Consider the following 144,179-nt stretch of genomic DNA (forward strand, 5'->3'; position numbering starts at 1 on the left):
GCAGATCAGATTTTAATAATGACTCGTGGAAAATGCCAGATAGATGTAGACCTCGGTTTCTAATATTGTTTACCATGGATTTTTGGGATTGTGGATGTGTCAGACGCAATATTGGGCTCGAATTTCTTGTTTCATTATGCAATAGAAGAAGATATTGGCTTGTTGAGCATCCACCAGGGTAAGCTGAGCATTAGAGATATCCTAGGATGAGGTTCTCTGCCTACATTTGATGACAGACAGAAAGTGACACCACACGTGGCAAACTGCGAATTCATGCTGTGTGCGCAGACATTTAAGCACAACCTGGTCCATCACATCAGGACTATGTTCAGTCAACCAGTATCACAGCACCTGCGCCAGTTAGCTCCTGATTGTTTTGCTGCATCAAAGGCAGAATTTGAAGAACTCTTGTGCTCGGGAGTTGTCCATAGATCTGACAGCTCATGGTCATTGCCACTTCATCTAGTAAAGAAGAAAGATTGGACCTGTAGACCATGCAGAAGCTACCGAGCAGTCAATACCTGTACTATTCCCGATCACCATCCGATACCACATATTAAGGTTTTTACGCACGTGCTGGCAGGTGTAACCATTTTTAGTGTCATTGATTGCCAGAAAGCAAACCACCAGATACTGGTAGCCCCTTAGCACCTGCTGATATACTGAAGATGGCTGTCGTGACACCTTTCAACTTATTTGAATACCTCTGTATGCCATTTGGTTTGAAAAATCACAAACTTGGCAACAGTTTGTCGATGCAGTACTGAGAGGCTTACCACACTGCCTCACATACCTCAATGATATCCTGGTCTTTTTGGCAACCAAGAAATTTGCACGAACTGCATCTAAAGACTTTCACCAATGCATTGATGCATATGGCATTTTGGTCAATGAATCAAAGTGTTTATTTTTGCAACGTCAGGTGCCATTCTTGGGATACTCAGTGACAGCAGCTGGCATCAGCCCACTGCAAGATAAACTTGCCATTATCGAAGAGATGACTCACCCCATTGATTATCAACAACTATGTCAGTTCCTTGTAGCAGTAAATTTCTATAGACAACATCTGTCTAATACGGTGGCCATCCAGGCACCTTTGACGTCAGCATCAGCCGGCAAGGACGCAGTGGGCAAACGACCTTTGCAATGGACACCTGAGTTGGTGGCATTCGATAAGACCAAGGCATGTCTATGTCAGGCAATCATGTTGACACACCCGGTTCCTCAGACACGACTGGCAATTATTGTGGATGCTAGCCAGCAAGCCGTTGGCGCAGCTCTACACCAGCATGCCGAAGGTCATTGGCTGCCCCTGGGCTGCTGCTCCCATAAGCTTACGTCATCACAAGTGAAATAGAGCACTTACGATAGGGAATTGCTGGCAATTTATGGAGCTGTCAGACATTTCTGGCCACAAGTGGAAGCCATCCCATTCAGTTTTCACAGACAGCAAGCTTATTACTTTTGCCTTCAGTAGGAACAAGAATGGCTGCTCATCATTTAGAGAATTTGAATTAATTGCCCAATTCTTGGCAGACCTGCAGCATATAAAAGGAGCTGAGAACGTCATGGCAGATTTCCTGTTTTGGTTGTAATCAATCTCTCAAGCTATTGACTACAACAAGTTAGCTGCTGCACAAGAGACAGACCGACAACTCGCCAAATTCTGTTGCGACATCTGTGTTACGTCTGCAGCAAATACAACCTGCTGGTGAACCTTCGCAAGTTTAGTGTATCACAGGGAAAACTGAGACCTTTTGTACCTAATAAACTGTGATGGTAATTATTTGAATTATTTGACCGTGTATGTAGGCTGGCTCATCTGGGAATAACTGCCAGCATCAAACTGATGACGGATAGATTCATGTGGTCCAATATACAGAAGGACTGCTGTAGTTGGGCAAAAATGTGCTTAGATTGTCAGAGACAAGGTTGGATGACACATGCACAAAGCGAAAGGAGACTTCCCGCTTATGATGCAACATTTCACACATGTGCACCTAGATGTTGTGGGACCTCTATTTCTGTTGGAAGAATCCGTTAGCTCCTCACTGCAGTGGAACACTTCACCAGATGGGCAGAGGCAGTTTCATTATCAGACATTTCTGTGACAACGGTGGCAAGAGTATTTCTTTCATCATGGATCGTATGTTTTGGCTGCCCTTTATATGTCACTGCAGATCAGGGGCGTCAATTCAAATTGACACTGTTCTCAGAATTGCCCAACCTCCGTGGTTTCCACCACCATCATACCACGGCTTACCACCCAACAAGCAATGGAATGGTGGAACACTGGCATAGAACATTAAAATCTGCTTTAATGTGCCATGTGCAGCCTTGGTCGTCAGCATTGCCACTGGTTTAGTTGGGCCTCCCTACAGCATTAAAAGCAGATTTAGGAGCATCCACTGCAAAATAGGTTTATGGTAGGCCCTTAAGACTGCCCACAGAATGCTTCATTGATCAAACCAGGGCATGACAGACCGAATTGTCTTATGTACTGCAAACGGTGTGCAAGCATATGGTCAGACTACACCCATCCACTATCTCAAGACGTGGGGCAGTAACTACGTTTGTGCACAGAGGTCTACAGTTATATACATATGTGGTGCTACGGACAGACACTTTCAATTCAGCCCCCATATTCTGGGCTCTACAGAGTTCTCTCCCGGGACGAACATACCATGCATATAGATCAAAATGGGAAGACCCAAATGGTATCATTGGAATGCGTCAAACTGCACATATGTTACCGACTGAACAGGATGCATGCGCTGAACATGATATGTCACCTTCCACAGTAATGGACATGGATGACACTGTCTCGGTGCCACAAGAGGAAGTAGCACCATCACTGCTAGCACCGGAAGCTGAAGAAGTTAAAGCAGTGCCTTCAGTACACATGAAAGCTGGATGCCGGGTGAAATATAAGTATTCCTACATTCCTGGAGCTTCCCTCTATCATGGGGGTCTGTGTGGGAGTCACCAGAAGAACACCTGTGAATGCACAATGAAATGCACCATTCTTCTGTGGCAACGAGCACACGGACAATCTGCTTTACTCTTTGATTTGTATTAATACTCTTTGTATTGACTTAGGTTTTTCTGTTGACCTGTGTTTAAACTTTATAAAATAAAAAGTTACGGTGTGACTACTAGGTTGTATCCCTTCAGCTGACGGAGATAGGCTGTAGTTGTCCAAACATGCAGACAAATAGCCTCAGTTATTAATCAATTTTATTTATGCATGTTGTAATAAAATTTTCTTTGTTACTGTTGCCTTACATTGCAATTGTGACCAAATCACAAAAGAAATTATCAGGATGAAGTACATGTAATGTACCATTATGGCTTACACAGAACTGAAAAATTATCATTTTCACATTAAGTCAGGGAACCTGGATGTGAGAGGTCTAGGAAAAATTAATAACTTACAATTCATAGCATTTGTTGTTTCTGTTTATTCTAAAAACAACAAGTGGTTCTGTACAAAATCGTTTCTACAATGCATTTAAGTTTAACATCCTTACACTCACTTTCTTCCAACGTGTGCTCAGTAGGTACTATGGAGAATATGGAAAAGTCCCTGAGATTTTGATGTGTGAATGGAACTTGTTTAATCAGTTAAATCTTATTCTTGCAACAGCAATTCTCACTATGCTGCTTGAGTCACTCAATTTATGTTCTTTTCTTTCTTCAGTGTAAACAACAGAGAGAGTACATGAATTTTGGCGCAACATCTGTATCAATTGCACCAAAACTGCACATGAGACATTGTCACATAAAAGCAACACTGATTCAAAATTAATAAATTGTATAAATGTTTGCATGATGCTAGTTATATCTGTATTTTTAATTATACATTGACAAAATGTTTCTGTCATTTCAAAAACATGTGCACTCTCTTAAAGGAAAATTTTATTTATTATTTGCTTCTGATAATAATGATTTGTGATGAAATACTATTGTTTCCTGTGTAGTTGAAACACATAGATTCATAAAGTGTGCATAGCCTCTAGCTTCATGAAAACGTACTACAAAAATAGAACAACACTATACAAATCATCTGAAGAGAATAATTTTTGATCTGCAAGAACCCTACATAATACTACCAACAACTGCAAGAATACATTAAAACACAAAACAATGTAAAAATAATGCCCTAAAACTCCTATGCTTCACTCCTGTCAACAGGAAGAAAGTTACTTACAACCTAGACAACTGTAATGCTAATGACATCTACCTTGTACTCAAGACTTACTGTAATTTGTTAAAAATCTTTCTGAGGTAGTTAATGGACAGTAGTCTTTTGCATAGGAACCTTATTTCTAAAAGAAAGTTACAAAACTGCTTAAATAAAACAACTTCGTGACCCAGTCATCTCAGAGGCACCAATTTCTTGAGCATGAAGTACAATAACATGTAAATTTTCCTGACCCATTCAGAATCAACTCAGCACAGTATTTAAATGCACACACATCAGGTCATCACACAACAGCTAACATACAGTGATAAAAATATTCAATTATGGCTATTGTGAAATGAATACTGCATGTAATTAAAAGCATACAACGATAGAAATGTTCTATAATTAGATTAAACAGTCTTCAAATTCTGCACAGAACTTGTCATGTTGGATATCTGTTTTAATGCCAGAAATTGATGCCTTTTAAAACTATTTTGATTAAATAACTTAAAATGATGTATACTAATTCAAATCACACCACACACCACAAAAGGTATTTCACAGTGTTGCCATTTTTATGTCTGCATTCTATGAACATTATTGTCTGTTATTCCAGTAAGTCCAGTGTTGTGGGGAGTACCATACTAAAAATTATGCACACAGCAAATGAAAATAATGACATGCTTTAATACCAGGTAATCAAAATAATATTTAAAATAAATACGTTAATAAATTTACATACATACATTGCATAATTTTCTTTTTAAATAAACTTTCAAATTTATTAAAATGAAAAGCACCGAATAAAAAAAATCAATATTAACAATTTCTGATAATTTAAATGTGTGAAGACAACACTTTCACATGTAATGAAATTGCATCTGAATGAGATCAGAGGCTTGGAAGTTAAGGATGTGTTTTATGTTTCCTAGTTTACATTTTCAATGCTTGGTGAATCAACTTACAAATTCTTCTCTATAGAAAATATGGTTGGTATAAAAATATTTCTGTAAAATGCAATGACATAATTCTCTTCAAATGCTAGTGTTAAAATGTATACGTCATAGAAAAATGGCAACACAAGCTGTTACTCTAGTCACTCCACTTCTTCATTGTGATACCCCATAACACACTTGTGATTACTGTTGATGCAGCACAAGCATACTGTAATGAATGTAAGCCTACTATGATTATATGAACATTGTAACGACAAGGCATTAGCTTGGTCCCAAAAGTTAATTAATATTTAACTGTAATTTGTTTTCATGGTAAAATTTGATGATGAAATTGGACTACAGGTAGTTTTTAAAAAAGAAAAAAGAAAGCTGCTGACATTCAATACAGATATTAAGGTGTTTATCAGCTAAACATCTCACAAATTACACAGACTGATTTCTTTTGATCTGAAAACACATGAAACTAAGATCTCAATTGATATAATTTGGGGCTTACAACAGCAGCCTGAAAATCATAGCTGTCCCTTCAGCACTGACTCACAGTTCAAAACACTATGCATTTCACATTTGCTGGTTATACATAATAAACTGCAGTGAAGACAGTTGTAGAGGGAGTTGATCTATGCAAGTACAAAAATAATTGAATCTGACATAAAATGCTTTGTGAATATCACTGGAACGCTACACAGAAGCTTTGATCTACACTGACTGGTAGTGGCAAAACACTTTTCTCTAAATATAAAAGATACAAACAAATGTAGAATTCTGTAGCAAAGAACAATTCTACACATACAACCTACTTGAGAAGTGTTCATCCTGTGTTTACTGCAGCATATGAAACACAATCTGTGGTTATCAAATTAAAAAAAAAATGAGATGTTTGAAAAAAATGGTTTTGTTTTGTGGCAAGGCAAGATGACTTAGGAACACTCACCGTAATGGGGGACAATGCACCATTAGAATGTTTCCTGAAATTCCAACATAGTGGAATTGTCTGTCTATCATATGTATTGCAATTTCAGTGCATTAACTATCACTGTTTTAGGTTGGCTATAATATACCTATATAAACAAATATACCCTATTAAAATTGTAGCTGGATAAATGCACATGCCATTACATTTGATCAAATCAGTAGTACATACAGTCATTGGAATCTCATAATCTATGCTACTGGATTACTGCAACAAAAAATGAAAATGATAACAGAACTGAATGTCCAACCAGACTGGTAGAAATTCTAACTAACAAAACTGCAAAATAGTTCCAGAATTATGTACAATACAGAAGAAAGTATCTGCCTCTTTGGCAACAGTGCAACTATATTGCAGTAGATTCATGAGACAGTAATAACTGCATCCGTATGACACACTAATCAATCAAATCTCACTTCCTCAGTCCCAACCTCAATTCACAGCTCGATATGTTCAATTTTGTTATTCTGTGAGGCACTCCACTGCCAATACACCTCCATCTGAGATGTGTTATGTGTGTAGTTACAACACCAAGAGAAGAAAATTGCACACCTAGTTTTCTCCTGAATAATTTCAAGTAATCATACATCACTTCCAACATTTTTTGACAGCACTCTTAAAATTAATTTTCTTATTTACTACAGAATTTAACAACTCATGACAATTCAATAGATTATTTTGACTAATTTTATGATGAAATTTTCCTTCTTTGTTCTCTCAATTACTTACATCAATAGTATTTATACAACTCTGGTTCCGTATACAGATTTTGTATCACATAATGCACTCTTCTACTTCTCTGGCTCGTATTTGTGCACATCAGTGGAAATATTTTGGTACTTTAGATCTTTTTCAGTGACGAGTGGTACAACAAATATACAGCAGCATCAAATTTTACTTTGTCTCTCACAAACCAATTAATCTTGAAAAGAAAACTTTTTTTTATGTTCTGTGTGAAAATCTAGAATACTATGATAGGTTCCCAGAATAATTATTTATATGGTTGTGTTAGATGTGGGAACGGTGACATCAACTTGATAAACTACTGACATAATTATTTGTATTCATCAAAGTAAATTTGCTGCCTGAAGTTTGCAAATTTAAATATATCATGTCCTGGATAAGCAATACATTGCTGTGGGGTACATAACTGATTACCTTTAGGTAGCTACTGAAGATAATCAATGCAAAAGGACAAACAGAACAATGACATGCTGATCTCATGATAACCTTATGCATCCCCACTAAAAAAACTATGGACATTCTCTGCCTTTTAAATCTCTTCAGATTCATAGATTTTTGAAGCCTGATTTCTTTCATTTAAGCATTCTGAGAATCTTTTTCTTATCCAGGAATTGACAGAATGAAATCCTAACAATTACTGGACAAAATTATAAAATATCTCAGGGTTAAAACAAGAGAAACAGCTGTAGTAAAAATATTCAAGCACATGTATGCATTTCTCTGAGATATGCATGAAGTGTAGAAAATGTAATAAAACAGATATACTTATCTTACATTCTTCTTAACAAAATGCTAACAACAGATTTAAACCTTTGATAATGTTTTTGAATACATGCAAAATGCAAATGGTTAAGTAAGTATTCATCTCTTCCATTGAAATCACATCTGATAACATAGGCAAGATACTTCTTATTTGTTTTTATGTACTACAGACTGCAGCAGACATTACTATGGTTGTACACACTGTAAGAATTTGTGGTCTGGCTGGCAGCAGTATGTACTGTATCTTTCTTTGTAAGGTAGCTATATAAAACAAGTTTAAGATGTGACCTTCATTTCTCTCTGGGTGCTGTTTGCTTTTCTCAGTTTCTTATTCTAGCAAGAACCTGACAGTTCTTCAAATTGTGTTTCATCCTTTCACATGCAGATAATCTTTGGTTCATAAATTTAAGATTCCGTGGCTAATTTTCACATACTGGTGTCAGTTAGACCAGATGGCTGTAACGTTCAGTCTTTGAGCTCTTCACTCGAGAGTGAGTACATCCACTTCATTTTTCTACTGCAGACTGTAGTTCAATTTTGAAACATACAGGTTGATCTTGTAACAATTACTTTCTTCAGAACAACCACACTGAAGTTCAAAATAGCACAGACCTAGCTGTAATTAATATTCTGATATGATTATGGAGAAAAGCCATAGCTGTGCCTGTAAAATAATATTTCCTGAGATGTATAATATATTGTGAAGTACTGACAATCGAAGTAGATATGCAAGGAAGCATATAAAAAGACCTTGGCAAAGTAATAGGTAGCTTTGTCCCTGTGAGCAGCTGCCAACAATCAGGTATGTTTATCACTACAGAACAAGGGTCATTTTAATTTGATCGTCATCAACTCCATTGACTTTTTCTCTGTCGTAGTGTGTTTCTAGGCAAATTGCCTCAGTGATACTCTGAGACTCTTCTTTGAAACAGAAGTGATATTGCCACTTGTGTGTTAGCATGGAGAGTTACTTATTATTCAACATATTCAAGTTATTTTCAGGCAAGGGGCCTACGTTTTTTTCTGGTACATGTACATGTGAAAAGAAATGCAAGTTGTTTATCCAGTTAATATTGCTGCCGAATGATATAGCTGTGTAACACCGTCACTGCAGTAGGCTTAAGTTGAAATATTTCGGCCGATCGTTAGTGGTGTTGAGGAAGGACAATTACGCGTGATACTGTATAGAATAATGAGAAATGAAATATGCAAATATTTCAACGTTCTTCTTGAAATTTTTGTTTGCTAAAGACAGCAATTCTTGCAGAAAACAGGGGGCAAACGATTAAAAGACAAACGAACGCGTTATAAAAGTTAAAATTAATAATTTGCTTCGCATTATTCTTTCTGATCTGGGATGCATACTGGTATTATTGACATGTTGATGAATATGGGGCATTAACGATAGCAAGAGATGATACGGGAGACAGCAAGGGATGATATCGGAAACAAACTGTGCGAGAATGTGTGCATGTGTATTACTCTCCGCCCGCTGTGGTGGTAGAGGGCTGGACGCTAGCTTCGCCATCTGGCGGCACCGCCGCGGACGTCTCTGGATGTTCAGCTTCGCCTCCAGCGCCAGCAGATGGCACTGCCATCGACGGAGACTTTTTGTTCCGATCCGGCCGGGAGGGGCAGTCCGCGATGAGGTGGTCCTGCGATTTGCAGTGGTGGCAGCGCTTGGGCTGCGGACCCATGGTGCATTTCGCCGCTATATGGTTCGCGAACTCGCCGCAGTTGTAACATCTGTCAAACAAGATTACAGTTTCACTATACGACTTGAACAGCCACTAAAAATACTATTTCATATAATTGGATCTCACGTCCCTTAATTTAATTAATATACCGGTAATAAATCAAATTTAATATTCTTACAAGTAAAGGAAATACAGGGTGAACGTTGATAAAACCGCGGAACTGTAGAAACTGATTCCTGACAGGCTACGGACTAAATCGGGTCATATGTACAAATGTCCGGAAATGCATCGTTCCCACGGTAGATTGCGCTGACGAATTAAAGTTTCACTGATCACGTGCCGTGTATGTTGCACACAGATGATGATTATGCAGATTGATGATGCCACTTCTGGTACAGGTTGCTTCGTAGGTAAAGAGAACAAATGGCAGAAATCACATAATTGTGATGGTCTGATGCAAAATCCTTCCCGTCGAGGGAAATCCGCTACTGATATTCCTGTCACTTGCAACGAGTGCAAGAATTAGTAGCGACTGTCATGCAGCATACACATAATCGTACTTTGGCTTACATCATGTTGGCGGGCCACTTGCCTGGAGCTCGAACTAGGGTTCTTCTCAATATTCTGTAGAATCCGGTCCTACGCCGTCTCGCTGCAAGTTCGTCTGTCTGAAAGGACCTATGGTCACACAAACGCCTAAAAGTGACTTCAAAAGTTGTGTGATGTGCTGCCTGTCGACCGTTTCCATCTGCTTGACGGTACATAAACAGCATCTTGGCTTGTTCCCGACATGAATACCGGACCATTCTGCTGTTTACAGTACGCTGCGTCAGTCACACACCCTGTAATACTCAAGGAACACGAGGCAGAAACTTTCATTCGTCAGCGCCATCTACCATGGCAACGATGCGTTTCCGGACACCTGTTCACAGGACCTTTTTTTCCTCTTGTTCCAGTTAAGAATCCCTCCTTTTAAATTGTCGGTTTTATTAATGTTCGCCCTGTATAGTACTTTGGTCATCTGTAAGAGAAAGTCATTATCTCAGTTTTAGAAGTAATATGGATTTAATGCAAAGGTATCGTCAGTATGGTCAACACTGAAATAAGAAGTCTCATGGTATTGTTGTTGGGAACCGCGTAGGATCACTTCGTGAACAGTTACGGCGCGGTGATTTTTTGGAGTAGCTGATTGAAATCGTCTCAGAGCTAATAGCTTCTTCACTACAGCCAGCCTCGTCAACCACAGTCGGCAGACAATGGATTGAGCGTATTTTATATATTCGTAAACAACAGCTAGTTTAACACACGGAATTAGAGATGGCAGAAATCTTACATACAATTAAATTTGAAAAGTTTTTAATTTGTTGATATGCTCAGTGAAGCTACTCCTCACACACAATGATAGCTACTGTTGGTAGCGAACGCATCAAGTGAATATCGGCCCGAAGTCACAACTCATATTGAAACCAGATCGTTGATTGAAACAGCTACTCCCGTCAGTAACCGCACTAAAACTCTTCATGAAGAGAGCAAGTAACAGATCAGGCACATATATAAATATTGGCCACGGAAAGTTATCGAGTACCACCGCCCAAGTGTGTCATGTAGCGGCCTGGATACACGTATATAAACCACTGAAAATGCGTGTCACAAATTTACAAAACACATTTTTGTTGCCCAACATTTTGGTCAACGACATAAACATAAAAATCAATTCACATAACAATACTGGGAACTATAAGAGTACATCCTGTTATTTATTTGATACTACTGATATCTCGTGGCCAGTAAGAGATCGTGTTTTTGCTTTATTAAGTTCTAAATGTAGATCTATGTACTTCCGTTTGTAGTATATTACATATACCAGAGCTAAAATTAATCTACAATCAAAATTGGTAGTGAAGGCTCCCGTAAACGAGCAGACTTGTTTGACAAATTCGCACTTGTCTAGCCGCAGACTTGTGGTACAAGCTCGTACACGTACAAACAATGTTTGCCAATTCAACCCCACATTGAAGCACCGCTGTTTGTGATCGAGAGTATTTCGACAGCTGTGAGAATGACCACAAATGCAGGGAAAGCAATTCTGGCATTGATTTTGACACTGTTTACAGAAGAAGAAAATAAGACGATGGTGCAGGAAATAGCAAAAAATGAGAGAGTTAGCCTGAAACTCTGCTAAGGAACTATTATTCTCAGAAGCCGATGATTGCAACTTCCTTCGAATGGCCAATGAAACCATTAATAACTTGTTAAGGCCCTCGTTTGTCAGATTCGCTCTTATCTAGCCACGGATGTGTCAAACAAGCCCATACACGTATAACGAAGTTCTTCAATTTAACTTTGCTTTTGAAGCAAACTCTTTTCATGTATGCCGTATTTGGGCACTAGCAGGAATGGCTGCAAATGCAAATAAAGCACTTCTAACATTGACTCCGGCACCATGTTTAAAGAATAATAAGTAAACAAGACTTTGATCCAGGAAACGATTTAAAATGACAGAGAAATATAAGCGGAAACATGTTAAAGGAAATGTTACACCCAGCACCGGTGATTACATAAACTTTCTGCGGGTGGACAGTGAAACTTTTAGTACATTGTTTATGCACTGATGAGCCAAAACATTATGACCACATGCTTAATAGCTTGTTTGTCCGTCTTTGGAACGAAAAACATAACTGATTCTGCGTATCAGGAATCCGACATTTTGTTGGTAGTTTCTTGCAGTACGTGGCATTAGATATCTACACTAATTCGTGTAACTAACGAGCTGCTGATCAGCGTACGAGAGACCCAGATGGGTTCCATAGGATGTAGATCAGGCGAACTTGGTAGCCGAGGCATCTACGTGTGTTCATTATAACGTTTCTCAAACCACTGTAGCACGGTTCTGGCTCCGAGGCACATACAATTATATTGCTGAAAGATGACATCGCCGTCGGGGAAGACATCAAGTATGAAGAAATGCAGATGGTTCGCAGCTGACAGCGTGTCTTCGATTATTGCCACAGGTCCATGCAAAAGCAGGAGAACGTCTCGCACAGCCCAATACTTCTTCTGCCAGCCTGCGTCCGTGGCGCACTGCATGTTTCGAGCCGCCATTCATAGCGATGACGGCGTCTATGGGGACGACCATCGATCTAGTGATGTGATTAACCCGAAGACGGTCGAATCCTGATGGTCCCATGCCCACTGCAATCATAATTGACGATTTCTTTGGTCAACATTTGAATATGTAGGGGTGGTATGCTGCGGAGCTCCATGTTCAACAAATACGATGAACATAGTGCTCCGAAGGACTTGTGCGTTAACCAGCACTGTTCTTGTAACACCATAGCTCTGATGTTGTACTGATTTATTTCGCCTTTGTTTCATTTAATGTTACATCGCTGAGCTTTTGTAAATGTGTGTGATTGAATCGATAGCATAAAACTGTATATTTCTTTCTTTGCACAAACTTTGATGTCATGGTTTGGTTCTATGCAGTCGTTTAAATGCTTTGTCCCATTTGGAGGGAACAAAACTTACTGTATATAATTGTAATTTTGTGTGAATAATTTTTTGTATAAATGTCTATATGTGCAAATGTTCTGTTTTGTTTAAAATGATTGTTTACTGTTATGTAAACTTCTGATCCTCACTTAGGGTTCTTAGTGAGTTTGTATGTAAGAGGTGCAGTGGTTCCCCTCGGGAACGGAACTGTGTAGCGCGCGCAAAGTGTGGTTGGCCTACGTAGAAAAGGTGGAACTGATAGTCAGTCGGAGGCGAGCTACGAGTCAGAGCACTGCCATGTAAAAGATGCATATTGTGCTGGTTCCGAGAGAGGCTTTTTCTGCTTCTTTCCAATGCCTCGGATGGATGGATAACTAGCTGGAACTATTCTGGAATTTGTATCTATCATCGCCACCAAGAAATTACAGAGTCCAGCAATTCTGTCTGCGAATCCACCTACCAACATGCAGTTGCCACCACGTTGCGCAATCACTGTAACGTAATACTATAATGATGTACAGTGAAGGATCAGCTTAATGGATGAGCTAATGTGCTCAAATATAAGGTAAATTTTATCTGAATTTATGTACCTACCTTGATTTTTTCCTCATCATAACACCTCTCAGGTTCCTCTCCGTTTGAGCTAAAGTGATATCCGAGTGTCCATACTAAAAGAACATTAAAGCCCAATATTTTGCTCATTAATGCCTCTTCAACATAGTAAAAAGAAAGTTAAAATTAAGGTGGCAAGAGAGTGAGTTAAAGTAAACGTTGTTTGCTGAAAATATTCCTATTAAAACTGCTTATTAAAGTGCTGTTGCTAACTTCAAAATTAAAAGTTCTTAAGACTGAGGCTTATAAAGCAAATGATCACATTGTTGTCTGTAGTAAATTCTAAAAGGTGAGTCAGTTTCTTGCAATTTTGTCAACATTGTTTTTCGCTGTAGTAAAAGTGAGAAAGCTGCAGTTGTGAAACTTTTATATACTCATGTTTGCTAAGTGTTTGTCTCTCTTGTGTATTAGAAGTGCATATTAATAGTAATGTTATAAAGACCATTCACTTTGTGTAAGCCCTGAAAGTAATAGTGTGTTTCGGTATCTGTTATTATTTTGCAAATAGTTTCTGCTGCTCTAACTGCTAGCTTCATTCTTAACGTAAACAAATGTATGTGTCAGAGTCCACTGCACTCCCGTGTGACAAAGTATAGGTTGTGTTTATCCACTAAAATTACTAATAACTATTTTCTTGAACGAAAATGTTAATCATTCTCTTGCCTAGTTAGGCTGGCGACCGTTTTCTTTATCCATTAAACAGTGCAGATAGGCAAAATTTCGTTTGTTACTGTTCAAATATTTACGTAATTCTGACTTTCATTTCCGATAAGCCACCTCCGTTAGGTACAACACGGTCAACATAAAAAAATTCCTCTCAGAGGGTAACACTGCTCTGTTGCTTTATACCATAATTGCTTTAACAAAATAATTATATTTCACGACGTGCCTCCTACTTTAAGGTTATGGTATAGCAGTGACAGACGGGAGTGTTATACGTGGCTTTTCCGTGACAGGACTAATTGTTCTGTTGGGACATCGTATGTACTTAACCAAACTTTGTATTTGATCGAATAAGCTACGTAAATGCTGTTGTAGTGTTATATGCTCTTTGGGCAGAGATGCCACAATAACCATCTATCCTACTTCACAGGACAGAGAAGCCTTCGCAACCCCCTCGCTATGAAGAACTGTGGATGTCTAACCATTTAGCACCTAGTTGTAGTTTCATTGTCCTTTTACCTCTTTCCACAGAGGCTCACAACAGTAGCACGTTAACATTCGACCAGCTTCACCGTTTTCGAGATACTCGTTCACAGGCTCTGCGTAATAATAATACGCCCTTTGCCAAAGTCGCGTATCTCAGTGCATTTTCCCATCTGCAGCTCATACCTTCGCTAGGGTGATATCTCCTCCGTGTCTGCTCAGCTTACACACTTTTGTTACCGCGTAACGTGCCCGCAACGCTACCATGCGGCATCCAAAGTCGCGGTGGGCAGCGGTCATGTTGTTTTGGCGTATCGGCTGCAATAAAACAATCACTTGCGCATCCTCCACCACCGCCTGAAGAGACTAAATTTATTTTATACTTGATTAATTGTTTAATGCATAATTCTATAGTGTACCTATACTAGTAATTAGTGTATCTGAGGCAATTTATGTAAAATCTGCGTTTGCTATTGTATTCTGCTCTCAATAAAAATTGAGAGCTGATGCTAGGAATATTTTGTTTCCAAGAATTACTAAGCTAATTGATCTAAACTAGCTACGCCGATGAGCCTGTTAATTAACACTTATCAAAAACCGTAATGTTCTACATAAAGTGTATTTTGCAGCTTACAAATTTATTTGCGACGAAGCAACACCTCAAGAATGAAGATCTACAAGCTATGTAAATTTGGTAACATTTTTGGTAACAACATTTCATCTCTAAATTAATGAACAGTTCTGTATTTTCAGTTCAATCAGTTTGTTGATATATTTGCATCTCCGCTGGTGAAGGCCCATTTTTTAAATTCTTGCGGTTGTTATTATGGCCGCGAATCTTGCTATTACTTCTGGCATAAACTTTCAACTTATATAAGTCTGCAAATGTTTTATTTATTAGCAATCCATATTATACACATTCCACATCACGCTGACTTCTTCGCTTCCATTTTACAGTGTAGAGTCACTTCGCCCTAGCACTGAAACAGAACAGACAAGTATGCGAAAATTTTCTCTCTGCTACTTGGTCTTCGAATAACAATTCATTAAAATACCACAACATCGTCCGTGGAAGAATGGGAGAACTTCGATTTCTTTTATTTCATTGCACTGCCGCTAGTATGCTATGCGTAGAATATCAGTTTTCTTCTCAAGTCTTCCTGCGTCATATATAGCTGGCGAAGGTGCGGCACCGGTACAATTTTGGTAACTGCCAGAGCTATTTTCTTTTTATCCTTGATTGTGATTTCCGTAGTAGTTGAAACTCATGATATAGTGAGATAAACTGTAACAGAAGTATTTTACTTTAAACATATACGGCGAAACAACGTCACTAACAACATTCGCCATCTAATCAAACTTTCCATGGATCAAAATTTCTCGCAAACAGGTCAGACACGATCTATGTTTGTCAAACAGCACCACACACGGTCAGATATATGGTAAACATAATAAACGTTCGAAAAACTGTTTGATTGTGTACAGGGGCCTTTAGATGTATCGTCGACGTCGTCGTCATTATCATCAACCTAGCAATCACGGCTGTATGAAGCCCTCCCTCCAGATTTTTCCATGCATTTAGCTCGACAGTGACAAGAAATACATTTGCTCCTGCATGTTTTATAAAATCGTCTACCCATCTTTCATCATCAAATGATGTTTGTATTTTCATATCTCTTGGACCCCCGCACATAAGCACAACTGTCAAAAAATTAGTCATTCCAGATTAAAAACTTCAGTCACTCCCAGAGCCTTGGGTAAAAGGCAATAGAAAACATGCAAGAGTAACATGAAAAAATCATCTCCAGAACTGTAAATGTTGGGCATAAACGGACAAAACTGAAGAATGTTTGACAACGCGTCTTATACCGGTACGTGCAGAGGAAATTGTGAGGGATAGTGAAGCATGGAGAAATGCATCAAAGACTGAAGACAACAACAACAACAACAGTGAAGAACTGCTGTGGTTTGACAGTCCTTCAAGGAAGCTGCACCGAAGGCAGAGAGAGCTTCACTGCAAATTTAAATGCAGTCTCACAGACAACCAAAAACTGAACGAAGCCAAAATTAGCGTAAGGAGAGCCGTATGTCAAGCGTTCAACGAATTCGAAAGTAAATTTCTGCCTGCCGATCGGACAGAGAATCCAGAGGAGTTTTGGTCTCATATTAAATGATTAAACGGATCGAAACCACCGTCCACTCACGCATTGATCATGGTGGAATCGAAACGGAAGGTGACAGAGAGAACAGCGAAATACTAAACTTACTTTTCCGAAGCTCTTTCACTAACAGTGTTTCATTCTGACAGCGTGTTAATTCTGTAAATATTAGCTTTTCCAGTTTACTGCATTGTATTAACCTATTTCGATTATCTCCTGACAGATGATCAGGGTAGTAAGTATTATAGTCAAATGTTTTATGTTATACTTTCTGACATGTTCCACACCCACGAGAATCATCTCATTTTTTGGGTCTATCGAACGAAAACTGATTCTAATTTAATCTAAGGAAGATCATACTGTGGTTCTTTCTCTAGACTGTCCCTCAAACGTCAAAATGAGATGTCGCAATAAGAGACTACGCGGTATGAAATCAACGGAAATCGTTGTAAACCGTAAAGACGACTGGATCTGATGGGGTACATACGATACTACCTAGACCACGCGAAAGAACTTGCACCTCCACTAACAGCAATGTGCCGTAGGTCGATGGAGGAGTAAAGCATTCCTACGCGATCCAGAAAAAAGCTCATGTCATTCCCGATTTCATATACACATCACTTACTGGATAAATCAGAAGTTCTACGAGGCTTTTCGCGTATGATGCTGTTTGGTACAGAGAAGTAGAAAAACTAAAAATTCAATGTGACCTGAAGAGGATCGATCTGGTGTAGGGAGCGGCAGTTGACACCAGCGTAAACAATTTTAACGTATTACTCATAAATAAGCAGAAAAACCCATTACTGTATGACTACACGATTGCAGAACATCCAGTAGAAGCAGTCGCATCCATGACATATCTAGGAGTATGAAAGCTGAGCGACGTAACCCTTTTAAACCTGCATTTTTTCTGGAGCAAAGAAAATTTTTTATTTATGTGGTAATGCTCTTAGGTGATTTTGTAATGATTTCAGATGTAAAATTTTTATAAAAATGTGTACCCGTTTTCAAAACATACACTACCGGCCATTAAAATTGCTACACCACGAAGATGACGTGCTACAGACGCGAAATTTAACCGACAGGAAGAAGATGCTGTGATATGCAAATGATTAGCTTTTCAGAGCATTCACACAAGGTAGGCGCCGGTGGCGACACCTACAACGTGCTGACATGAGGAAAGTTTCCAACCGATTTCTCATACACAAACAGCAGTTGATCGGCGTTGCCTGGTGAAAAGTTGTTGCGATGCCTCGTGTAAAGAGGAGAAATGCGTACCATCACGTTTCCGATTTTGATAAAGGTCGGGTTGTAGCCTATCGCGATTGCGGTTTATCGTATCGCGACATAGCTGCTCGCGTTGGTCGAGATCAAATGACTGTTAGCAGAATAGGGAATCGGTGGGTAATACGGAACGCCGTGCTGGATCCCAACGGCTTCGTATCACTAGCAGTCGAGATGACAGGCATCTTATCCGCATGGATGGAACGGATCGTGCAGGCACGTCTCGATCCCTGAGTCAACAGATGAGGACGTTTGCAAGACAACAACCATCTGCACGAACAGTTCGACGACGTTTGCAGCAGCATGGACTGTCAGCTCGGAGACCATGGCTGCGGTTACCCTTGGCGCTGCATCACAGACAGAAGCGCCTGCGATGGTGTACTCAACGACGAACGTGGGTGCACGAATGGCAAAACGTCATTTTTTCGGATGAATCCAGGTTGTGTTTACAGCATCATGATGGTAGCATCCGTGTTTGGCGATATCGTGGTGAACGCACATTGGAAGCGTGTATTCGTCATCGCCATACTGGCGTACCACCCGGTGTGATAGTATGGGGTGCCATTGGTTACACGTCTCGTTCACCTCTTGTTCGCATTGACGGCAATTTGAACAGTGGACGTTACATTTCAGATGTGTTACGACCTGTGGCTCTACCCTTCATTCGATCCCTGCGAAACCCTACATTTCAGCAGGATAATGCACGACCGCATGTTGCAGGTCCTGTACGTGCCTTTCTAGATGCAGAAAATGTTAGACTGCTGCTCTGGCCAGCACATTCTCCAGATCTCTCACCAATTGAAAACGTCTGGTCAATGGTGGCCGAGCAACTGGCTCGTCACAATATGCCAGTCACTACTCTTGACGAACTGTGGTATCGTGTTGAAGATGCATGGGCAGCTGTACCTGTACACGCCATCCAAGCTTTGTTTGGCTCAATGGCCAGGCGTATCAAGCCCGTTATTACGGCCAGAGGTGGTTATTCTGGGTACTGATTTCTCAGGATCTATGCACCCAAATTGCGTGAAAATGTGATCACATGTCAGTTCTAGTATAATATATTTGTCCTCCAATGAATACCCGTTTATCATCTGCATTTCTTCTTGGTGTAGCAGTTTTAATGGCCAGTAGTGTACCTTGTTCACTTGGTTTCATTTTATGGACTAAAATAACTTATTATGAAATATTCTCTGTTGTAATAAATAGTAAAATGATCACTCAATTACCACGTAAAATAACAATAGCGACATTGAATTATACAGTGGAACGTAGCGAAGCAATCATATCTGTGTATTCTGGTGGTCACGAGCTGCTGTGCACTGCTGCCCTGATTTTCTGACATTTTCATAGTGATGCCCGACAGTTGGCAGCACTTGCGCGTGACGAAAAGGTTGACCATTCACAGATGTGTACCTCAGGTTTCCATTTGGAAAAAAATACTTCTGTCACAGCCAAGGCACAGTAAAAAGTTAATGTACACAAGTATAGCCAGAGGACCTGCGAGAGAACGTGAAACGACCACGTAAAACTGATCGCAGGTAAGGCGGGAACCAGACAGATTGATTGGAACAATTTTCCGGAAGTGTAGTCCACTCACGAAAGGACGTAACTTACAAAACCCTCGTTCGACCAATTGTTAAATACTGCTCGTCATTCTCGATCACACGCAGATAGGACTGATAGAGGAAGAGTTGTGCGTTTTATTACAAGTTCATTTAATAAAGACGAATGCGTCTCCCAGGTGCTCCAACTGCAGTGGCAACCCCTAAAAGAAAGGCTTTCTACATGTGTGTGGTTTACAGTTAAAATTTCGGGAGCGTATCTTCCTGGAAGCGTCATCCAGGACGTCCCAGGAAGAATGGCCAATATTCAAGCATATGACAGGAATGATCGTTCGAAGCAAAAAAATTCTAGTACACATGGGCTATAAAATGCATACCGTAAGAGCTACGAACACTTGTTCAGTAGCAGAGATATGTTTCACAGTAGCGAATGTGAACAAGTACTCGTATCTCTTAAGGTATGCGTTTTAGAACCCACGTTTACTGGAATTTTTTTGCTTCCAGTGATCGTTCTCGTCATATCCCTGCATAATGACCATTTCTCCTGGTACATCATGTGTTACTTCCCGCTACGTGTATTTCGCAGAGAGATTCGAGCTCACATGGGCTCACCAACAGTCGTTCTTCCCGCGACTGGAGCAGGAAGAGAAGGGAGGGGGGGGGGGGTGGGGGGGGGGGAGAGCGACTAAAGTGCATGAGTACCTTCCACCGTACAACAGAAAATGGATAGCTGAGTATAGATTGTCCCAATTCAACGAGGAAGGTACTTCACAAGTGTCTTCAGTTATATCTCATGTCTAGATGACGTCTCTCAGTACAGCTACCAAACCGCCGCGATCTTGATCGTTATGTATCACCTGCAGTTCCTAACAGTCCCAAACATTTTACACGGAATTAATACCGGGCGATTTAGCCAGACAGTTAATGTGCAACAATATGCCAGTGTGAATGTCTAACAGTCTTTGCGAACACGGGTGTTTTCGTCTTGGAAGATGGGAGTGCCCCACTGGAAAGCGATCAAGCAAACTTCTCTCCGAAGTGTACGAAAAAGCCGCAAAAATATTGAGATCTGGTGACTGTGGCGTCCAGGGGGATACGGCAATGCATCCTCGTGCACACAAAAACACTCTTGGGCGAAGCGAGATATGTGAACAGGGGTCCTGATTCTTGGAACTCAGCATCACCTGGGTACAAGGATTGTACCATAGGATGGGCCTTATCAGCCAAAATGCTCGCATAAAGCTTGGCAGTAATGCGACCTTGCACACTAACCACGGAGCCAATGGAATACCACGACATGTTGTTGTTGATGTTGTGGTTTCAGTCCAGAGACTGGTTTGATGCAGCTCTTCATGCTACTCTATCCTGTGCAAGCTTCTTCATCTCCCAGTACCTACTGCAACCTACATCCTTCTGAATCTGCTTAGTGTATTCATCTCGTGGTCCCCCTCTACGATTTTTACCCTCCACGCTGCCCTCCAATACCAAATTGGTGATCTCTTGATGCCTCAGAATATGCCCTAACAACTGATCCCTTCTTCTAGTCAAGTTGTACCACAAATTTCTCTTCTCTCCAATTCTATTCAATACCTCTTCATTAGTTACACGATCTACCCATCTAATCTTCAGTGTTCTTCTGTAACACCACATTTCGAAAGCTTCTATTCTCTTCTTGCCTAAACCACGACATGGCTGCCCAAATCATTCCCTAACTCCCTCCATGACTCACTCTTGGGACGTAAAACTTGCCCAGAAGTTGGAAACAGTTCGAAACAAGACTCATCTGCACAAATGGCATTCTTGCATTGCTCAACAGTCTAAGTTTTGTGGCTTTGGCACCACGTTTTTCCGTTACGAGCATTTGCTTAAGCGAAGAGTGGTTTTAGAATCCCAGCTCGCCCTCCAGTCCCCTCTTACGGAGCCTATTTCGCGTTGTTTCGGTGCTGACTGGGATCGCAAGATCAACATTCACTTCTGCACTGACTTCTGCAGCTGTCGTCCTGTTATTTTTCCTAACAGTCCTCCTCAATGAGCGACTGTCACGGTCACCGAACACACAAATTCCTTCGCGTTGTGACTAAGCGGATGATGTTGATCCGCTTTTCCTAAATGCGGTACAAATCTTCGAGACAGCGGCTCTTGATACATCAAGCACTTCAGCTGCCTTGGATACAGAAACTCTCACCATATGAGCACCAAAAATTTGCCCACATTTCAATTCACTTATGTGCGACACACTATACCCACAATTAGTTAGAACATTGTTCTGACCATGACTGGCACTTGGAGCATACTGACGACATTGCAGAGGTGCCAGCATCTCCATTTATTTTCAAGCATTCATTTACCGCAGGGTTTCCACATTTTTGTCCAACCCTTGTACGTCTGTCTTCAATGGAGCTCTCTTCACCCCTTCTTGTGTTGCAGCATAATGTTGGAGGTAGGCTTCATCAACACGTGTTACGGAGATGCTTCTGGAACTCAAATAAAAGCCCGTGGAGAGAATACTACTTTATTTTCGCCAGACACTGTAGAGAAATTGTAGAGAACAGACGTTCGCAGTTGACTGCAGAAAGGTTCTACTGCCGGCAACGTACTTTTCGAGGAAGGATCGCGAAGACGATATAAGAGAAATTAAGGCTCATACGGAGGCATATAGACAGTCCTCCTTCCCTTACTCCATTTGCGAGTGAAACAGGTAAATACATGATGTGTAGGGGTTCTGGTATCCTTCACCATACTCCCGATGCGGTGGATTGCGGAGCATGAGTGTGGGTGAAGATGTCCGAGGGCCTGCTGAAAAGTAATGCCTACGAATTTCTTATATGAAAGCTCTTAAAGCTTATTAAATAAAACGAACGTTGTTAATATTCTACATCTTCATTCTTCATGTCTACGTATTTGCAGCGTTTTGCCGCTAGAGGGCGTGTAACAAGGCGGTAATGAAACTATGGCGGTGCCTGAGAAACACCTTGCATAATCGGGTTCGAATACAAAGAGTTCGTCCACACATGGAGCGTAGCATGACGATGCTGGACCACACACGAGTGCTGCGACGTCTGTATCAATCCGAAGCCCTGCGTTCATTATCGTCGATCATCCTAACAAAGTCAGACATCCTACACTGGAGGTATCAGCAAACTGGTTACTCGTTGGGAGAAATGTGTTCGTCGCCAGGTGACTATGTTGAGAAATAAATATGTAGACATGAAGAACAAAGACGTAGAATGTTGAAACTTCCTGGCAGATTGAAACTGTGTGCCGGACCGAGACTCGAACTCGGGAACTTTGCCTTTCGCGGGCAAGTGCTCTACCATCTGAGCTGCCCAAGCACGACTCACGACCCGTCCTCACAGCTTTACTTCTATCGTAACTCGTCTCCTACCTTCCGAGTTCGAGTCTCGGTCCGGCATACAGTTTTAATCTGCCAGGAAGTTTCGTATCAGCGCACAGTCCACTGCAGAGTGAAATCTCATTCTGGACGTAGAATGTTAATAATGCTTGTTTTATTTAAAAAGCTGTAAGAGTTTTCACATAAAAGATTCGGAGGTTTAACTTTTGAGCACGCCCTCGTAGAAGAAAGAGCAGCACTTGGTTAGCGAGACTGCTGAAATAGGGAACCTGGTTCATGATCACAGTAACCTGAGTCCGTGGCTCCAAGTCGAAAGACATCTCCAAAATAATCACAGACCGACCTTCGCCCTGAGCTACAACCTCCAAACGCCTGAGTCACAGGCAAAGAAAGAAGGAAGGTAGAGGAGCTACACGCGTCATTGGGTCTTCGGTACACTCGCGATCTCAGATAATTTGACAAAATGCAAAATCCTGACTGGTCGGATCACGCTACTCACGTCCAGTCAGCTACTGCCCTGCCGTTGAAGACGTGCCGCTGTGAGCAATAGCCTTTTGCGAGGAATCCGACTCCAAAAGTTTAATCGTAAAATGGTTGAGGTGGAGCTGAATTCACCGACAGAAGCAATTCCTGTCGGCTCTGAAAGAGGGGTTCTGTGACAAGGCGTGGTATTCACTGCCGTCCCTGTCTGTTAGATGTTTTTACGGTCACTGTTCTTACGCCGTATTACACGGCTGCGAGTGGCACAATATTCCCTGTAGGAGGCGTTGGACAGCACGCTGACGCCTTCCCATCGCACACATTCTTCTCAGTAGAGTGGACAGATGTGTGTGTGTGTGTGTGTGTGTGTGTGTGTGTGTAGCGGTGTGGAAGGAGTGTGAGGGTAACAATATCCTTATTAACATCTTATTTGGACTGTTGGCTCATGGTCCTTAAAGCCCTTATGACTTATGACATATAGGTCGCTGGGGTATGGCGTTACTGAGGAAATTCAATGATTGGGCGAGGCACCATAATGCGGTGCCAGCGCTGAGGCGTGACGGAGCCAGTGTATTCCAGAGGTCTCAAGTGGGGACACAGGAGTTCTACCTTAGTATGTAAAGGTCCGTCTTGATCACACAAACTTTACAAATCACTATTACCGGTTTCAGCGGCTGCCATCTTCAAGTCAGTTAAAAAAAAGTGGTGTAACCAACTAAGTTCAATTAACTGAAACAAATTTCTTAACAGGCCTGGCGAAACATAAGGGAAATAAAAAAAGTATTTCCATGATTAACAGCCACGCATACTAGCCACACAGGCCATAGAGCCTGCCTCCCTCATCTTGCAACACTAAAAGTTCACTTCGATAAGTATTTCATTGACGATTTTGATAAATTTATTTGCAATATAAATCTATTCAAAAATGCTGCTGGACATCACGGCTAACGATAAAAGAACAATTTATTGATTTCACGTGTGATACTTCACTAACGACTAAATTTAATTGTCTTTGTTGGAGTTTTGAATACATACTAGCAAGGAATTCCCAAAGCTGAGCCAAAATGCAGAGAAGACCCTGATTCATTTTGCAACAACATACTTGTGCGAGACTGGCTCTTCATCTTGGTAACTATAAAGTCGAACCATCTTTCAACGGTAGATGTAAGCAAAGACTATCGAGTGACAATTTCTATTATTGCACGTCTTGAGAAAGGTTCTTCTCAAAAGCAAGCTCTTCAATCACGCTGAACTTAGTAATTTTAATTTTTGACACTCTTGTAATCCTAGTGTGCTGAATTGTAAGTATTGTTTATCTCATAGTTTCTGATAAATGAAAATGTGAGAGAGATAAAAAACCTGTTCCATATTTTCGTTGTAATGATTAATGTAGTTTTGGTTTTAGCATTGTAAAACCCTTCTAAACAGAATTTGGTAAAACAGAGGAAAGGCAAAGAAAATATATAAATGGACAACTTTTATTAATACAATAGTCTTGGAGGGGAGTGGGGAGGGCTGACCTATTTTTCTCCGTGAGGGGGGGGGGGGGGGGGGGGAGTGGGAGGCAGAGGAAGAAAGTTTGAGAACCACTTCTCTAGTCTCAAACATTATGATGTTCTTGAAGTACAACCTGTTTCTCTCGAAGAATCAGCACAAATTCATGACAAAACCGCTTGTGTTAAATGAGCTTAATTTATTCGTAAACGTAAGTTGCAAACAACGTATGAAGGTGAACAGGTAGGCACCGGCTCCCTAGATTTTCGAAAAGCGTTCCACTCAGTACCACATTGCCAACTACCAACTAAGATACGATCGTATGGAATGCTTTCACAGGAATCGAGGAGTATTTGACTGATACAACACGTACGTTATGCCGGACGGCGAATGCCACGCAGAAACGAAACACTGGATGTGTTTCAAGATGGCACAGTTGTGCGGCTAACGTTTTCAATATACGTAATCGATATTTCAGACAGTACTACCCACACTATGAGACTGTTCGCTGACGATGCCATTGTCTGTAGGAAAAATATCGTCGACGGACAATCGTAAGGAATTGCAGGGAGAATTGGAAAAAAAAATTCCTCTTGGTATAATGAATGATAAGATAGTTTTCATTGTGGGTAAATATAATTAATAACAACGAAAGGGAAATTTCGTCATCAGGTGTAATCGGACACTGAAATAAATCCAACGGTGACAAGTGAAAATTTGTGCCAGACCGGGTCTCGTATCCGGATTTCCCGTTTATGGCGAGTGGTCGCCTTAACCACTTTTTTTTTTTTTTTTTTTAATTTTGTTCGGTAATGTTCGTTGCATTTGGCCTGATCTGACGTCGTAGGACGTCCGTTCAAGTTGATCGCTGCTGCCTTTACTCAGTTTTTTTTTATTACAGAGGGCCAGCGCCTCTGATCGAACACGCTCAGCTACCGTGTCGGCAACCACTCCGGCTATTCGAGCACGCTTCCCGTCCAGCCCATATTCCCATATGCCGCACACTACGCAACTAGTGTCCCCTGTCCATTACCCTCATTGCTCGCAGCCTCACCAGATTTCCGAAAGAGGAATGTGTCATTATTTGCCTTCAAGGCGCATAGTATTTAAATGTGTTGTGGCCGCTCATTCCACTTATGTTCCGAATCGCGTTTCTCCGACAACAACCAAGGAAGGCCAAATGCAATGATATCGTTGTCTGGTAATGTGTTGTGCTTGTGGCGTTTCCATATTTTTGTCCTCCCCCTGTATGTAGGAGGAAGCAGTATACTGGTTGATTCTTCTAGAAATATAGTCTCTCAGAATCTTAACAGTAAACCACATCGTATGTAGAACGCCTTTCTTGCAACGTCTGCAACTGGAGTTGATTGAGCACCTCTGAGACACTTTCGCGCCTACTAAGTGAACTGTAGCGAAACGCGCTGCTCTTCTTTGGATCTTGTCTGTTTCCGCAATCAAACCTTTCAGGTGCAGTCCCAGAGTGACGAGCAGTATTCAAGTATTGCTCGATCGAGCATTTCGTAAGGTACCTCCTTATTACGTGGGCTACACTTCCAGTGAATCTAGTCTGGCATCTGCCTTATCTGCGATTAGTTTTATGTGGTAGTTCCACTTCAAACCCATCCGTACACATACTCCTAGGTATTTTATGAAAGTAACTGCGTCCAGAGACTGTACTATCTTACAATCATATAATAAAGGTTCATTGTGTCTATGTATTCGCAATAAGTTACATTTGTTTATGTGGAGGGTCAGTTACCACTTCTCACTTCAAGTGCTTATCCGAGCCGGGTCTTCCTACATTTCGCTACTATTTTCTAACGGTGCGACTTCTTTGTCTACAACGACATCATCCGCGAAAACCCTCACGGAACTGCCGACATTACCTGCTAGATCATTTATACATACACTCATGATCAGGAAAAATAGAACACCTTGAACTACTCGAGATAGGAAGTTCATCTTCACATGATATGCACATTAGTAAGTTCTGCAGAAATGATTAGCATTGCAGGCACCTCGGTTCAGCATGCTGATGTTGATGTTTGGTTTTTGGAGCGCTCACCTGCGCGGCAATCAGCGCCCTTACAAAGTCCCAAGTTTTGTACAGTCCAATCGAGCCACTGTCACGGATGATGATGATCAGGATGAAATGATGAGGACAACACAAAAAGCCAGTCCCCGGGAAGAGCTAATCCACAACCCGGTCAGGAATCGAACCCGGGACCCCGTGATCCAGTGGCAGCAACGGTAGCCACAAGACCACGAGCTGCGGACAGTTTCAGCATGTGTCCTGTTGTCTAGTAGGCACAATATCCACCACATGCCCTGATAACTTCACCCATGCGTAATGTCATCGACGCGTTTAAGGTGCGAATGGCGTCCTGTGGTATAGCCGCCCATGCTGCTTTCACCTGGTTCCAGAGTTCATCTATGGTTGGCGGCACTGGGTCAGAGCGCTGCACCAGTCGTTTCACCACGTCCCATACATTTTCGATCGGCGACAAGACTGGTGATCTGGCGGATCAGGCCAAAGCGCTGACATCCTGAGACACCAAAACGGCATGTGTTCCTGCAGCAACATGTGGTAGTGCAATGTCTTGCTGAAAAATGACTTCTAGGGAGTTGTGCGGAAAGGGTGTGGCTACTGGTCTCAAGATGTCATTCACGTAGGTAACAGTCCTCTGGACACGCACCAAATGCGATTTGTGGTTGTATCTAATAGCACCAAACACCATAAGGCCTTGAATGGGTGCTGAATGTGTTGTGCGAATGAGGTCACTGTGATGCCGCTCCCCCGGTCTGCAGCGAACCAGAATGCGACCATAATTTTCAAACGAACAGAATCTGGATTCGTCCGAAAACACTATCTGATGCTATTTCTGCCCCATACACCACTGTCATCTATTATGTTTCTGCACTTTCGTTAAATGAAGGAGGAGAAGTGAATGACGCGCACGTAATCCATGCCGTAATAAAAGGCAACGGACTGTCACCACTGATAGTGGTTGCAGATTGTCCTACAATGTCGTTCGAATGAGGTGTCGATCTTCTCGGGAGAGGGGGGGGGGAAGGTGGCCTGCGTAGTGTGAACTGACGTCGTCTTCCACCGCCTTCCGTGAACCGTTCAACACACATGTTGAACTGCCGAAACACTTCGTGCCACACGAGCAGCCATTTCCCGGATGGGTACACCACATTGTCTCACGCCAATAATGCGCCCTCTTTCAGCCTCACTGATTTGATGGCACGGTTAGAGCGTACATCTGAGAGGCATCCTTCGCATCTGCTCAAGTCACAGTGATCCATTACGTTCGGTTTACAGCGACAAAGAGAACCGCAGGCATATTTTACATGTAGGCGGTATTGGTCCGCGATATCGATTTTGACCCTGAAACTGCCACCGTCATGGTTCAAATGCTAATAATTATTGTAGAACATACTAACGTACATGTCTTGTGGCTATGAACGTCCTACCTCTACTCGTTCAAGATGTTCTGTTTTTTCTAAACGTGAATGTACGAGGTCTGTTCAAAAAGTTCCGGAACTTTGTCCACAAAATTTTTCTTCGCTCACCTTTTACTTACTGTGCATGGTCTTCTTCGAAATACTCTCCTACATAATTGATATACCGCTCCCAACGCCGTTTCCACTTCCGAAAGCATTCTCGGTACGCCTCTTTCTGGACCGCACGAAGTGCCGTCTGTGAATTTTCTTTTATCTTGTCCATCGCTGCAAATCTTCGTCCTTGCAACGGGGGTTTCAACTTTGGGGGAAAAAAAATCCTCATGGTTCTGGTCTGGACATGACGGAGGATGAGGTAGCGCAGTGATTTCGTTTTTTGTGCAGCAGTGACACACCAACAGGGATGAATGTGTGCGTGCATTATAGTGATTCTGGAGCCATTAATTGCCTCGTTACATTTCAGGCCGTTTCCTTCTCACATTTTGTCGCAAGCGTAGCAACACGTCCCGATAGTACCATGGATTAACTGTTTGTCCCTGTGGAACGAATTCATGATGAGTTAATCCTTCAAAATCATTTAAAACTACCAGTATGGCTTTGAATTTGACTTGACCTGACGAAATTGGTTTGGTCTTGGAGAACCTTTCCCGATCCATTGTGAAGATTGAACCTTGGTCTCAACATCACAACTGTAAACCCACGTCTCCTTACCAGTTATGATCCTCTGAAGGAGCATCTCGTTCTCATTTGCGGGATCCAAAAACTCTTCACAGATTGCGAGGCGAGGGTCTTTCTGGTCTTGACTCATGAACCTTGGGACGAACGTGGCGGCCATATGATGTATTCCAAGATGCTGTGTTAGGATTTCATGACGTGATCCGTCTGAAATGTTACACTCTTCTGCACTCTCTCGGACAATCGATCTTCGATTGGCATGCACCATTTCATTGAAGTTCTTGGCACGAGCGTTTTTGGTAAATAACGAAGGCCGTCCTGAAGGACGGTTATCTTTAACTTCTACCGGACATTTTTGAACTCTGTGAAACATTCGTAACACTGAGTACGGTTAAGCACTCATCACCGTAGGCTTCTTGCATCAATTGGGAGGGGGGGGGGGTGTATCTGTAACGATTTTATTGCGTTTCAAGCAAAATGTACTGCAAACGCGTTGCTCCTCTAACTCTGCCATCTTGAAATTCGCGAAAGTGCAACACAACGTTCTACCCAGTTCAGCACTGAACAGTAACTAACAGACATACAACAATGAAACTTCCGGCCGTTACATATTAAACACAGGCGTATGCAGGGATGCCAACCGCATTTCCCTCCAACACACCATTGTCGCAAAATTATGAACGTTCCTCAATCTTTTGAACAAATCTCCCGGTTATGAAAAATAACGGTCCTATAACACACTCTTGGGGAACGCCGAGGTTACTTTTATATCTGAAGATTTCTCTCCGTTATGAATGACACGCAATGTTCCGTTTGCTAGAAGCTCTTCAAACCAGTCACACAGCTGATCTGGTATTCCGTAGGCTCGTATTTTTTTCGTAAGGCTACGGTCACAGTGGCACCGATACTGGTGGATTCCGCCGACGACCGACATCGTCCGAAGGCAGGCCGATGTTTTCAACTCAGTACGCCACTACGTGCGCAGTCACAACGTAGCCGATCTCATCGCCCGAATGTACAGATTTTGGGCGACAATCTGTGAAATTTAAATCAGTTTTTTTGGTCCTAATGGCCGACACGACACGAAACATGGTCTGTAAGAAACTGATAAGTTTAGACAAAGCGGTAGTTTGTGGAATCCTGATGATGAAAATATCACAATCGGAATATAGTTTGGAATCCATGGACTAAAATCGCAGGTTTATTGGAAACCACAAGTAGGCAAAATCTTCATCGGGTATTTTAGGTGCGGGTTATACCTCGAAAAATAATTTGTTTAAGTGACAAGTGCTGTATCTTTTGATTACTGAAGTACATCTTTTTGGGTTATGATAGGTGGAAATTAGCTGTCTACAAATTATTTTTACCGCTTACTGACGTTTTTATGCTGGTAGGCACGTTATTCTGTTACATGAGGTGGTTTGCAAATGTGGTGCACGTACGCGTTTCCGCTATATATTGATTTAGGTTTTCAGAGTGCCTATTCCAGACTTTGTGCTTGTCCTTCACACGTATGCTGAGTGACATTCATTGGAGGTTAACTCACGTATGTCTGCGCAACTTCAAATAAATTCAGCAAAGCAGATATCGTGTGTTTGTAGAAATGTTATTTGAGCTCTAAAAAATCCGATACTCGCATTAAAGATGCAGTTCTGGCTCAAGTAATACTAGAAGTTTCACTCTGATATTTGACATCTGGCGATCTTTCGAATGATTAGGTCTACACCGCATTATGAAAAGTACTAAGTTTTTGTGATATGTTGGATGGCACTTTCGATGCTCTAAATACTAATTTTAAAGCTAATATTTTCATTCTTGCACCCCAAACACTGTGAAATTTTTAATTTATTATATACCGAATTTTGAAGCTATGCTTCATGCAAGTACCCTAAAAGACACTGTAATATACGAGGCCTGTTCAGAAAGTAAGCTCCGATTGATTGCCAAATTGAAACCACAGTGAACATCAGAAATGTTTTACTTGTAACAATTAGCTACACCTTTCAGCTACTTCTCTACGTAGTCGCCGTTCTGACTTAGACTTTTGTCATAGCGTTGTACCAACTTTTCAATAGCCTCATCATAGAAGGCAGCCGCCAGTGCTTTCCGCCAATTCTCCACGCTGACCTACACCTCGTTGCCTGTGTCAAAATGTTGTCTTCAAAGACAGCGGTTCATGTGACCAGAGATGAAACTCAGGGGGAGACAATTGCGGACTATATTGTGGGTAATCTAACATTTCCATTTGAAAACGATGCAGGAGCATCTTCATTGCCCCTGCAGAATGCGGCTGAGAATTGTCTTGAAGAAGAAACAGCACGACAGTTATGTAATGTTAGCTGCATAGCTTCAGGCGAAATTTCTCACCAGGCCCTCGTACTTGGCGGCAGACACTATTTTCTAGACATCTTTACGCACTCACTGCGAGCTCAGAAATGAGAAGAGCGACGTGATGCTAACTGGGGTTATACTAGAGACACTACCCAACACATCTGTGCAAAGCTTTATCGGATTTTCATAGTCGTTTCCATTTCGCGACCGATCGGAGCTTACTTTCTGAACGCCCCTCGTAGTTGACTTTCTTTACCAAAGCTACCCTGAATCTGCAATAATACTGCCACCAGAAATCTTGTCACATCCGTTCTCAAATTCACTGGGCAAGTGTTCAAAGGGCAGTGAAGAACCTGAAACTCATTACACCTACAACCAGAATTGCATTAATACTCACCTTTTCTAGAATGAATTAAGCTGTTGTGAAAACGCAGATCTACCTCTCATTAGTTAAATAATACTGGCTTACTCACACACAAATTTTATCCATTAATCGTATAATGGGAACATCTACGTTTACCACGTAAATTAACCATTATGTGCTGATAACCTCACTGGCAAAACTTTCTTCTACCGAAGTCGCCAATGTAGCATAATAAACAATACTCTGAATAACGTGTTTTGGAGAGATTCTTGGTGCGGTGTATCATTGAAATTACATATTTTCGTAATACATGAGTATTTTGTAGAACTTATCCGGTACTTCCAATAATGTAAACATTATTGTACAGTACTCAATAAGTTCTTTTCGAGACAGATATAGCTCGTTAAGCAGATTTTTAATAGTAAACGCCGCATTGCAGCACTCTTCTCCAAGCACAGAGGCGTCGTGGTATCATACCACCCTTGGAAGTGAAAATCTAACCTACTTCATACACAGAAGAGGTTTTAAGCCAACTTAACTTGCTCGCGCCCGCCAAGAACTGACGAACGAGACCGGACGCACAGTGATCAAATTGTCGTCTGATGTTATTATGCAACCACTGACGAGTCGTCGGAACCATTGTGAACCTATCGTATCTCGAACTGCAGCACCCTGATATGAGAGTGATACATGCCTGGAACCAGTAAATGGAAGAGGCCTTATACAGTGACGGGCGGGTAATTGATTACGCAGTGTGACCACAGCGTGGAATGTCCGCCATCTTGTCCGCATGTCTCCACCGACAGAACAGTTGTCAACTGTGTTGGGTCGATGTGGGAGTACCGTAATGGATGTGGACATGTCCGCGTCGACGCTTCGACACCGTCTGTTAACGGCTGGACTAATGGCACGCAAACCATTACGTCGGCTTCCGCTGACCAGAAACCATTATCATCTGAGACTGCACGGGGCACGTGAATGCCGTCACTGGCATGATGAGTAGCAAAATGCAAGGGTTTTGGAGGCCCCTATTACAACTTAACTTACGGTAAATGGCGCGTACGTTTCATGTGCTACCGTGGTGAACGCAATGGGGCAGACTGTATTGTTGAGCGGCCTAGCGGACGAAGGCCAAGGATGATGATTGGGGGCGTAATTAGCTATAACAAGCGATCTTGCCTGCTACGTATTCAGGGCAGTATGAACATTAACTGCTGATTCAGGAGGGTCTTAGAGCCTGAGGCACTGACACCCCTGCAGGCAGCTCCACATGCTATATTGTAATTGGACAATACATGGCCAAATAATGGTGAAGCGCAAGCCTTTCGAATAATTACGTATACCGCAAGCTTCCCTGACGCGAGCTGGCCGCTGAGGCAGAGCGGCTCTAGGCGCTTCAGTCCGGAACCGAGCTGATGCTACGGTCGCAGGTTCGCATTCTGCCTCGGGCATGGATGTGTGTGATGTTCTTAGGTTAATTAGGTTTAAGTAGTTCTACGTCTAGGGGACTAACGGCCTCAGATGCTAAGTCCCATGGTGCTCAGAGCCATTTTTTGAACTCTGACGCGCACGCTTTCCTGACAACTTGTCCTTCAAACAAGCCTGGGATATGATCGCCCGGCATTATGGTTCCCAAGAACATCCTGTCGATGCTTTGTGGATACGCCTACAAACCACGTGGCAGTGTGTTCCCCAGCATCATGTTCGGACCCTCTTTGATGTCACATCACGACGTTTAAGCAGCTCTGTTTGCAGCATATGACGGCTTCACACGATGCTGAATGGTCGCAGTCAGTGCATGCGCAGTTGTATAATTATAATCGTTTATATGTTGTCATGTTCCTCATCTATGGAATGAATTGAATTTCATTCTACTCACGTGTCTCCTCCTTGCAAATTGCACCAAGAGTAGTGAATTTAGGGCCAACACTTAACCTCTGTAGCTGAGTGGCGAGCGCAGATAACTCCCTCGCGGAAGATACGCGTTTCATTCCAGGTACTGCCAGGGATTTTTGTTTCCTCTTTTTGTTGCGAGGATTGAAACCTGTGTACTCAGCTTCTGGATGCTTCTCGAGAAGTCAGTTGACCGAGCAGTAGCGGCTCCAGAAGACGAAAACTGACGTGACCTGGAGAGCGGCGTGCCGATCCCATGCCTTTCCGTGCCATATTCAACAACGCCATTGGCAGAGGGCGAGACGACGGTCGGTCGATACCGTAGGGTTCGTCAAGGTCCGTGGCCGGAGTTCACGTACATCTACATCTGCAGCTACATCAACATCAGTACTCTGCAAGCCACTTGATGGTGTGTGGCGGTGAGTACTTCTGGTACCACCAACTGACTCCCCATTCCCCTTCCCCGTTCGACTCGCGAGTGGTGCGTGGGAGGAATGATTGTAGGTAAGTATATGTATTGGCCCTAATTTCTCAAATTTTCTCATCGTGGTCATTTTGCGAGATGTTTGTGGGAAGAAGTAATATGTTGTTCGACTCTTTCCGGAAAGTACTTTCGAAATTTCAATAGTAAACCTCTGTGGATGCACAACACCTCTCTTGTAGGGTCTGACAGTAGGGTTTTTTGGGCATCTCTGTAACGTTCTCGTGCCGACTAGACGCTAAGCGCTCCGATGACGAAACGCGCTGCTCTTCGTTGGATCTTGCCCCCCACCCCCCTTCTTTCTCTCTCTCTTTCTGCGAGTCCTACCTAGTAAGGGTCCCATATTGCCATAGTGATGATGAACAATACACGAAATCAGTCTAACAAGCACCTAGTAAAGCATTTCTTTCATGGATGAGTTATATTTCCCTATGATGCTTCCTGTGAATCTGGCGTCTAGTTTTCCTACTATTTTCTTTAATACTAGATATTTTTCGGTAGTTAATGTCTCCGGCAATTTGTCATCAGTACTGTACTAATAGGGTCGAAAGGTTGATATTAAGTTTCATAATCTTCTTCTTCTTCTTTCTTGGCTCTACAGCTCACTGTGAGCCTTGGCCTCTTCTACAATTTCCCTCCATTTCTCTCGGTCCTTTACCAATACTCTCCAGTTTCTATAGCCCATATTCCTAAGTTCTTCCATTACTCCATCTTCCCATCTGGCTCTTGGCCGACCACGTCCTCTCTGCCCTCCTGGCTTTCCCTGTAATATTCTTTTTGGTACTTCTGTATCATTCATGCGAGCGACGTGTCCTGCCCACGTCAGTCTGGATGATTTCACTATCCTTCTGATGGGTTGTTCTTTGTAAATGAAGTACAGCTCATGGTTGTATCTCCTCCTCCATCTTCCTCTTTCACAGATTGCGCCGATAATTCGTCTAAGTACCTTTCTTTCAAATGCATCCAGTGTATATTGCAGTCTCCACCAATTATAACTGTATGAGTGGGGTACTTATTTATTATGAGATTCAAGTTTTCTTTGAACCGTTCAGCTATTACATCATATGAGTCGGGCGTCGGTTGTTAATGTCCAGGCTTCAGAGGCATAAGTAAGCACTGGTCGTATAAGTGATTTATACATAGTTAATTTCGTGGTACGAGTCAGGAGCCTTGAGGATAGAAGTCTTGTTAGGGCAAAATAGGTCCTATTTTATTTATTTCGTTTTTGCTTCTCATGAGCGCCATTTCTTTGACATTTACTTTCATCCATTCTCTCTTTTTCTTTGTGGAGTCCTCTTTTCAATCCTCCGTTTTTCTTTGTATTCTTTCTTCTTTCTATTCTTTCATAACCACAATATTTTATAGAATGATGCGGTACAACACCCCGAAGAATTTTAATCATCATTGCACCGGCCGCGAAAGCCTACGTAGTTATGTCAGTAGTGTAATTGTACAGTAGCGGATTCGTTTTCTTATGTATGTGCAGTATGTCACATTTGTTTACGTTCTGGGTCAACTGCCAGAGTCTGCGTCATTTATTATTCCTCAGTAGGTCGTTCTGCAAATCGATACTGTCGTCTGGCATTGCTACTTTCTTGTAGGCAACCACATCATCTGCGAACACTCAAAGAGCTTCCGGCGCTTTCCACTAGATCATTTATACACATTGTAAACAATAACGGTCCTATCACACTTCCGTCGGACACTCTTTACTTCTGTCGATTTTGTTCCATTAAGTGCAAGGAAGTCTTGAATGAAGTCGCAAATCTGGTCCGACCTGGCCAGACACTTGGTAAACTCACTCTTTCTTTTATTTATTTTTTCCCCCACTAAACGGCAGTGCGGGACGCTGTTAAATGCCTTTCTGAAGACAAGGAAAACTACATCAACTCGAACACCGTTTTCTACAGCGCTATGAGATAAATTCTGCCGAAGTTTTTACAGAGGCGCAAACCGTCTACAGAGAGGATAGATTAAAAAAAGCAGGTGGTGGTGTGTTTGTGTCTATTGGTAGTAGTTTATCTTGTAGTGAAGTTGAAACAGATAGTTCCTGTGAATTACTGTGGGTAGAGGTAATACTCAACAGCCGTGCCAAAATAATAATTAGCTCCATCTACCGACCCACCCGACTCATATGATGTAATAGCTGAACGGTTCAAAGAAAACTTTAATCTCATAATAAATAAGTACCCCACTCATACAGTTATAATTGGTGGAGACTGCAATATACCCTCGCTTTGTTGGCGAAAATACGTGTTCAAAGCCGGTGGAAGACAGAAAAAAAAATCTTCCGAAATTGTACTAAATGCTTTCCCTGAGAATTGTAAATGGTTGCGAACATACACTTGACCTCTTAGCCACAAATAATCCTGATCTAATGGAGAGCGTCATGACGGATACAGGGATTAGTGAACACAAGGTCATTGTAGCGAAGCTCAAAACTATATCAACCAAAACCAGTAAAAATAAACGCAAAATATATCTGTTTAAAGCAGCAGATAAAAATTCGCTTGATGCCTTCCTAAGAGAGAGTTTCCATTCCTTCCAAGCTAATTATGTAAGTGTAGACCAGATGTGGCTCAAATTCAAAGATACAGTATCGGCAGCAATAGGTAGATTCATACCGCATAAGTTAATAAGAGACGGGACTGATCCACTATGGTACACAAAACACGTCAGAACACTGTTGCAGAAGCAACGAAAAAAAAAGCCAAATTCAGAAGAACGCAAAATTCCCAAGACTGGCTAAGTTTCATAGAAGCTCGAAATTTAGTGCGGACGTCAGTGCGAGATGCTTTTAATAATTTCCACAATGAAACATTGCCTCAAAATATGGTAGAAAACCCAAAGAGATTCTGGTCGTATGTAAAGTACACCAGTGGCAAAAAGCAGTCAATACCGTCACTGCGCGATAGCGATGGAAATGTTACGGGTGATGGTGCCACTAAAGAGGAGTTATTAAATACAGTTTTCCGTAATTCCTTCACGAAAGCAGACGAAGTAAACATTCCAGAATTCGAAACCAGAACAGTAGATATCTTAGGTGTTGCGAAACAAATCACTTAAGAAATGCAAGTCCTCCGGTCCAGATGGTATACCAATCAGGTTCCTTTCAGAGTATGCAGACACAATAGCGCCTTTCTTAACAATCCTATACGACCGCTCACCTGACGAAAGGTTTGTTCCTAAAGACTGCAAAGTACCTCAGGTCACACCAATATTCAAGAAAGGAAATAGGAGTAACCCATTTAATTACAGACCCATATCACTGACCTAGGATTTTAGAGCGTATACTGTTCTCTGACATTATGAATCACCTTGAAGAAAATGACTTATTTGTACATAACCAACACTGATTCAGAAAATATCGTTCTTGTGCAGCACAGCCAGCTCTTTATTCCCATGAAGTAATGAGTGCTGTCGGCAAGTGATCTCATATCGATTCCATATTCCTAGATTTCCAGAAGGCTTTTGATACCATTTCTCAGAAGCGACTACTAATCAACTTGCGTGCGTATGGAGTATCGTCTCAGTTGTGTGACTGGATTCGTGATTTCCTCTCAGAGAGATCACAGTTCGTAGTGATACACGGTAAATCATCAAGTAGAACAGAAGTGATATCTGGCGTTCCGCAAGGTAGTGTCATAGGCCCTCTGCTGTTCCTGATTTACATAAATGATCTAAGTGATAATCTGAGCAGCCCCTTAGACTATTTGCAGACGACGCTGTAATTTACCATCTAGTAAAATCATCAGACGATCAATTTCAATTACAAAATTATCTACAGAGAACTTGTGTATGGTGCGAAAAGTGGCAATTGCCACTAAACAAGGAAAAGTGTGAGGTCAACCACATGGGTACTAAAAGAAATCCGATAAATTTTGGGTATACGATAAATCGCACAAATCTAAGGGCTGTTAATTCGACTAAATACCTAGGAATTACAGTTACGAGTAACTTAAAGTGGAAAGACCACATTGTGAGGAAGGCGAAACAGACTGCACTTTGTTGGCAGAACACTTAGAAGATGCGACAAACCGACTAAAGAGACATCCTACACTACACGTATCCGTCCTCTGCTGAAATATTGCGGCGCGGTGTGGGATCCTTACCAGGTAGGATTGACGGAGGACATCGAAAAAGTGCAAACAAGGGCAGCTCGTTTCGTGTTATCGCGCAATAGGGGTGAGAGTATCACTGATATGATTCGCGAGTTGGGGTGGCAGTCGCTGAAACAAAGGCGGTTTTCTTTGCGGCGAGCTCTATTTACGAAATTTCAATCATCAACTTTCTCTTCCGAATGCGAAAATATTTTATTGACACCCACCTACGTAGGGAGAAACGATCATCATAATAAAATAAGAAATGAGAGCTCGAACGGAAAGATTTAGGTGTTCCTTTTTCACACGCGCCATTCGAGAGTGGAATGGCAGAGAAGTAGTATGAAAGTGGTTCGATGAATCCTCTGCAGAGTAACCATGTAGATGGATCTCATGGAGGAACAGCACGAGCCGAGTTTCACAAGATCTCTGTCTGCAGAAACCATGTTGATATTTATGAAGCAGATTTTCGTTCTCCAAATACTTCGTAATTCTTGAGCATAAAACGCGTTCCATAATTCTATAACTAATCGACGTCAAAGGTACAGGCCTGTAATTATGTGCATCTGTCTTTCGACCCTTCTTGAAAACGAGTGACTCGCGACTTTTTCTAGTCGTTAGGTACTCTTTGTTGCTCCAGTGAAATACGAGAAACTGCTGCGAGAAGTAGATCCAGCATTAGAGAAGGTGACTGGAAGACTTGGATTTGTTGGAAGGTTTCTGGGAAAGTGAAGGAAATCGCATACAAGATGCTTGTTCCAGTATCTATAGAGTACTTATCAAGTAAGCGTGACAACCTGTATCATGTGAGCGTGACAACATAATGTGCCGCTAGGATGGTAAAAGGGCGGTATAGCCCACAAGAAATGGTTCAAATGGCTCTGAGCACTATGGGACTTAACATCTCTGGTCATCAGTCCCCTAGAACTTAGAACTACTTAAACCTAACTAACCTAAGGACATCACACACACCCATGCCCGAGGCAGGATTCGAACCTGCGACCATAGCAGTCGCGCGGTTCCGGACTGAGCGCCTGAAACCCACAAGAAATTGTAAGAGATACGCTCGGGGAACTTCAGTTTGAATCTCAAGATGAAAGTCGTCATAGTCGTCGCGAACTGCTTATGACCAAAATTAGAGATCGGTTTTTCGAAAAATAATGGTGTGTCAGTTTTGCTGCCACTGTCGCACATCTCTCTTAGAGCTCTTGATAACAAGCCGAGAAAGATTAGAGTGTGTACGGAGGTATATAAGTAGTCATTTGTCCCTCGCTTAACACCCAAATGGAACAAAATAGAACATTTATACGAAGCAGAGTCCACTGACTTGCGGAGCTACGAGGGGCGTTTGAAAAGTCCGTGCAAAAACTGCTTACGTGTATGGGGTGAACCTCTTTTTTTTCGACTTTTACACTTCGTCAAACGCTGTTCTAATTTTTTGATCCCTTCCGCATAATAGGAAGTGTCTAAGTCTGCAAAATAGTTATTAGTTGCTGCTATAACGTCGTTTGGATAAAATCTTTGTTCCACCAGCCGTTTCTTCAAATTGGCGAAAAATAGTAGTCCGAGGGAGCCAAGTCTGGAGAATAGGGGGGATGTGAAATGAGTTGGAATTCTATTTGCAATAACTTTGCGACCACAACTGCTGAGGTGTGTGCTGGTGCATTGTCGTGATGGAAAAGGACTTTTTTGCGGTCCAATCGCCGCCGTTTTTCTTGCAGCTCGGTTTTCAAATGGCCCAATAACGATGAATAATTTGCACCTGTAACAGTTTTACCCTTTTCCAGATAGTCGATGAGGATTATCCCTTGCGAAACCCTAAAGACAGTCGTCATAATGCTTTCCGGCAGAAGGAATGGTCTTGGCCTTTTTTGGTGCAGATTCTCCCTTCGTAACCCATTATTTAGATTTTTGTTTGGTCTCAGAAGTATAGTGATGTATCCATGTTCCATCTACAGTGACGAAATGACGCTTGAAGTCCTGCGGATTCTTCCTGAACAGCTGCAAACCATCCTTGCAACACTTCATACGATGCCGTTTTTGGTCAAGCGTGAGCAATCGCGGATCCCATCTTGCAGATAGGTTTCTCATGTCCAAATGTTTATGCAAAATATTATGTACCCATTCATTCGAGGTGCTCATAGCACTAGCAATCTCACGCACCTTAACTCTTCTGTCATCCATCACCATATCACGGATTTTATCAATGATTTTTGGAGTCTTAATATCGACAGGGCGTCCAGAACGTTCAGCATCACTTGTGCCCATATGGCCAGTCCGAAAATTTTGAAACCACTTATAAAATGTTCTAATCGATGGTGCAGAGTCACCGAAATGTTCACCAAGCCTGAGGCGTTTTGCCTTTCATAAAGTAATGTTTAATCACCACGCGAAATTCTTTTACGTCAATTTGTAGACAATCACTCGAGTTCATTGATTCACACGAATGCCAAACACAAATAAATAGACCAATACGGCTGAAACTTGGTGTGCGTTCTTTCCAAAGATGAACTAAAGATGACCTCGATACGCGCCGGTGGTGCCATCTCTCGGACTTTGCACGGACTTTTCAAACGCCCCTCGTATATTATTTATACATAAATCAGTTGCAACCTAACTCTTTACAGAGATGTCTAAAACATACTGGATAGCCTTTAATTTTATACGCAGAGGATATTCCATATCGACATTAGAAAAATGTTTGGTGTTGACGGCTGAGACTATATCATGAATTTCCTGTCGCGTTTCGTAAGCAAAATTATCTTCCTGCTTTCCGTAAGGTTCCTTTACGAGCTTTAATATTAGTCTGTAGGTCACGCTGTGGCAGAAGTAGGAAGCAGCCGAGGCCGCCGCCGTCGCCGTTCCCTCCCCGCTCGTGACAATAGGGAGGGCGGCCGCACAGGGTGCTCCCAAAGTCCTGTAGACGCCCAGTTCCCGTGCGCAAATTTGTTTTTGCAATGTGCCACTAGCTACGTGAATTGCAGTTTTATCATTTTACACCTTTCATTGCTGATAGCTGATAATAGTTCATTTAGTATTTTAGAGCCACTTGTTACATGACATTACGTATGCACACATATATACACATTTTAAAGGCTAATGCCACTTGTCGTTTCAGTTCAATGTAATTGTCACATCCTGTCCTCTTCCCAATGTCTTCCAAGTACTTCATCCTAAGCAGTCTTCTTCCTTTCTTTCACAGCACTTTCCCTTCAAGAATGTCAATGTTGAAAGCATTGCATCTGATGACGTGTTGGATAAATTTTATTACGTCACATGTGACTTAGGAAAACGTATAAAGGGCGTCGTACACAATTTCAACAGAGCCACACCGCCAAAATTAACACGCTTCTTCGTCATTTCTGTGTTTACGGTACTATCTCTTCTCTCGTCACTAACTTTACAGCCATCATCTTCTTGCTCACCTCGCGCTGTTCCTCCTCCTCATACTCTTCTTAGGCCGGCCGGTGTGGCCGTGCGGTTAAAGGCGCTTCAGTCTGGAACCGCGTGACCGCTACGGTCGCAGGTTCGAATCCTGCCTCGGGCATGGATGTGTGTGATGTCCTTAGGTTAGTTAGGTTTAATTAGTTCTAAGTTCTAGGCGACTGATGACCTCAGAAGTTAAGTCGCATAGAGCTCAGAGCCATTTGAACCATTTGAACCATACTCTTCTTCATCTTCATCTTCTTCTTCTTCTTCTACGTGCACAGGACAGATCCTTCTGTCTTCACGACATACACAGTCCTTCTACTTTAGAATACTGATAGCTTCTGTTTCTAAAGCTTTCCGCCCGAATGTCGGATGTCGTCCGACATACCAATTTACCGCCTTGGTTCCAGTGTCGGACGTCGTCAGACTCGCTTTTTTTCTTTTCTTTTCTTACCTGCTGTCGCCAGCAGTCCAACACGCTTCGCCATGCAGCAGCCACTCTCACCACCACAGGGCACAGAGCCACACCGCCAAAATTAACACGCTTCTTCGTCATGAGGATTATCCCTTGCGAAACCCTAAAGACAGTCGTCATAATGCTCTCCTCTGTACAATAGTAGACTACTGATCGTGTTCTTTCTGCGCGATTTTTGCTTATTTGAAGAGAGCGGGAAGAAAGGTATTCATCGCGAAGTGGCCTTAGAAAGATGGAGCGTTGCCTAATGGAAGTGAACAAGAAGAAATACGTGACTATTGCTAGTCTGTCTACGATACGTGTTAGATAGGTCTGATTGAGAAAAACATAAAAATCCAAAGAATAGCAGCACGTTTCGTTACAGGTTCATTTAGTAAGCGGGTAAGTGTAACGGCGATACTCAGTCAACTCCAGTGGCAGATGCTGTAGGAGAGAAGTTATTAAAGTTCCAAGAGCGTATGTTCTTAGAAGAGTCGCTCAGTGTTTTACTTCTTCCTACGAACATCTCGCAAAAGTTGATTAAGATAAAATCAGCGAGATCCGAGTCCACACTAAGGCTTACAAGCACTCTTTCTTCCAGGGAGTCAATCGCAATTGGAACAGAAAAAGGGAGAAGTAAAACTGGTACACAAAGTACGCCCCTCCACAAACCGTACGGTGGCTTGCGGAGTATAGATGTAGATGCAGATGTTCCTCAACGCCAGCGATTTCCTCCCTGGGGATAATTCTCCAGGGATTAAAATAAATAACGTTCGATTATGATTTGTTGTATAATAATAAAATAATCTGTTATTGTATTTCATTAGACTAATATTTGTAAAATTAAAACTGTGACTATCCCATGGAGAGTCCCTCCTATCGTGACCTGTTCTATTAAGTACACATGTATCCACTCTACCCATATATATCTACTCTTTTAAAGCATAACTACACTCTGAATGCCACCTGTTAAGAAACGTCTTTCATGATATGTATAAGATGGTTGTAATTACAGGCATCTACTTACAGAGGTCCAATGTGGGCTTTAATCATTGTATGGCAGCGAAAATTGGTAGAAAAATATTCTAATGCGTTAATGCGCAACTGGTTTACATTGAAAAAAAAAATAGTTCCGATTTTGGCCACCAGGTGCAAATCTGGCGCTTCAATCGCAAAAAAAGACGTACAGAATTTTTTCTCATATGTAATGAATTAGGGAACGGGACGTCGGCAGAAAGGTCAGACAAGTGAGAAGGGGACGAGATTATTTTTTAAAATCCCGTCGACAACGACGTCATTAGAGACGGAGCACAAACTCGGATTAACGAAGGATGGGGAATGAAAATCGGCTGTGCCCTTTCAAAGGAACCATCCCGACATTTGCTTGAAGCGATTTAGGGAAATCACCTGAAACCTAAGTTTTCCGAAAGTGGACTTCAACCACCGTCCTCGTGAATGCGAGTCCAGTGTGCTAACCACTGCGCCACCTCCCTCGGTTCAAACAAGTGAGAAAGGCATAATGTTGATTTTATTATTAATCGCCACTCACACAATTTGTTCAATATGAGCACCTGAAACGTCGAGGAGCTGTCGTACAGTGTCAGATTTGAACCTGGTGGCCAAAATTGGAAAAAAAAATTCCATGGTAAATCGGTTCCGCGTTAACGCAGTAGCGTATTTTTCCAGTTTCGCTGCCATACGATAGGTACAGGCCACGCTGAACCTCCGTGGGTGGATGCACTTTAATCGCAACCACTCGGCGTGACTCCACGAACTGCGAGCCACTTGCGTTATGCAAAGACTACATTGACTATGCTTTCGTCTGCTAGAACAGTTTCATGTTTGGCTTCGCAGCTTATCTGCAAGCTGTAATTTGAGGGCAGAGTCTTGTTAACCAATAAAATCGTTAGGCGGTTCGATTCGAGTTCACTTGGCCCTCGAATAGACGCAGAAAGCACGCACTTTTCTTTCCTTCCTTCCTTCCTTCCTTCCTTCCCCTCTACGCCTAGACCTAAGAGCCGTTGCACAATGAGGACGTAACTAGAAGTTCAGACTTATTGTCTTGTAACCGATACGAGACGGCTATTATTCAAATGCAGCTTCCGGGAATTTTTGTGATAACGCTATATGCTTGGACTACATTGGCATGATTACATTTTACATTGCTTTTCAGGTGTAGCTGGGAATTCATGTGGGTAAGGTTACGTTTATTTGTTCCGATCGAGGCTTTAAGGTAACAGGTAAGGATGAACATGGGCCTTGTGTGGGGAAAGGTCGAATTCCACGTTACTATTCCTCTCATTAAATAGCATTAAGATGATCTAAAAGGGTGCTGTTTTCTTTTCTGCTTTTGTGAACGTGTGGTATTTGTGCGAGTGCAACTACATGATCAGATTGTACCTACGGTTCAGGAATTTTCATCTTTATCCTGAATAATAACTGAAATCAATCTTTCTGTTTATGAATTATGAGAGTGCATGTGCTCGTTCAGCCTTTGTTTTGAGTAGCAGAAGGTGCAAGCAGAACTTACTATAAACGAACTGTCTTCAGCAGAAGCCACCCTACTACAAACCGCTTTCGGCAGATGAAACTTTTACTAGTCATCTAGACGATCTTCAGTCTAGTTAAGTCGCAAGATGCAGAGAACGTCCAGGGACGTGTTTCAGCCATGAAACATTGCGTTTCAGCAATAAATTCTTTTGTCATTATCTATCGTGCCTAGTGCGAACTTCAATGCGAGATACTTTTAATAGTTAGCACAACGAAACGCTGTCAAGGAATCTGGCATAAAACTAAAAGAGAGACTGGTCGTATGTAAAGTACACCAGCAGCAAGGCGCTATCAGTTCGTTCACTGTGCGATAACAGTGGCGATGTAACGGATGACAGCGCCACTACAGCAGAATGACTTAACTTCATTTTCCGAAATTCGTTTACCAAAGACGACGAAGTAAACATTCCAGAATTCGAATTAAGAACAACTGCCAACACGAGTAACTTAGAAGCTGGTACCTGCTTGCGTTACTTAATAAAGCAACGGCCTCAGGTCCAGATTGTGTGCCAGTCAGGCTCCTTTCAGAGCACGCTGATACAGTAGCTCATACCTAGCAGTCATATACAGCCGCTCGCTCGTCGAAAGGTCCGTACATAAACATTGCAAAGTTGCACAAGTCACACCAATAACAAAGAAAGGAAATAGGAGTAATCCGCTGAATTACAGACCCATATTACCAACGTCGACCTGCTGTAGGATTTTGGGACATATACTGTGTTCGAATCTCGAAGAGTGACTTATTGACAAACAACCACCACAGATTCGGAAAATATGGTTCTTGTTAAACTCAACTAGGTCTTTATACACATACAGAAATGAGTGCTATCGACTGGGGATGTCAAACTGATTCCATATTTTTAGATTCCCAGGAGAAGTTTGTCACCGTTCCTCAAAACGCACGTCTAATCAAATTGCGTGCCTATGGAGTATCAGTTGTGGGACTGGATTCGTGATTTCCGGTCAGAAAGGTCGTAGTTGGTAGTAACTGGCGGAATGTCATGCAGTAAAACAGAAATAATTCCTGGCTTTCCCCAAGGAACTGTTATAATCCCTCTGTTGTTTCTCATCTACATAAACGATTTAGGAGACAACCAGAGCAGAACTATTAGATTGTATGAGATGATGCTGTGATTTACCGTAAAGGCAACAGATGATCAAAACCCATTGAAAAATGCTTTGCATACGATATCTGTATGGTGCTTAAAATGGCAATTGACTCTGGACAATGAAAAGTGTGAAGTCATTTACACAAATGCTAAAAGGATCCACTGAATTTCGATTACACGATAAGTGGCACAAATCTACAGGCTGTGAATTCAACTAAGTGCTTAGTTAATAATAACTTAAATTGGAACGATCAAATGGGTAATGTTGTGGAGAAGAAGACCTAAGCCTGCAATTTATTGGCAGACACTCAGAAACTGCAAAATGTCTACTAAAGAGACTGCTTACACTACGATTGCCTGCCCTCTTTTAGGCAACCCCGTTTATGTTATCACGAGATAGGTAAGAGTGTGCCAAGGATATTATACGGGAATGGGTTGGCTATCTTTAAAACAAAGGCGTTTTTCGTTGCGGAAGATCTCCTCACGAAATTTCGAACGCCAGCTTACGTCTCAAACTGTGGATAGATTTTGTTGGCGCCCACCTAATAAGGGAGGAAAGACCATTATAATAAAATAAGAGAAATCAGAAATCGCAGTATTTAAGTGTTAATTTTTCCACGGTGCTGTTCGCGAGTGGAACGGTAGAGATATAGCTTGAAAGTGATTCGCCGAACACTTTGTCATTCACTTATTTGTGAATTGCGGATTAATCATGTAGATTTAGATGTAGATTGTGTCATACGAAAAGCAGTCCCATCTGCAACGCACGCATCTTTTCTATAAAAAAGGACGAGTTCGTACTTACAGATCGTATTAGGACGTTTTAAGAACTCTGATAAAAATTTGTCTTACTTCAGCACTTGTTAACAGCCCACTTTTATATTCCGTTGTGCCGTAGAGTTCGCTCACGAGCACGTATTTAATTAACAGTAGTCCATTTATGGGACAAATTTTATAGCTGGGGAGGGGAAGGCCATTTCTCGGGCAAAAATAATGGAGTCATCTATACTACTATATGAAGAGAAGTCTTTGTTTAACGTTCTTACCAAAAATCTGAGAGTTTTTCACTGATTTAGGCTACCTCCAATTTCTACACAGTGCTCTAGTAAAGTTTCGGGCAGAAACTATATAATTTTTAAAACGACAATAGAAGGGCTTTCTGTTGAAACCGACTGCGAGAAAGAAAGCGATACGCTGTGCTGTGAGAACATGCTTTTTCATTTTCTTTCCCGCAGTCGGTTCTAATAATAATAGAGGAGAATTTAAGCATTAGGCAGATTCTTTCTCCAATACACATTCTTTCTCCTTGTATACAATTTTAAACAAAAATTGTATACTTGCATACACAACAATGTGCCGTTTTGTTTTGCCCCTCGCAAGCGGTTTTCATAGAAAACCTGGAAGTTCTATTTGTGGCTTATCGGCTTATGATTAGAATACTACTACGGAATCTTAACCGATCGAGACCGTGTATTCCTACTCGTCCGTAGATGAAAACAATGCGAAATAATGTCACTGAACGTCCTACCCTCACACAGGCAGCACCAAGTGAAGTCTCTCTCATACTCCGTACACAATTTACCCGACCATTTTAAGTGATTACAGTTCCCAGTCAAGGATTCGTTGGGAACAACAATAAACGAAGTCCAAGGTGAGAAAGAGGGGAAGAGATGGGCAGAGGGGAAGAAATGAATATAGAAAGGGGGAAGAAGAAGAAGAAGATCAGGACGTATATCCAATTCCTATACATATTCAGCAAATGCGAAGTATTCCCGGGCTCGCTAGTAACTTGTATGCAGTGGTAGGTAGCTAAAAATCGACAGTAGCAAAGACTTCTACGTGCTCCTGTGCAGAGGTGAATGTTTCGAATTCCTCTTGGAGTTCCACATTGTGCGCTATAACTTGCCGAAAACCGCGTATTTACTAGCTCCGGATATATTTTGCATGGCCTGTCTCGGGGGGCTCAGGTATAAGGCCAGAAATGTTACAGTGCGGAAAGCAGTGCGCCGGGAACATAAGGCACGAAGCTTTGTGGACGCCCGGGCGCCATTTGCAATGCGCGAACTCGCGGAGCTGCCATTGCGGCCCGCCATCTGGGCTCAGTGGGTCGCCATTGTAATCAATAAAACGCGGAGGGCCGCAGCGGCGGAAGCGGGCCAGGGGCAGAACCGACGGGAAGGCGACAGCGTGCAGCGCACTAAGCCGTATTCGTAGAAATCCTGCTGCGCTCTATTTTAAGCGACTACTTGCAACCGTGTGTTGCGATCAGTTCAAAATACAGATTGCCGTAACAGGTTACATGAAGGGGGGTAGGACGTCAAACGGGCCGACTTCGAGAAGGAGAGGCACCACAGGACATTTTAATTTGCACTGTCTATACTTTTACAAATAAATTCATAAAACTTTGTCAGCATGACCAGGAAGGATTCAGGGTTCACACTCATAGCAGTGGAAGATCAAATACACGAAAAAATAATATTTCTTAAATGTGAAATTTCATGACCTTTTTCCACTTACTGTTGGCTGCATTTGTTGCTATAGGTACACTTTTCTTCGTAAGTAAGAGAGATTCTTCGACGAATTTTGCACAGCTGACAAACCATACTTACAGGTGTATTTAATCTATGGAAAAATGAATAGGTTGTTACGTTTTAAACTTTGTGTTTAGAGAAAACTCAATTTTATAGTTAATTATCTCAGTTTTTACCACAGTTTTTAACAGAATTGGGAAATTCAAGGGTTTCATACACCTGTAAGTATGGTTTGTATGCTGTGCAAAATTCATCGCAGAATCTCTCTTACTTATGAAGAAAAGTGTAGCTACAGTAACAAATGCAGCCAATACCAAGTGAAAAAATGTTAAAATGTCACGTGTAAAAAAATTTGTTTTGTTATGTTTTTGAACTTCCTGTGCTATGAGTGTGAACCCTGAATCCTTCCTGGTCATGCTAACAAAGTTTTATGAATTTATTTGTAAAAGTATAGACATTGTAAATTAAAATGTCCTGTGGTGCCTCTCCTGCTCCCAAGTCGGCCCGTTTCACATCCTACCCCCTTAAGTGTATCAGATTTTCCATTAAGCGTTTCCAAGGATTATATCTCCATCACCGCGTGGATTTGCCAATTAATAGGGCGTGGATGTATTGTTTGTAGGGCGATCGAGCGGTGGTGCACTGTCTAGCAGCAAGGGCAGCAACAGACGTAAACAAAGAAATATTTCAGTAGAAAGCTGAAAGTTTGTCCCTGCTTTGATTATGTATGTGTCAGTAATTATGGCTGGATGCTGATTGTGAGGCCGCTGATGTGGGGCATTATTTAGTAGTGCTAAGCTTTGTCGCTTATTTTATGAGTAGATGTGAATTTACACAGAACTACTGAAGAGCTGAACAGCATGTATGTAAGAAATTGTGACTTTTATTCCACGTTGCGGGTCATCATTTAACCAGCGGGAAAATATTCCTCTCGGAGCACACAAAAGATTTTAAAAAGTCATAACTAATATCTTATTTGAGATATGTGCGTGAACAACGTACTGTTGGAAAGAGCATACTCTCGAGTTTTACACGGTTCCCGCTAGATAGCAGCAGTGTACACCCACTCCAGTTTTAGTAAAATTGATGTCGGGACAACAGAAAGCGTTGTGTGTCCCACGTTTTCGGCAGAGCGGGCCAGTAATAACTTTTTAGCGTGACTTTCATACTAGGTATAGTGTGGATCCTCCTACAGTACAGGGCATTAGACGATGGCATGAACAATCCAGACAAACAGGTTGCCTGTGTTAAGGCAAACGCCCGGGCCGTTCTCGAGTGTCTGACACAGGCGTCGAACTCATCAGCCATAGTTTCACAAGTGGTCGGCAGAAATCCGTCTGCTGTGCAGCTCGACAGTTCAACATGCCCCCGATGCCCGTCTGCTGTGTGTTGCGTCGACCTTTACACATGAAACCATACAAAATTAGGTACTGCAAGCCCTTCGTGAAGGTGACAAACAACAACGCGTGGCGTTCTGTAATTTCGTTCTTGGCAAGGTGAAGGATGACAGTTCCACACACAGTCTTTAGTGACGAGGCAACATTCCATTTAAATGGAAAGGTGAAACGTCATCATGTGAGAATATGGGGTACGGGCCAACCACATGAAGTTGTACAACATGAGAGAGACTCTGCAAAATTTTATATGTTTTGTGCAGTTTCACAGGGAAAGGTGTGTGGTCCGGTTTTCCTTGCCGAGACCACTGTTACAGGAATCACACATCTCGAAATGCTTGAGAACTTTCTTTTTCCCACAGTTGCAGATTGATTCGAACGACTTCATTTACCAACAGGATGGGGCACCGCCACACTAGCACCTGGGAGTGCGGGAATTTTTACATCGAAGGATTACTGAACGATGGATGGGTCGCACTGGACCAAATGATTCAACCTTACATTACAGGTTTTCAAGGTCGCCGGACCTGAATGTATGTGATTATTTCCTTTAGGGGTTTCTAAAAGGATCTGCTTGTGTGGTACTGTTACCAACAACAATGAATGAACTGAGACATCGCATAAGAACAGTAGTGGAAGTTGGAACTCAAGACATGGTCGTTGCAGTGTAGGAACAACTTGAATACTGCGCTGACATATGCTGTGCATCTTAAAAGTTTTTGTTTACGAACATACTGCCGCTCTTTTAACAAAGAATATTCTAAATCCTTGCACCCAGTCTCTCTATGTAGTTAGCTCTTCATACTCATCATCTCCCTGTCAGTACCACCGTCTATACATGTCTTCCCCACTGATTTACAGTATATTCAATTGTCACTGCAACTCTCATTTATAGCGTCTCGTTTTCTCTTTCTTTGCTATTGCCACTGTCTCCGTACCTCGGCAGCTCAAGAATTCTGGCGGACCCAATTTATTTTCTCCCCTATACTCGCGTGTCAAAAATTTCGGACCAAATTGCGCGGTCCCCTGTACCTAAGTTTCCAAATTCACCGGACTGGAAGGGTCCAGACCCCGCAAGCTAACGTATGACCTCAACTCGTCTTTTTCTCATTTCAACTGCCTTCTATTTATTTTGCTCCCACTGATTCTATCTTCCTCCACTTCTCTTTCTCTGTCACTACCACATTCTCTCCCCTATCATCACTGTCACCTCTCTCTTTTCCTCCCCCCACTGCTATGGTCTCCTCTCTTCCACCATCACGGTATCTCTGTTACCCTCTTTCTGCACAAAAAAGCGCGAATACGTCCACTTGCCAAACTTTTTTGGTGAGAAAGGCGGAACGAGGCAGCTGGTTACCTACTTGTCTGTCAGAGTCTTTTATAGAGGAACATATTCCCCTTTTCTGTGCTCCGACAGCAGCATTTTTCCCCTGGTTCCCTACTTTTCCGTGCTGGAGAAAGGTATGATGCTTACGTAAAATGAATTACATACGCCAGTAAACTTTTGAAAGTTTATTTCTGACTTCGACACATACGAGGGACAAATAAGTAAGCATAACACAAAATCGTTTGTTTGCATTTCTTTCTGGAGAATTTGCTCATGGATCGCAATTCATTGTCAAATTCCGCCTTACGATTTGTCTTAAAAGATTAGGAATGTTATTAAAAGTATTCTACCGATTTTTGAGTCTTTCTATTTTACATTATTTTTGTCAGTCATTTTAAGTTATTTTCAGGCACGTGAAGAACATTTGTAGCTCATTTTTGTCGCTGCAGTACTACATTGGGGATATTTGCACAGGCTTGAAGTGCCCATTATACACAGACAGCACGACATAAGTTTTATTGGAAAAAACAATTCTCACTAAAATATAGTTCGGTGAAATAAGAACCCCTGCAACGATCTTCCAACCACTGCCATGTGTTCACTACGGCTGTTAAAACTACATTTACGTCTCGCTCCGTATATTATGTGCATATTTTAAGTGCATAAATGCGACATTCGGAACCTGTGGGTCTCAGTAACGGCTAATTATGTTGACGAAAGTTTCGGAGCTTTCCTGGAATATCATCTTGAGACCATATGGTAAAAGTTTTGACGCTCTGCCGTGAATAGAAATTATAGAAGTGGCCATCCCTACAACTGGTACTTTTCGTACCCAAAAATCATGGTTTTCGGATTTTTCTCAGGAAGCGCCCGTGAACAAATGGTGCTTTTACAAGCTGCCTAAGGTCCAACCTAGACAGTGCAAAAGAATCAGCAGATTTCCTCGAGTGGCCTCATCTGGAAGAAGTGTGTAACGTTTATATTTTGACTCTGTGCTGTAGGATAACTTCAGTATGCCCGTTCTTCCTATCGGTATACAAATGGTCACTAGGTCAAGGGTTATCCAGAACACTTCACCTCTTATATTTGCGATCAGTAAGGCCCGAGATGATCTGAAAAATCGCGGCCTTTTGGAACGTACTGATACCGTGCACTTCGAAGTGACAGATACACGCACACGCACGCACCTCACGTCTTCTGAAGATGTCTTGTTGTTTCCATTGGACTTGTCCGTATGTCACGGTTTCTATCATAGCTATTTTCAGCAACGAAAATAAGTGTGGCCATTGTGATCGCTGGCGTAGGCACCACAGTAACGTTCAAAGTCTTCTATTTACGAAAAGTGAATGCCACTTTATTTATTCGCCAGTTTTATTAAATAAGGAACTACTTATCCTGGCGATATGGTACAATCAGTGCCCCATGACAGCCAGTAAAAACCCACTTGTCAGCCTTGCTATTGCGATGCCTAATCACGATAGTAGGCATTGCAACTATTATACTGTATTTTTTATTTTTTATTTTGTATTTTTTTACTTATTTAATATCACACCAAACCGTTCCCGATGCACTTTTAACTATGAAACTACAACTTGTTCGTTCTGTAAGGAGTTACGTGTTAACATCAGCGAGCACCGAGCTAGATAGCATAATGACCACACCTTCCAAATCCAATGGACTTAAGAACCTTGATAGGAACACACTCTCTCAAGTCTGATAGTGTCATAATTTATAAGACACAAAAGTAAAGTGTGCATTCTATCTTGTCAGTGTTAAACAATGCGCAACGATTATGATTACAGATCTGCAGACTATGGCTTTGCAAGCCTGTGAATGAGGGAAAGCCGTTCCTTTCGGTCAATTCTGCCTACGTTTCGAAACTGTGTCTTTTCGTTGTGGAGACTTTTTCCCTCTTCTTCCATTATTAAATTTCCTATGGTTTGCCAGTTGTACCTGCAAACTTGAGAATTGTTTGGGATTTGTTGTCGGCAACAGATACGCTCAGCCAGTGAACGTTAGCGATTCCGACTGAAATGCTACCCTCAGGCCGTCACTCAAGCTACTGGAAGTGTTGAGTACGCGATGCCCATGGAATAATGGGCCATTTTCTGTGGTATGTTGTAACAATTTCATTTGGACTGGTTACAACAAATCACTGTATGTAGTTCTGGCAATACCGGCCATGACCTCCTTGTTCTGTGGGGATGCACACATATTCCCCGAACTCTTACGGGGCTTGGTAAGAATGTCTTCCACGACTAATGTGTGTGTTGGGGTGGGACACGACGAATGTAGTGTGTGGACATACAAGGTGAGACTGTGGGTCTCGGGAGAAGCGTGCGCGACGTAGTCCCTGCAGTCGTGCTATCCTCTGTGCCCTCGGTGGCTCAGATGGATAGAGCGTCTGCCATGTAAGCAGCAGATCCCGGGTTCGAGTCCCGGTCGAGGGGACACATTTTCACTTGTCCTCGTTGATATGTAATCAACGCCCGTAATCGGCTGGAGGTATTAATAAAGCACTCCGTCTTCAGGCCACGAGTGGTCTACTGGGACCAACCGACCGCCGTGTCATCCTCGGTGGAGGATGCAGAGAGGAGGGGCGTGGGGTCAGCACACCGCTCTCCCAGTGGTAGGATGGTATTCTTGACCGAAGCCGCTACTATTCGGTCGAGTAGCTCCTCAATTGGCATCACGAGGCTGAGTGTACCCCGTAAAATGGCAACAGCGCATGGCAGCCTGGATGGTCACCCATCCAAGTGCCGACCACGCCCGACAGCGCTTAACTTCGGTGATTTCACGGGAACCGGTGTATCCACTGCGGCAAGGCGTTGCCTGGAGATATTAATATAATTCTAATTTCGAATGAGAGTGTCCGTACGTTCCACCACTGCAGTAGTCACAGCTGTGTGCGACCGGCTGGCACGCTGGAGATCGGACAACTTTGCGTGGCGGCCTTGTTATAATGACAGACGCTTCACCCAACGACCCACCATGCTTTCGTTCACTGCCATGTCTCCGTTGACATTTTGCAAGCGCCTATGAATCTCTGCGATGCTCTGCTTTCCCGCCAAAAGAAACTCAGTGACAGCTCTCTGCTTGTAACGCACGTCCGTTACAGACGCCAATTTGAAGGTTACGTATAGCGCCGCCAGTAGTCGGAATGTCATTGAACTATAGAAACTGTAGTGGGAATATTTCACGATGTCCCACAGAAAACTCCGAATTTTTTCAGCCGAAATTGACGGAGAAAAAAATGTGTTGCATTACTTATTTAACGCCCCCACGTAATTTTTAGGATTCCTTACCATTGTTGATTTACTTTAATTATCATGGTTTTTCTGAATCTGTCCTGATCCTGAAAGACAAAGTTCGCTGTGGACCGAGCAACAGGTACGAAACCAAGAGCCAGTGCGCAATGACAGTAGCGCCTATTGGCGCAGGGTAGAGGAAACAGGCGGCGATTGGCGGTCGGTGGGGGAGAGGGGTGGGAGACTTGTACACCCCTCGGCGGCAACAACAGGTGCGAGCCCTGGGTGTCCGAAAACGAAACATCCGACACGAGGCGCGCACGTGCCGCACCTGGCACCGGAGGATGCAGCCGCCGCCAGCTCCCTCAGCACGACACTGCGCACCCCGAGACGCCAAGGTAGGCAGGCAGCCCAGGATCCCCAGCACGAGACACCCAAAGCACGCTGGCGTAAAACGATAACTTGTCGAAATTTTTCATTGTTCTCTTTGCCTCTTCCATTCACTGACCTTTAGCCCGTTAGGACCTTCCTTCGTAGCCGAAGCCGCTTCGATTCCTGGTGGCTGTACACTACTGGCCATTAAAATTCCTACACGAAGAAATGCAGATGATAAACGGGTATTCATTGGACAAATATATTATACTAGAACTGACGTGTGATTATATTTTCACGCAGTTTGGGTGCTTAGATCATGATAAATCAGTACCCAGAACAACCAGGCCGTAATAACGGCCTTGATACGCCTGGCCATTGAGTCAAACAGAGCTCGGATGGCATGTACAGGTACAGCTGCCCATGCAGCTTCAACACGATACCATAGTTCATTAAGAGTAGTGACTGGCGTATTGTGACGAGCAGTTGCTCGGCCACCATTGAGCAGACGTTTTCAATTGGTGAGATATCTGGAGAATGTGCTGGCCAGGGCAGCAGTCGAACATTTTCTGTATCCAGAAAGGCCCGTACGGGACCTACAACATGCGGTCGTGCATTATCCAGCTGAAATGTAGGGTTTCGCAGGGATCGAATGAAGGGTAGAGCCACGAGTCCTAACACATCTGAAATGTAACGTCCACTGTTCAAACTGCCGTCAGTGCCAACAAGAGGTGACCGAGACGTGTGACCAATGGCATCTCATACCATCACGCCGGGTGGTACGCCAGTATGGCGATGACGAATACACGCTTCCAATGTGCGTTCTCCGCGATGTCGCCAAACACGGATGCGACCATCATGATGCTGTAAACAGAACATGCATTCATCCGAAAAATTACTTTTTGCCAATCGTGCACCCACGTTCGTCGTTGAGTACACCATCGCAGGCGCTCCTGTCTGTGATGCAGCGTCAAGGGTAACCGCAGACGTGGTCTCCGAGCTGATAGTCCATGCTGCTGCAAACGCCATCGAACTGCTTGTACAGATGGTTGTTTTGCAAACGTCCTCATCTGTTGACTCAGGGATCGAGACGTGGCTGCACGATCCATTACAGCAATGCGGATAAGACACCTGTCATCTCGACTGCTAGTGATACGAGGCCGTTGGGATCCAGCATGGCGTTCCGTATTACCCTCCTGAACCCACTGATTCCATATTCTGCTAACAGTCATTGGATCTCGACCAACGCGAGCGCAATGTCGCGATACGATAAACCGCAAACGCGATAGGCTACAATCCGACCTTCATCGAAGTCGGAAACGTGATGGTACGCATTTCTCCTCCTTACACGAGGCATCACAACAACGTTTCACAAGGCAACGTCGGTCAACTGCTGTTTGTGTATGAGAAATCGGTTGGAAACTTTCCTCATGTCAGCACGTTGTAGGTGTCACCACCGGCGCCAACCTTGTGTGAATGCTCTGAAAAGCTAATCATTTGCATATCACAGCATCTTCTTCCTGTCGGTTAAATTTCGCGTCTGTAGCATGTCATCTTCGTGGTCTAGCAATTTTAATGGCCAGTAGTATAAATTCGTTGGCTGGCAAGGAACACTTCCTGCTCACCAGTCTTTGCGCCAAAGCCCTGATTTAAATTCCAAGCCTCTCCGCATTGGCTCCTGTAGTAAGGCATGTGAAACTGTTGACGGTGATCCTGTAGCTGGTGGTGGTTTTATTAATGATTGATCGCGTGGAAATGAGACGTACTACCTATTGCCGTCTCCCTATCATCAGATAAAAGCACCTTCACCGACTGATATTGTCCCCTAGGCTGTGGAGGCAAGTCTTCTAGCGTTTCTATTGCCTGGATTAATAACTTACTCTATTAAGAGGACGGGGAGAATCTATGGACCCGTACCAGACAGTAAATTGAAAATAAATCGAAGAGGCGAGTGTGCCAAACCACAAAAAAGTACATTTCGCATGTTATGCCAGTGTCAAGTAAGATACCTCAATGAAAATTGGACCATAAATAGAAAGAACTGCTACAGTATAGCATTATACAAAAAAACTTGCTACACTTCTAATTGCAGTTTACCGTAGATCGCTGGGGCAACGAAACGTACCTACCGACTGGAGAAAAGCGCAGATCGTCCCCGCTTTCAAGGAGGCTCGTAGGACACATGCACATAATTATGGCCCAATATCGCTAACGTCAAACTGTTGTAGAATAATGGAACGTATTTTATATCTGAGAGTTACCTCTTTTTGGAGATTGAAAATGTTGTCTATAAAATCAACATGGGTTCCTCAGATAGAGGTCTTGTGAAACTCAGCTCGCTCAGTTGCTCCACGAGATCCACAGCTTGTAGACAACGGCGCTCAGGTTGATACCTTATTCCATGACCTGAGGAAGGCATTTGACACCATCCGGCACTGCCGTTTAGTGAAAAAAATTACGAGCTTGCCAACTATCGGACCAGATTTGCGATTGTGTTCTAGACTTCCCTGTAGATAAAACTCAGCACCTTGCTCTTAACGGAACAAAATTGATAGATGCAATCGTAATTTCCAGAGAACAACAAGGAAGTATGGTAGGACCATTACTTATTTACAATATACTTTAAGGCTGTTCACAGATGATGTGGTTGTCTATAAGAAAGTGGCAACGCCAGAAGACAGTATCGATTCGCAGAATTATCTGCAGAGGATTGAGTAATGGTGCATTTTCTGGCAGTTGATCCTGGACGTAATTAAATATGATATATTGCACATACACAGGAGAAAACGTACAACTGCGCTGCTGATGACAAAATGTCTCTGAGCACTATGGACTTAACATCTGAGGTCATCAGCCCACTAGACTTAGAACTATTTAAACCTAACTAACCTAAGGACATCACACACATCCATGGCCGAGGCAGGATTCGAACCTGCGCCTAGAACCGCTCGGCCACAGTGACCGGCCTTTGTGCTGTTAAAATTAACAATTTTCTGAGACAAAATGTACACAAAAATCAGTTTTATGATTTGTAAGTGCAAATATAAGGAACGACAAATTGCTAGAAACAGTACCTACCGTAAAATATCTAGGAGTAACTATGCATAGCAACCTCAAGTGGAATGACCACATAAAGCAAACAGTATGTAAAGCAGATGCCAGAGGGAGATTCTTAGGAAGAATCTTATGGAAATTAACACTCCCACGAAGGAAGCGATACAAAAGGCACTTGTTCGATTGATTCTTAAGTATTGTTCATTTTTCTGGGATTCTTACCAGGCAGGACTGATAGAAGAGACGGAAGATACAAGGAAGAGCTACTCGTTTCCTCCCGGGATCGTTTAGTCCGCGCGGGAGCGTTACAGGTGCGCTCGACAATTTCCAGTGGTAGACGTTACAAGAGAGGCGTTGTACGTAACGGAACGATTTACTATTGAAATTGAGAGAGAGAGAGAGAGAGAGAGAGAGAGAGAGAGAGAGAGAGAGAGAGAGAGAGAGAGAGCACCTTCCTCCTCCAACTATCTCGCGGAATGCCCACGACGAGAAGATACGATAAATTAGAGCTGCTACAGAGGCTTACCGACAATCATTCTTGCCCCAAGTTCGCGAGTGGAACACAGAAGGGGGGTATCGGTTAGTGGTACAAGAAGTACTCTCCGCCACACACTGTTAGAAGGTTTCGGAGTATGATGTAGATGCAGAGACGGTAACTCAAAGAAATACACAATGAGATGAAGAGAAATGACACTTTATTCAAACACAATAATCACACCGAAGTCATCACAAGTCAGGATGGTCCTCTGGACATCACAAAGGGCGCGACTATGTTCTTTCTCGGGTGTGGATTCACTACGGTCGGCAGTGTATGCTCCGCAACGTTCTCTCATGCTGGCCGCAAGGTTTGTAAGGAGTTCTTGTGGTAGGGCATTACATTCCTTCATTAGCGCGATTGACAGATTATGGATGGTCGTACTGCATATGCCTCCCCAACACATTACACATGTGGGGTGGCCGGCCAGGGTAACGGACCAGTAAGTCCAATCGCCGAACGTCATCTCGTTCCAACAGCCCTCCACTAGCGCTGTTATATGCTGTCGCGCACTGTGATCCACAAAAAATTAAGTTAGGGCCGAATGCTCCCGTAAAAAGACGTACATGGGACAGGAGTACAGTGTTACAGTAACGTCGGTTTACCGTGTTGAAAGATTTGGAAGTCCAGTAAGCCCATGCCACATTGTGCATCCCTACGTCGTAACATCTGGTTTACCAAAACGAACACGTTCGACAAAGCTCGTATCGCAATAGGCAGGAACGCACAGTGGTCCCAGGACATTGTAAGACGTCGTGGTCTCCTGATCTTCATTGCTTATATATTACGCCCTCACAATCATATTGCGCACATCAAGATGCTTCATTCGAACCCAAACTCGATAAGATAACGTCAACATTGTATGAATTCATGTAAACGATATGCAAATAACTAATAAATCGCAAGTGCGCACCGAGGTTGAAATACCCGAGGCTGGTGTACACACATACATTCCAGACACGACCGTCGCAGGGGCTTTTACTTCCGGAGAGCAACCGCACCCCAGGAGGCCAGTCCCAAGCTATCCACGTCGGCCGCCGGCTGCCTGTGGAGTGGACAGCATTTGCCCAAGGGAAAGGAGGAACGACCCAGTGTTCAGCTTAAAAGCAAATTCCGCTACATTGTGTGGTAGCGGCCAGCCTACGCATTCTTTACAATATAGCACGCAGCTTCAAAGATTTTCACAGGGAGACAGCAAACGCCAAACGCCGATAGTACAGATTTCCAGATTGGTCGCCTTAAACGAAACGTCATTCTCCCGTTTTTGAAGAGCAATGCTGATTGGTAGACGATATTTCTGATGCCTTGAGCTGAAGGAGTAATGGAAGAGGCTGAAAGATATACCCCTTCAGTCTGGCGTGGAGAGGGGCCGTTCCGTTATCGCTCTTGGAGCGAGAACACATAACGAGAGCGTGTGTGCTCGTACGCGTACTCAAAGAGTGAGGAACAAGTCTCTTCTCAGTACTTCACTGGGAGAGCACCTCTGCCGAGAGTGAATCGAAGTGCGACTCTATATTGAGACCTTGCGATTAAGCACTGTTCACTGTGTTGGCCGCCTCACTAATTGTGCGGTGTGAATGGACAGAGTTATAGTTAAACGCCTGCAAGCGAATTTTTGAGTGGCATCGCGGTGGACTGGTTATCTGACCGGTGTACCACGCCAAGAGTTGGACTAGGGGCAAATAAGAGTCCTTGACTTCATCAAGGCGTAGGGAGAGTTTTATTGGCGAAGGTCAATCCAGATAGAACAAGAGTTATCTTATTTGTCAGCAGCGAGCGGCACGGACAGCAGTCATCGCAGCTTACGGCATTGTGCGCTACAGCTCTTGCGAGCTCCATATTTCCTCCACAACAGTACACTTCACTGCATTTCACATGCGACAGCCTCGACCGTACCTAGCAACATTCTAACGGATAATTATTCAAGTTGAGTAGGCACTGCTCTCAGCCATTCTGCCAAGTCAATAACAATCTTAAACTCTGTATAGAAATTTCATTAGCGAATCCTATCCTTGAGAGGTAATTTCACATTCCGAAAAGAACCAGGAAGTAACATGTTAAGTTCATAACTAAAAGTGCCATTGTGATTTCTCAAACTTTTAGCAAAATAAATAATAATTTTCGTTAGTTTCATGTTTTTCTTACACTAACTGGCTAGTTCAGATGGCTCTAAGCACTATGGGACAACATCTGAGGTCATCAGTCCCCTAGACTTAGAACTACTTAAACCTAACTAACCTAAGGACATCACACACATCCATGCCCGAGGCAGGATTCGAACCTGCGACCGTAGCGGTCACGCGGTTCCAGACTGAAGCGCCTAGAACCGCACGACCACACCGGCCGGCCTTACACTAACTACTCCAGTACCCAAGTATTCCTTTGGTTACGTAAGAAATTTTGTGAATTTTTGTGTCATTTCCTTACAGCGGACGACTCCAGAAGATATTTATTGCTGAAAGTTTTTCAAGCATTTCTTTTTAGAACGTTAGGAACGTCGGTCAGACTACTGTAGTAGTATGGAGGTGTAAATTGCATCTTGCAAGAGCCACAGGGTAAAGGGTACATCTCACATCAATCCCACACTCACAACACTTTGTGCCCGAATACTTCTGATGAAGATAATGTATCTCCATAGATTACATATAAGTGCTACCAGTTCAGTAAGTTACAGGCCTTTTTCCATACTATCAAGAGCCAGAAACTGTATCGATATCACAACCTATTACGATATACTCAGGGTGTCCAATCTACTTACATATCTAGTCACATGTTTCACAAATCCCTTTGTGCGACAAAACGTATTGACGTGGAAAGAGTCAGTATACAGACTGTTAGGTTACTTGGTATTTAATTCTGGCTGCGTGCTGACCGTTCATAGGTGAATTCAGATAATAGAAAACGACCATCACTTAACACTTCCGGGCTGAGATGCCGTGGTCCATACATAAGACTCTCCCCTGACGTTTCGCTTTCGACTGCAGAAGGTATCCTCCGAGGGCAATTATGTATGGACCATGGCATCTCAGCCTGGAAGTGTTAAGTGATGACAACACCTGCCGTGAAAGCCTTCATTCTATGATCAATAGAAAACGACATTAATAAGTATGTGACATTTGCACTAAATCAGTTGCAAGTTTTTAAATTGTTCGTCTATGGAATAGCAGCTCCGCAGAAGAAACTTTCAGTTTACTTTCAAATTTAGCTTTCGTATGTGTCAGGCATTTTTCGTAATTGATAAAGTGATCAAATAGCGGAGATGCTGAGTAGCGATAGGCACAACAAAAATATTCACACAATTATAGCTTTCGGCCATTAAAGCCTTTGTCAGCAGTTGACACACACACACACACACACACACACACACACACACACACACACACACGTCTGCAGTCCCAGAGAACTGAAAACACGGCAGTGTGGTTTCAGTTAGTGTGTGTGTGTGTGTGTGTGTGTGTGTGTGTGTGTGTGTGTGTGTGTGTGTGTGTACTGCTGACAAAGGCCTTTATGGCCGAAAGCTACAATTGCGTGAATCTTTTTGTTGTGCCTACGGCGACTCAGCATCTCCGCTATATGGTGAGTAGCAACTTTCCTCCTCTGGTATTGTTACATTCAATCCTGGATTTTCCATTGTTTGATAAAGTGATCAAAGGTATTTATGACAGCATACTTGGCAAGCTCGTTTTTTGTTTCTGGCTAAAGGGCGGTCCTGGATAGTGCCAAATATCTTCCTTGAATCCAAGGAACGCGCCATCAACCCGAGCGCCGTTGTCTATAGCACTACAGTCCAACGTCAATTATAATGAGCATTTTTTCCGTTATTTTGGATATAATTATTCCTTGTGAACTCCGGCGGTTTACATACAATAAATTTCAGGAGAGGAACTGCGTACTATGAGGCTGTAATCATAATTCCTAACAACTTAGGCACTTGCACACATGACATGGGCTGATCACCATGTATTATCTCATGGCACGCTTGTGTGAAATGCCATCTTTCTTTCTTAAAGATAAGCTACCTCAGTATACAATTCCAAATGACATTACTGAATGAAAAAGGAAGTATATTATCTCTCTGACCTGTCTCTCTTCAAGGCTTGTAATAATAGAACTGCAAAATCGGTTGAAATGATTTGTTTAGCATCACTAAAACGTATTTTCCCTCCATTTCAAATCCTCATCAATACTTACACACAGTCGGCCACTGTGGCCGATCGGTTCTAGGTGCTTCAGTCTGGAACCGCGCGAACGATACTGTCTCAAGTTCGAATCCTGCCTCGGGCATGGATGTGTGTGATGTCTTTAGGTTACGCAGGTTTAAGTAGTTCTAAGTTCTAGGGGACTGATGACCTCAGATGTTAAGTCCCATAGTGCTCAGAGCCATTTGAACTTACACCCAAGAAGTTTGGGGCTTGCTTACGATTTTCTACACATACTTTAAATGTAGCACTGGTGCTGTACCGTTGATATGCAGAACCAAATATACTGAGTCTGTGTAAAATTGGGAGACCATTTGCAAAAAAAAAAAAAAAAAAAAAAAAAAAAAAAAAAAAAAAAAAAAAAAAAAAAACCTGTCAAAAAATTTCTAGCACATTATTTACAATTTGTTCTGTTGTATGACAGCTGAGATTGACACACCTGTAAAAAGTTTTAATTATACTTAATATGTGTTAAATGGCACGTCATTGACATATTAGGAACAGAGGAGCCAATACTGAACCTCGCCGAACTCCATTATTTTCTCCCAATACCGTTTATCAGTTATCCAGAACAGCTTCCTGCATTATTTTTTAAGAACGACGTAAACACACATGTTAACAATGCCATTAATATCATGCAACCTCAGGTTTGGAACAAAATCTATTTTACACAGTGATATGCCTTGGATGTGTCACAGAAAATACTGTCTCACGCTACTGTATTATTTAATTCTTGTCATGTACAAGGGACACCACTCTGTGTTTATTAGGGCTTGTTGCCGAGATAATTCGTCTACGGCTGTTGGGATTATTGGAGTACAGCATTGTAGGAGACATTTTGCCCACAAGGCACCGACCAGCGACTGAATGGCACGACATTCGGATTACGCCAAGTCATGTCTGGGAACAAAGGCTACCGAAAGGAGTGGCGCTGGAATAAGTTACACAGGTCGCGAAGACAGGCTGTCAGGAGAAGGATCCGCGGCGCCGCAACTCACAGCTGTCTTCCAAGTCTGTCCGTCACGCCTCGGTGAAGCAACTGGTAGAACCTGAGCAGCACATGTCGGCGTCGACTGATACCATCCCACACTCGTCACTCCGCCGGGACAGCCAATATGTCTCCGACACCTACGCAACGAGCTCTGAATATCAATCGCCAGATTCGAACGCTGGAGCTGCCCTGTCCGCCCAGTGAACGAACAACACCTGCGAAGTGCATACTCTATGTGGTCCGAAGCACCTGGGCGTCCATCGCTGTTCGTTCAGAAGCCACTCTACGTATAGCTGACTGCGATTACATCTATATCTACGTCTGTACAACGAACTACCGTAAGCTGTGTGGCGGAGGGTACGTAGTGTGTCGAAACAATTCCCCATCGTCTTCCTAGTCCATCCGCGAATAGTAGCTCGAGAATGTCGATACGTTTCTTTGAGGGGAGGTTTACTATCTTTTGCTTAAAAAAACGATTTTTTTAAAGTGCAATTTTGGATCCACAAAAGTGTTTAGAATCCATCCCTGAAACGGTTTTTCCGAATACGGAACGGTAATGTTTGTTGTTCGCGGTTGAACATAAAATGCATCTGCTTGATATCGGTCTTTTTCACGTACCAGTTTTTTTTCTTTCGGAGGACGAGTTATTGTACCGGCGCTTGGAAGGAAACACACAAAATTCAAATGAAAGTTTGAACGCGTGTGTTTGGAAGTTAGCCCCCAAGCATTTGCATTCTGGTGCGAAGACTGTGGAGATTGCGCCTTTCCTGGCAGTGAGCAGCTGCAACGAGGGGTATTCAGCAATTCTGAAGACCATGACAACGATGCACGTCACCATGGAACTCTATTCGGCGCAGTTCGCCGAGCATTTGGACGACCACCGGATTCAAGCGGCCGAAAACCGCTTGTCACCGGCCGTACGAGCGACTCTGGAGCAGTGCAGGATGGTCCAGATCGAGCAGAACGCTCTCTATGAGGAAGAGGAAGGACTAGTTCATGGACCCGGAATAGCAGATTGAATGTACATTGCATAATATTGCATTTATATGTAGTGAAAACTTCAAACGAGTTTTTATCGACATGACGTTTTTTTATTGCGCGGTATGGTAACTTCAAATCTACTGAACCGATTGACACGATTCTTTGTTTCCGAAGAAGCTAACTAAATTTTCTAGGAGTTGTACCACTTTTATCCCGATCCATCAACTATAAATATATTTACTTGGCCAAAGAAGTCGAAGAAAAAATCCCTTTTATTCAAATGGCCGACTTTTGTTTCCCATGGTGCAAATGACTTAAGCGAGGTACAACTCCTAAGGAATCTTATGTACTTCGTTAACGTAAACTTAGTTTTGATTTCAGACGAGCCGGCTGACCTGTGACATACCGGGCGTGGAGGTCTACATCGAAATTTTGTTTCGTTCCGACGCCACTTCTGCCTTTGCTCTTCGACATTTCTGGTCGAAAAAATTACAGTTTGTAGAGGAAATATCAGTAAACATTTTGACCAAATTTGACACTCAAACAACATGTTTTTCGGGCCAAAGATAGTAAACCACCTCTTAAGAATACGAATATATAGACTCACGAGTGAAATTATTGCGACCATCGTCCCCTGCGCGATTCAGTGCCGCGTTTACTAGCGTTACGGGAACGAGACGCCGTAAGGAAGATACGAAGACAGTTCAGTAGGCAATGCAACACTTTGTCAGTCACTTTTGATTGAAAAAAAAATGTGAAATTTGTTGTGAGACATCGCGGAATATTCTCACTTCGGCGTGTATAGTTTCATGAAATGGCTCTGAGCGCTATGGGACTTAACATCTGAGGTCGCGCGGATCCAGACTGTAGCGCCTAGAACCGCTCGGTCACCCCGGCCGGCTATAGTTTCATGAAGTTCCGATAGGTGGCGGAGCTACAGGCAGCATTCAGAATGGCGTTTGTGACGGATGCGCTTTCCAAGGAGAGAGCTGTCACTGAGTTTCTTTTGGCGGAAACCAAAGCATCTAATATCTACGGAGACACTGCAGTGAACAAAAGCACTACGAGCCGTTGGGCGAGGCGTCTGTCGTCATTACAACAAGGTCGCGCAAACCTGTCCGATCTACCACGCGCCGCCCAGCCGCACATAGCTGACTCCCGCTATATTGGGGCGCGTGGACGCTGATTCGAGGTGATCGACGAATCACTATCGAATACCTCCCTACACAAATGGACGTCTCTGTTGGTAGTGCTGACGCACCCGGTCACCAGTTGGGCTACTCATAGGTGTGTGTGCCCTTTGCGTTCCTCGCCACCTAACAAGACCATAGAAAGCTTCCATTTGTTTGACCCACTGAAGGATGCACTCCGCGGGAAGCAGTACGTGGATGATGTGGAGGTTATTGAAGGAGCAAAACGTTGACTCCAACGTCGATTAGTGGAGTGGTACCATGCGGGCGTACAAGCTCTCTGTCGACAAAAAAGAGGGTGTAGGAGGCGATGGACAGAGAGGGGGGAGAAGGGGGGAGGAGAAGGGGGGGGAGATGCAAGAGGCAGGGATGTAAGATGGAGAAGGTTAATGGGCAGATGGCAGGAAAAGAGGAGAGGAGGAAATGCCTGCTATACATGTGACATACGCGTCCGTGGGCGAAGTCGCACGTAAACGCCAGTGTAAAGGGCAGTCAAAACGAGACAGATGAGAAAAAAATTAAATAAACTGTTTATTATTTCAAAAGTGATCGCCATACGTGTTAACCCTGTGGTGCATGATTTTCACAGTAGTGGACAGTTTTTAATGGTCATTCATATGGTGGTTTCAATCAGTCATGAGGCTGCAAATGCACGGAGGGCATAGCATCAGTAGGGTGTGGCCACTTCAGTAGACTGTGTGCATTTGCTGCTTCAGGACTAATTGAAAACGCCAGAGAAGCGACCAGTAACAGCTGTCCACTATAGTGGACGCTACGCGCCACTGGGTTAGTATATTTATCCCACTATGAGACAAGACGGAAAATAACTTCATGAAAAAAAATATGTATTAGCGGTTATCTACGGCTCCATGATTGTACCCAGGCGTGCACCTCTTCGTTCGAAGCAAATCAACGGCCTCGAATATCTACCATCTGAACTTTAAAAATAGCGTGAGGAGGGACTGGGACTGTATGGAGCGTGTGTAAAGGCTTCCCAGCGAAACTTCCGCGGCGTGTTCGAAGCAATAATGGCAACATGCGCCTCCGCGCGCTGTCGCGCTCGCCAAATGAACCCCTGAAGTTGTGAAAAATCATGCAATTGGTACGCATGCGACAGTATGCGCTACATAATACGTTCCAAAACACCGCGCATAAAAACGGAATTTTCCTGGAGCTCAAATCTCGTGCTCTATTGGTGATAGTAAGATAGGGTCAACTGCCTTGGGCTAGGGAACGTTTGTGTACCCAACAAGGCTCGATAGTCTTACTGTCACTATCCTATATTACAGGCCCAAAGTATCCCTATTAGACACTTCCCTCTGTTTAGGCAAGCGGAGCACGTTGTTTGCTGCTTTTCTTATTTGATGTGGTCCATAGTGGGACATATGGAGGCGTCATTTTAAAAAAAAAAAAGGTTCAAATGGCTCTGAGCACTATGGGACTTAACTTCTGAGGTCATCAGTCCCCTGGAACTTAGAACTACTTAAACCTAACTAACCTTAGGACATCACACACATCCATGCCCGGACTATAGCGCCTAGAACCGCTCGGCCACCCAGGCCGGCGCATCATTTTATTACCATTTTTTCGTACCTAAACATACCCGCTTATTCCAAGACGGCTATGTACAGAACACGGCTGACATTTTTAAGACATTCTTAAGATCGCGATCCCTAACAACGTTCAAACTTCTCTTGATATCTTTATTCGTTTCCGAGATACCGAAGTTCAAAGTTACTCTATTTGTACATGTAAAATACGCACGTAAAATCCAGCGTGAGGCGAAAACGTAATTTTTAAAATGACTTAGAATGGAGAAATTGTTGTAACGTCGCTCCGTCATCATCAAGATGATGATGATGATGCTGTTGGTTTATGGGACGCTCAACATCGTGTTCATCAGCGCCTGTACAAGTTCCAAATCTTTCCATCCCCATTCTCGGCACTTCCCGAATGATAATGAGGACAACACAAACACCCAGTCTCAGTTATAATCAAAAGGATTCTGAGAATCAGACGACGTAGTACTAAACCACGTGCAAAGTTTTTCACACATAAAAATTGGATCTGAAGTGTAAAATCATTTTTGCGTAATTTTCACGTAAGTAATCTATCAAAATTTTACTGATCTTTTCGTATGAATGACATGCTCTGCTGTGGCAGGGAAGCAGAGGAAAATTGCTGCTATTGGCGCACATAAAAGGCGAATATTCTCCTGTTTAAAAGACTGACTGAAAGTAGGGTACTAGCTGCCTCATTTTGTCTTCCTCAGGACCTTTAAAAATTTTGGAACGCGAACGTATTTCCCTTTTTTGCTGAGAGGGGAGGAGACAGTGGCATGGGGAAGAAAGGAAGACTAATAAGTATCGGAAGACAGTAGACAGTTGTCGTGCTGGCCGCGGTGGTCTCGCGGTTCTAGGCGCGCAGTCCGGAACCGTGGAACTGCTACGGTCGCAGATTCGAATCCTGCCTCGGGCATGGATGTGTGTGATGTCCTTAGGTTAGGTAGGGGTTCAAGTAGTTCTAAGTTCTAGGGGACTGATGACCACAGCAGTTGAGTCCCGTAGTGCTCAGAGCCATTTGAACAGTTGTCGTGATACAGGGTGGGGGGGGGGGGGGCAAATAAAAGTGGCCAGAACGAGTGGGTACTATTGCCCATATAGCAGGCCGCACATTAGAGAACACTTTACACAGTCTTCACGCCTGTCGTTAGCAGAGGTCAGTCTTGTCGCGGCCCTAGCTAGCCACCCAGTACACCTGATCTGTCTGCGTGGGATGAATTTGCGTGGGGTGCCCTCAAGTCTAATGTGTGTCGCAACAATCCTCATAGTGCTCGAGAACCTCAGAGGAAATTTCGGATGCGATTCCAACATTCCAGCTTCGATCCAACTTCAGCAACTTGTCAAAAGATGAAAGCTGGTCACTTCGAAAATCTGCTATGGTCAGGTAGTACTGTATTTCCTTCCTTCTGTTGTCCGGGCTACTTTTAGTTACCCTGTGGAAAGAGCGAAGGAGACAATGGCAGTCTGAGAGAAAGAGATGAACACATTGGCAGTGCAACACTGTTGACAGTGATAGAACAGGTAGTGTAAGAAAAAGAGTGAAGGAGACAGTGCCAGTGGGAGAGGAATAAAGAGAAGGAGAAAGTGGAAGTGGGTGAGAGCTAGTGATAATCTGTGACAATGACAAAGAGGAAGAGAGAGACAATGGCAATGAGAAGAGAAAGGAGCAGCGAGAAGTAATGAAAGAGACAGTAGCAGTAAGACAGAGAAATAGTGAGACAATAACAGGAGACAGTATTAATAGGCCAGAACGAAGGAGACTGTGGCTGCGAGACAGGAGACAGTGACAGAGAGACAGAAAGAGGCGATGACAATGAGTTGGGTTGAATGAGTGAGTGGGAATGGGTAAGTGGGAGTGGATGGGTACGATGGACCTACGACGGACTAGCGGATGTAAGTGAGCTACAGTTAGGGGAGCTTGTGGTATGATTGGTGACTTGCATGTGAAAACGAGCGCTAGTGTGTTGACACATCAAAATTTTTCGGAAAGTTTTTTGAAGGTTCTGAGGAATGCAGATTTAGGAAGCTGGTAGCTCAGTTTTCAGAGTCAGGAGCATATTCGCCTCTTTTGTGGAGCATTTTTCCTCTGGTACAATAATGTATCGTTCTGCCTATTTATGCGCAATACTTTACATTTGTTTATGATGTAGACGATACCATCAAAACCTTATTCGTCTTCCGACATTATACACTAGGTCATTTTCTTATATTGAGAAAAGTAATGGGCCAATGACACCCGTCTGGCATACACCGAAAATTACTTTGACGCCTGAAAATTTCTCTCCAGTGATAGTCCACTCACACAACTGGTCTGATACTCCTTACGCTGGTATTTCGTTCATCAGGCAACAGTGTTGAACTGCTCGTAAGCGAGTGTAATATACCGGGTGATCAAAAAGTCAGTATAAATTTTAAAACTGAATAAATCACGGAATAATGTATATAGAGAGGTAAAAATTAACACACATGCTTGGAATGACATGGGGTTTTATTAGAACAAAAAAGAAAAAAAGTTCACAAGATGTCCAACAGATGAGCTGGACAGCAAAAGTCAGTGACTGAGCATGACACTCGTGTATAAAAGGAGCTGTAATGAGAGAGAGAATCAGGTGCGCCAGCAGTCGCAGCATGTTGACGTTGCCTGAAGAGGCGCTTTTAGTGAAGCTGTATTATCAGAATGGGGCATGTGCTAGTTCAGCGTTAAGCCGCCGGCACACGGACCGTGCTGTCGAACGTTAACGTTGAGCGTGCCAAGTTCCACGTGCTCCTGAAAGCTCAGGAACGGTGCGACTTGTGCATACGGTACGTGGGCCCCAACGTGGTATATGCTATCGCGACGCACTCCAGCGGCACTTGTGGGATGTTTCCAGTTCGTAAATCACACTGTTTACTTAACGGGCGCGTAAAATTCCCACGTTAGCTCTATTAAAACGCACATTTGGTGCATCGTTCACGAAAAGGAAAGTACCATGCCCAATAAATAAGGACACAGGCTTATAAAAGTTCCATTACAAACAGTGCGGTACTAATTTGGTTCTTGGTTATTTCATCATTCCCACAGTTTAGTAAAACCCCAAGGTCAGTCTTACATGAGCACTGTTCCTACCCAGTAGCACAATCCTTGCAATATGTGAATTACGAAGCGTAAAAGAAAAAGGAGCAAAATATCTTTATACAAGTAGCGCAAGCTGCCCTGTAGATTAAGCCAATAGAAGAAAGTCACCCCTCAAAAACTGGTTTACATAACATCAAATATAATAATATATACTTATATTAAACTAATAATAAAGTATCAGAACCCAAAAAAAACGCGAATGTTAAGAAAAAAAATATGGAAGCGTCAAGACGCGAACCGCCACCCCAATTATCACCTCAGCCCAGGACAGTGACGCTACTCATTACGCTACACGAACAACATATCACAAACCTCCAATTATTGTATATTAACTGTTGCTAAAAACCTTAATCGTAGATATGTTACTAACTGAAATTTAATTATATGAAGTTGTAGCAAGAACAATGCGTTTTGGGTGGATCTTCAGTATGTCGCTGCTTTTAAATAGCCTACTCTCATAATACGCAAGTTACAGTAATTCTTTTGCCACGAATATGAAGTTTCTCATTATTTTATTGGAACGAATCGCACAGTTAACAACCGGTTTTCCAGTGATTCTCAATTTGCTGGTGCTCAGAAACGGCATATATACATATAGGCTTGAAATGAATGCCAATATGGCGCCTCGTAACTCTGAAGGGAGACGGCGTGCGTGTGACGTAGGTGGCGTTCTGCCATCTCGTTGGTCAACGCTCAGAATCTCTGACATGCCATATATTGCTCTGCACGTTCGGAATGACTCCCGAACGTGCTATTCCACGCTATGACGTCAAAAACTGGGCGCGCTCACCGCTCAACGTTCGGATGCACGGTCCGTGTGCCAACGGCTTTACGATCCAATCGCCAAAGGAAGGAGATTAAAACGGGTAATAGACGATAGACCCCATAGTGGCCGACGGAGCACAAGGCGTAATGCTGCTGAGACAGTTCAAGAAGAAATGGAGACTGTAGCGGGTTCGTCTATGCACGGGAATGTCAGCGCTCGTGCAGTCGCGCGTCGCACCGGCAGTCCATACACTACTGTTTGGTTGACACTGAGGCGTACCCTCCGATGCTATCCGTACAAAATCCATCGGCATGATGAACTGTTACCTGGCGATTTAGTGAAGTGGAGGGCATTTGCGGTGTGGGCGTTTCAAAAGATGGCGGAAGATGACGATTGGTTGAGTAACGTGTTGTGGACCGACGAAGCTCATTTCACGCTCCGAGGGTCTGTCAACGCCCACAATTGCTGAATTTGGACTACGGAAAATCCTAGAACTGTCGTGGAAACTCCATTGCACGACGAGAAAGTCACGGTATGGGTTGGATTTACCACATCTACCGTTATTGGGCCTTTTTTCTTCGAGGAAATGCGTGATTCTGGTTTTGTAACTACTACCATGACGCGTGAGAGGTACGCCGATATGTTACAGAATCGCATCATCCCCAGCCTGGCTGATAAAAACCTGCTGGAACGTACAATGTTTATGCAGGATGGCGCTCCATCCCATATTGCTAGACGCGTGAAAGATCTCTTGCGTGCGTCGTTTGGTGATGATCGTGTGCTCAGCCGCCACTTTCGTCATGCTTGGCCTCCCAGGTCCCCAGACCTCTCAGTCCGTGGTATTATTGGCTTTGGGGTTACCTGAAGTCGCAAGTGTATCGTGATCGACCGGCATCTCTAGGGATGCTGAAAGACAACAGCCGACGCCAATGCCTCACCATAATTCCGGACATGCTTTACAGTGCTGTTCACAACATTATTCCTCGACTATAGCTATTGTTGAGGAATGGTGGTGGACATATTGAGCATTTCCTGTAAAGAACATCATCTTTGCTTTGTCTTACTTTGTTATGCTATTTATTGCTATTCTGATCAGATGAAACGCCATCTGTCGGACATTTTTTTAACTTTTATATTTTTTTGGTTGTAATAAAACCCCATGTCATTCCAAGCATGCGTATCAATTTGTACCTCTCTTTCTACATTATTCCGTGATTTATTCAGTTTTCATATTTATACTGACTTTTTGATCACTCGGTAAGTGTGTGTGTGTGTGTGTGTGTGTGTGTGTGTGTGTGTGTGTGTCTGGCGGTGGTGAGCCAGAGGAGCCGCGCGCTCGCTGCCTCACCTGATCTTGCGGAACCTCTTCTTGGAGACGGGCCGCCGGTGGCTGCCGCAGCAGTCGGCGCCCGACGGCCCGGTCACCAGCGTCGCCTCCAGTCCCTTGTCCGACGCTTTGCACTCGAACTCCACCTCCTCGTCGTCGCCCAGGCTGCGGAAGCCTGTCATCTGGATGACGCTCTGCAACAGACACAACACTGCAGTTGCAAATGAAGGACGGGAGAAATATTAGACTTTAAGGTCCGTGACCGATAATACCAAGGATTGGGCAAGGACAAGGAAGGAAATCAGGTATCAGATCTGTCTGTCTTTTTTTTTTTTTTTTTTTTTTTTGACCTATCGATCCATCCTCTAAGAAGACTTTAAAAGGATTAACGAACTGTATATATATATATATATACAAAAATGTAAAAGTGTGTTCAAAATCGTATGTCTCAAAGTTCCTGACCGATTTTGAAACAACGTTGAATTCTAATATGGACGTGTTTTTAGTTGCCCATTTCCTTAATATATGTATATTCTTAATACATGTAATATACAAATGTACGTAATATATAAAGGGAAAACATTGTTACAAAAAATCTCAAAATGTAGCTTTCCGATTTACTTCGAATTTTTACACGTTACTGTAATAAACTTTTCAACACATACATACTAATATATATTCAGATATTGTTTATTGTTATCGCAAAGTGATATTCTGTTGTACGTATTTTAATCATAAACGAAGAAGATGTAGCTACAACTTTCGTGTTTGTTAAAGTTTCACACACATTATATAAATACATACATATATATACACACATACACGCTAGTTTATTATTAAAATACTACAACGGATTCTCACTTTGTGATAACAATAAACAAGGCTCAAGGTGAGAGAGAGGAGGGAAGAGTAGTTCGACAGAGGAGTGAGAGGAAACGGACATAAGAAATGGGAAGTTGCACATGGAGACAAAGATAGGAGACAGCGAGAGAGAGAGAGAGAGAGAGAGAGAGAGAGAGAGAGAGAGAGAGAGAGAAAGCGAGGAGGAGGAGGGAGAGAAAACTGACAGAGCGAGTGGAAGGAGAAGATGGACAGAGAGGGGGAGAGATGTGGTGGTGGTGATGGTGGCGGACAGAGAGAGGGGGAGGAAATGATGGATAGGGACAGGGGGAAGGTGGAGGAAATGGACAAAGGAAAGGGGTGCGGGAGATGGACAGAGATAGAAGGAGATTAGAACGTATTTTCAATACCCATACATACTAGAAACGTATGCTATCTCTTTTATTTCTTTTCTATTTAAGCAGACTGAGCCACAACTGGTAGTACATAAAGGAATCAGAGGAACACACATGTATGCAACATCCTCCAAGAGCGTCTGAAGTGTCTTTTAAGTAATCACTATCAGTAGCAGCAACAGCATCAGTAGTAGTAGTATTCACTGAGAATCGTTACCCCAGTTACCAAGGCGTCGCCATCCTGGACGGTTACCAGTTTCTCCTAGCGCCTGCTGAAAAGGTAGACTGAACTTTTTCTTGGTTTGATCTGACCATGTTCTCGCTGCTCTCCCATGCGGTCTCGTGCCTTCGATCTTTCTTTCCATGATTATTTTTTTCTACATATTCTCCATTTCTTCTCACAATGCGGGCAAAGAAATGCATAGATATCTTTTGTAGTTGTTGACACGAGAAGGAAGGCGCCTGGAGACCCTTAAGTTGCTTAAAAATTGATAGATTATTTGCTATTTCGCCAGCATCAAAGCTTAAATGCGTGAATGAGCTAATTGTCTATGGCCTTGCAGGTACACGCTTTGAAACCGTAAAAGATAACTTAAAACACAATAAGCCGGATCTTTGTAGTACTCGCCGTTGCTCTGTCCTGCCAGATCTTGTATAGCTTCTTCATAGCCATTCACCCTGGCGTGATCAGCGTCCTCACATCTTCTGAACTTCCCGTGTGGCAGATGGTTAACTCAAGTTAGGTGAAAGAATAAAGTTCCTTTAAGCGACCTGCGAGTTGGATCTACGCTCCTCGATCAATTATCCTCAGTTCGGGCGTTCTGTGACTGATGTCTAACCCATACGATTTTATGTCAGCAACTTAGCAAGTCGATTTTCGCTGCTGATTAAAAACAGTTTCCATTGGAAATCGGGATTCTTAATATCTATTCCACCAACAGGGATGCCAGTAATCCAACCACAAAGATATTTCCTAATGAAACCTTCAGCATAGATATTGTACAGTTTGAGGGATACAATATAACACTGTCTGATACGTTTAGATGCATTTAAGAAATCTGACATACAAGAATTTGTCTTCACAGCTTCCAGGTGATTAATGTGAAGACTTCTGATCAGTGCTATCAATTGTGGTGGGACACCGAACTGTAGCGGCAACCACGGACTTTCCCAGACAGACGCTATTAAAATTATTTTTCAGTTTATTTTATAACTAGAATTAGCACAATCATTTCACAGACATTTTCTGTAGCACGCTTGAATTAAATGCACGTGTTGTCTTTCCACATCCCAGAGACCATTCTCTGTGGGATCCATCAATGAAATGCAAAAAATTCCGTTTAGCCATTTTGTGAAATCACGGAAAACCTAAATATGGATGCAGGATGTCATACACCTTTCAGCCATCTAGTTTCCAAACCTATTTTATTTGGCTACCATTTTCGGCGATTTACTGCGCCATCTCCTTGCCGCTGACCGTCGTGTAGGAAGATTCCACCTTGGTTCCGATCAAAACAGGGGCCAGCAATACTGGTATTGGTAGATTTATGCTTGCTATAGCGATACCATCATCTGCCCAGGTGGAATCTTCCTCCACGTCGGTCGGATGTTATAGTAAATGACACAGTGAGTAAGCGACAAAGTGTTGGTCGCCCACGCTTCATCACAAAACGTGGGGGACGGAAGCTTACCATCTCTGTAAAAGTGGAGATCTGTGGCAGGTCTCACGACAGAGTTCAGTGTGCAAAAAAAAAAAAAAAAAAAATACCAAGAAGGGATCATCCTTGTAGGATGGAAAGTGGTATGTGTGATGTACCCGTACAAACAAATCATAGAACTAAAAAAAAGGTTATTTATTCACTAGAAAGAGCTGAAAGAGCTTCACAAATTGAGAGTCTATAGCGCGTTGGTCAAGCTCTGGCGCTTATGCAAGCAATTATTCGCCTTGTCGGATTTCCTCCCTGAGGGATATTTTGTCAAACAGCGTCCAGTTGGCGCGTTAGGTCGTCAAAAATCCCTATCTTGTTGGAGGGTCCTGGCCATTATGCTCCAAACATTCTGATTTGGGGAGATATCTGGCGTCCTTGGTGGCCAGGGTAGATTTTGGCAAGTACGAAGACAAGCGGTAGAAACTCACGCTGTGTCCGGGCAGGCATTATCTTGCTGAAATGTAAGCCCAGGTCGGCTTGCCATGAAGGGTAACAGAACGGGGCGTAGAATATTTCGGACGTATCGCTGTACTACAACGGTGCCAAAGATGACAACCAAAGACGTCCTGCTGTGAAAATAAATCACACCCCAGACCATCACTACTGTCTCTTGGGTCGTATGGCAAGAGACAGTTAGGTTGCAGATACACTATGTGATCAAAAGTATCCGGACACATGGCTGAAAATGACTTACAAGTTCGTAGCGCCCTCCACTCTCGCAGCCACACGTTCAATCAGAGGCTGAAAGGTTTCTTGGGAATGGTAGCCCATTCTTCACGGAGTGCTGCACTGAGGAAAGGTGTCTATGTCGGTCGGTGAGGCCTGCCACGAAGTCAGCGTTCCAAAACATCCCAAAGGTGTTCTATAGCATTCAGGTAATGACTCTGCGCAGGCCAGTCCATTACACAGATGTTATTGTCGTGTAACTGATTCGCCAAAGGCCGTGCATTATGAATAGGTGCTCGATCGTGTTGAAAGATGCAATCGCCATCCCCGAATTGCTCTTCAACAGTGGGAAGCAAGAAGCTGCTTAAAACATCAATGTCAGCCTGTGATAGTGCCACGCAAAACAACATGAAAAACACGACCACGCCATAACACCACCACCTCCGAACTTTACTGTTGGCACTACACACGCTGGCAGATGACGTTCACCGGGTATTCGCCATATCCATACCCTGCTATCGGATTGCCACAATGTGTACCGTGATTCGTTACTCCACACAACGCTTTTCCACTGTTCAGTCTTCCAATATTTACGCTCCTTACACCAAGCGAGACGTCGTTTAGCATTTACTGGCGTGATTGTCTTATGAGCAGCCACAGGAACGTGAAATTCAAGTTTTCTCACTTCCCACCTAACTGTCATAGTACCTGCAGTAGATCGTGATGCAGTTTGGAATTCCTGAGTGATGGTCTGGATAGATATCTGCCTGTTACACATTACGACCCTCTTCAACTGTCGACAGTTTCTGTCAGTCAACAGACGAGGTTCGCCTGTACGCTTTTGTGCTGTACGTGTCCCTTCACATTTCCACATCACTATCACATCGGAAACAGTGGACCTAGGGATGTTTAGGAGTGTGGAAATCTCGCGTATAGACGTATGATACAAATGACACCCACTCAGCTGACCCAGTTCGAAGTCCGTGAGCTCCGCGTAGCACCCCATTCTGCTCTCTCACGGGGTCTAATGACTACTGAGGTCCCTGATATGGAGTACGTGGTAGTAGGTGGCAACACAAAGCGGTTAATATGAAAAACGTATGTTTTTGAGGGTATCCGGATACTTTTGATCACATAGTGTAGGTCTTCGCCCTGGTATCTCATAGACTGGAGTACAGTTGTCTTCAGTCCGGAGTTCCGCTTTGAATTGAGCCTCGATGACCAGCGAAGACGTGACAGGAGAGGCTACGGCAGGAGGTGACTGCGGCAACCTGAAAGTGCCGGCCGGCCGACTGACAGCAGCTGACCGACTGAAGCTCTGCTTCCGCTTCAATCCACGGTCGACTGTTTATTTCCGAACTATTTGTCTGATGTAAGACAGAAACTGGATGTAGTCACTGTCTTGAGCATCCTCTTTGGCCTCAGCATATGACCGTGACGGGTGGATCGGACTAGCAGTATGACGTACGGCGGAAGCAGAATATGGCTGCTATTAGATGCCCCCTCTGTGGCGACAATCATGACTGGCCGTGTCCTAAGGCGCTATCTGTGTGTAGAGTTGTGCCCCGTACCTGACGGCAAACACAGTACAACAATTGTCGTATCTTTGTGTCTGTTTCACTTATTGCTTTACGTTTCTTCACGTGGAAAGTCGACTACTAATCTTTAGACTATTAGGCTGGAATCATCTGAAAGTATTTCTGCGTTTCTTAATAAGTATCTAACCATAACACCTCCCTATAGGCAACTGCTTTGTCGGCAAACATCATCATAGGCGTTAGCTGACAGACTATTTCTGTATATAGCGAACGGCAGCGCTCCTAGCGCAGTTATCTTGAGGTATGTTGTATGCCACCTTCGTTTTTGAGAATACAAACATGACGCAAAGAGTTGTGCTCCCAAGGTGATCTTCACTTCAATCTCATATCTGTTCTGATACGATGAAGTTGCCTTCCGTCTTACATGCAAACATCATACTCAGCAAAATAAAATTTTGTATCTGCGCTTCCTGTCGTGGTGGCAGAGGGATGAAATTCTGGTCTCGTATTCGGGTTGACGGTAGTTAAATTCACCGTAAGACCATCCATATTTAGTCTCCGTATGTCCATCTTTTCAGAGATGGTTGCTGGTCTGGGCTGTTCGATACAGGATGTCAAATTAAACAGCTTTCAGCAGTTTAGTTTCCAACTTCTTTTATTGGCTACAAGTCTCGGCGATTGAGCACGCGACTCTAATCGCTGCTCCATCTGTAAAAGCTGACGTGGACGCGGACGTGACATCTGACCTCACGAGAGACGCCGCCAACGGCGCAAAAAACGAGCTGGTTTAAGTGATTTGCGCTCTCAGCGCTCTCCAGAGGCCGTTCTAAGCTTTATTCGGCTGGCAAAGCATACAGTTTCTTTACGAAAACGGGCGCGGGTGAAACAGTTGTCTGAACTCTACTAGAGACTGTCAAAGAAGAGCGGAGAAACTCGCGAAGAAAATTCTGGATTCGTGGATAGCTTCAACAGCGAATTGCTGGTATAAGAACATTATATAACGCTGTACAATGTTCCGAGATACATACTGGTACAAGTTATTCGCTAACGCTATTGAATTTTCACCCCACTTCCGGTTTTAAATTGAATGTAGATTAGGTACAGAGTCTAATGTCTGTCTGCACATGGATAATATCGATGTTCTCAATGTTGCATCGACTATCAACACTGTGAAATAACCCACATCATCCCATAGATTCATTCGAACGGAAATAGATTTTTTTTTCAGAGCGACTCACCATCACTGTAAAAGATTTTACCAGCCAGACACAAACATGAGGCAGTAAATAAACCCAGATCAGCTAGAGCATTGTGACCACCTACCTTTTAGCCAGTATATCCACCTTTCGCACGGTGACGCATCGTGGCTTTGAAGCAGTGAGGTCTCGATAGCTCGCTGGAGAGAGTTGGCACGGGAGTTTGAACTACTTCTACAGATATACAAGGCAGCTAATTCTCGTAAATTCCAGGGAGGGGGGCAATAAACTCTGGCGCCACGTTCACCCACATCCTAGATGTGTTCAGTCGGGTTCAGGACTGGCAAGTTGAGGGGCCAGCACATCCATTGGAACTCGCCACTGTGTTCCTCGAACCACTCCATCACACTCGTGGCCTTCTCTTTTTGAAAAATGCCACTGTCGTCGGGAAACAGTAGTGTACGTTGTCTGCAACCAGTGTACTAGCCGGCCGATGTCGCCTAGCGGTTCTAGGCGCGTCCGGAACCGCGCAACTGCTACGGCCACAGGTTTGAATACTGCCTCGGGCTTGGATGTCTGTGATGTCCTTAGGTTTAAGTAGATCTAAATCTAGGGGACTGACGATCTAAGATGTTAAGTCTCATAGTGCTCAGAGCCATTTTTGAACCAGTGTACGATACATGTGTGTACGTGTTCTGCAACCAGTGTACGATACTCCTTGGCCATCATGCAGCCTTGCAAGAGCTCCAGTGAAGCTTTGGATGCCCACCTGAATGTTCCCCAGAGCATAATGGAGCCGCCGCCAGCTCGTCTTCGTCCCGCAGTACAGGTGTCAAGGAGCTGATCCCCTGGAAGATGACGGATGCTCGTCCTCCCATCATGAAGAAGGTACCGGGATTCATCAGACCATGCAACACTCTGCCACTGGACCAACGTCCAGCGTCGATGGTCACGTGCCCATTTCGGTCGTAGTAGCCGATGTGGTGGTGTTAACATTGACAAATACATGAGTCGTCGGCTGCGCAGGCCGGTCGATAGGCGTGTTCTGTGCACTGACTGTTCACTCATACTTCTACTCTATCCAGCATTAAAGTCTGATGTTAGTTCCGCCACAGATCGCTGCCTGTCCTGTTTTTCAGTCTGCTCTGCCGACATCTGTAATGAGTGGTGGCTGTCCAACCCCATGATTTCTGGACGTGGTTTCACTATTGTGTTACCACGTGTTGAAGACTGTCACCACAGAACTCCTCGAACACCCGACAAGTCCTGCAGTTGCCGAAATGCTCACACCGAGTCTCCGAGTCATCACAATCTGTCCCCCGTCAAACTCGGACAGATCTCGAGCCTTCGCTTTCTACGCACGAACAGCACGCCCACTGATACCACACGCGCTGTACGTGTGTCCGACTAGCAGTTATTTCCCTCGCCACATGACGCTGCTACCTGGACGGATTTAATATCGATAGCAGGTCAGTGGTCATACGGTCCTGGCTGATCAGTATATATTTTACGGAAAGTTTCATAATAGCAAAAACTTCCAATCTGTATAACTTGCGTTTACTTTCAGAAATAGAGGGGCAGTCACGTTAAGATTTCTTGCCACTGGGGAAACATTGCAGCCGTTCGAAATTGCAACAAAAATTGCAGCGAATACCGTACTCATAATACAAAACATCAACTTTTGAGATAATACTTCTATTACACGAATAAGAAAGAACTAGAATCTTTTATGGAACAAAATATGAAAAAAAATTGGAAGGATGTGGACTCGGATCCGCTACCTTCATCTTTACAGCTCCCACGTCACGACGCTATCAAGTGAGCTACAATGTCTGTACATTATCTCCAAATGTTATTATGTTATACTTGATGTGCTAACTGTACCAAAACGTGGCGCTTTTGATAGATCATCATTGTGCCGTAGCACTGAAACGGTATACTTTCGTAGCACACGAGTTATAACACTAAAAAGATCAGCTATAGGAAGCTGTTATCTACATATAAGTAGTTTCCAGTCCTCTTATTAGAACAAATCGCTGCTAAAACGACGCTTTTTCGAGAGATCCTCAATTTGCTGATGCTTGTAAACGGCTTGTATTAGCTCCGCGTACCCTATGAGAAAGAAAACCCACCAAACACGATGTTTAACGCCATACAGTATAGCGGTTCGTACGTTCTGCTTGTGACTTAACACGATGTTGCATCTAATTGGCCACGTTCCTCTCCACGAGGCAAAAATTTAACTTGCCAGATTCCTCGTTTCACGCTCCGCAGTGCAGTGAACGTGGAATTCCGCGGTGTAACATCACGAACTCCTCGCCCGCGGCCGTTTTCACATTCCGTGACAGGTCGGCTTAAAGATTTAATTATTCATCAATGATAAGGATAGAACCTGAAGTAAGGAATAAAAATTTGTGCCAAGGCTTGGACTTGAACCTGGGTCTCCTGGTTACTTTTTTTTTTTTTTTTTTTATAAAACCTTTATTAAAAAAAAACAATGTTACACATTGCAAATACATACTAAGTTATACATACATGAAGTTATTTAAACAAAGCGGTTTGATCATTTCAATTGCGCTGACATTAAGGAAAGACAACAGAAGATTGTGTTACTGACTAAATCACCAGAAAGAATTAAATTAAACATAAATACTTGGGAATGGCGGAAAGGAGATATATAATAAAGTTGACTAGCCTTCCAACTACACTTTCTGGACATTAATTGAATCTAAGTATTTCAAGTGATCAGATCTATATAATCAGTCTTTCACTGCAAAAATGAACAGGGCAATGTGCCAGCCATTGAATATTACATTTATCGGATAGAATCTTATGGTTTTAACCAATCGATAAGGAAATTTCTATAAAAAACTGTCTGTTTCCAAATTTCTAGTATAAGCCAATAATGCACCTTTCATGTTTTGTGTTTGGCACTATTAGACACACAATCTCAATGTCACATAAGTTCTGTACATTAGCTTATAAATTTCAAAAAACTACTCTCTGAAGTAGAGAAAGCACACATAATAAATATACTGTAAAATCTTAAATAGTATCCTTAAGGTAACTATAATACATCACTGTCAACACAGTCTTCTTTTTTATATTAACCAATGCCCATTCTTTCAAATACAATTTTTAGCATATTACCGAACTTTTTCTTGTGATTCGAATAGCTTCTAATTTTGTGGAACTCACACAGCATGTGTACCTTGAACTCTATGATGCTATCGGATCCTAATTTGTTAAGGACGTAGTTAACAAAATTTCCCAGCAACCAGTACACAGCGTTATTTTTTGCTTCTGGGAAATAGCGTGCTTCAGGCCTGTTTATCAATGACAGCGATATATACTCAGGGGATGTTCTTGTAATCAGAGCTATTTGCTCCCGGATCCACTTCCAACTATTCATGTGACCACTGCAAGTATATCTATGAATTACTGTGTCAACTAGATGGCATTGTTGACATAAATTTGTTTCACAGAGTCCGATTGCGTGCAGTCTTTCATTGGTGCTAACTATGTTGTTAACTGTCTTGTACCATGACGTTTTTATGTTAGACGTGAGCACATTAGAACTAATGTTCTTCCAAATCTCAGTCCACTCAATGTTTGGAAACTGTCGTTCTATTTTGTTTCTTCCTTCGCTTTTCTTTCGTTCCCGCATTATGGCTCTCGATGTTAAGTGTCGGGACTGCCTGAGTTCGACACTGACATAACTAAACTCAACATAGAAAATCCTCACGTGCTGTAAGCGACTGTTGATATTCTGCACGTCAATCGGGGGAAGCAGGCTTGGAGGTTTAATGATCTCGAAAAGTTGGCTGGTTATGCTTTCTCGCGAGTCTCTTATTAAATTAACTTGCCTTTTGATAAAAAGAGCAGAGGCTTTATCCGTTATGTCAGTTAATCCTAGTCCACCATTTTTAGGATCTAAAGTGGCTACTTTAGCAGGTACTCTGAACACTTCACCTCTCCACAAAAATTTTGTGATTTTGGACATTATTCTTCTCGCTATCATTCTCGGTATTGGAAACAGCTGGGCAGTATAATAAGCCTTAGCAAGGATGCATGAGTTGATATACTGTGTTCGTTGAACTTGGTTCATATATCGAGTTAAATTCTCTACAATGGCTCCTTGCACTTTATCTGCTGCAACTTTCCAATTTAAAGCCGTCATTTTCATAGGGCATGCTGTCAGGGTGATCCCAAGTGTTTTATGTTGTCCGACTAATTTTGCCCACTCGACGTTGATATTAGCAAAACCTCTGAGATTTAACATCTTACTTTTTTTTCCGTTTGCATTGGCTCCAGATGCTCTACAGTACGAATCAATCACTGTTGCTAGCGTGGTTACCTCGTCATTATTCCTTATAATGACCCCTATATCGTCAGCATAGGCTCTTATAACTGTTTTGTTTCCTGATAATGTTAAGCCTTTTAATGTAGCATGGACGTGTCGGAGGAAAGGTTCCAGCGAAATTGCGAAGAGCGACATGGACAGAGGACTTCCTTGAGGAACACCTCGTTGTATTTGCATCGGCCTGGATTGTTGACAATTCACCGCTATTTTAGCATTTATTCCAGTTGCTATGTTCTTAATCAACTGGATAACCCTATCGTTGAAACCTATTTTCTTCAATGTCTGTAGAAGATATTCATGGTTAACTACATCGAACGCCTTATAAAAATCTAAAAACAATAAAGCACACTTTATGTTTGTTACAGAAGTTATTGCAATAATATCCCTGAATTCCGCTAGATTTTGAAAAATGGTTCTGCCTTGCGCACAGTTCTGATGTTGACTAATAATTTTATCTGTAAGGCATGAAATTCTCTTGTTTATTATTCTAGCTATTAATTTATAATCAGAATTCAGCAGTGAAATTGGACGAAAATTATTTAAATCTTTGTTTCCATTATTTTTTGGCACCAGAACAATTTTACTCTCCTTAAACTCAGCCGGAATCATTTTACCCTGAATAACCTCATTTACAATGTCCGTAATTTTCGCACCTACTATTGGCCAGTAACGGATGTAAAACTCTGCTGGCAGACCATCCGGTCCTGGGGATTTTTTTGGTGGCGAGGCGCACAGAGTCTCATACACGTCTTCTTCACTGACAACCTCGAGAAAATTTTCGTTGTCATCTTCTGTCAGCTGTGGGGCTATGATGTCAAGGAATTCTTCCAAGGAAGTATCACTACTTTGATGTACAGAATATAGCTCGCAATAATAGCGATAAATCTCGTCCATGATATCCTGCTGGGTTCTGAGAATCGTGCCGTGTTTTGTTCGAATTTCTTCAATAAAAGTCCTTCTCCCGTTTTTCGTATGCTTCACTAAATGATATAGGGAAGTAGTTTCATCTGCTGACACCGAATTTGCCTTCGATTTTATCTTCAACCCTTCCATTTGACTTCTCTTGATATTAAGTAACTTGGCTTTGACTTTTTTTATGTCTGCTATCCGAAGTGAGGAACCTGCTGAGACTTGATCATATAGATCTCTCAAAACAGAATAGTAATACTCTATAGTGCATTTCATTTCCCTTGCGCTCTGGGCACTGTATTGAATAAGAACTTTCCTCAACTTTGGCTTTGCCATTTTAACCCACCAGTCAATAGCAGTGGCATATCTACTACGGGCTCGCAGGCATATTGCCCATGTTTCTTTAATCAGATCTTCTAAATCATGATTAACTAACAAGGAAGTGTTCAAATTCCACTGATTCTTGAATCGGCGAACCGGCTGTCTTGTTAGATTTATGCAAGCTAAGACACTTGAATGGTCTGAAAAGTACGTAGGAACGGTTTCTACTTTTGTCACGGAAGTTACAAGATTTTTAGAAATATATAGTCTATCAATCCTGCTACGTGATGTTGCCGTGACATAAGTGAACTCAACAGTGGAGGGGTATTTGATTTCCCATATATCCTTTAATTCTAAACCAGTAACTAATTGTTTTAGTTCACTTGAGAAATTAAAATTAGGTAACTGATCTTTTCGATTTAAAACACAATTAAAATCACCTCCAAGTAATAACTGTCTTGGTGATTTCCTTAACAAGTATATCAGGTCATCTTTGAAGAAACGTGCCCTGTCAGCTCGATGAGAACTTCCTGAAGGGGCGTACAAGTTGATGATAGTCACATCATAGATGTTTAGTCCTATTCCCCTTCCGGATTCCAGTCGTTCCAACTCGCTTACTGTAATCCCTTCCCTCACCAAAATAGCTGTTCCAACACTTGTTTCGGGAGACACATTTATGTAACTGACAAAACCGGGAATTACCAAATCCGAAATTAGAACTTCTTGTAACAGGGCAATATCAGTCGCGGATTCGTACAAAAATTCCTTAAGGGCCGATAATTTCAAACCGGTCGTGATTTTATTTATGTTTATAGTGGTGACAGAATAAGATTGCGTCATTGCGCTGTCACTATGTAGTTGTTTTGTTGAACTAATTTAGTTTACTGTGGTTCAGGGTTCAGTTAAGCTGTAACAGTTTTCTCGGAAGGCTGAACATGGAATATCACTTCAATCAGTTTATTAGTTACTGTCCCGTTTTTTTCTACTTCTGATGTTTTCTCTTGTGCCGCAAGCAGACTGATTTCCTGGTAAACTTTCTGATTTTTCCTCCAGTGATTCGTGTACGACCGTTTCGGACTGAACATTCTTTGGGCTTGGGTCGCCCCTACTGGATTTTCCCTTCCCTTGGTTACGAGCTACATTCTCATTTGGTTGCGTCGGTATTTTACTTCGCGGCTTATCTGGAGCAGCAGCAGACGCTTTCGCAATTTCGGTTGCCGGCGCCTGCCCTGAGGTGTTGACCGTGATTTCAGTTTGGCCACCACTTCCTCGTTCTTTATTAATTTCACTCACTTTCTGATCGAGGGAAACAAATGGAGACTGCAGTTTTGCATCCTCTCCCTGAAGTTGTTTATTAACAGATAGATTCTGATCTTTGCAATCGGCTACTGCACCTGTTGTTTCTTGCAAATTAATGCTACTTACACCCCTTTCATTTTCTGGTACCGTATGTGTATTATCTTTCTGTTCATTAGTTTCCATTCGCATTTTGCCTTCAGGTTCCTCTGCCTTCTCATCGCACTGTTTTTGCTTGCGAAGTGAGGGAGTGGGACAAGACAGCTCGTCCTCTGAGCAACTATCAGTTAGCTCCAGAGGTCGTTTTTTCGGTTGCATTTCAGTTTCACGAGTAGTGGCAACGGGGTTTCCTTTTGTTGTTAACGGGGGAAATTGACTGTTATCGTGAAGGGAGACATCAGCTTGTCCCGCTGCGTAAACATCCTCAACCAGTTGTTCCGGGCTATTCTTTGGTAACAGATCATTTAAGGTAAGCTTCTGACGCTGTATCAAATTACTTTTAAGCACAACAGTTCGCCGCGGACATTCCTGTCTGAAGTGGCCGGTTTCGTTACATATATGACATGTAGCTTCCTGACCTGTATAAACAATTTGTGCCTTATACCCACAAACAGTTATGTGAGACGGAATATTCGTCTTAACGTCCATCTCTACACAGCGGACCCCGTTAAAACACTGCAGTTTAAAGCGAGGCGACCATCTTTCATTTGCAATTGATTTAACGTCTCCGTAGTTTGAAAGAGCTTCCTTAATCTTATCATTTTCAATTTCAATGGGGAGATTCAAGACACGAACGGTTTTGTAATGAATGTCCGCTCTATAGATGGAAACCTTACTTTTATAACCATTTCTATGCACAAAATCTACTTCATAGCCCCACTTTCGTAACACTTTATCAACAGTCGAAGCACTGATTAACTTGACAAAAACACAGTATTTTTCCTGATCCAGTTGCCAGGTATGAACGGTTTCAGAATTTAGACCAATTACCTGTGTAATCCAGTCATCAATTTCCAGGGATGTCGGCTGAACAGGACGGGATTCTTTGTCAAAAGCAAATACCAGAGTATTCTTCCTGAGGTTTGTAGCCATGGTTAATCCAGCGAAGCAATTTCGGTTAAACAACCGAAATTCCAAGTAGCAGCAGCAAGACCAGAAAGAGCGATCAGATCACAAGGAACAGGAACGAACACGGAGATTAACGGACAGACGGCACTCGGCGAAGCACAAGTACAGCGATGTAAACACTGAAGCGCAGCGCAACAGTTAACAGCGGCCACTCGCGAGCGCGGCTGAAACGGAACTGGTTACTAGGCAGATGCGTTATCCACTACACCACACTGGCACTGAAGCTACCCTCATTTAATTCTGTCCCTAACGCAAACTTCAGTGCACACCTGGGCCCATCTTGTGTTGGAGAGGGCACTGGATTACGGTAGTATGTGCAACTGAGTTAATGGGTAACACATTGTGATATTCGCTATTTTTGGCTTCATTAAAACAGCAAACAGTTAATACTTTCAGCCAGAAGGCAAAGAATGATTAATGTATAATAAGGCGTCGCATAGCGATGGTGGAATTTCCTAAATAATGTAATTCGTCGTCTTTGGGCGGCAATATAAACAGAAAAATATGGACAGATATGCGATCCTTCACTATTTTGTTCGCTGAAGAACAAATGAAGCCTTCAGCGCTAAAGACTTGTACTGTTTTCCGTAAGTAAAACGGACGCAGATTTGTGGCGGTCTGATGTGACTTTTTACTAAATGTATAAAAACGTGTTCCGTCTGAGTGCTGTGTAAAAAGAAGAACTGTTATAACTTATAGTGACGACGCACGGGGCACTCAAAAGGACAATGGCTATATAAAAGAGCGCTCAATGGACATGAAACGGACATAAAAATCTAAGCATAAGGTACGATATATGTTTTAGTTATAATAAATATTTGTTCTGAAAATACTGAATCATTTAGCAGTGCTCATTCCTATCATCTCCTCAGTATTATTTTCATTTTAATTATGCATTTTGCTAAGATTACTGACACGAAGATCAGCAGTCCAATGAGCGTGTTACATTGACAAAAAAAATGGTTCAAATGGCTCTGAGCACTATGGGACTCAACTGCTGAGGTCATTAGTCCCCTAGAACTTAGAACTAGTTAAGCCTAACTAACCTAAGGACATCACAAACATCCATGCCCGAGGCAGGATTCGAACCTGTGACCGTAGCGTCTTGCGGTTCCACACTGCAGCGCCTTTAACCGCACGGCCACTTCGGCCGGCGTTACATTGACAAAAAGGAAACTGTTTTACCGTCTTCTTGCATCAGCTTTAACCTAGAGCACTTCCCCGCGAAACGCAAAGGTACCGAGTTCGAGTCTCGGTCCGGCACACAGTTTAAACCTGCCAGGAAGTTTCATCAGCTTTAATATTGAATTTCCCTTTTGTGTGATGTTAACAGTTGTTTTTGCGCCCTTGAGAACTTTCAGGTCCCTTAGGAAATTGTTTTGTCAGAACAATAACTTCACGACCGGGTATGATCGTATCTACGATCATGAAGTAATTAGAAAGACGAAAATGCAATTTCTTAATCAATAGCACGCTAGCTGTCACTGCTTCAAGCCACGCACAACTGCAAGTAAAGACTATTCACATTTCATAATGCAATATTTTATAACAATGGTCAATCCATGATTCTTACGCCAATTGTGATTGATAAAACAGTAAGAGAAATCTCAAATTTCCAACTTTTCCATTGAATAACAACATTACTTTTATTTTGTTACATCAGAACATCTGCCTAATAAGCAGGAGACCAGGGTTCAAGTTCTGGCTTTGGCACAGATTTTCGTTCATTACTTCAGCTGCTATCCATATCGGACATGAAGCTGAGACTCAATACGTCTCTAGGAAAATGTAATTACATAAAATCGATAGATTCGTCTCTCTCTCTCTCTCTCTCTCTCTCTCTCTCTCTCTCTCTCTCTCTCTCTCTCTCTGTGTGTGTGTGTGTGTGTGTGTGTGTGTGTGTGTGTGTGTGGTGAGGTGAGCTTACTTCCCATGCCTCTTCAAGTGTCCGCCACGCCACCTGGCGGCATTCACCCCGGCGGTGGACAGTGGTCACAAGATTTGGGCTGGTCAGTGTGCGTTATAAATCCACCTATAGCTGGGAGAGCGGCGACCGTACCTGGTGCACGAAGACGTCCTGTCCGCCGTCGTCGGGCGTGATGAAGCCCCAGCCCTTGGCGACGTTGAACCACTTGCAGCGGCCCCGCCGCCGGCCGCGCGTCTCATCACCGCCTGGCGACGTGCCGCCGCCCACCGACCCTGCAACACAACACAACACAAGCAGATACAGTCAGCTGCTGTGCTTGATTTCGTAACATCAGTTCTGTTCTAGAACACTATACGGGAAAGCAGAATTGCTGCTAACAACTTGACAATTTTTTAGATCTTCGAATACTGTTGTAAATCAGAATGAAACGAAGCAGAGGAGATCACCAGTACGTTGTACTCGATGGTGAGTGCTCATCGGAGATGAGGCTATCATCTGGAGTGCCCCGCGGAAGTGTGGTAGGTCCGCTGTTGTTTTCTATCTACATAAATGATCTTTTGGATAGGGTGGATAGCAATGTGCGGCTGTTTGCTGATGATGCTGTGGTGTACGGGAAGGTGTCATCGATGAGTGACTGTAGGAGGATACAAGATGACGAGGTAGGATAAGCCTGTGACAGTACTGGCATAGGTGGATTGAGTAAGTCTTGCACCTGAGTCTTCCACAGGGATATGATCCCTGTGGCAACAGGTTGGGCTCAGGAATGACGTGGGGGTGGAGTAGGATGTTGTGGATGTTTGGTGGGTGACGGAACACCACTTTGGGAGAAAAAAATGGTTCAAATGGCTCTGAGCACTATGGGACTTGACATCTGTGGTCAACAGTCCCCTAGAACTACTTAAACCTAACTAACCTAAGGACATCACACACATCCATGCCCGAGGCAGGATTCGAACCTGCGACCGTAGCAGTCGCGCGGTTCCGGACTGAGCGCCTAGAACCGCTAGACCACCGCGGCCGGCCCACTTTGGGAGAGGTAGGAAGCTAACTCTAAGTATAGATAAATGTAAATTAATGCAGATGAATAGGAAAAAGAATCCTGTAACGTTTGAATTAGCAGTGTAGCGCTTGACACAGTCACGTCGATTAAATATTTGAGCGTAACATTGCAGAGCGATATGAAGTGGGACAAGCACGTAATGGCAGTTGTGGGGAAGGCGGATAGTCGTCTCCGGTTCATTGGTAGAATTTTGGGAAGGTGTGGTTCGTCTGTAAAGGAGAACGCTAATAAAACACTAATACGACCTATTCTTGAGTACTGCTCGAGCGTTTGGGATCCCTATCATGTCGGGTTGAGGGAGGACATGGAAGCAATTCAGAGGCGGGCTGCTAGATTTGTTACGGCTAGGTTTGATCATCACGCGAGTGTTATGGAAATGCTTCAGGAACTCGGGTGGGAGTATCTAGAGAAAAGAAGGCGTTCTTTTCGTGAATCGCTACTGAGGAAATTTAGGGAACCAGCATTTGAGGCTGACTGCAGTACAATTTTACTGCCGTCAACTTACATTTCGCGGAAAGACCACAAAGATGAGAGAGCTTAGGGCTCGTACAGAGGCATATGGCCAGTCATTTTTCCCTCGTTCTGTTTGGGAGTCGAACAGGGAGAGAAGATGCTAGTTGTGGTACGAGGTAACCTCCGCCACGTACCGTATGGTGGATTGCGGAGTATGTATGTAGACGTAGAAGTCGGTCTACAAGAACTGAAGACTGACTGACTGACTTCCGAAGGAACACAAGAAAAGAACGTGAAGAAAGAGGCTGTGCGCTAGACAACGCTTGTGGCAAATAGTTTCCTACAGTGGGTGTTCAATAGGTTCAAGTGTGTGTGATTTCCTAAGGGCCCAAACTGCTTAGGTCATCGGTCCCTAGACGTACACACTATTTAAACTAACTTATACTAAGAACAAGACAGTCACACACTCATGCCTGAGGGAGGACTCGAACCTCCAGCAGGAAGGGCCGCGCGGTCCGTGACATGGCGTTCAATACTTACTGCAACACATTTTTTCAGGCCACTTCGGTTGATAAAATATGGAATTTGTTTGGAACATCGAGGGATATTCCCGCATTAGAATCCATAGTTTCAAAAAGTTTCAATGGGTCGCCATGCTATACCCAGCCTTCAAAATGGTGTTTTTGTAACGGAGGTGCGTTCTAAGCAGAGAGCTACCATTGAGAGTCTTTTACTGGAAAACCAGAGAATCGCAAATATTCAGAGACGCTTGTAGAATATCTATGGAAATCTGGCAGCGGACAAATGCACGGTGAGTCGTTGAGCGAGGCGTCTGCCATCATCACAACAATGTCTGGCGAACCTGTCCGACTTCGCGCGTACCGGCCAGTTACACACAGCTGTGATTCCTTCAGTGTTACACACTCATTCCAGACGACTGGCGGAACGATCAAACATCTCGCTGCTCAACTGGACGTCTCTTTTGGTAGTGTTGACACACTTGTCTGTCAGTTGCAGCGCTCAAGGGTGTGTCCGCTGGGTTTCACACCACCAAACAGAAAACCATGAAGAGCAAGAAGAACTGCTTGGGCGCTACGAGGCTGATAGTAGCAGTCTTTCGTTGAATATTGTCGCAGACGCAGAAACATGGGTTACCACTTGAAGCCGGAAACAAAACGGCAGCGGCAGCATACCTCCTCTCCTCCGAAGAAAAACGGCAAAGCCTCACCACTAACCAAAAGCCATAGCGACGGTCCTCTGGGACTCGGGAGGGTTATTCTGTTTGATGTCCTCCCTCATTGGGCAACGATTAACTCTGAAGTGTACTGTGCTACTCTCAGAAAATTTAAGAAACTACTTCAGCGTGTTCGTCGTAACAAAACTGCAAACAAATTTTTCCTTGCCCTTGACAGTGTGACCAAAGTCCGTGAACCCGAGGAGCAGTTCACAAAACTGTATTGGACCGTAATGAGAATTCACTCTGCAGCGGAGTGTGCGCTGATATGAAACTTCCTGGTATATTGAAACTGTGTGCCGGAACGAGACTCGAACTCGGGACCTTTACCTTGCCTTGCCCGCGAAAGGCAAAGATCTCGAGTTCGACTCTCGGTCCGGCACACAGTTTTAATATGCCAGGAAGTTTTGTATTGGACCGTTCTTCCTCATCCACGGATCTCGCACCTTCCGATTTCCATCTCCTTGGCTCAATGAAGGACGCACTCTGCGGGAAGATGTGCGTGGATGACGAGGAGGTTTCTGATACAGCAAGACGTCGGCTCCGACGTCGAACGTTAGAGTGGTACTATTCGGTCGTATAAGCCCTCCCAGAAAGGTGCCATAATGCCATTGCAATGAATGGAAATTATGTCGAAAAACAGTATTTGTAGCCAAAAGAGTGGGGAATAGTATGGTGCATTAGAACCCCGAGTAAAACCAACCTTCCGGCCGCTGTGGCAGAGCGGTTCTAGGCGCTTCAGTCAGGAACCGCGCGGCTGCTAAGGTCGCAGGTTCGAATCCTACCTCGGGCATGGATGAGTGTGATATCCTTAGGTTAGTTAGGTTTACGTAGTTCTAAGTCTAGGGGAATGATGATCTCAGATGTTAAGTTCCATAGTGATTAGAGCCACTTGAGCCATTTTTTTAACCAATCTGCTGACAGAAAAAAATTGTGTTTTGTTACTGATTGACCGCTCCTCGTACAGAAGTTTGTTCTGGCAGGATTGTCTTGGATCGTCAGGTTTGTGACTGGTCTCATGCGACCCTCCGCGAACTCCTCTCCTGTGCCAACCTTTTCATCTCAAACTACTCAGTGGTTTACTAAATGCCCCAGGATTCTGATGAGTGTTATTGTGAAGGAGCATAATGCCGCTTGAAAACTGTGTTGTCGTCCTAAGAACGAGGTGTCAAACCAAGGTTGGCTCCTCGCAACGAAACCACGGAAGAGAACAGTCGCTGCACCGACGAACGAGAAACGCCGGAGTAGCCACGCTTTATGAAGTTTCGTTACGCCACCGCAATCTATTGTCCACTTATGACTGAGCAGCGGAACGCTTGGTCCAGTTCGCAGTCACCGATCAAGACGACAGCATCGTCTCAGACAGACCACCAGTGTATTTAATGTCTTACGCACGACATTACCGTGAACATTATGTCAGTTCTAATTCACGTGAAGAGTCCTGTAACTTCGTATAAAGCGATACTTAATATTCATAGACAGTAGTAAATACTCAGAACATTCCTGTGGAAATGGGTTGTCTTAGGTAAATCTTCATACCTATATTGAAATAAAATGAACTGATATTTTATGCGTTATAGTTGCAGCCTATCTCCGTCCGGAGCAAACCAAAGAACCCTCCGTTGTACTGACGAGTGTATTTTCGTCCGGCACAACAATAAATATCCACGAAGATTGTTCCGAACGGCGTGGCGTAGGCAGTGTAGATTCTGACAGCACGCCAGTTCTCTTGCGGATTGTGAATGATGACACTGCATAGACTGGCGCTTTGCAATCTGGACTTTTAGGCAAACCAAGGTATTGTCACTAGTAACAATGTCGTGCAAAATTTGAGGAGGAGCAGAAGATTAGTATTTAACGTCCCGTCGATAACGGGGTCATTAGAAACGGAGCACAAGCTCGGATTGGGGAAGTATGGAGAAGGAAAGCGAATGTGTCCTTGCTAGGGAATCATCTTTGCATTTGCGTTAGGCGATTTTGGGATAATCACGGAAAACCTAAATCAGAATGGATGGACGCGGGTTTGAACCGTCGTTCTCCGGAGTGGGATTCGAGTGTCCTATAATCACTGTGTTATAGCCTCCGGTTGCAAAAACTTCTCTCCATCCTTACACCCAGTATTTATTTATTTAATTGCATGGCTAGGGCCCCCGTCGGGCAAGCCGTTCGCCGGGTGCCGGTCTTTCAATTGACGCCACTTCGGCGGCCTGCAGTCAATGAGGATGATAGGATGGTGATAAGGACAACACAACACACAGTCCCTGGGCGGAGAAAATTCCCCGACCCAACTGGGAATTGAACCCCGGCCCAGAGGATTGACAATCCGTCACGCTGACCATTCAGCTACCGGGGGCGGACCTTACACCCAGTGAGAAAGGTTTTGCAGCTCCTATTCGATGTTTTTTTTGTGTTTGCCTGTCGAGAGTTGAGAAGCTCACCAAGCACACAATTTTCTGTAGCCAAAATCGCCACTATCATTTGATAAAGAACTGATTGTGAAAATATTCGTTCATCCGTCATTAAACATGGCGCACCATTATCGAATGAAGTTTATTTCATTGCATTTTTCTGTAGCTTCGGTCATCCGTCTGTAAATTTCGATAGGGCCGACATTATCCATTCAGAAACGATTTTGCATTACCAACTTCCCACTTGACAGGATTCTTGATTTTTCAAACGTTTTAAACTCGCTGTTAGAGTCATAGTAGCGCCAACGCTTACGAAGGTCTATTACACGACGAAGGGGATGGAGGGCGAATTATGCGGTTCGTCAGGTCAAAACGGTATTTCAATTTAAAATGATCCTAGTAATAATTACCAGAAGCACTGAGTTAATATCGCACAGCCACCCTGCAGACGCGAAAGAGGAAACAACGTACAGAAGCTTATTGCTGCAGCACAAGATTTTGTGTTCAAAATTGTATCTAAAAACGTGCCCCTCTACAAGACATTGATATGGGAGTTTCAACAAATTTGGAATGAGCTATTATTAAGGAAGTAACTGGAAGTTTAGCCTTATGGATTATTTCTGTAAAGACGATCTTAATAGATACAGAAAAGAGAACTTCAATAAAAGTAAGCGATACATTCGTGTTGCAGTGGCATCTTCCAACAAGAAAGCGTTTTCTATGTTCATGTTATCTCTCATGTTCCGAGCTGGTTCTCAAAATTTACCTCTCTGCTTTATCGCCTTTATGTCCAGGCACAACCTCGTGTCAGGCACCAGTCGTTAAGCTTGTAGGAAGCGAGGCAATAAAAATGTTCCTTTCCTAACAAAAAATGAAACTGGTTTCGCCGTCGAGTTCTTCCCTTTTCTTTCCCCGTAAGTAACGATTAGCAGTATTCGAATATCTGCTCTTCTTTTAAATGTCTTCTACATATCAAAGAGAACTCGTTAACGACTTAACATGTTTCATGCACAAACGTAAGAAACAATAGTTTTTAGCTCTGAATATTGAGCAATTACGGGGACTGTATTTTATTTTTTCACAAACAAAAAAAAAAAAAATGAAAAGCTATGGTACACAGCAATCGCCTTACACACTTTTGCATCCGTTCGAGCCAAACCTGGAAACACTCTTTTCTCCCTCGTGTTGGTGCCTCCAAAGCACGGTTTTGGAAGGACGAAACAGGTTCTTGAGAGGATGAAAACCATTGCCCATGCAGATTTTGTTTGATGTAAGGGAACAAAAAAATGGTTCAAATGGCTCTAAGCACTTTGGGACTTAACATCTGACGTCATCAGTGCCCTAGACTTAGAACCACTTAAACCTAACTAACCTAAGGACATCACACACATTCATGCACGAGGCAAGATTCAAACCTGCGACCGTAGCAGCAGCGCGGTTCCAGATGCAAGGGAACAGAAGAAACCATTAAGCAATATATCAAGTGAAAGCGGGCAATGAAATATTAATTGGATGTTTTAATCAATGATTTGACATACTGTGTGTCAGTTGGCACTGTTATGCTGCAAGAGTGCTGTGATGTCATTTAGCCAATAGAGAGTGAAACACAGTTTCCATCCTAGTAGAAAAGAAGAATGGAAAAGAAACTTGAGGGTATGTTCGATGACGAATAATTGGGCTTTAGAAAAGGTAAAGGCGCCAGAGAGGCAGTTGTGACGTTGCGGTTCATAACGGAAGCAAGCCTGTAGGAAAATAAAGACAAGTTAATAGGACATGTCTACCTGGAAGAAGCGTTCGACAGTGTCAAATGGTGCAAGATGTTCGAAATTCTAAGAAAGACAGGGATAAGCTGTAGGTAAAGCAAGGTAACACACAATGTGTAAAATAACCAAAAGGGAACAACGGAAGTGGAAGACCAAGATCGAAGTGCTCGGATTAAAAAGTGCGTGAGACAAGGATGTAGTCTTCGCCCGTATTGTTCAACCTATACATCGAAGAAGCAATGAGTGAAACAAATGAAACGTTCAAGAGTCGAATTAAAATTCAGTGTGAAAGGAGATCAATGACAAAATTCGTTGATGACATCGCTATCCTCAGTGAAAGTAAAGAAGAATTACACGATCTGCCGAATATAAAGCACGATCTAATGAATACAGTAAATGGAATGAGAGTAAATCGAAGAACGACGAAAGTAATGAGAAGTAGCAGAAATGAAAACAGCGAGAAACTTAACATCAGGAGAGGTGATAGCGAAGTAAATGAAGTTACGGAATTCTGGTACCTAGGTAGCAAAATAACCCATGCTGGGCGCGGCAAGGAGGACATAAAAAGCAGAATAGCATTGACAAAATGGGCATTCATGGCCAAGAGAAGTCTACTAGTATGAAACACATGCCTAGACTCTAGGAAGAAGTTTCTGAGAATGTACGTTTGGAGCAAAGCATTGTATGGTAGTGAAATATGCACTGTGGAGAAACCAGAACAAAAGTGAATGGAAATATTTGGAATGTGGTGTTACAAGAGAATGTTGAAAATTAGTTTAGGAACGATGTGGTTCTCGACAGTATCGGCGAGCAGAGGAAAGTATGGAAAACACTGAAAAGAAGAAGGGACTGGATCGTCTGGCTTACTCTGTACTGGCGGGCCAACTGCCTGGTACTGACACGGCGGTCGCCTTCCTCTTAGTCTGGTGTACGTCCTTCGTCATTTCCTGCTTCCTGAAACGACCCTGTCCCAGACAAACGGTGAAACACTGACGCAAACACTGAATGCTGTTAGAATGAAATAAGAATTATATTAATACCGTCAGCTGCTCACGGGCGTTAATACATATCAACGGGGAGAGGTGAAAATATGTGCCCCGACCGGGACTCGAACCTGGGATCTCCTGCTTACATGGCAGACGCTCTATCGATCTGAGCCACCGAGGGCACAGAGGATAGTGCGAAAGAACAGACACCGTATTCATATAAGTATATAGTTCTGGCAATACCTGCCATGACCTCCTCCTCCTGTGCGAATTCACATATATTCGCCGAACTCTTACGGGACTTGGTAAGAATGTCTTCCACGAGTAATGAGTGTATTGGGACACTACGGATGTACTGTGTCGACATACAAGGTGAGAATGTGAGTCTCGCGGGAAGCGTGCGAGAGATAGCCCCTGCCATCGCACTATCCTCTGTGCCCTCTGTGGCTCAGATGGATAGAGCGTCTGCCATGTAAGCAGGAGACCCCGGGTTCGAATCCCGGTCGGGGCACACATTTTCACCTGTCCCCGTTGACATATATCAAGGCCCGTGAGCAGCCGACGGTATTAATATAATTCTAAACGGCTGCAGGTCATCAATGGTGTCTTTTCTTTCGGGCATGTCCGAAAGAACAGACACCATATCCATATTAGTATACTGAATGCTGTGGTTGTTGTAGACGGGGACAAGTCTTCTGATACAACCTTGCTGCCCGCCGTCCGTCGCCCTTTGCCTTTCCGTAAGTAAACGCCATGTCGGGGAGCGCTCTATTCGAATACGGAACCATAGTGTAAAACACTATATCACTTCCACTACAAGGTGAGTCAGCAAGAGAAGTGTATCGGACGCAACATTACCATTTACTATAGCAGGAGAGGGCGCTAGGGCATGACGCATGAAGAACAGTACCGCCATCTAGGAGGAAACCATGCATACCCTAACTGTGGCTGCATCGTACAGCGCATATTAGACCGCAGTCTCTGTAACGAGAGATCGTCTCTAGCATGGGAACCATGCATTTCCGGACGTAAGTTCATTAGACCTTTTATTCCGTATTCTCTCATCGATCAATTCCTAGCGTTTTTACACGGTGGGAAATATCATCCTGTATACATAATTAGTGTGTATTCTTTCGGACCTATCTGCAAGGACAGACACCATTTTGATCCAGGAACCATTATGAAAAAAATGTTCAAATGTGTGTGAATTCCTAAGGGACCAAACTGCTGAGGTCATCAGTTCCCAGACTTACAAACTACTTAAACTAACTTATGCTAAGAACCACACACACACACACACACACACACACACACACACACACACACACACTAGGGCGGCCCGAACCTCCGGCGCGAGGGGCCGCGCAATCCGTGAAATGGCGCCTCAAACAGCGCGGCGAGCCATTATGAATTAGGAACTACAGACACTGGCTGCGAGTGGCTATTAATTGAAATCAATAAGTAACAATAAGTAAGGCTGAAAGTTTGTGTCAAACCAGGATTCGAAGCGAGGTCTCTTGCTTACTAGGCAGATGCTCTGATCACTAAGCCATGCGGACATAGTGGTCATTGCAGTTGGGAGGGGGAGTGAAGAGGGGGAAGGGGAGGGGGAGGACGGTAGGGAGGGAGGACGGTAGGGAGGGAGAGGGGCGAGGGGGATAGGGATGGAGGGTATGGGGTGGTGGCAGGAAGGAAATCCGGTCACCCCTTCAAATTAACAACGCCAAATCCGATTGTAACCATGCCGACCCTGCGAAAACTGCGGAATACAGGAGCAAGCAAAAGAAGAAGACGTAGGCTGTCGTCGACACCATAACACAAACGGCTGCGTTTGGAGTAGTGGCGTGGCTGGGTGCCACGAACTGCTAATGAATGTCGACCTATACCTGAGTATTGCTCATCAGTGTGGGATCCGTACCAGATCGGGTTGACGGAGGAGATAGAGAAGATCCAAAGAAGAGCGGCGCGTTTCGTCACAGGGTTATTTGGTAAGCGTGATATCGTTACGGAGATGTTTAGCAAACTCAAGTGGCAGACTCTGCAAGAGAGGCGCTCTGCATCGCGGTGTAACTTGCTCGCCAGGTTTCGAGAGGGTGCGTTTCTGGATGAGGTATCGAATATATTGCTTCCCCCTACTTATACCTCCCGAGGAGATCCCGAATGTAAAATTAGAGAGATTAGAGCGCGCACGGAGGCTTTCAGACAGTCGTTCTTCCCGCGAACCATACGCGACTGGAACAGGAAAGGGAGGTAATGACAGTGGCACGTAAAGTGCCCTCCGCCACACACCGTTGGGTGGCTTGCGGAGTATAAATGTAGATGTAGATGAATTGTGTTCAGCGATGAATCGCGGTTCTGTAGTACCTCGGCTGATAATCGTCTGCGGGCTATGGCGGCGACCTGGAGGGAGTTCCCTTTCCCCAATGCGTTGGTAAGGCACGGCAGTGTTAATTCTTGCATGGTGGGATGATCCATCGGGTATGACTTCGTGTTAGAGCTAGTAGTGACGGAGGGAACGCTGATAGCAAAACGGTATTCACAATCATCCTGCGTTCTCTTCTGTTTCCTCCGTTGCGACAGTGTCTTGGTACTAGTTTTCAACAGCACAACGCTCGTCCACAAACGTCGCGTGTCTTTATGAACTGCCTCCGTGATGTTGAGGTAGTCATGTGTTCAGCAAGGTCCCACATCTGCCCAATGTGTGCAACCATCTCGGATATCAACTCCCACCCAGTTTCTGTGTTCAGGATATCAACGACCAGCTGCAACAGTTATGGACCGGCTTGGAGAGGATATAACGGCTTTGCCACACTTCCCAACCGAAGCAGTGCATTGATCAAGGCCAGGAGGGGTGGAGGAGGTTGCAGCGTTATTTTGGTAAGTGGTCTCATACTTGCGAGTTCTTGTAAATTTGACTAGATATTGTAACCACCGAAATAACATCACGTATTCCCTCAACCCATGAAGTTTCATTTCGTTTCCTTCTTCCCATCTGGATGCCTCATTACCTTCAGATTCAAAAATGGTTCAAATGGCTCTGAGCACTATGGGACTTAACATCTGTGGTCATCAGTCCCCTAGAACTTAGGACTACTTAAACCTAACTAACCTAAGGACATCACACATATCCATGTCCGAGGCAGGATTCGAACCTGCGACCGTAGCGGTTGCGCGGTTCCAGACTGTAGCGCCTAGAACCGCTCGACCACCACGGCCGGCACCTTCAGATTATACACACCTCTAAACCACTACGTTCATTTTAAAGTAGTCACAATAAGAACCTGTACTTACGGCATGGAGACAGCGTACGTGAAATTAATGTTTTAGCTTCACTAAGGACGAATATTACTTACACACATGACACTTGAAAGTAGAAACCTCAAAATTTCCTCATCAGAAATAATTCAAGGTGCGATACTAAGACACCTATGAAACGTGCGTACAAAAACCGCCGTGATTCAATAGAAACAAATGAAATTTCTACGGGGACGTGTTTTAACCTATGGCATTTCACATGAAAGTGTTGTCATTACTCTCTTTGCGACTCCAAAGAGAACTCGCACAGATTATTATGAATGATGTTTACATAATTGTAACCATATCTCAGTGTATGAAGAAAGAATATTAATTTGTTTCTTTATTTATTGAAAAGGAAAAACATTTATGGGAAATTAATGCAATTACGTATGTTATGGAGTTTTATAATTAACAAATTACTGAAAAATTTGGTTGAAAGAATATCTGCGATTTGACACGTTAATTTTTAATATTGTTTAATGAAGTTCGCGTGTTTTATTGTTGGCTGTATTATTGCAACCTGCTACTGACGGCAGCTTTGGTGATGCACTACTATATAAATGCTACAGTAAGAACGTTACCACAAGGCTGATTTACAATAATTTTATGACACCTGCTAGTTAATTAAAGCTTATTTCATCGCCACCACAAGACAGTTCTGAAATATGAGATTGTTTTCCCATATACTTGCGAAATGTGAGACATTATCTGCAAATATCATATTTTTTTAACATTTCTAAAATAGTTGTCAACGAAGTTATCTGTCCAAAGAAAAAATTACATAAATTCGAAAGTGCGTTCCCGTTCTCTGAGGGCTCTAGGTGATAAGCTGTTACTCGAGAACGCAACGATAGCCGTAATCGCGATCGTAAATAAATAAATACACCAATCGGAGAAATGTGTCCTTTCATAATTTGCTTTTTCTTCATTGTACTCAAATTTACTGCTATTATCAATAAAAAAAATATTGTAAATGAGTGCTACTGTCTTAAGATGAGCTTATAGTGATACACCGTTTTTATACTGAAGAAGCATCACGAAAACATAGCGCAGTTTACGTATGTCGGTTGGGATTCTAAGTACGAACTTTTGTGTTCAACAAACAAATCAAAACGTTACGATGCTAACGGTATCGATACTTTGTTGTGTCAGTGCTATCGAAACGTCGATTATATTTTAGATACCGTATCGATACCAATTACCGTATATGAATGTATGACGTGGGCATGTCACTGACTAATTCAGATTTCATTATCGATCTCAAAACATCGATAACAGACGTTAATCGATCCCAAAAATTAGTGTATCAGCATACGGATACATATAATACCATATTTATTAATCGCTAAATACAATAATAATCAATATCAGACGTCCCACTACTATTTGTGTATAGACGGTAAAAATAATATTTTCGACACAAATTTGCCCCACAGTCTACTGCGTTGTTGATGGACAGCATATCCTGCTTTTCGGAACAGTCTTTCAGTATCTGATGCCGTAGCTATACAGCTAAAATAATTAAATGCAATTTTTTGTAGTTTTGGATAGGTAGTAGCGCTGACATAATACCGTACTTCAAACGGGATCTTGTTCAAGATCAAGAAGGCCATCTTTCACATAATAACCGAGCTGTCATTGTAGCTCCGTTTCTATACCAATTTGAAAATAATACTTTTTTATGTTATTTTAAAGTGTTCACTCCACAAATCAGATTCCCTTTTTTGTTTTCCTGCAACGCAACCTGGATGTTATCCATTCTGACCAACAATCATTTTAACAGATGAAAACAAATCTTCGGTAATTTTGATAATTTTGATTGCATTCTAACATGTTAATATTCTTGAATCTAGGATCAAGCAACGTTGTTATGGCTTATGTACTAAGACGTTCAGTCGATAGTTATGGCTTTTTGTTAATGTTATGACGTTACTCTTAAGATTCTCTCCGAAAGTCTGTAACGGCTGCATGACATGTATTTTGATATTCAGTGTACTAGTTACAAGTTTTTTTCCATGCACGTTTCGCAAGTAGCCACTTCTACAGGCTGAGGCATATCAAACAGCAGCCATAGCTATAATACCTGCAGTCCACGCTTAGCGACAATGATAGCCTATGTTACAGCCTTTAATTTGTTAGTGGCTTTTGGATATCACTCATACAGCCTCAGAATTATTGACACGGAAATTAAGTCAAATTTTCATCAAATATAAAAATTTAAAAAACAAGCTATGTCTCTGACACAATTCCATAACATGACGACCATGTACAAATTTAATAAAATAAAAGTATATCCTATTTGAATAATAGCGTTTACGATCTTTCTGCGTAAGTAAAAATTATGTTCCAACTAAATATTATATACAAACAAGTTGTCAGACGCATTTTCTCTGGTGTTTCAGCAGGTATTTAAAATTTCGTTTCTGTATTGTGTAGCTGGGGCAGCCGAAACATAGTGTTTGTCACGTTTCTCATGCGACACCCAATGTTGTCGAAAGCGTCGGTTTGTTTCCCATCAGAAACAATATTCTTTTGAGAAGGAATAATATGCGCCTGTTCGCTTAGGTGCTGCCACATTACTCTAGTGCGCGATATTTGTTTTATCGATGTTTATTAATAGCGACAGCAAAACTCGAAGAATAAACAATACTGCAGCAGCGACAGGATTCTCCCCGGCCTGCGCTATTGCTACCGCCAAGCATGCAGCGCTACTGAGTCACTGATGGGTTGCTGTTTATTCTTCGTGTCTTAGTGTCCCTATTAATATATATCGATCAAACAAACATCGTACAAGACTAATCTGGGACCTCTATATCAATAGGAACATAAAATTCCAATTTAAAAATAATTTTGTTCGTAACAGGAAAGAAATCGGCGCTTTCTGTTGACAATAGGCGTCGTATGAAAGACGTGACAAACAGTAATTGTTTGGGCTGACTTCAGCGACAAAATGTGAAAATGGATGCCCAAAATCGACAGAAAATGCGCTGACGACTCTTGGAAGACACAACCAGTGTATTTTCTGATAATAGCCTGATCACATTTAGGTACCGCTTGAAACCGATAGCCATAAATAAAAATGATGTATGAAAAGAAGCTCTGATGGAATATGGTTGCAATGGATTTTACACTATAAACAAACAACATATGTAGTACCGACGTAGGTACAGTATCTCCCGATGCGCTCGATAGTTTCGTTGAGCCGCATGCAATCATTGCTGGAAATTCTGTAATCAATAAGAAGCTTTTATCCGGATTTCTACATCTACATCTACATTTATACTTCGCAAGCCACCCAACGGGGCGTGGTGGAGGTCACTTTACTTGCCACTGCATTACTTCCTTTTCCTGTTCCAGTCGCGTATGGTTCGCGGGAAGAACGACTGCCGGAAAGCCTCCGTGCGCGCTCCAATCTCTCTGATTTTACATTCGTGATCTCCTAGGGAGGTATAAGTAGGGGGAAGCAATATATATTCGATACCTCATCCAGAAACGCACCCTCTCGAAACCTGGACAGCAAGCTTCACCGCGATGCAGAGCGCCTCTCTTGCAGAGTCTGCCACTTGAGTTTGCTAAACATCTCCGTAACGCTATCACGCTTACCAAATAACCCTGTGACGAAACGCGCCGCTCTTCTTTGGATTTTCTGTATCTCCTCTGTCAACCCGATCTGGTACGGATCCCACACTGATGAGCAATACTCAAGGATAGGTCGAACGACTGTTTTGTAAGTCACCTCCTTTGTCGATGGACTACATTTTCTAAGGACTCTCCCAATGAATCTCAACCGGTCACCCGCCTTACCAACAATTAATTTTATCTGATCATTCCACTCAGGAGGGGGTAAGCGCTCTTGCCCCCCTCCTCCGTCAGCCCCTCCCCTGGGGACACCCATGTACATAGGGGTGCACTTGGCCAGATATCGTAGACGCAGTAGTCCCGGCGCGGAAGCTCTGAGTTCGCGCGGCGGGTTGCCCGCCCGCGAGGCGCCGCCGCCTCCCCGGCCTGCCATGGCGGCGGCCCGCTTCCTCCCCGCGCTGGCCGGCCCGGCCGGCGCCCCTCCGGCGCGCCGCCCACTCTCCGCCACGCGCCACGGATCAGTGGGAGGGGCTCGCGTGACGGCCTCATTACGGCCGGCCGCTGCGGGCCAGGTGCCACGCACGCGCCGCGCCAGCTGCCGGATTGTTCTTGCCTCCCCCTCGTGCCGCTGCTACACCCGCCTCTTCACCTCCTCCTCTTCCTTTCTTGCTCCCTCACCTCCGTTAGCTACTTTCCTCTTTATGTAGGTGTACACTTTGTCTGTACGGGGTGAGCCTGAAGTCTTGCCATGGCTACTAAAATTTACTTGCAAAAGTCCCCGCACACCCGATCAAACAAGATGCCAATCTTTACTAGGTTTGTCAAACATTTGACGGGTAGTGGTCGCTGATTGACGTGTTTGTCAAACAGACCGTGTCTGACGGCGGAAAGAAATTTTTAACTGACGGAAAATTTGACATGGTGGCGGACATTGTTTGTGTTAATGTTTCGCCGAATATGTTTAGCGAAGAAGGTTTTATCATTCCATTCGAAGGCCGTACATTCCAGAAACGGTATCCCAGTCAGGCCTTGACCATTGAAGGAATCATCCCAACTACACAAAGGTTGAAGACACCCGTTTGGTAGAACACACCGCGTCTTGCTACATGATGAACTCTGTAACTGCCTGCCTGCCGTAACTAGCCCGACAGGAATCGTCCACAAATCAGGCGCTTTTTTTAAGCTACCGATAGCCTCATAATCGCACGGGGAGAGATCAGGACTTCAGAGGGGGTATTCGAGTGTCCCTTGAGTTGGTGTAACTTCTGCATTACGACGCTACCATGAAACAGCAGCAGGCCTGTCGCAGTTATCCTGGATGTTTCGCCTGAGCTCTTTCAGTCCCAACAACAGGAAGAAAAATATAATTTTGAAATGTTTCGCGGAACAAACATTTACTGTCACAGTAAGCAAAGAATACAAGAAGAAACTGGTAAAAAGTAAAAACACAATTGTTTTATGGCAATGGCTTCACTTTCGATCTACATAGTTTTTAAACAGCCATCATTGCTTTTGATACCTGTCGCATTGACCTAGACACAGTCCCATATCTCGAAACTTCCATGAATTCCTGATGCAGAGAAGAAATTATATTTCTAAATAACACGCAATGATGATTGGCTTTTGGAGCGCTCAACTGCGCGGTTATCAGCGCCCGTACAAAGTCCCAATTTTTACACAGCCAAATTTTTGTACACAGTCCAGTCTAACCACTGTCACGAATTACGGTGATGACATCATGAGGACAACACAAACACCCAGTCGTCGGGCAGAGAAAATCCCCAACCCGGCCGGGAATCGAACCCGGGACCCCGAGAACCAGAGGCAGCTACGCTAGCCACTAGACCACGAGCTGCGGACAAATAACAAGCAAGAATGTGCCTTCAATTTAATGAATTTTGCTTCAAGACTGCATACTGCTCCAGTGGGTTTATTTCAAAACCCGTCATAAAAGCATTACCACACACTCAGAATTACGTTACAGTAACACTGGATATTCTTACTTTCACTATCAATGATATCCTTAATATGCCCAATATAAAAATGGAATAACACATTTGACAATTTCCTACAATAACATAGCACAATATCCACGCCGACTGTTCCTTCGACTGCTAAAATGCACTACATTCATAGAAGCGCCTCAGAGTACCATTAAATGACTGTCTTCCATTAGAATCGGTGGTTGCATAATAAGCATTGGTACTTCAAAAAACATTAATAAATCCGCGGTTTCAGGCAGAAACCACCGGTACTCAAAAGGTTAACTTGACGCCGTAATTTCTTAAGCGTTCCCCAATGATGGAGACACCAGGTTCCTTGCAATCAATAAGCAACGCGCCCCTGTGGTCTAAGAACAGTGCGAGCATTGCGAGAAGCACAGAACTTGGCACACCATTCCACAACGGTTGATTTTCGACAGACATGCCGTCCTGTACACACTCTTCATTTTTACTGGTGTTTGTCTTTTGGCAGCCAAGAACAGAATAACATCACGTTGGTCCCGTTTGAACGCATTTTGGTAATTACGTGGCCGTAGTTCACGTTTCTACATTTACCGCATGCTCGTCGGAAACACATGAAAGTGTCCTGCCTACATGTAGGTGCTTACATACTCGACCTACATTGCACGTATGCTGCAGCAACGCCCTCAAATGGAAACTTTTTGATTGCCCCTTATACAATTTGCCTTAGGGAATCGTGAGGTCTCACAGCTATGGAAGCTCCGATCAAAACCAAAATAGCACAGGCAATTAGCAAAATGGTAAAAGGGTCGTGTCTTTCCCTGCCACATACTACGCAGGAAGAGGTTCAAATGGCTCTAAGCACTATGGGACTTAACTTCTGAGGTCATCAGTCCCCTAGAACTTAGAACTACTTAAACCTAACTAAGGACATCACACACATCCATGCTAGACGCAGGATTCGAACCTGCGACCGTAGCAATCGCGCGGTTCCGGACTGAAGCACCTACAACCGCTCGGCCACAGCGACCGGCGCAGAAAGATGTTAAGGACATACAAGCGGGCGTGCAATAAGATAAAAATATCGCAACTCTCTGGCTCTTCCACGAACGATGTGTGCTACATGTTCCCACGTAGTGGTATTTCAATAAACTGTCATTAAACGACCAAGAGGAAGAAAATAAACTTTGTACATACTCGGGCCCTTTTTCAATGTATAGGGATGTAGCTGAAAACAAGTTACTAATAGTTTCACAAGCCATTTCTAAAAATTTGCTGTTATCACCAGGTGTAGCATTTCATGCAACAAGTTTCCATGTGCATATTTCTGTCTCGTTTTAAACAATTCTCTGGACTAGTAACTTGTCTTCTTCGTATTTGAGCACAGTGCCATACGCTAGAAACGCTTTATCTGTTGCCCTTCCCAGTAGTGTCAAAACACTGAGGACAAGAACAGCGTCTCTTTCAAAATTGAGGTTGGCCAGGAAGATCGAACCCAGTCGGTATTTGTCTTTGTGTGGAGTCAGAAGAGGACCAGTGAATCGTCGACATGGGTCCAGGCCGTCCGACACAGTACTATGATGTTGAAGTCTGTGCTCCGCTTAAACTAATGGGATTACCTGGAGCTCGGCCTGCTAATCAGTGATATAAAAGGAATCTCGTTAAGCACTGACATGTCTTGGTCACTTAGAACCCTCTTTAACTGACGAACAATGAAGCCCTTTCTGCGGAGCTCATAGTGCTAACCATTGCAGCGCGTACTTTTGATGAATCCGTTGATGATACGCATTATTTTATGTAGTCTGGGATCTAGTTTCCTTACACGACTACTATTCAACCGCACAGAGAAGTAGTATTCCGTGACAAGGTATACTACTCCTAGAGGAGAGCCTCTCACTGTGGAGGCATATGCTCGCCACATGCTGCCACACAATCTGACAGGTTACTGTTGAGTTTCATGCAACTGGCCTAATTAAATCACAGATTTTTTATGGATACAGTTCACATGTCTTCACGCGCGACACAATAGCTCAATCGTTCTTTTTCAGTGAGCGTACTATTACGGCATCAGTTTATCTCAATATATGGGAGCATTACGATGCACCTCAGTTACAGGAATATCTGTCATAGGTAGTGTTTCATCAAGATTGTGCACCACCACACGGGGCAGGACGGGGGGGGGGGGGGGGGCGGACGGTGGGCAGGGGGGAAATAGAAGCATAACGTGAAATACATAGGCCTTCTGACCACTCCGCACCAAAGTAATAACCTAATTGATGTCAAACGCTTATACAAGGGCACTACAAATGATTTATTCGTTTTCGAAGCTCTATTTTTTCCGAAGTATTGCATGTACAAATATGATGGACGCATGAGGAGGACCGTAAACTCACCGAGTTTTCTTTGCGTCCACCAGCTGGTGGTACTACTACAGTGTCTTGACAAGGCAAGAAAAGAGTTTGGTGTGTTGTTGTATGCGAGATGTTTATCTACTATAACAGTGCAGCGTGCAATCAGAAGAAATTGTGCAAAAGATGTAAACAGGGTGCTGTGGGTTTGTATCGTCAATTTAGGGACACTGATTGTCCCTAAAAATAGAAATTTAACTGTCGACCAAGTGTGAGAGATGCAACAAGACATACATTCAAGCCGTAGTCAACCTCATTTCGAACCTTATGCTGGAACGTCGTGTTATTGGTCATTGATGCGCACTCTGAGATGTTCCAATGTTCCTGCCCGTGAGGGTACATAAACATGGTCCCAATTGTAACGACGAACATCGATGCCACAATGCGGGGGCGGGGAAACGGTGAGGAAAAGTTTCGTACGAAGTAAAAAAGAAAAGAAAACGGGTTGTGCAAGCCACGAAATTGGAATGTCTTAAACTGTGTGTAAGATTTTGCGACGGAGGTTATATTTCAGGCTGTACCCACAGCCACCGCGCCGAGTGTCAACATAATTTGCGCGTATAATACCTCGTACTTTAATATGTTGCAACTGTGGTCATTCCCACAGTTGACTGCTGATGTCGAGGACTTCATTTCCTGCAAGACAGGACCCCCCCGCCGCCACACTGGAGCATCGATGTTCGTCGTTCAATTAAGCACCGTGTTTATGTACCCCCACGGGCAGGAACATTGGAACACGTCAGACGCGCATCAATGACCAAGAACAGGATGATGCAACGTAAGATTCGATTTAATTTGACTACGACTTGAATGTATATCTTGTGACAACAGGGGCACTCATAAAACAGTCGTAGTTTGCAAAATGCAAACTTGTTGAGCTTACGGTCCTATTCAAGCATCAGTCATATTCGTAGACGTAATAATTTGGAAAAATAGAGTTTTAAAACAAATGAATCATTTTGTAGCAGTGCTGTATTATTATTTCGATATGTAACAGTTACACATTTACTGTTATCAACTTTCTACTCGTACGGTCCGTGTAATTCTTATTTCGTTGTTCGTGTCTGTATTGTAGTGAAAAAGATACGAGTATGTCGTGTGGCTACAGCCTCCCGTTGGGTGGACCGGTCGCCTGGTGCAGGTCTTATTAGTTGTTTTAGTTGAAGACACTTCGGCGACTTGCGTGTCGATGGGGAAGATATGATGATTAAGACAACGCAACACCCAGTCTCTGAGCGGTGAAAATTTCCTACCCAGCTGGGAATCGAACCCGGGCTCCTTTGCACAGCTGCGCTGACCACTCAGCTGCCGAGGTGGAGTGTATTGCAGTAACTGAAGTAAAGGTGAAGTCAGTGGCGCAAGCCCTTGACGGGGCTACTAGCGTGACTAAAGGTATCAGTAGGAGGGGGCCCCGGACGCCTTTTACCCCGGAAACGATCCCCGGTATTCACTTCATAGAATGCTGAGTGGATCTGCAGTCGCCCTGAATGCACTGACTGGAACGAAGATAAATTCCCACCCGTATGGGTATTGAACCTGGGACCTCTAACCGCTAGACCTGGAGTCGCACGAGCACTGCCGCTATCTTTTAAAAATGGCATAACGCAGAGTACAGTCAATAGTGGAACAATAAATAATTTAGCCGCTCTGGTGAATATGCGCCGGCTGGAGTGGCCGAGCGGTTCTAGGCGCTACAGTCTGGAACCGCGCGACCGCGACGGTCGCAGGTTCGAATCCTGCCTCGGGTATGGATGTGTGTGATGTCCTTAGGTTAGTTAGGTTTAAGTAGTTCTAAGTTCTAGGGGACTAATGACCACAGCAGTTAAGTCCCATAGTGCTCAGAGCCATTTGAACCATTTGGTGAATATGCTGCCATCTGAAAAATACTGTGATTACCTTAAACAGCTCCTAATTTGCGTCCTGACTACGTGATTGTTTAAAGACGAGCGATGCGCCCACGTCCTCTCCGCTCCGTTATTCCGCGAAGAAATGTGTGAAGGATTCGACAACGCAATAAAGCTGCTGTCTTTCGCGGAATGAGATTGCTGACAGTATCCGCTTCTGCAGACCAGATAGAGGCAGGAAATCGGCATAGCGGTGTCACGTGCTGCTACGGGGAAAACGTCAGGATTACGGGCCCGCTGGCGGAAAAGGGCTTAGAAGAACGCGTCCTGTGCACGTCTCAAAGGCTGCCCCCTCCGTGTCCTTTCACTTCTTGCAGGAAGCCTCGGGCTTAACCTGCTTCAGCTTAGAGGAGCGACGGTTATGCCGTAAAATGGAAAAAGCATCTTATCCTGCACACGTGGCTGATGTATCTGCGCATTGTGTTGCCGTAAGTTCGTTACACACGTAGCACAGGCCTAAAGCTCAAGAGGCTACGTAACACGGGAGTTCATTAAGCGATTTACTTTTATCTGCTGTATTGCACTGATGGCGAAACACTGCCAAAACGTGCCACCTTGAACTTTCGCAGCCTCCTGCAGGGTAATCCACGAGTACAGTTCCATTAATTGTTCTTTCTGTTGAAAAAAAAAAGGGGGTAAAATCTTAGTGTTGCGAGTAATTCTGTCTTTCTTTCACTGCGAAAATACACTCTTTGCGGCAGTCTGTTAGAGAATATCTGTGGCTACTGTAATAGCGTAACTGCTAATTAGCAGCAGTTGCGATGATTTTTCTCTTCCTTCCGATCTCACCCACACCGGCCGATCTACTTGCACATAGCATTCTAAATTCAACATCTACATCAGTACTTTGCAAATCACATTGAAGTGCCTGGCAGAGGTTTCATCGAACGACCTTCAGAATTCTCTATTATTACCATCTCGTATAGCGCGCGGAAAGAACGAACACCTGTATCTTTCCATACGAGCTCTGATTTCTCTTGTTTTATCTTGGTGATAGTTTCTCCCTATGTAGGTCGGTGTCAAAAAAATATTTCCGCATTCGGAAGAGAAAGTTGGTGATTGGAATTTCGTGATAAGATTCCCTCGCAACGACAAACGCCTTTCTTTTAATGATGTCCATCCCAAATCGTGTACCATTTCATTGACTCTCTCCCGTATTTCGCGGCAGTATGAAACACGCTGCCCTTCTTTGAACTTTTCCTATGTACCCGTCAGTCTTGTCTGGTAAGGATACCACAACGCGCAGCAGTATTCTAAAGGAGGACGGACAAGCGTAGTATAGGCAGTCACCTTAGTAGATCTGTTACATTTTTAAGTGTCCTGCCAATAAAACCCAGTCTTTACTTAGCCTTCCCCACAACATTTTATGTGTGTTCCTTCTAACTTAAGTTGTTCATAATTGTAATTCCTAGATATTTAGTTGAAATTACGGCCTTTACATTTAATTGTAACTGAATTTTATTCAAACTGCTTGTCGACAATATTGCACACCAAAAATGACAGGAAATAGCATTGTGAAACTTCTCAGTTAGTTTCAAGGTTTGGAGTCGTATTTTATCTTTGCAATAACAATGACGTAACAGTATCGATCCAACATTCAGTTACAAAGCAAGGGTAATTGAGCGTATTAGATTTAATAAGATTATTCTGGGAAAATTAGATTAGGAAATGGGACGCTGAAAGAAGTTTTCATATTTGGGCAGCAAAAACAATACAGACTGACAACATGAAGAAACGTTTTCTTATAAAATACGAACTTGTTGACATCGAATAGAATTAATTTAATCGTTGTGAAGTCTTTTCTGAAAGTATTTGAAGTGTAACATTGTATGGAAGTGAAATGTGGAAGTTCTATGGCTCTACAGAAGAAAGCTGAGGATTAGTCAAGTAGATGGTATACATAATGAATGACTCGTAAAAGGAGAAGAAATTTTGTGGTAGAAATAGACGAAGACGGGATAGGTTGAAGGGATACGTCCCTAAACATCGAGGAATATTTAAATTAACAGTGTAAGCAAGTACGGGGACTAACAACTGCAGAGCGTGACAAAATTAGAATATAGTGAGTTGGTTGAAACTAACGTAGACTGCAGAGACAGAATAGCGTGGGGAGCTGCATCAAACTAGTCTTCGGTTGGAAGATAATCTCCACAACTACGAACGACAAAACAACAGCAATAACAACAACAATCAAAAAGGCCGAAACAAAATAAAGTGAAAATAATAATAATAGTGATCATAACAGCCTTTCTCGCAACAGGTTCCCTCTGAAAAGGATGAACGAGTGCTTTATTGTGTATGCTTCATACGACTTCGCGATTTGGTGTAAAGTCTACTCAAAGCAAAAATTTATTATTGTGGATCGTCACGAAATTACCGAAAGGTCATAGAGTTGCGATTCCCTATTCACATTGAGAAACAAGAAGGAAGTTACCCGGACACGTGAAATACACATGTTAGTTCTCTTGAATAAAAGGGAAACGCACCTCGTTGAAAAATATTAGCAATGGGCACTCAAAAGGCAGTTAGGTTATGAAATGCTATGTTTCCGCCCATTCATAATAAACTTTCACTAGGAGACAGTTAGCAAATATGGAGAAACCCGTGTTCGGAAGTGGAAAGTGGTCGAGCAATAAATGTGGTACTAAAGGTGATCATTAAAAATTAAGAGTGAAGATAATGAATGAACTGAGAAAGTTGCCTTCTGGTTTTTTTTACATACTTTTGATGTTGCTACTTTTTAGAAAGACTATCAATGTGTCACAATAAGTCTTTCTAAATTCGTTTCGTGGATGAAATACCGTAATACCAAGTTACCATGTAGTGTAAAAGTCAGAGAACAAGAGTTTATGTAATTAAAACCTACAAAACACACAAAGGATGCCCTATATGACAAGTTACAATATGTTGTCAATTCATGAAAATTAGTAAGAGCAGGCCACCTTCTACGAATCAATCTTTATGTTAACGCAGCTTCGGAAATAAAAAAACCACAACCCACGTATGATGTTGAAGTATGGTTCAAATGGCTCTGAGCACTATGGGACTTAACAGCTATGGTCATCAGTCCCCTAGAACTTAGAACTACATAAACCTAACTAACCTAAGGACATCACACAACACCCAGTCATCACGAGGCAGAGAAAATCCCTGACCCCGCCGGGAATCGAACTGTTGAAGTATGTATGAATGGAATAAGTAGTAAAAGGAACAAACAGTTTTCCAGAAGGCGGCGTGCAAAAACTCATATTTAACCAAAAAATATTGAAAAATGATAGAAGGGGCTTCTACCCTTAGCAGAATTATTGTATGAGGAAAGCGCAACAATTTACTACAGACAATTCATGACTTTTTCAGTGTAATAATGCAAATGGTCAAATTTTGTTGCCTGTTCGTGAATTTTTGGCCAAAATCAATAATGATGCCCCAGCTTCCCTATTTGTCGGACATGACACCATTTGACTTTTTTCTGCTCCCGGAAACAAATAATACATTAAAGTACCTTCGATTTACAGGCGTAGATGAGATTAAAAGTGGATCCCTGAGAGACCTAAAAGCTGTCCAAAAGACCGAGTTTCAGAAGTGTGTTGGGGACTGGAGAACAGTCTGCCCTGAGTGTATAATGTCTATTGGGGACTGTTTTAAAGAGGAAGCCATTGATGTAGACGAATAAATAAAATATTCTCATTTTTGTAAACACATCACGTAAGGAGAATAATTCCTTCCTTCATGTTAGCCACGAACTGTAGAACAGCCCTTGTGGTTTAGTTCCTGCAAATGGTAACAACAAACAGAGAATCTTTACTGCGTATATCCTGCAGGAAACAAAGTGTCTGCCACACTATTGAAGAAAACTACTGTATCACCTTGTTCTTTATCTCTGATGTCAAAACACACGGCTGTTTGTACCCAGAAGTGCAGACGATCTTTCCGTAAACTCTATCTTTAATGTCCTGTTGAGGTAAATACATTGGCATGTTTGTTATCATACTGAATGGCAACAGAAATTATGGCAAGCGGCTACGAATGTTATTTGTACTTATTATTCTACTCCTACATCAACATGTAAACAGGCAAGAAACTCCTTTAACCACGTTTTACAGGAGACACTTCGTGGCCCAAATCTAAGTGCGTGCGCCTTTCGTGCTTGCGCGTATATCAGCAACCAATCATGTCACGAGTGTGTCTCGAGACGTCAATGATCTATAGTTTGCGTCGAGTGCAGAGTAATACATTTCCAAGTATGTTGCACACAGCTCATGCGCAGAGACAAGGGACTATGGCGGCGTCAGCTTATCTATTCGAGCTCACTCATGTTAAAGGATGGGCTTCATGTCTTCTTAATGTGTACTGTGTTTTCTGCTTTATTTTCGTGGCATACTGAAAAGTTATGGAAGGTGCTGGTATTTTTTCCTACTAGTGTTCTCCTAAAAGAGAGACAAATATCTCAAAGCGAAAACTATTTACGTTTTACGGAGGAAAAAACCTATATTATGCAAAAATAAATATATAAACACATAAAAGTGTTTTAATGAAAATTATTTCAACAGTCTAAAGGTCAGATTTACTGGACGAGAAAAATAATCTTCGTTGTAATTTGGCACTTAGCAAGAAAACAAGGTTCAAAGGATAAACCAAAAAGCCAATGCTTACTCATTTCTACATACTGACTGGTGTGCTTGCAAGTAGATATTTTCTCCAGCAAATAAATGCCGACAATCTTCCTATTCTTTCAGTTTCCATGAGTATAGAGAATTTACCACACGACCGTTGATAAGAACTTCCGTTATGAATTCTGCTTTGGTCATTTATAAATTCTACTGTTCTTATTTGTTCCTGCATGTGGTTACCATATTTCGATTCTTCCGTAAAACTGAAAGTCCCTCATAACGCTACTTTCACAGTCCAGATGACAAACTGCACAGCAGACAACTGTCAGAACAACGGCAATTTTGGCGCCGACGTGTAAACCAAAATGACCACTTAAAACGGACAAGAGTAGGTACGGGAATAGAAAGACAGGGGCGCCGCAGTAGACGGAATAGTTTCGAGCAGTCCATTGAGACAAGCAAATTGATGGAGTAAAGGGGCCGATAGACTTGTTTTGACGGGAACTTTGAGACAACTGCAGTTCGCTACGAAATATGCGTGCACCGATACCATAGCTGGAGTTCTCTGCGGATGTAGATGCCCGCACCAATACTGATTTTTTATGATATCTGCAGTAATAACTTTGTGGCTAAAAGTTGAAGGACAGTATAAATATTAAGATTTTCGTCTATTTCTAGGTAACAGCGATGGATAATAATGGTTATTGTTGAAGTCATTATTATAAGCCATTTGGAACATGGTACAGCTAGAACGGTTGGTATAAGTGGTGGTGTGGAAATGGTAGATCCGATATCTACAACTGCGAGTGATAAATATTTTTCCACATAAGTACATGTCCGTCATACCAGCAGCTTCTGTGGTCCGAATCATTCCTCTTTCATTTATATTAACAGGCCTGTCACAAAGCGAACTGAAGGATATTTTAGGACATTCGCTGCACTGGAATCTTCGTTTCACGGCCTGACTCCTATTTGTGTTCGGTATAAAACGAGTAATGCTATTGTATATATGTTTCTCTTAAAAATACAACGCTTATTGCACTTCGATATGTAGTCCGTTAACATTATTTCACATTATGGTCAGTTAACATATATGATAGACTGCATGAAAGATGTGACATGGTGTAACATAGCTTCATTTGACTGCTCAATGTTGAGCACATATTTTTCAGAAAATTATGCGGGTTATGTTTTATTAACTACGACAGCAAGTAGTAAACTAAGGAGCGTGTCAAAAATATGACAGGTTATATGATACTAAAATGTAGCCACGGTTCGGCCTCTATGTTCTTAGTCTATGGAATGTAAATTAGGAGGTCCGACTTCACCAGACGAAAATTAATATCTAGCGTAATCCTAGCCTTAGAATTCCGGCTCACTGAACTGGTTAAAATTGTTTACAGTATTTTAATATACGCGCATGCTGATGTATTTCTTATCCGCTCACACCCACGGTCCATAGCGCATGTCGTTCATTGTGTTGGGCTGGTTGCCTACGTCTTGAGGGACCTGCCTTGGAAATGTTGGGCGCCGTGCGGAAAGTAAGCAATTTGCAGAGGCCTTCAACTAAGGGAGACTATCGAATAATATTACGCTGTATGGAGACACAATTCTGGAAGAAGTTACTTTTCCGCTCTTTGGATAAAGCGCATTTTTCCAATTTTACTTATATAGTCCTCTGAGGAAGTGAAACAATGTAGAACCAGATTAAAAAAGTTTGAATCCGAGGAGGAAGTTGTGTGAAAATCATGCCAAAAATTGAGTATCGTTGGAGGAAGGATGACAAAAGCATGATAAAAGTTGCGTAGTTAATAATTCGCTACTGTTCTTTTTACTCTTCTTCTAAATGAAACATTGCAGTTAAAATGGTTTTATGTCTGGTCCTCAGATTTCTTAGCATCGCGTGACATCCCACTCTCCGCGGCATTATCCACTCATCGTTTGTGGTCAGACAAATCACGAAACGTACTGTTCCGAAGATAATTAGCAACCTTTTACTGCTGGATTAGTATCAATTTTCTGCACTACTATACATAAAATAGTCTTACCAAGAGATCACCAGCCGCTCTTTGATAAGCGAAACGTACGTTGTAAGTAAGAACATGTGGTGCACATTGACAATTCCTTTTGTGACCGAACGAAAGTGGTTTACAATGCAGTGCAACGTTTGTAAACTGCGAAAAGAAGAACATCCTTGAGAATGTATTTCATTGCAAGACAACCGCAAAAATAAATGCGCCAGGTGGACATTTCACGCAAGTTGCATTCCAACACAAATACGTTACCCACACGTTTGTAATTGCGATTTATTGTTGATCCTAGGGCTACTCACAGGAAACCAATGTATAATTTGTTTTGATGAAAGCCTGAAAAGAACCGTCTGTGATGAACTGTGGAAGTTTCGAAACCGGTAACGTTACTTTTTGAACAGAGTAACCTAAAAACCATTTGTCGCTGGTTGCTGTAAACCATCACAATTGATATCATAGCATAGTCGCGGTCTCCGACCATGTCTTTATTTGAGAAAATTGCAAAGACCTAACTTAACTACAAAAAAGCAACTTAAAACTTTAAACGCGTTTTCTTGAAGCCAGTTTTTTCCAGCAGGCTAGAATCATAACTTGAGAACAGTGGACTTTTTGATTAGAATTTGACGCCAGCGTACTAAACTGAAATTTCTATGAGGATACGTAGGCGTTTCACAATGTCGGATTTCTGTGGTTACTTTTCTCTCGATATTTTAGGAGAAGAAAATGACTGTTTCAACGCCATTTTGATAGAACGTAATACGAGGTGCATTCTTAAGTTCTAAGGCCTCCGATTTTTTTTTCTAATTAACTACTCACCCGAAATCGATGAAACTGGCGTTACTCCTCGACGTAATCGCCCTGCAGACGTACACATTTTTCACAACGCTGACGCCATGATTCCATGGCAGCGGCGAAGGCTTCTTTAGGAGTCTGTTTTGACCACTGGAAAATCGCTGAAGCAATAGCAGCACGGCTGGTGAATGTGCGGCCACGGAGAGTGTCTTTCATTGTTGGAAAAAGACAAAAGTCACTAGGAGCCAGGTCAGGTGAGTAGGGAGCATGAGGAATCACTTCAAAGTTATCACGAAGAAACTGTTGCGTAACGTTAGCTCGATGTGCGGGTGCGTTGTCTTGGTGAAACAACACACGCGCAGCCCTTCCCAGACGTTTTTGTTGCAGTGCAGGAAGGAATTTGTTCTTCAAAACATTTTCGTAGGATGCACCTGTTACCGTAGTGCCCTTTGGAATGCAATGGGTAAGGATTACGCCCTCGCTGTCCCAGAACATGGACACCGTCATTTTTCCAGCACTGGCGGTTACCCGAAAGTTTTTTGGTGGCGGTGAATCTGTGTGCTTCCATTGAGCTGACTGGCGCTTTGTTTCTGGATTGAAAAATGGCATCCACGTCTCATCCATTGTCACAACCGACGAAAAGAAAGTCCCATTCATGCTGTCGTTGCGCGTCAACATTGCTTGGCAACATGCCACAAGGGCAGACATGTGGTCGTCCGTCAGCATTCGTGGCACCCACCTGGATGACACTTTTCGCATTTTCAGGTCGTCATGCAGGATTGTGTGCACAGAACCCACAGAAATGCCAACTCTGGAGGCGATCTGTTCAACAGTCATTCGGCGATCCCCCAAAACAATTCTCTCCACTTTCTCTATCATTTCGTCAGACCGGCTTGTGCGAGCCCGAGGCTGTTTCGGTTTGTTGTCACACGATGTTCTGCCTTCATTAAACTGTCGCACCCACGAATACACTTTCGACACGTCCATAACTCCATCACCACATGTCTCCTTCAACTGTTGATGAATTTTAATTGGTTTCTCACCACGCAAATTCAGAAAACGAATGATTGCACGCAGTTCAAGTAATTAAAACGTCGCCATTTTAAGTATTTAAAACAGTTCTCATTCTCGCCGTTGGCGGTAAAATTCCATCTGCCGTACGGTGCTGCCATCTCTTGGACGTATTGACAATGAACGCGGCCTCATTTTAAAACAATGCGCATGTTTCTATCTCTTTCCAGTCCGGAGAAAAAAAATCGGAGGCCTTAGAACTTGAATGCACCTCGTATTTTTCATATATCGTATGTATTCTGACAGCAAATGTATTGCAATGACTTATAAATTATTATTTCGTTACAGATCCAATAGAAGCCGTTCGGAATACCCGCCGATCGCCAATGTTCCGGCAACAAGGGGCCTTTCCATCTGTTGCAGCGGTCACAGTTAGCGTCCAATGTGCATATTAAAAATGATTTTTGAAGACAAAATTGTAAGAAATAAAAGTAAATCACCAGTTTTAGCAATTTTTTACTTAAGAAAAACACGAAGATCACCTATTTTTCATGCTTTCGAAAGGAGTTACCCAGTTCATGTACTCATATAAGAAGTAGTACATGTAAGAATGATTATAAAAATGAAAATCAGCTCATTCAGTCCTCAGTTTGTAATACGACTTTTGTGGGACAATACGCTGAATAATGCAAAAAAATGTGTCATCGAGCCACGTTACTTGGCAGTAATACATCATTGCGCATACCATCCTGTGTACTAGCTCTTGTTCATGGGTTGGAAAGTGTATATGTGAAGAAGGTAGACACAAAATGTAACGACAGATTGAGCTGCATTTCTGGTTTCATCAAATCAATCCCATGCCACTGGTTACCTGTACTGAGTCACATCCCTCCACCCCACTTAAGGCGGAAACAAGCTCTACTGAGGGAGGCCAAGAAAATATCTGCATCACCTTCTCTACCACTAAACCAGGAATTCTGTCATCCGCCACGGCAACGATTGCGATCAAGAAGACCTGCAAGTGTTACTGCAGGACAACTCATCGCGGATGGTTTTGATCTAAATGAAAGCTGGAAGCATGAATGGTCAGCAAAAACATTGGGAACAAGAGCCCATCACCTTGGTCCCGCGGAAACTTTGGTGCCGTCTCAACAGGTTAAAGACTGGACATGGTTGTTGTAGCTACTTAAGGTACAAATGGGGCTGGATCAGTTCATCAACGTGTGAATGTAATACAGAAGAGCAGACAACTGAACATTTAGTCCAATGCTGTCCACTTCATTCATACACTGTAATTCCCGATGACTTGTTCACTCTCACACCCAGCTTAATTAACTGGTTGAAAAACACGGACTGGAAGGTTTAATCTTGTCTTGTATCATATGTATATTGTATAAAATCATTGGCCTGTTGTTGTTGTGGTCTTCAGTCTTGAGACTGGTTTGATGCAGCTCTCCACGCTACTCTATCCTGTGCAAGCTTCTTCATCTCCCAGAACCTACTGCAACCGATGTCCTTCTGAATCTGCTTAGTGTGTTCATCTCTTGGTCTCCTTCTACGATTTTTACCCTCCACGCTGCCCTCCAATACTAAACTGGTGATCGCTTGACGCCTCAGAACATGTCCTACCAACCAAATCCTTCTTCAAGTTGTGCCACAAACTCCTCTTCTCCCCAATCCCATTCAATACCTCCTTATTAGTTATATGATCTACCCATCTAAACTTCAGCATTCTTCTGTAGCACCACATTTGGAAAGCATGTCTTGTTGTCTAAACTATTTATTGTCCACGTTTCACTTCCATACATGGCTACACTCCATACAAATACTTTCAGAAACGACTTCCTGACACTAAAATCTATTCTCGATGTTAACAAATTACTCTTCTTCAGAAACGTTTTCCTTGCCATTGCCAGTCTACATTTTATATCCTCTCTACTTCGACCATCATCAGTTATTTTGGTCCCCAAATAGCAAAACTCCTTTACTACTTTAAGTGCCTCATTTCCTAATCTAATTCCCTCAGCATCACCCGACTTAATTCGACTATATTCCATTATCATCGTTTTACTTTTGTTGATGTTCATCTTATATCCTCCTTTCAAGACACTGTCCATTCCGTTCAGCTGCTCTTCCAAGTCCTTTGCTGTCTCTGGCAGAATTACAATGTCATCGGCGAACCTCAAAGTTTTTATTTCTTCTCCATGGATTTTAATACCGACTACGAATTTTTCATTTGTTTCCTTCACTGCTTGCTCAATATACCGATTGAAGAACATTGGGGAAAGGCTACAACCCTGTCTCACTCCCTTCCCAACCACTGCTTCCCTTTCATGTCCCTCGACTCTTGTAACTGCCATCTGGTTTCTGTACAAATTGTAAACAGCCTTTTGCTGCCTGTATTTTACCCCTGCCACCTCCTTGTATCAGCTGTATATTGTATAAAATCACCATAGGATTAAATAAATAAATAAATGGGCGACATCAGTTGTTGGTAAGAGTCTGCTTGTTTACATAACTGAACACAGCCTTTTTTTTTTCTCAAGGGTGTCCATTTTCTAAGAGCTACTTAACAAATCTTTGAAAAGAATTAATAACAACCTCTTTCGTTGTTTTCCCTCTGATGGGGTTTATTGTAACAAGTACCATTTCCGGGCGACAGTTAAGTGGATGGCCATTCACACAGATAAGGAATAGGAGTGGACCCAAACTTGAACCTTGTAGGATTCCCTCAGCGATTTCTCCCCAGTCACTAGAATTTTTTCACCTTCCAACGTTGTTTGAATTATAGAGTGCGACTGTTTGAATTCTGTTCGTTAAGTACAATTCAACGTAATTGTTTTTAAAGCAAGGACTGGAAACCTGGCAAACGCTGCTGCAGACCAGTTAAGAGTTGGAAGGAAAGCTGTAGGGACGAAGGTGGAGGTGGTTGGGGCCAAGCCAGGCCAGTCCAGAGATTTGTTAGCGAGGGCGATCCGGCGGCAGGTGTAGCGTGTAGGAGCGTGCAGAAGGCGGCAGCTGCCGATGGGCCGGCGCGTGCCCGCGCTCGTCTGCTGTAATGCAGTACAGCTGACGGCCGGCCCCAGGAGGCTGTGTGTGCGCCGCGCCACCTGTGTGCCGGCTACTGCCTGCCAGCAGTACAGTCCTGGGAGCAAACGAGGGGACCCCAGCGTCTTCCCTCTTACCTGTCACCGCGTATAGATCTAACTCCAAAGTACATTTATGCCTTAAATAACAACAAGCCATCGATCATTCCAAGGTATTTGCGGGCCGGTGTGGCCGAGCGGTTCTAGGCGCTTCAGTCTGGAACCGCACGACCGCTACGGTTGCAGGTTCGAATCCTGCCTCGGGCATGCATGTGTGTGACGTCCCTAGGTTAGTTAGGTTTAAGTACACTACTAGCCATTAAAATTGGTACACGAAGAATAAACGCCGATGATAAACGGGCATTCATTGGACAAATATATTATACTACAACTGACAAGTGATTACATTTTCACGCAGTTTGGGTGCTTAGATCCTGAGAAATCAGTACCCAGAACAACCACCTCTGGTCTTGATACGCCTGGACATTGAGTCAAAGAGAGTTTGGATGGTGTGTAGAGGTACAGCTGCCCATGCAGCTTCAACATGATACCACAGTTCATCCAGAGTAGTGACTGGCATATTGTGACGAGCCAGTTGCTCGGCCACCATTGATCAGACGTTTTCAGTTGGTGAGAGATCTGGAGAATGTGCTGGCCAGAGGAACAGTCGAACATTTTCTGTATCCAGAAACACCCGTACAGGACCTGCAACATGCGGTCGTGCATTATCCTGCTGAAATGTACGTTTTTGCAGGGATTGAATGAAGGGTAGAGCCACGGGTCGCAGCACATCTGAAATGTAACGTCCACTGTTCAAAATTCCGTGAATGCGAACAAAAGGCGATTGCGACGTGTAACCAAGGGCACCCCATACCATCACGCCGGGTGATACGCCAGTATGGCGATGACGAATACACGCTTCCAATGTGCGTTCGCCGCGATGTCGGCAAACACGGATGCGACCATCATGATGCTGTAAACAGAACCTGGATTCATTCGAAAAATGACGTTTTGCAATTCGTGCACTCACATTCGTCGTTGAGTACACCATCGCAGGCGCTCCTGTCTGTGATACAGCGTCAAGGGTAACCGCAGCCATGGTCTCCGAGCTGACAGTCCATGTTGCTGCAAACGTCGTCGAACTGTTCGTGCCCGCATCTCGTGGTCGTGCGGTAGCGTTCTCGCTTCCCACGCCCGGGTTCCCGGGTTCGATTCCCGGCGGGGTCAGGGATTTTCTCTGCCTCGTGATGGCTGGGTGTTGTGTGATGTCCTTAGGTTAGTTAGGTTTAAGTAGTTCTAAGTTCTAGGGGACTTATGACCACAGCAGTTGAGTCCCATAGTGCTCAGAGCCATTTGAACCATTTTTTGAACTGTTCGTGCAGATGGTTGTTGTGCTGAAAACGTCCCCATCTGCTGACTCAGGGATCGAGACGTGCCTGCACGATCCGTTCCATCCATGCGGATAAGATGCCTGTCATCTCGTCTGCTAGTGATACGAGTCCGTTGGGATCCAGCACGGCGTTCCGTATTACCCTCCTGAACCCACTGATTCCATATTCTGCTAACAGTCATTGGATCTCGACCAACGCGAGCAGTAATGTCGCGATACGATTAACCGCAATCGCGATAGGCTACAATCCGACCTTTATCAAAATCGGAAACGTGATGGTACGCATTTCTCCTCCTTACACGAGGCATCGCAACAACTTTTCACCAGGCAACGCCGATCAACTGCTGTTTGTGTATGAGAAATCGGTTGGAAACTTTCCTCATCATTTGCATATCAGAGCATCCTTTTCCTGTCGGTTAAATTTCGCGTGTGTAAACGTCATCCTTGTGGTGTAGCAATTTTAATGGCCAGTGGTGTAGTTCTAACATCTAGGGGACTGATGACCTCAGATGTTAAGTTCCATAGTGCTCAAGCCATTTGAACGATTTTTTCCGAGGCATTTGACTATGGAGATCATGTTACTCTCTTATAAAATCTCAAATTTCATGGATTTGATGGCTTTATGCACAGGTCGCTTGAAATATACTTAACAAACAGAATTCAACACGTTTTGTTGAATAACACAGACAATGTTAAAAATATAGGAAAAATGAGTAATTGGGAAAAAATTCGAAGGCAGTCATGCAAGATTCAATTACGGGTCCATTCCTATTCCTTATATACACTATATGATCAAAAGTATCCGGACACCCCCAAAAACATACGATTTTCATGTTAGGTGCATTGTGTTGCACCTACTGCCAGGTTCTCCGACCAGCGACCGCAGTAGTCATTAGACATCGTGGGAGAGCAGAATGGGGCGCTCCGTGCAACTCACGGACTTCGAACGTGGTCAGTGATGGGTGTCACTTGTGTCATAGGTCTATACGCGAGATTTCCACTCTCCTTAACATACTTAGGTCCAATGCTGCCCATGCAATACTGAAGTGGAAACGTGAAGGGTCACGTACAACACAAAAGCGTACAGGCCGACCTCGTCTATTGACTGGCAGAGACCGCCGACAGTTGAAGAGGGTCGTAATGTGTAATAGTCACGACATCTATCCAGACCATCACCCAGGAGTTCCAAACAATCAGGATCCACTGCAACTAACATGACGGTTACGCGGGAGGTGAGAAAACTTTGATTTCATGGACGAGTGGCTGCTCGTAAGCCACACGTCACGCCGGTAAATGCCGAACTACGCCTAGCTTTGCGTAAGAAGTGTAAACATTGGACGATTGAACAGTGGAAAAACGTTGTGCGGAGTGACGAATTACGGTACACAATGTGTCGATCGGATGGCAGGGTGTGGGTATGGTGAATACCCGGTGAACGTCATCTGCCTGCGCGTGTAGTGTCAGCAGTAAAAGTCAGAGGCGGTGGTATTATGGTGGGGTCATGTTTTTCATGGAGGAGGCTTGCACCCCTTGTTGTTTTGCGTGGCACTATTACAGCACCGTCCTACATCGATGTTTTAAGCACTTTCTTGCATCCCACTGTTGGTTCCTTGGTTCCATCTCATTATAAGAAAACAATACAGTATGGAACCGCGCGAACGCTACGGTCGCAGATTCGAATCCTGCCTCGGGCATGGGTGTGTGTGATGTCCTTACGTTAGTTAGGTTTAAGTAGTTCTAAGGTCTAGGGGGCTGATGACCTCAGATGTTAAGTCACATAGTGCCCAGAGCCATTTGAAAAAATGTTCAAATGTGTGTGAAATCATATGGGACGTAACTGCTAAGGTCATCAGTCCCTAAGCTTGCACACTATTTTACCTAAATTATCCTAAGGACAAACATACACACCCAATGCCCGAGGGAGCACTTGAAACTCCGCACAGTCCATAGCCATTTGAACAATTTGACCTTCTTCCTGTGAATCTCAGTCTGGTCCTTTCTTTTCATACTACTCGTTTGATGTTATCTTTCGACTTAAAATCACTCTGGACAGTTTCGCTTATAGATTTTACATTACATACTGTTTACAGCAATTTGTCATCGAATGCTGTCATCGGTCCCTAGACTTACACACTACTGAAACTAACTTACGCTAATAACAGCACACACGCACACGCACACACACACACACACACACACACACACACACACACACACACACACACACACACACGCGCGCGCGCGTCCATGCCCGAGGGAGGATTCGAACCTCCGCGGGAGGGGCCGTACAATCTGTGACATGGCGCATCAAACCGCGCGACCGCACCTCGCGGCAATTTTTCATGAACAGTGTAGTTGTACAGTAGTTGAGATAGAGAAGATCCAACGGAGAGCAGCGCGCTTCGTTACAGTATCATTTAGTAATCGCGAAAGAGTTACGGAGATGATAGATAAACTCCAGTGGAATACTTTGCAGGAGAGACGCTGAGTAGCTCGGTACGGGCTTTTGTTGAATTTTCGAGAACATACCTTCACCGAGGAGTCAAGCTGTATATTGCTCCCTCCTACGTATATCTCGCGAAGAGACCATGAGGATAAAATCAGAGAGATTAGAGCCCACACAGAGGCATACCGACAATCCTTCTTTCCACGAACAATATGAGACTGGAATAGAAGGGAGAACCGATAGAGGTACTCAAAGTACCCTCCGCCACACCGTCAGGTGGCTTGCGGAGAATGGATGTAGATGTAGAAACTTGGTCTGGATAGTTACTCTTAGATATTTTACAGTACGTACTGTTTACAGCAATTTGTCATCCAATGCTGAGGTCATCGGTCCCTACTGAAACTAACTTACGCTAAGGACAAAACACACACACACACACACACACACACACACACACACACACGCCCGAGGGAGGAGAAGGTCCGGTTGGAGGGGCCGCACAATCCGTGACATGGGCCCCCAAACCGCGCGGCCACTCCGCGCAGCAATTTGTCATGAACAGTGTAGTTGTACAGTACTGGATGTATTTCCCTACGTGTGCGCAATACGTCGCTTTTATTTACGTTCAGTGTCAACTGTCAGTACCTGCACCATTCATCAATCCCCTTCACGTCATTTTGCAAATCGATACTGCCTTCCGCCGTTACAATTTTTTTTATAGACAACCACATCATCTGCTTCCAGCGATTCTTGCTAGTTCATTTTTATATATCGTCCACATTAACGGCCCTGACACACTTCTTTGAGATACTCTGGATATTACCTTTAAATCTGTCGATGTCCTGAACTCAGTCGTAAACCTTTTTTTTTTTTTTTTTTTTTTTTTTTTCCTAAGACGACAGTGCGGGACGGTGTGAAACACCTTCCTTAAGTCACTAAATACTACATCAAACTGAACGCCCTTGCTACAGTGTTACGGATCTCATGGAGAAACAGAGAGAGCTGAGTTTCGCAAGATCTCTGTTCGCTGAATCCATGTGGATTTTTACACAGCAGGTTTTCGTTCTCGAAAAACGTTATAATTCTTGAGCATGAAGTCCATTCACGTGGAAGCCCAATGCACGAGAAGGTTCCAATGAGATGATCAGTGCAATGATCGAATTTTCATAGAAATGATGGATTAATACGAGGCGGAAGAGTCGACGCTTGTCCGCAGTTTGGTGAGGAAGAGGCACACGGTGATTGGTTGGCGTGTACGCCCCGGCCGCAGCTGGCTACCGCGGCAGTGGCAGGTGTCGTGTGGAGTGCATAATCGCCGCCCCGCAGGCGCAGCGCCATCTACGCTACGATATAATTTATTCCGGCCACCAAATCCGTGCGCCACGCTGCATCGGGAACTGGCCTGCGCTTCCGGCGCCTAATTGGTCGACATATGGGCCTTGGCGCTGCACTTGCAACGTCACTACGGTGTTAGCTGTCCCTGCCTCGTTTCCTGTCGCCGCATCTGCCGGGCCAAAACAAAGGGCCCAAGCTAAGTGCGACAGGGAGCCAAAGAGAATCAAAAACTTGTATACAGCTGATTTAATTTTTTTACTGGTAATGTTATAGAGACGTGGGGTGCAGGGAAGAGTGGCTAAGAAATATCTCCCAGTTGGCAGAACGTGTGTAACGGTGCGCATGCGAAAAATTGCACCAAAAGCCATCCTGCACGGGACGTGAAAGCATCCGCGGTTTCAGTTTTTGACGTAGCAAAGAAATGTTCCACTCTGTGAAGCATTACCAACAATGACAATGAGGCAAGTTAGATTTTTGCTTTGTGGAGAGGTGTTTGGCTGACCAACAAGGTGCAAAATCGCTTTCTACGTCAAAAGCAGAACTTATGAGGACCCACACTGATTTCCGTCGTTTGCAGTTGAAGCCAGTATTTGGTGGTTTTTATATTTTAGTTTACGTGCTATGAATGTAGCGTTATCTTAGGTTACCGGTACATTGACGATCTCTCTGAAATTAATCGTGTTTCGTACGTTTTGACATAATTAAATGACAGTTCATGACGTATCGGTGGTTAAAGTTGTTAGGAGATCTTATATTATCAATAACATAAATGAAATGCGCACGTGGAATATGTGGCCGAGAATCCCGCGCTGGGGAGTTCGGCCGCCCGGTGCGAGTTTTTTTATTTGACGCCACTTCGGCTACTTGCGGGTCAAAGACGACGAAATGATGATGTAGAACCCCCGACACACACACACACACACACACACACACACACACACAGAGAGAGAGAGAGAGAGCGGATTAAATACCGGACCCAGCTGGGAATCGAAGCCGGGACCCAGAGGTCGAGGGTAAGCAACGCTAACCATTAGACCACGAGCTGCTGACATCAATGACACAGACTGAGTTTTACTAGTGACGGGGGAAACTGAGTGAAAAGGATCGATTCATTCGATTGTTGGAGAACAGCCCACTCATTTGGTTTAGTTTTACATATTGGTTGGATTATTCATTCATTCTCTTGAGTCAGTGGGAGAAACCAAATGGGAACAGCCGTTCACTTGAGGGGACTACTCGGTCCAACTGAGTACGTCGGTTGTAGTTTCACATATCGGCTGGATTATTATTCATTTATTTTTTCGAGTGAAAGCAGTCTGTGGGAGTGACTGAATGAAAAACATTCGAGACTGTTGCAGATTTCGATATTGACTGAGGTAGTAATTCCTTCTTTTCCAGTGAAAAATGTGTTATATTAAATAGGTTTTTATTCAAATAGTTATTTTCTGTTTTTTAGTCTTGTGTGTGTAAAATTTTTCAATTGGTTTTAAACATTTTGATGAGATTACAATAGAGACATGTGGTAAATTTCAGGTTTATTTCAGTTTCCCTTCGACCAATATATTGCTTCCTCCTATGTACATATTCGCAAAAAGACACCGAATGTAAAAATGACAGAGAATCGAGCTTACACGGAAGCTTGGCTTGAAAGTTTCAGGTATCTAGCTTATCTGGAAGTTAGTTTAAAATAAATTGCAAAATATCAAATTTTTTACCGAACGAATAGACGAGAAACCAATCTAAAAAACGTGTTAAAAAGTAATTGTTCAAACATCAGATATTAAACTTTTAACCCCAACCAAAAAATCATATTTAATGCCATAAATAGGAGAATTCGTAATTAAGTAAATATATACATTACAAAAATATTTTATTTTTAGAAATATAATTTTGATTCACGTGTCCTTGAAATAAAATACTTTATCTCTAAAGAAGTTGTCAACCTTAGTCATCCTTCATGTGTAACAGAACAGGCTGAAAAAGTATACACAAAAACATTCAAACCCGGAGATAGACTGAAGACATTCATATAGCTTACATGGCCGCAGAGACTGCTATTTCATTCGTTTGTTTCATTCGACTGAAAAAACTGACTGAACAGAAAAAATAATCGGCTGACCAATCGGTTGTTAGGAATATTCGGTTGTCCCATCACAGAGTTTTACAGCTAGCAACTGTAGTGTAGTGCACAGAGTCGCGGATCGTGATCCCAAGAGATGTGTATTTTTTTTTATTCCCTTAGCGTTTTTGAAAATGTTTTTGAAAATTTCTTTCACTTTAATGGAAATAAGTGGTCTAATATTTGATGTTTTGTACAGGCCAGAGCACTATCCGTTCAGGAGTGGGTTTGTTCGATTCTGTGCAGGTTGCGGAGTACGTTGTGTGTGACGATCAGCTCGTTTTTGAGCTTGCATCAATGCGATGGGAACTATTTGGCGTGCTACACAATGAGAAAACATATCTGGGGCTTTAACAGCTTAAGAGATCGTGTGGAACGCACGAGTCGCCATGAAGATTCAGATGGCGGTCAAAAGCAACAGTGAGAAACGTATCGTTGGCGTAATACTGTCTAGTAGACAATCTATCAACGGAGTCTTGCTTAAAGCAAGATCATTACTAAATGTTAGGAACATTAAGAAATTTAGAAGAATTTTTTGCTCACCAGGAGTGATAGGAGGCAAAATGCAGAGTATCTGAGTAGTCTACATAAAATATCGGCTTTGAGAAAGAAAAAAAAAAGCGGTATTATTTAGACCAGTATGCACCGAGCGAGATTATGAGGGATGAAATGACCCATTCGGGTTCAATATATGTATTAGATAGTTGCCACGAGAGCAAAGAAGAGTTCATCACAGATTTAAGCGACGTCAAAGCGAAAAGTTCAATAAGCCAAAATGAGAGTAAGGAGAGCAATACGAAGATCTTATTCTCTTCTAGCTGTTGCTATACATGTACTTGAAAATAGCTCACGGCCTAAACTCGTAGTAATAATGTACGCAACGGGCCATTAAAATTGCTACACCACAAAGATGACGTGCTAAGACGCGAAATTTAACCGACAGGAAGAGGATGCTGCGATATGCTTTTCAGAGCATTCACACAAGGTTGGCGACGGTGGCGACACCTACAACGTGCTGACATGAGGAAAGTTTCCAACCGATTTCTCATTCATTTCCAACCGATTTCTCATTCAAACAGCAGTTGACCGGCGTTGCCTGGTGAAACGTTGTTCTGATGCCTCGTGTAAGGAGGAGAAACGCGTACCAACACGTTTCCTACTTTGATAAAGGTCGGATTGTAGCCTATCGCGATTGCGGTTTATCGTATCGCGACATTGCTGCTCGCGTTGGTCGAGATCCAATAACTGTTAGCAGAATAAGGAATCAGTGGGTTAAAGAGGGTAATACGGAACGCCGTGCTGGATCCCAAAGGTCTCGTACCACTAGCAGTCGAGATGACAGGCATCTTATCCGCCTGGCTGTAACGGATCTTGCAGCCACGTCTCGATCCCTGAGTCAAAAGATGGGGACGTTTGCTAGACAATAACCATCTGTACAAACAGTTCTACGACGCTTGCAGCAGCATGGACTATCAGCTCGGAGACCATGCCTGCGGTTACGCTTGACGCTGCATCACAGACAAGAGCGCCTGCGATGATGTACTCACCGACGAACCTGGGTGCACGAATGGAAAAACGTCATTTTTTGGGACGAATCCAGGTTGTTTTTACAGCATCATGCTGGTCGCATCCGTGTTTGGCGACATCGCGGTGAACGCGCATTGGAAGCGTCTATCCGTCACCGCCATATTGGCGTATTACCGGCGTGATGGTATGAGGTGCCATTGGTTACATGTCTCGGTCACCTCTTGTTCGCATTTGCGGCACTTTGAACAGTGGACGTTACATTTTAGATGTGTTACGACCCGTGCCTCTACCCTTCATTCGATCCCTGCGAAACCCTACATTTCAGCAGGATAATGCACGACCGCATGTTGCAAGTCCTGTACGGGCCTTTCTGGATACAGAAACTGTTCGACTGCTGCCCTGACCGGCACATTCTCCAGATCTCTCACCAATTGAAAACGTCTGGTCAATGGTGGTCGAGCAACTGGCTCGTCACAATACGCCAGTCACTACTCTTGATGAACTGTGGTATCGTGTTGAACCCGCTTGGGGAACTGTACCTGTACACGCCATCCATGCTGTGTTTGGCTCAATGCCCAGGCGTATCAAGGCCGTTATTACGGCCAGAGGTGGTTGGTCTGGGTACTGATTTTTCAGGATCTGTGCACCCAAATTGCGTGAAAATGTAATCACATGTCAGTTCTAGTATAATATATCTGTCTAATGAATACCCGTTTATCATCTGCATTTCTTCTTGGTGTAGCAATTTTAATGGCCAATTTTAAATATGACCCGGTGGAATAATGGCTTTCTTAAGGAATGCGATCAGTGTTCAGTGAATTTGAAAGTAACATTTCATCAATCGTAAGAAGTTTCGTTATATGTAACATCAGCAACTGAATCGAGGTCATGTATCGAGATGCTCAGCGACCGTACTGGCAGCGAAACGATATATGGCACAGATAAGGCCAAATTTTGAACTGAATCTTCTGAAACTGTATCACCGTGGAAGGTCGTAATATGTTTCCTCCTAACATCCATCTCTATTGTAGGCCAGGGTGATCGTTAGCCCTCTGTCTGGTATGATGCGGCCCAATACGAAATCCTCTCCTGTGTCAATCTCTTCACCTCATAGCAGCATTTACAGCCTAACCTCGTCAATTATTTATTGGATACACTCCAGTCCCTGCATTCCATTACCGTGTTTCCCCTCTACAGCTTCTGCTAGTACCATTGACGTTATCGGCTGATGTATTTAAGTCATGCCCTATCATTCATTTCTTTCCTCGACGATTCTGTAGAGAACCTCCTCATTATTTATCCTGTAAGTCCATCTAATTTTCAACATTATTGTGTAGCACCACATCTCAAACATTTCGATTCTCTTCTTTATTGGGACTTCGACAGTCCATAATTCAGTACCATACAATGCTGTGTTCCAGACGTGGATTCTCACAAATTTCTTCCTCACATTAAGGCCGATATTTGATGAAAGTAGACGTCTTTTGGACTGCAACTTCCTGTTCGCGTATGTTTGACAGCTTTTTACGTTCACCTTCCTTCGTCCGTCATACGTTCACGTACTTTGTGGTCCCTAATTTTGATCTCAAGCCTCTCGCTATTCTCATTTCTGCTACTTTTCACTACTTTCCTCTTTCTTCGATGTACAACTATTTTCAGTCATCGGTGAAACTTATTTTTGATTTCATCCAGGATTTTAATTCAACTCTTGAACCTATCTTGTATTTCCCTCATTGTCTCTTTTATATGAAGTGTGAATCGTAGCGTCCTTCTTTGTCTTCCAACGTCGTGTGCCTTGTTGGTTCTTTCATCTTTTGTATGTTACCATGTTTCCCTGTACATTACTCTTATTTTCGCGAGGAAAAATGGTTCAAATGGTTCTGAGCACTATGGGACTTAACATCTGTGGTCATCAGTCCCCTAGAACTTAGAGCTACTTAAACCTAACTAACCTAAGGACATCACACACATCCATGCCCGAGGCAGGATTCGAACCTGCGACCGTAGCAGTCCCGCGGTTCCGGACTGAGCGCCTAGAATCGCTAGACCACCGCGGCCGGCTTTTCGCGAGGAGTCCGAACGTCTTGCAACGTTTTACATTATCGAAGGATGTTTTAGATGTTGACAAATCCTATGAAGGTGTCTTGATTTTTCTAAGCCTGCCTACCAAGATTAAATGGAACGTCAGAACTGCCTCTATGGTGACTACCTTTCCTGAAGTCAAATTGGTCTTCCCCTAAGAGATACTAAATACTCTATTCTGTTCTCCTATGCATTATTCTTGTCAGTAGGTATGATGCATGAGATGTTAAAGCTGAACGTGCGATAATTCTCGCATTTGTCTGCCCTTGCTACTTTCAGAATTGTGAGCATGATCTTCGGGAAGTCTATCGTATCTCTGCCGTTCTCATATATTCCGCACACTGAACTGAATAGTTGGTTGGTTGCCACTTCCCCAGCGATGTTAGAAATTCCGAAGGAATGTTACCTATGACAAGTGCATAATTTAATCTCAAGCGTACGAAGTTCTGTCGAACCCTGACCGTAATACTGGGTTTCCTATGTCTCGGATATTAACTTCCTGTTCTTTTTCTGTCACATCAGCAAAAGGATCCTCCCCCTCGTAGATTCCTTCACTGTATTTTCTCAATCTATCCGTTCTCCCTTCCACGTTTAAAACCAGATATGCTCCTGCTCTCCTAATAATTACACCTTTGTTTTAATTCAACTGGAGGTGTTTTTAACTTTTCTGTATGCTGACTCTGTCCTTCCGACGACATTACTTTTTTTTTCAATTTCTTCTCATTTTTCCTACAGGCATTTCGCCTCAACTTCCTCGCTCTTTCTAAATTGCTGCTTTCGTGTCCGTTTCTGAACATGTCTGCACTTGTTTCTTTCTTCAATCAATTCAAGTATTTTTTTTCTTCTGCTGCCCAAGGTTTCTTCGCAGTTGCCTACATCGTGACTATAGTTATCTGTCCAACTTCTGTGACTATCCTTTTTAGAGGTGTCCATTCTTCTTCAAGTGAACAGCGTACTGTGATATCATTATCGTAGTATCGAAGTTCATTGAGAACTTCAAACTCATCTCATTATTCCTCATTACCCACTCCCTTCCACTCTAATTCTTGAATATGACATTCTTAAACTTCAGATTACTCTTCACCACGACTGAATTGTGATCTGAGTCTATATCTGCTTCTGGATATACTGCCTTACAACCCAGTATCTCTGCCTCACCATGTTGTAATCCAGCTGGTATCTTTCCACGTTTCCAGGCCTTATCCAAGTTTATCTGCTCTGCTTTTAATTTTTGAATGGTTTATTCGCTATTCAAATGGTTCTAAACACTATGGGACTTAACATCTGAGGTCATCAGTCCCCTAGACATAGAATTACTTAAATCTAACTAACCTAATAACATCACACACATCCCTGCCCAAGGCAGGATTCGAATCTGTATTCGCTGTTACCAGCTGAAATTTACTGAAGGACTGTATTTTCTTCTCTCATTGCTATTACCAAGCCCATATTCTCCCATGCCGCTTCTATTCATTTCCCTACCCCAGCGATCTAGTACCGCATGCTTATTAGATCATCATATCCCTTCCCACTGCCTTCTGCATCCTCACGCCGCTGCTCGCTGCTGACTCAGGCGCCGTACTAAAGAGAAAATTAATAATAAGTGGACTGTTGGGAAAATCCGGTCCGATCGGACGCGAAGTGGAAACCACGGCGAAAATCAAAACTGTTTTATTTGCAACAGTTAGTTACGCGTTCCAGTTGCTCCTCTATATTGTCGCCGCTCGGACTTAAGACATCTGTCGTAGCATTGCACAACTCTCCAGTACTCTCGTCATAGAAGGCAGCCGCCTTTATTTTCCGGCACTTCTCCACGCTGGTCTGCAGTTCGCTGTCTGCGCTAAAATGACGTCTTCATAGGTAGCTGTTCGTAAGAGCAGAGACGAATATCAAAGGGAGGCAAGTACGGGCTGTATGGTGGATGATCAAACACTCGCCATCGAAAACGCTGCGGGGACAGCTCTTTGCCCTTGCAGTCTGTCACGAAGAAGGAAATGGATGACAGATACGTTATGTGGGGTTACACGATATCAGGCGAAACCTCGCAGGAGTACCCATACTTGATGGGAGATAGTATTGTTTCAGTCACCCGTAAGTGCTCACTGTGTGCTCAGAACTGAGAAGAGCGTTCGACGGACACACTGGACACTGTTCAACACATCTGTGCAAAGCTTCATCGGATTTTCCATTTCGCTATCAGTCTGACCTTACTTCTAAATAGTCCTCGTAGTTAGAGAGAGGGCGGGTATAGAAAAACATCGAAAATTGTGCGACTGTGGAAAATCTGGGTCGAATGATACACATACCAGATTGTATGGAGATTATGAAAGAACTTTCTTCCCTTCTAGAGATTTTGCGAAATTGTTTCCCTTCTAGCAGTCCGCCTACTTAGCTGAGTGGTCAGTGCGGCTGACTACTAGGCGGTGGGTGATGTGGGGGGCGGGGGGGGGGGGGGGGGGGGGAGGGAGAGGAGAGGGGAGTCATCTGATATTTTACCCTGTCAGCGTCTGGATGTTGTGTTATCACCACCACCACCACCACCACCACCACCACCACCGACACGCAAGTCACCGAAGTGTCAGTCAGGCTGCTTAATAATCCCAGATGGGATCTTCCGACCAATAATGCCTTATGATCTTTTCATTTCCCTTCTATCAGTAGCTTATTGTAGGTACTGAGAACGACGAAGAATATCAACCGATTGAAAAAAGACAATCCCAGGCTAGTCGTGTACTCAAGAAAGGTCGTCGTCGGGCAGCTTCACTTAATTATATGCCTAAATGACACATTTTGTGCCAAGCATAGTGATGGTTTTCGAAAACGAAAATATCTCAGTGTGTATCAATATACACTGAAGCGCCAAAGAAACTGGTGTAGGCATGCGTAGTCAAATACAGAGACATGTAAACAGGCAGAATACGGCGATTCTGTCGGCAGCGCCTATATGAGACACTTATTGTCTAGGCGCTACAGTCTGGAACCGCGTGACCGCTACGGTCGCAGGTTCGAATCCTGCCTCGGGCATGGATGTGTGTAATGTCCTTAGGTTAGTTAGGTTTAAGTAGTTTTAAGTTCAAGGGGACTGATGACCTCAGAAGTTAAGTCCCATGTTGGTCAGAGCCATTTGAACTTGTTGTCATGGCGCAGTTGTTAGAACGGCTACTGTCGCTACAATGGCAGGTTATCAAGATTTAAGTGAGTTTGAACGTGGTGTTATAGTCGGCGCTCGGGCGGTGGGGAATAGCGCCCCTGAGGTATCGTTGAAGTGGTGGTTTTCCGTGCGACCATTTCACGAGTGTACCGTGAATAATCCGGTAAAACACCAAATCTCCAATATCGCTGCGACCGGAAAAAGATCCTGCAAGGACTGGATCGACGACGACTGAAGAGAATCATTCAATGTGACGGAAGTGCAACCCATCTGCAAATTGTTGCAGATTTCAATGCTGGACCATCAACAAGTGTCATGAGTGTGAACCATTCAACGAAACATCATCGGTACGGACTTTCGGAGCTGAAGGCCCAGTCGTGAAGCCTTGATGACTGCACGACGGAAAGCTTTACGCCTCGCCTGGATCAGTCAGCACCGACAGTGGACTGTTGATGAACGGAAACGTGTTATCTGGCCGGAGAAGTCCCGTTTCAAATTGTATCGAACGGATGGACGTGTACGGTTATGGATACAACCTCATGAATCCATGGTTCCTGCATGTCAGCAGGGAAGTGTTCAAGCTGGTGACGGCTCTGTTAGTGTGTGCGGCGTGTGCAGTTGGAGTTATGTGGGACCCCTGATACGACTCTGTCAGGACACACGTATATAAGCATCCTGCCTGATCTTGCTTCCACTCATATCCATTGCGCATTCCGACGGACTTGAGCAATTCCAGCAGGACAATGCGACAACCCACGCACCCAGAATTGCTACAGAGGGTCTTCAGGAACACTCTTCTGAGTTTAAACTCTTCCGCTAGCCACCAAACTCCCCAGACATGAACATTACTGAGCATATCTTTAATGGCTTTCAACGTTCTGTTCATAAGAGACCTCCACCCCCTCGTACTCTTACGTATTTATGGACAACCCTGAAGGATTCATGGCGTCAGTTTCCTCCAGCACTACGTCAGATGTTAGTCGAGTGCGGCACTTCTGCGTGCTCGTGGGGGCCCTACACGGTATTAGGCAGGTGTATCAGTTTCTTTGGCTTTCCAATGTACATTCCGTAAGTAGCGCTCATTTGAAACTCAGCTCGTTATGTTTGTGAATGAAACACAGAGCGCGGTAGACACAGGCGCTCGAGTTGTTGACGGTTTCCTTACCTTCCGGAGGGGAGTCGATACAGTTCCCCACTAGCTTTTAATGGCCAAATTACGAGCTTGTGACTGCATTCGGAACTACCTAGCAAAGTGAACTCTACAAGTTGTTCGTAACGGAACGAAAGCGACAGACATAAAGGTCACGACATCCCTACTCTAATCATCTCAGAGTCCCTGCCATATTTCACTGTTGGGTCATAAACTCTGCCAGAAGTTTGGAACAATGTGGCACAAGACTCATCCGACCAAACGACTTTCGTTCATTGCTCCAGCTGTCGTCCTTTTACGTTTCGTCACAGTCTTCTTCAATGGCCGTCTGTAACGACCGCTCAACAAATAGTTTCCTCCGCTTTGTGACTTGGCGGATGGTGTTCTTCCACGATCCCTGTAAGCCGCATAAACCTTCGATAAGACGCATCTTGAAACACCAACACTTCGGCTATCTTAGTTACGAAAGCACCCACCATTCGAGTACCAACAATTGTTCCATATTCGAACTCACTTAGCTCCAACATAATGCACCGACAACTACACAGAATACTGTTCTGAACACGAAGACATGACAGACACTTGCAATGTAATGGGGACAGTCCGATACAACTGCGAAATCTGCAGACCTGGCTATCATCTTCAATTACGTAGAAGTATGCATTTCTCGCAGTGTTTCCGTATTTTTGTCCAACTCCTGTAATTTAAAAAATATCAACTCCATTCACATTTGAACAAACTGACAGCAGAAAATAATTTTGGATAAAACGATACCTGAGAAAAGGCGGCAGCGCGGGATTACCTCTGTCATACTGTGCAAACGTATAAAGCTCTCCCTGTTCCGCACATTGCAGTACCATTGCAGCACAGCGCTACTGTGATGACGTTGCAAAGTCGTCAGTCTTAAATGGGGACCCACCAGGCACCACGTCCTTCGCATCGTTTTCATTACACCGGCGCGTGTGCTTGAGGAAGGGCAGAAAAGTTGTGGGCGACGGGGAAAAACCGTGGCAGAAAAAGCCTCCGCTGCGATACTTGATCACACCAGCTGCAGCAACAAAGTGAAACACCATCTCGGCCTTCAGCCCAAAACTTCCGCTAGCGCCAGTGTGTGTGTGTGTGTGTGTGTGTGTGTGTGTGTGTGTGTGTGTGTGTGTGTGTGTGTGTGACGTGGAACGTACACCAGTGGAAGAAGGAATGCTTCCGCTCATCGCAACAGAATACAGTGACGCATATCAAGGCCACTTGAAAGTCGCTCACCGAGTCATTCTTGGCCCCGGGCGGATGGTATCTTATGACGTCATACGGAAGCCAAACTTCTAGATCATCCTTCTAAACAAACAAGAACGGTAGTGACATGGCTATTAGAAAGCTGTTCCAGAATACCCGCTTATAATAATTAATCTTTATTAATTGCTGACTGTTTCGGCAAGTATCGTAACTGCCAAGTATCTGAAAATACAATATTTGTGAGACCTTGCATAAATCTACTTGTCGTTTATGTTAAGATAACTATGCTGCACTCACGTCTAGAATTATGTGACATCCATCTTGAGCAGTTAGTGAACTGTTTTGATTAGATGGTAAAGGACGTAAATATATTGAAAATACGCAAATTCTGGTTTGACAGTAGTTTGACAGTTCTGCTCTTGCGACGTTTATATAGATGAACAGCGGTATTATTTTATTAATTAAATTTTGTCACGATTACCTTTGGTTGCTGCATATGTGATTTACGATTTAGCCTTTTCCAAGTCCTGAAAGTTCAGTGAAGTATTTGACGTAGTAGTTGTGTCTAAATTCTGTGTGTTCCTTTAATATTTATTGTGGGTGTTTTCTGGTATGTATATATATTTCCAATTCTTCAAGAATGTACACTGAAAGACCTTTTAATACTGTGTTCAGGATTTGGATTGTATTTTCGGAAGTATCAGCAATGTGGTTTCCATTTTTCAAATGTAGTTTCTAATGCGTTCTGTTTGAATGACGTTAAAATTCCTTCCTGTTTGGCGAATATATTTACGTATTTACCACCTAATCAAAATATTGACAGCTACATGACAGTTCGCAAACAACGTAATTATGCACGTCGCATCATTCTAGACGTGAATACAATACAGTCACTTTGTATAAATGACTACACATTTACACATGGTCTCACCAAAAATGTATTCGCAAGTACTTGGCAGTCGTGATAAATGTCGAAACAATCTGTCGTTAATAAAGATTAATTATTATAAGCAGCTGTTCTGGTGCATCTTTCCAATAATCATGTCGCCGGCCCATGTGGCCGAGCGGTTCTAGGCGCTTCAGTCTGGAACCACGCGACTGCTACGGTCGCAGGTTCGAATCCTGCCTCGGGCATGGATGTGTGTGATGTCCTTAGGTTAGTTAGGTTTAAGTAGTTCTAAGTTCTAGGGGACTAATGACCACAGCAGTTGAATCCCATAGTGCTCAGAGCCATTTGAACCATTTTTTTACTATAACTGAAAATATATTTGCTTATTTGACCTTCACTGAACTAGGCTTGACCTTGAATAATGTATCATTTTATATTTAAAGTTTGCCACTTTTCAGATGTTGAATCGGATATTAGGATAACAATTTTAAAAAGATCGCTTACCCTGCAAATCACCTTGAAAATTACGTCAAAGAGCACGGCCACTAGTACCAATGCGTAATGCTCTTTGCCACCTACAACTTTCATATCAAACATTTTGTTGTATATCATCTCCATCCCCAGTTATTCGCCACTAGGCATTAAAGAAGCCCACCATGTGTGTGCACATATCCACACACCAGGTTCCATATCGCTTCAGCCTGCGTCGGTGGCGTGGTGCGTATTTCCGGCAGGCGTTCGCCAGGATGACGGCATACCCGGATACAACCATAGATCCGGTGTACCAAGAAACTTGTTTCATCCGACCAAGCGACACGTTTCCTTTGATTCACGGTCCGGTCTCGAAAATCCCACGTCAACTGCAATAGTAACCCACGATGTCGACAGGAACACACGGGGAACGTTTGCTGCCTTGTCACATGTTCAATAATGATCGTTGAACCATGTGCATCCCTTCCCACAGTACCGTACACTTTCATCAAATCTGCCACAGATCGGCACGTTTTGTGATGAGCAGTGGACATGCAACATCTTGAAGCCTACTCAGGACTTCTTTCGCCTTCCTATGCGAACAGCTGCCGAGTTCCGCCGTTTCCGAGGTGCTCGTTCCCAAATGAAGATCCATAACAATATGTCCTCTGTCTAAGTCGCGTATGCTAGTGGATTTCCCAATTTGAGGCCCATTCCTCCCTAAAACGATTTCCCATTTGTCTCAGCTCCTTATATCCACAGAAGATTGGAAGAAACTGGTTCACCTGCATAATATACTGGAGGGCCCTCGCGGGCACGCAGAAGTGCCGCAACACCACGTAGCATGGACTCGACCAATGTCTGAAATAGTGTTGAGGGAAATGACAGCATGAATCCCGCAGGGCTGTCCATCAATCCGTAAGAGCGCAAGGGGGTGGAGATCTCTTCTGAACAGCACATTGCAAGGCTTCCTGAATATGCTCTATAATGTTCATATATGGGGAATTTGACTCCAGGATCATTCTTCTGGCTTTAAATACTTCCGCTGGTCACCACTCTGTAGAAATTTGGATGTGTGGGGTGTCGCATTGTCCTGTTGGAATTCCCCAAGTCCGTCCGAATGAACAATGGATATGAATGGAAGCAGGAGATCAGACGAGATGCTTAAGTACGTATCACCTGCCAGTAGTATTTAGACGTATCAGGAGTCGCATATCACTCCAACTGCTCACGCCCCACACAATTACGGAGCCTCCACCAGCTTCAACAGTCCCCTGCTGATATGCAGGGTCCATGGATTCATGAAGTTGTCTTCATACCCGTACACGTCCATGCGCTCAATACAATTTGAAACGAGACTCGTCCGATCAGGCAGCATGTTTCCAGTCATCAAAAGTCCAATGTCGGCGTTGACGAGCTGGCCGCAGTGGTCGAGCGGTTCTAGATGCTTCAGTCTGGAACCGCGCGACCGCTACGGTCACAGGTTTGAATCCTGCCTTGGGCATGGACGTGTGTGATGTCCTTAGGTTAGTTAGGTTTAAGTAGTTCTAAGTTTTAGGAGACTGATGACCTCAGATGTTAAGTCCCATAGTGCTCAGAGCCATTACGGCCCAGGCGATGCGTAATGCTTTGTATCGTGCAGTCATCAAGGGTACACGAGTGGGCCATCGGCTCCGAAAGCCCAAATCGATGATGTTTCGTTGAATGGTTCGTAAGCTGACACTTGTTGATAGCCCAGCATTGAAATCTGCAGCAATATACGGAAGGACGCTGAACGATTCCCTTCAGTCGTCGATGGTTCTGTTCTTGCAAGATCTTTTTCCGGCCGCAGCATTGTGGGAGATGTGATGTTCTACCGGATTCCTGATATTCACGGCACATTCGTGAAATGGCCTACTTCATCGCTACCTCGGAGATGCTGTGTCCCATCGCCCGTGCTCCGACTGTAACAAGTCTCTTAAATCTTGATAACATGCCATTGGAGCAGCAATAACCGATCCAACAACCGCACCAGACACTAGTTGTCTTATAGAGGCTTTGCCGACCGCAGCGCTGTATTCTGCTTGTTTACGTATATCTGTATTTGAATACGAATGCCCATACCAGTTTCTTTGGCGCTTCAGTGTATATCGTGCGTTTCAAAATGAATATCGCGGTTTTAAGGCTTTGTAGAATTTATTGCATTGTACTTACATTCATAAATAATACAGCAAATGAAAGAGGAACTCAAACATCTGTTTGCATTTGTTACAAGCTCTAAAGCCCACAGACTACTGTTTACGTGCTAAGTTTGCAAACGAGATGTTACTGCATGACGTTACCGAGCGAGGTGGCGCAGTGATTAGCACACTGGACTCGCATTCGGGAGGACGACGGTTCAATCCCGCGTCCGGCCATCCTGATTTAGGTTTTCCGTGATTTCCCTAAATCGCTCCAGGCAAATGCCGGGATGGTTCCTCTGAAAGGGCACGGCCGGCTTCCTTCCCCGTCCTTCCCTAATCCGATGAGACCGATGACCTCGCAGTTTGGTCTCTTCCCCCAAACAACCCAACCCAACCCCCTACTGCATGACGTTGAAGTTTTTTTGTGAGTCCGTGTCTTGTTCAGTGATGAATCGATATTTCATGTGAGTGGAAATGTTAAGATGCTGTACGCATCTGGGGGTCAGCAAACTCCACTAGATGGTGTAGTTTCAACGAGACTCCAGTAAATTGAGTATTTTTTGTGCTGTATCCCAGCGGAAAGTTTACCTGCCTTTCTTTCTTGAGTAAGCAACAATAACTGGTGTTTCGTATCTTGATGGGCAAGAACTATGGCTGTTTCCTCAATTGGAGGAAGCCGAACCATCGTGCGCTGACTCACTGGCGTAACTCAGGACGCAATTTATGGAACTACGTTGTACCCGACCACTAGCTTGGCTGCAAGGAGCCGGATGATAGAGATGGTTTCGAATGGCATCCACGTTAACACCCGATCTGACGTCATGCGATTTTTACCTTTGAGGGTTCATAAAGGATCATACGTATGCACCTCCGCTACCACATGATGCAGTCGACGGAAAGAAAAGGACTGGAGCAGTCGTTACAACAATTACTTCAGTGACTGATCAAGGTTAGGGAAGAACTCGCCCGTCGACTCGATGTGTGCCGTGGGACGAATGGTGCTCACAATGGACACCTGTAAGAAAAACTGCCTGAGTTGCTCATTCATTTTATGTATTACTAGCTTATCGTCCGCTGCTTTGCTCGCGAAGACCGTATAGTCTGCACAGATTTGTTTGTTTTCCTTCAATAGAATTTTTATGATGTTCACAAACTGCAACACCTAAACCTTTCACAGTAATTAAGGCCATAGAAGCATGGTCTCTTCAGAGTTTACTTCTGGCCAAAAAGCAAATCTGGTAGCTGGAGTCCAGGGTATTTTTTTAAAAAAATTTGAAATCATGCCTTCTGCGTTCTTGCGGTAACATATCCATACAAATGTTCGCCCCTAACACATATTTCTTTATATTTTAGTACTTTCAACATTGCACCCCAGTCAGCATTCGTGATAATCAAATATATAAGAAACTATCAGCCTCGATTGAGGTAATCAAACCAACCTTTACCTAGGTTTCAGCCCAAGTAATTGGGACTTCTTCAGAAGTTAAATCTGATTCTGTAATATGTCTACGAGGGCATAGGTACTTGGTGGTGACTTAGTACCTATGTATCGCATTTTTAAAGTGTGACTCTGAGAAGTGAAATATTAAATTTTCGTAGATTTAGCTTGAAATTTTGTTAATATAGCGAAATATTTTTTAAAATTTTCAGCCCTTATTTCACCCCCTTTGCTGCTGAATTTTCAAAAACCATGGAACACGTATTTTTTATTTCTAACAGAGAAGCGCAATACAAATTTTCATAAACGAAGCTGTAAAAGTGCTTTAGTAGTTCTTTAATTTTAAGTTATTTTCAAAAAAAATCTTTCATCCACTGTTCTACCTCGTTATTGGTTGGATTTCGGAAAACTGGCTGAATTTTCAAAAACGCAAAAATCATGAAATTTTTGACTAATAAACCAAAACCAATTTTCATAGTTCTAGCTCCAAAATTGTCATAACAGCGATGTATTTTCGGAAAGTTTTTTATCTCCTATTTCAACCTTTTAGGAGCGGAATTTCGAAAACACCCCTCTTAAGCGAGGCCTATAATGATGGACAACGTCTACAAATTTGAACTTCTATCCTAATGGTTTGAGCTGGGCGATGAGTCAGACAGTTGGGAATATACATATATATATTTGCACAGGGTGGTCCATTGATAGTGAGCGTGCCAAATATCTCACGAAATAAGCATCAGAGGAAAAAACTACAAAGAACGAAACTCTTGTAGCTTGAAGGGCGAAACCAGATGGCGCTATGATTGGCCCGCTAGATGGCGCTGCCATAGGTCAAACTGATATCAACTGCGTTTTTTTAAAAATAGGAACCCCCATTTTTATTACATATTCGTGTAGTACGTAAAGAAATATGAATATTTTTGTTGGACCACTTTTTTCGCTTTGTGATAGTTGGCGCTCTTATAGTCACAGACATATGGCTCACAATTTTAGACGAACAGTTGGTAACAGGTAGGGTTTTTTAAATTAAAATACAGAACGTAGGTACGTTTGAACATTTTATTTCGGTTGTTCCAATGTGATTCATGTACCTTTGTGAACTTATCATTTCTGAGAACGCATGCTGTTACAGTGTGATTACCTGTGAATACCACATTAATGCGATAAATGCTCGCCGGCCGGAGTGGCCGTGCGGTTCTAGGCGCTACAGTCTGGAACCGAGCGACCGCTACGGTCGCAGGTTCGAATCCTGCCTCGGGCATGGATGTATGTGATGTCCTTAGGTTAGTTAGGTTTAATTAGTTCTAAGTTTTAGGAGACTGATGACCTTAGAAGTTAAGTCGCATAGTGCTCAGAGGCAATAAATGCTCAAAATGATGTCCGTCAACCTCAATGGATTTGGCAATACCTGTAACGACATTCCTCTCAACAGCGAGTAGTTCGCCTTTCGTAATGTTCGCACATGCATTGACAATAGAGAAAGAGGTAGGTAGGTTTACAACTGAAAGTTTAATACAATGCACACTACAAAGGTTTAAAATAAGATATCCTTTTATGCCGCGGTACTGTTCCTA

The 144,179-nt window shown here is 43.3% G+C and overlaps 1 protein-coding gene and 2 non-coding genes across 3 annotated transcripts; 2 read left to right on the plus strand and 1 right to left on the minus strand.

The window, feature by feature from the left end:
* Positions 1–9,099: 9,099 nt before the first annotated feature.
* LOC124712375 (protein lin-28 homolog) lies at positions 9,100–103,843 on the minus strand. Its single transcript, XM_047242671.1, has 5 exons — positions 103,723–103,843; positions 88,763–88,902; positions 72,364–72,536; positions 71,698–71,700; positions 9,100–9,367 (listed from the first exon to the last, which is right to left on the minus strand). Exons 1-5 carry the CDS (start codon positions 103,841–103,843, stop codon positions 9,100–9,102), a joined length of 705 nt encoding a protein of 234 aa, XP_047098627.1.
* On the plus strand, positions 53,379–53,452 carry Trnat-ugu. The gene has a single exon. It is a non-coding gene; the product is annotated as a tRNA-Thr (tRNA).
* Trnat-ugu lies at positions 96,971–97,045 on the plus strand. Its single transcript has one exon. It is a non-coding gene; the product is annotated as a tRNA-Thr (tRNA).
* Positions 103,844–144,179: the final 40,336 nt, after the last annotated feature.

The sequence above is a fragment of the Schistocerca piceifrons genome, chromosome 8 (genome assembly GCF_021461385.2).
Source record: "Schistocerca piceifrons isolate TAMUIC-IGC-003096 chromosome 8, iqSchPice1.1, whole genome shotgun sequence".
NCBI classification, from domain to species: Eukaryota; Metazoa; Arthropoda; class Insecta; order Orthoptera; family Acrididae; genus Schistocerca; species Schistocerca piceifrons.

Coding starts and splice junctions, on each gene's coding strand:
- LOC124712375 (XM_047242671.1), bottom strand. CDS start 103,843: ATGGCAGGCCGGGGAGGCGGCGGCGCCTCGCGGGCGGGCAACCCGCCG. Junction 88,903..103,722: donor GTGCACCCCTATGTACATGG/GTGTCCCCAGGG, acceptor GTTGTGTTGCAG/GGTCGGTGGGCGGCGGCACG. Junction 72,537..88,762: donor AGGACGTCTTCGTGCACCAG/GTACGGTCGCCG, acceptor TGTCTGTTGCAG/AGCGTCATCCAGATGACAGG.